The sequence below is a fragment of the Podarcis filfolensis genome (assembly GCF_964270895.1).
Source record: "Podarcis filfolensis genome assembly, chromosome: Z".
In the NCBI taxonomy this organism is placed as follows: Eukaryota; Metazoa; Chordata; class Lepidosauria; order Squamata; family Lacertidae; genus Podarcis; species Podarcis filfolensis.
The window spans coordinates 48,384,129-48,525,233 of record NC_139617.1 but is presented as its reverse complement, the minus strand read 5'-3'; the positions used below and the strand labels follow the sequence as shown (position 1 = coordinate 48,525,233).

Here is a 141,105-nt window from a genome sequence, read left to right as displayed (position 1 = left end):
AATGTTATCTGGGTCTGGCGCTTCTTATTTATCCTTTGAAAACAACATTCCTAGGTTGAAACATTTCTCACCTTAAAAAAAACACACATAAAAACCCACCAGCTTCAGTTTTCTCTTCTGTTCCCGTTTTACTTTGTTAGTGTTTTCTCTTCAGGTTGTCTGTCACCTTTGATCCCTCTCCAGGGCTGCTCTGCTTTTCAGTTTGCCTAGTGTAGCTTTCTCCAGAAGACACAGAAGCAAGGGGAGAGAGCAGGGCTAAGTACCCTTTGGAGTGTCGCACAACGGTAAAGTAACCACACACAGTCTTCTTCATAAACAGAATAAAACTTTACGGAAGAAAATAAACTTGTTCAGAAACAGCATAGTCAAAGAGCATACACAGAGTGCTCATAGCAGCTAGCTGACTCTTCATAGAGGCACAGTCTTAGCTAGTGATTTACTAGAGTCCTGGAGCCACTCTGTCTGTCTTAGCTTTACATAGCAGCAACAACAGCACTACAGTGGTACAGTGGTACCACGCTTCAGGTTACAGACTCCGCTAACCCAGAAATAGTAGCTCGGGTTAAGAACTTTGCTTCAGGATGAGAACAGAAATTGCGCAGCAGCAGCACAGCAGCAGGAGGCCCCATTAGCTAAAGTGGTACCTCAGGTTAAGAACAGTTTCAGCTTAAGAACAAACCTCCAGAACGAATTAAGTCCTTAACCCAAGTGTAAGGGTAAAAATCTGGGTGTGAGGTTGCTCTGCCACCCAGCTCGTCGGACTAAGTCCGCGGGTCCCTGCGGAGGAAAAATGAGCTCAGCCGGAGACAGGAGCAAGCTGCAGAAGATCCACGTTTATTGCGCAACAGGTTCAAGGCGAGATTGAACAGCGAGAAAGGGGTGACATGGACTTTTGAAACTTCCCTCCATGTCCCAGAATACAGTGCAAAATACATCCCAGTTACATCATGAATACATTAAAGAGAGGTTGGGTTACACAGATTACATCATGAATACATTAAAGAGAGGTTGGGTTACACCGGATTAACATACAGAGGAGGGAGGGGGAATATGCAGAGCTGCAGATATGCGCAGATAAGCACTTCCTGAGTACCGGTGATGAGAAGACAATAGTCCAAGTATGTAAAGTCTGCTACCTGGCATTGCCCGGAGGAAAGGCTTGGCAGAGTGATTTGACAGGATTAGGGTCTTGACACCTTGCTTGAGGGATTATGGAGGACAGGGAAGGTGTCATGGAGTCCTAGAGAAATTGAGCAAATTGGCATGTTGATTTTCTATGAATTTTATAGATTTTAGTCCCTTTTGACATTGACAATTGGAAATAAATTGATATATTGTAGCGAAGAAGAAGGTGAAGAAGACATGCCCCCCCCTCCGTATCACAAGGTACCACTGTACCTCGTTTTGAGTCTGCCCCGGTTAGGGTCCATTTCGTCGAATGTCTGCGGCAAACCCGAAAGTACCGGAATGGGTTACTTCCGGGTTTGCTGCTCACACATGTGCAGAAGCGTTAAATTGCGCATGCGCAAAAGCACTAAACTGCGCTTCACGCATGCGCAGAAGAGCGCTTTGTTGAACGTCCCTTTTGTTGAGCGCCTGGGGCTCCGGAATGGATCCTGGACGCAAAAGGAGGTATAGTCATACCTCAGGTTGAAGTAGCTTCAGGTTGAGCATTTTCGGGTTGCGCCCCATGGCGACCCGGAAGTAATGGAACACGTTACTTCCGGGTTTTGCCGCTCGCGCATGCGCAGATGCTCAAAATGATAACATGCGTGGAAGCGGCGAATCGCGACCCGCGCATGCGCAGGCGCGGGTTGCGTTCGCTTCAGGATGCGAACGGGGCTCTGGAATGGATCCCGTTCACATCCAGTGGTAACACTGTATGGCTATATTCCACAAACTACTCCATACACAATCATACAGCTCTCTGACTGAGGCCCATAGAGAGGCAGGCTACTTGTTACAGGGATAGTGAGTCATCACCCAAGATGAGCCACGAGTCACAGTGACTTAGCAGTTTGCTGTTAACCGTTAACAGTTAGCAGGCCTATGGACTATATGGGATTGGCAGAAATGACTGGCAGAATCCGAGACCAGGGAGAAGAGACGGTGGAAGAAGATTGGAAGAAATTTAAAGACTATCTACAGAAATACTGCAAAATTAATGAATGTTAGAATGATGTTGGATAGAAATTAAGTGGTTTCCAGCTGTAATGCTTTAAGAATATGGAAAAAGGGTATAAATAGGTAAAAACATAATTAAAATGATGTTGGATTGGAAATAAGTGGTATTAGCAACAAAGTTAATAAGAATATGCAAAAATGAATTGATAATGGATGAAAATACTGAGTTATAAAATGTTAAGTTATAGAGATAAGATAAATGAAAGAGGGTAAGGATTTGCTGATTTGATTATATAAATGGGAATACAAGAAGGGGAGGTGTGAGGAAGTCAAAGAAACAAGCAAATGAGTTTTAAGTTATGAAAAAGAATTGTTTTTAATTTTTCTTATTTTTTCTGTGTGTTTATTTTTATTTTTTTGTTTCCTTTATTATGTGTTCTTGTATATTTGTTTTTGTAAAATCTTAATAAATATTTCATTAAAAAAAATTATTTTGAATCTTGAGGAGAGGATAAAAAAAAAACAACAGTTAGCAGGCCTAGGCTTGAATGATTGTGTAGGCCTTACTGCTTTTGCTCTCAATAACATTTGTCTCATGACATGGAGTCGCCCCTTCCCTCCCGTCTAAAATTTGACTGTGGCTGCAGACCTCAGCACAGTTTCTTAGGAACCAGCCCACATAAAACTCAATGGGGCTTACTTCAGAGTAAATTAAAAAAAATGCATAGGATCCAATGTACATAATGCATTGAGGGCTGATGTAGCTCAGTGACTTAGCCGTGACCTCATAAACTGGGCTGCCTCATACCTCACTTTTCCAGCACTCCGTTGCTGGTCTGCACTGCTGAGATATAATCCTGACCCTCACGTACCTAACAGAGTTGCTGTCCTGCTTACAGAAATAAATGCAGCTGAAGTGCACAGGATCCTCTAAAAGGCTTTTTAGAAATTCCTTTTCTTGCGGTTGTGATGGATGCTGTTTGCAAAATGTGCCAGATGGTTTATACCCCAAGACCTTTGGTATATAAACCATTTGATGTTTCTTCCACGTTTATCCAAATGAGGTTGGGAAAGCTATTTTGAATATTTGCCAAGAATTTGCAAAGAACCCTCTCTAATATTCTACAGCAGGTGGTCAACATTTTCTGTCTACGTGTGAAAGACGGGGAGAATGGGGTGAGCTATGCTGAGCAAGACTCCTGGGGGGGTGTCTAATGGGTTAGGGGGCTAGTGGGTGTGGAAGGGCTTGGAGCTCCAAGCCACGATTTAACAAATTATTTCATTATTTTAAGGGCACCCTGGGTGGCCTTGGGCCAGTCACTGCCTCTCAGCATAGCCTACCTCACAAGTTTTTTGTGTGGATTAAATGAGGAGGAGGAGAATTAATGCATGCCACATTGTGCTCCTTGGAGAAAAAGGTGGATCATAAATACAGCAAGCAAGCAAGCAAGCAAGCAAGCAAGCAAGCAAGCAAGCAAACAAACAAAGAAGATGCCTCTGGGAGATGCCAGGCAGCAGAGGTGGACTTTGGTCTTTCAAATTTCAGCAGCACCCTGTGCGACGCCAAAATTTTACACGCACACAGCCATCTTGCCCCCTGTGTCTAATCCCCTTTTAAAGCAGCCAAAAAGTATTGCATAGAAACAAAATTATTACAGCTGCCCACAAACAGGCACAGCGAGATAGCAAAACTTCAGCAGCAAAAAGACTATGTATTGTGGCAGTGAGTTCCATTGTAGGTCATGCTGGTGACGTAAAAATTGGGGTTTTGGTTTTGCTGCCCAACTCCCCATGGGACTTTGAGTCCCTTAAGTCCATGATTGGCCAGAGAAGAATGGATGGAGGCAGGATGCAGTAAAAGCAAGGCAAATCTTCATTTTTCTGTTGCCACAGAGTTCCCTCCACTCTTTCCAAGGAGGGAGAGACCCTGAACAAAAGTGTCCAGGAACTTTTAGAGACTTTTGACATTGCCCAACCCCCTTAGCCAAAGACCTCTTAGCCACCCCAAAATCATCATACATACGTCATAGGAGGCTGTTTACAGCAGAAATCTTGTCTGCCAGGGTACCTGATAATGGTCGCTGATTGCATTACCTGGGCAGCCTGGCCATTCTTTTGTGATGGTTAATACTTTGGTTCCTGAATCCTTCACAGGCTTACCCTATTCATACACAAATACGGTACACCTTTAAGACAGGATTTGTAAGCGAAAAGACAATGGGAAGGCTTTCACCATTTGCCTCCTTTACTGCAGAGGAATATTTGAGGTCACTGGGAGAGTCAAAATGGCATCAGGATTGCTCTCCTGTACTATTTCAGACACATGTTTTATATATTTAGATATGCGCACATTTATGAATATTTATTCTATATTTGAGAGATGATGGTGATAATGATGATGATGATGATGATGATGATGATAATAATAATAATAATAATAATAATGATGATAAATTATTTTATTTATACCCCATCCTCCCCGGCCAAGACCGGGCTCAGGGCGGCTAACATCAGGTATAAAAACAATTGATTAAAATGCAACTTAAAAACAGAATTAAAATACAACTTAAAATGCAGCCTCATTTCAGTGGAAGCCCAGATCAAAAACTGTTTTGGGGGGAGAAAATGTCAAGTCTTCACCAAGGCCAACTATCCAGACTGGTCCTACGTGGGCCAGAAAAAAGCCAGGGAAGTCCCCAAATCGGAGTTCCATCACAGAAGGAGAAAGGACAAAGGAAAGGGGGGGGAATCAAGTGGATTCCAAGCCAAAGGCCAGGCGGAACACCTCTGTCTTACAGGCCCTGTGGAAAGAAATCAGATCCTGCAGGGCCCTGGTCTCAGGAGACAAAGCGTTCCACCAGGCCGGGGCCAGTGTTGAAAAGGCCCTGGCTCTGGTTGAGGCTAATCTGACTTTCTTAGGGCCCGGGACCTCGAGGGTGTTGCTATTTATGGACCTTAAGGTCCTCCACGGGGCATACCGGGAGAGGTGGTCCCGTAGGTACGAGGGTCCTAGGCCGCATCCTTATAACACTGGCTTGGGCTGTGTGTGTGTGCGGGTGGAAATGCACAAATACGAGCACGGAAAGCAGAAGATAAAGCGGGCCCGTTATGTATGACAACAGCACAGTGTGAACAGCTCAGGGAGACAGAGCAGGGTTAGGACATGCTGCAAATCCACATTTGGCCACTGAGGGGCAGTCGGGCATCATATTTGAGGACAAATTGCTTGCAGCAATAGAGTCTATGACCATCTCTATAGGAAAGACCAGCTCCAGTCTGCAAAACGGAACATTTAAATGATGGCTGTATGTCTCCCTCACCCCTTCTTTAGCCTGTTATATTTTTTTCCTTAAGCCTTAAGCTCTGGCAAGCAGGTTGACAACAGGTTTCAGCTGGGGGCCATTCCCTACCTGGCCAGGCTAAGGGGCCTTCTGCATTCAGTGCAGGTGCTTGACCACTGAGCCGCAGCCCCTCCTCCTGATGAAACGTTCTGTTGACCAGGAGTCTAAGGGACACTGAGAGGCTGTTCCCTTTGCCTCCTGGAAACAGCATCATGGCATGGGGGAGACCAGCCTGCCCTTCTGCTGGCAAGAGAAGCAGCTGCTGCAGCAAGCTTGTTTTCTCCCTGGCCCAAGAACTTTGTAACTCAGAACAAGTGCCTGGGTTTGCTCTTCCCCTCTTTCTTCCCAATCTCTTTTCCTTTTGTGTCGTGTCATTTAGATTAAGAGTCCGGTGGCAGGGACTGTCTTCTTACTGATCATGCATTTTCCTGGTTGAAGGGAAGAGTAAAATCGCACAGCTAATATATTGGTTCGCAACTTAGCAGGGGGAGCCAACTCACCCTCAGGATTGTGGGTGAACGCAGGCAGGTGTGTGTGGTGTCGTCAGCTGTTGTGTCCCTCCCTTCCTTTTCTCTGTCCTGAATCTTCCAACATCCAGCTTCGTTGGATGTTCACAAGTTCTAGTTTTTTAAAAAAAAAAAAAACTTCTGTTGTGTTGCCTCTTATCAGTGCTTTTCCGGGGGGACACAAGGGTACACACACCCCTAAACCTTTTGTGTATCTTTGTACTTTTGTCCATTTACTGTATTTATTTTACCCGATTTGAACTATAAAATGGTGATTTTCTTGAGTCAAAATGAGAGTATCCCTAAACATTACTTTTTTAAGAAAAAAAGCCTCTTCCTTGTCTTTACTGTACATTAAAAGGCCCCACACCTTTCCGCAGAGGGGGCTTCCTCCATCCCACTGAACCTTTGCAACACCCTTCCTTTTTGATGGAAGACTGAACATAACTGAACATAGTACAGTCATACCTCTTGTTACGTTTGCTTCAGGTTAAATCTTTTCAGGTTGCGACCTGGGAGTACCGGAAAGGGTTACTTCCAGGTTTTGCCACTTGCGCATGTGCAGACGCTCAAAATGACGTCACGCGCATGCGCAGAAGCGGTGAATCGCGTCACACGCATGCGCAGAAGCGGTAAATCGCGACACACGCACACGCTGGTTGCATTCTGCTCAGTTTGCGAACGGGGCTCCGGAACGGACCCCGTTTGCAACCAGAGGTATTACTGTATTCCAAATGTGGTTCGCATTACAGCTTTGAATAACTGCATTATGATATTGGCAGTTTTATTTCTAGTTTCTTACTTAAACATCTTTGCATGGAAGTTGCCTGGCCTTGCATTTAAGAACCATAAGGGTCTGCTGGATCAGGCCAAAGGCCCATCTAGCTCAGCATCCTGTTCTCACAGAGGCCAATGAGGTGCTTGTGGGAACCTACAAACAGGACTCTCCCCTCCTGTGGCTCCTTCCAGCAACTGGTGTTCAGAAGCCTTGCTGCCTTGCAAGCACCACAGAAGCCGAGCCGAGCCATCAGGGCTGGTAGCCATTGATAAGCCTTGTCCAATGCTCTTTTAAAGCCATCTGAAAGCCAAGGGGGGAGAGCAACTGCCATGTTAGGATATGGCATACTCTTGGAACCTAAAATGTTTATGCTTGGTTATCCAAAATACAGTGGTACCTCGGGTTACATACGCTTCAGGTTACATACGCTTCAGGTTACAGACTCCGCTAACCCAGAAATAGTACTTTGCTTCAGGATGAGAACAGAAACCGTGCAGCGGCAGTGGGAGGCCCCATTAGCTAAAGTGGTGCTTCAGGTTAAGAACAGTTTCAGGTTAAGAACGGACCTCCAGAACGAATTAAGTTCTTAACCCGAGGTACCACTGTAAATTATTTCAGAAAATGATCAAGAAATAGTGTTCAACCTTATAACTGCTTCTGAGATAATAATAGGAAATAATAGAGGGGTGCAGACATACGTCCTAGTACTCAGTACTTCCCCCCCCCCTAAAAAATGTTTAGGAGTACTTTCATTTTAACTCAAGAAAACTACCATTTTATAGTTCAAATCGGGTAAAATAAATACAGTAAATGGACAAAAGTACGAAGTTTCACAAAATGTTTAGGGGTATGCGTACTCCTGCGTCCCCCCCAGAAAAAAAGCACTGCTCCTGCTACATCTGAGTGCATTGAGAAAAATTGGTACAATTATTACCAAATAATACATATAAACCAGCCCAATGAGTTTATAGAGAAATTGGTATTTTTTTGGTGTGGGGGGTAAAGTTTTGCAACAAGTTCAATTATTGTCACAAGCCCAGAGATCTGGAACTATAAACCTGGATGCTTTGTAGCACTCGCTCCGGAAAATAGCTATAATGGAGAAAAATAGGTATAACTTCAGATTTCAACAAGGACTTAATCACACTGTTTGCATGATTTGGCATTTCTTTATTACATGTACAGCAGAACCATCATTTTAAACACTGTCCCCATCCCAGTCCTGGAGAATGTGAAACTAGACTGACAATCAGATCCTGCTGATATCTGTTACTTGGAGTTTGTTATTTTAACTCATGTGCATCAGTACCCATTCTACATGCCTATTTTGTAGTTTGGTTCTTCTGCCTTTACTTTTCTTCTGGTGTTATAATCGTTCTTTCTGTTTTATATGCACTATAAAGGTAAAGGACCCCTGACAGTTAAGTCCAGTCGCAAACAACTCTGGGGTTGCGGCGCTCATCTCACTTTACTGGCCAAGGGAGCCGGCGTTTGTCCGCAGACCATTTTTCCAGGTCATGTGGCCAACATGACTTAGCCGCTTCTGGCGAAGCAGAGCAGCACACGGAAACGCCGTTTACCTTCCCGACGGAGCGGTACCTATTTATCTACTTGCGCTTTGACGTGCTTTTGAACTGCTAGGTGGGCAGGAACAGGGACCGAGCAATGGGAGCTCACCCCATTGCAGAGATTCAAACCGCCGACCTTCCGATCGGCAAGTCCAAGGCTCAGTGGTTTAACCCACAGTGCCACCTGCGTCCCATATGCACTATAAAGTGAAGTAAATAAATAAAGCTTACCCTGAAAAAAACGACGTTCAACAATAATGCCCAACTTTATTATGCTGCTTACAACCTTCCTGCAGCAGCATTTGCTATGCTCTTTATCTTTGATGAATTTTGTTTATTAATTAAAAATAGTAACAATGTGTTGTTTTGTAAGGGGAGGGGCACTGAAAACTTCTAGGCGACCACTATTGATGGCCATCAGGTCTGGGCGCTCTCCCCTCCCTCCCTCTTCCCCCCATGATGCTGGTTTGTGCTCCACAGCAGAAAGCCTGGTAGTAATAGTAGTAGTAGTAGTAGTAGTAGTAGTAGTAGTAGTAGTAGTAATTTATTATTTATACCCTGCCCATCTGGCTGGGTTTCCCCAGCCACTCTGGGCTGCTTCCAACAAAATATTAAAAATACAATAAACCCTCTCTCTTTCTGCCGGCTCCTGCCAGCCTTGCTGCCCTGTGGCCTTTTGCGCCTGCTGCCATCCTCTGGAGAAGGGCAGTTGTTTCCTGAGCCACTGACAGACCGCTTGGAAGGAGAGATGAAAAGCCAAGTCTGGTGCTGGACAGGAAGTCTGGGACAGCGAAACCCAAGACGTCCTCCCGGGAAAAGCAGCTGCTCAGCAATCAAATCCATCATGTGCTCTCGGGGTAGCTGGCCACAGCAGATCCCCAGCAAGGCATGGAGAAAAGGGATCCATTTCAGAGGCATAAATGCTTCCAGGTTGCTAGGAAGATGCTGCCTGAGCTGTGGTCCTATTATTATTATTATTATTATTATTATTATTATTGCTGCTGCTGCTGTTGCTGCTAGAAAGATGTTGCTTGAGTTGTGGTCCTGCTATTACTACTACTACTACTACTACTACTACTACTACTACTACTACTACTGCAGCAGCAGCAGCAGAGTTGGAAAAGGTTCAGAAAAGAGCAACAGAGATGAGGTTGGAGTGGTTCCCCAGTCACCACATTCAGGACTTTTCAGTTAAGAGAAAAGGCAAGTAAGAAGTGACATGCTGGGTGTTTAGTTAATCTGTGGAACTCCCTCCCACTGGAGAAGGCAGTGATGGCTGTGAACTTAGGTGGCTTTGAAAGAGGACTGGACAGATTCATGGAGCAGGAGGCTCTTCTTGTGCTTGATCCTGCTTGCTGGTCTCCAGCAGTAAGAACTGGACGCTGCACTAAATGGGCCATTGGTCTGATCCAGCACCCTCCTCCTTCCAAAAATGATTCCCATAGAGCTGCATGAAGTTTCCTGTGTCAGGCCTGAGTTGCAGTGATGATCCCTTGCACCTGCAGGGCTGGCCCTCTCCTCCCTTCCTAGGCTTAGCGGATCTCACCTGAAGAGGTAAGAAAGGTACAACAAAACTGGCAGATAGGGCAGAAAGTTGCTCCACATGGCCTGGAACTGGTTTTGAACTAATTCTGTTCACATCCTCAGCAAAGGCAGTGTCGGCGCAATCTTTAGCATGTAGGACTGGGACCTGGGAACTGCAGCTTAGTAAGGGTGCTGGGAATTTTTGCTCTGCGAGGGGCCTCTTAATAACTCTGTATGCCTTTTAAAAACAAAACGACACTGCAGTTTCCAGGATTCTTTGGGGGTAGAAGTCACCATTAAAAGAGTGCTTTTAAATGTCTGGTGTGGATGCGACCTCTGTTTATGTAGCTGTTGGTTGTGGCTATTTACTGCTGGGGCAGTGGGTCAGGCAGCCTTCATGTATGTGAGGGAACCCCCATCATTTTGTAGGGCAGAGATGGGGAGCCTCTGCCTCCCCCCATCCACCTCCATGTTGTGGGACTCTCTGCTCAGGGAAAGGGTGATAGCAGAGCGGTGGAGCACCTGCTTTGCATGCAGAAGGTCCCAGGTTGAACCCCCCAGGGGCATCTCCAGGTGGGGCCAGGAATGCCACCTCCCTACAGTTAATGTAAGTTTCAATATTGGGAGTGGTCCCTACTCGCAAATCAATAGTCAATTCTAACAAAAACTAACCCAAATTATGTCTTCTGACAAGGATTACAAATTCAAATAGAGATTACAAACTCCAACAGAGATTGCAAACTCAAACTCATAAAGATATGTATAACACAATAATTCGTTACAGAATTAGAGATAAGAGTTTATGAGTAGAGATAAGTTTATGTTATTCCATAGTCGAATTTGACGTGGAGGTCTTAGTTTCAATCACTGAGCAGAAGTCAGAAGTCAATTATGGATCAGAAACCAGGACAGGGCCCTGTTTCGATGTATTCACCTTCATCAGCTGGAAGTATCAAATATTACATGAAAATACATTTAAATTATAAATTATCATAAATTATAAAATAGTATTATATAACATTTTTCTTGGTACATTATTAACAAGAACTCCAACTTAATTAACCTCCCTACGGTTCCCGTATTTCAAAAAGTAAAAACCAGGACACCCTGAAAGTTGTTGAGCTTAAGATCCAGAACAAAGTGCTGCCTTTTGGATGTATGGCAGCCCAAACCTGCCCTGAACCCTCGAGAGCATCTCGCTGTTAGTTTGGAACTCACTGACAGACCTTTGCCTGTCACAATAGCAGTAGCAAACAGATGGTTAGAAATTTTGAATTTGGCCCCCAAATGCCTGTTTGAGTTCGAAGTGGGTCCCAGTGGAAGACTCTTGGTGTACAGTCTTGAGTGGGAAGGACCAGGGGTCTGGATTATGGTGGGTGGTATTAAACTAAATCTTACTCAGAGTAAGGTAAAGGCAAAGGGACCCCTGACCATTAGGTCTAGTCGTGGCCGACTCTTGAGGTTGCGGCGCTCATCTCACTTTATTGGCCGAGGGAGCCGGCGTACAGCTTCCGGATCATGTGGCCAGCATGACTAAGCCGCTTCTGGCGAACCAGAGCAGCACACGGAAGCGCCGTTTACCTTCCCGCCGGAGCAGTACCTATTTATCTTCTTGCACTTTGACGTGCTTTCAAACTGCTAGGTTGGCAGGAGCAGGGACTGAGCAACGGGAGCTCACCCCGTAGCTGGGATTCGAACCGCTGACCTTCTGATCGGCAAGTTCTAGGCTCTGTGGTTTAACCCACAGCACCACCCGCGTCCCTTACTCAGAGTGGATCCACTTAAATTAACATGACAAAGCTAGGTCCATTAATTTCAAAGGATTTACTCTGAGTAAAACTTAGTTGAATAATCACCCTCTGTTCCTAACCCCCACGAGCCCAGGTTGGGCAAAGGTGCCTTAGGCTAAAAGTGGGTGGCTGGTCCACAGCCCATCTCCAAGGCTTGTTGGGATATTGATTTAGTTAATTCATAAATTATAAACAACTCAAAGCAGCGAAAGAAAAAGTTTATTGTTAAAAACAGTTATTTAAAAGATTCCAATAAAATATAATCAGAGATAAACTAAAATCAGATAAAAATGCACATCAACATTTTACACATTTGGCTAGGCTTGCTTAGACAAAAATATTTTTAGCAGGTGTAGAAGAGTACAATGAAGGCAGCTGCCTGGCATCAATAGGAAGGGAGTTCCAAAGTTTGAGCGCCGTCACACTAAATATTGATTTCTTACAAATGCAGCCCCTGTCAGCTCTGCAGATTGAGTTGATCTGGTTGAGTGGGCGCATATGTAGGGTTGCCATACATCTGGAATTCGCAAGCATGTCCGGGAGAATCCGGATGTATGGCAACCCGTGTCAGAAGTGTAGCTTTTGTGTCCAGATTTTCACTTTTTGAAATACGGCAAGCCTAATATGGGGTAAGGTGGTCTCACAGGTAAACTGGTCCCAGGTTGCTAAGGGTTTTCTATAGTAACCTCAAGGGCGTGCCCCCTTCCTGCCATCCTGGGTGGTCTCCTTTCAGTAGAAGAGGAAGATGAATTGGGGTGGGGGAACAGCCCTTTGATTCAGAAAACAAATATGTGCTGGGGATGAACCTGAGCTAGAAGCATTAACTGGAGACCCAGGCCTTACAAACAGAGCGTCTCTGAGCGGTGCTGTGTGCTGGCTGCAGCTTCTGCAGAGATGGCATGATATGAATTACAGCTCGTTGACAACGCTTCCGAGATGTGTAGGGAGAGCTTTTGTTTCTGAGCATAGCAGGAAAGTGTGTTTCTCTACATGCTCAGAGGCTGGCTGTTTATATAATCTTGCCTTTGTTTTGGAAGGGTGGAGAGGGAAGATTTGCATGGCTGGGTGGCGAGGAAACCCCAGCCTCCGAAATAAGCCTAAATGATCAGCAAAATAACACTGGGCTGGCTGGTGTTCTCTCTCTCTCTCTCTCTCTCTCTCTCTCTCTCTCTCTCTCTCTCTCTCTCTCTCATCAGGACACAGGTCAGCAAGAGGCAGAGGGAGGCCACACGTGGCCCAGAGTTTGACTTGCCCAGCAGTCTATCATGGTCCACGCCAGAGGCCAGGAAATTGCAGCGGATGTGAACCTAAACAGAAGGCAATACTCCCCGCCCCCATCACCCCCAGGTTATCAGCTGCCCAACAGAATTGTCCCAGGTGACATCCTTAATATTGGGTGATGCATCATTGCAAAGGATCCCTTTCACCTGAACCCAGATTTGTCTTTAATTGGGGGGGGGGGGCACAGTTACTGTCTGTCTGTCTCCCTGCCCCCAAGCCCTGTTCCCCCCCCTTTTTGTTGTGCTTTTTTTTAAGTGAGCGAGTGGGGGAAGAAAGAGCAGGTTTACGAAAGCAGCTGCAAGGCAGCAATTTAGCGTATGGAATCATTTACCTGATTAGAGAGTTTATTTTATAAAAATTGCTTCAGAATGGACCTACGTCCGGGGGAGGAGGAGAAATGGAGTAAGCAGACCCTGGGCATGGTGGGGGCTTAAGGGTGGGGGAGCAACGGCTTAGCCCTCCAGGAAAACCTTACCTGCTCATTGCCACAGTTGCAGGCTAGGTTGCTCCCGTTAATTAAAAGACGATTAAGACCGGCAAGGGGAAAATATCAAAAGGAACCAGTGGGTTTGTTTTTCCCCTGCCTCCCCTCTGAGGCAACGTAGGCGTGAGGGAGTATGTATGTTTGATTTTTAGAAAATTAAGCGGCTGAAGGTGAGGCTTTCTTGCAGCCCAAGTGGCTTATCCCCTCCATTCCCCACCGATTCCTTTGCTGGTAAAGGTTTTAATTTATAATGACAGCTTCTTTAAATTAGCATGGATGATTAGGAGAGAGATGGTTAGGAAAGAGGCAGGGAGGGCAGGGCCTTTCTTGGGTTCCCGTCAGAAGGTATAATCAACATCCTTCAAACACAGGAGGAAAAAAGAGGTTTGCCACCTTTTCCAATCTGCCCCTGTGCATTTGTGGGGCTGCCAGCTTGTCTGGGGCTGGGCCATGACCTGCCCAGGTATTTGAATTTCAGATCAATTTGTTATTAAAAGTATTTCTGCCCCAGCTTTCTATTTGTAAGATATCCAAGGCAACTGACCAAAAAAAAAAGGGGGGGGGGAATCTAAGCAAGGTGACTAACATATCAAACAAAACATAAAACTGGAATTAAAAAGTGAGTGCATGCAATTAAGAACAACTACCAGGAAAGTTAAGCAGCCCCAAATCTCCCCCAACTGTTTTGAATATTGCTATTATTATTTTAAAAAGCTGTACACGTCAGGGGAATAAATAGCCTGTGCACTGTTCTCTGCTCCTGGAATCGCCAAAGAAAAATAGACTTCTTCCACTAGCCTGCTTTGTCCCACCCCTTATGCACAAGCCCCACCCCTAAACCATGGAGTTAAGAGCATAACTGTGAGGGTTATTAGAGAGCCACATGCTCTGTGAATTCGTCACAATCCTATTTTACAGCCATCCATGTTGGTGGCTATAACGGCCTCCGGCAGGAGCGAGTTCCGCAGTTTCACTAGGTGCTGTGTGAATAAGTATGTTGGAAACCTCTTCTTCATTTTAATGGAATCTGGGGGTGATGTTTCACAGGTGGGTGTCCCCCCTGCCCATGCTGTGGGCACCTGTGCCGCCTCATGCCCTGCAGGTCCTGCAGTTGGATGCGTTGCAGGGATTTGCTGAGGGGGACCAAGATGGTGACGGAGCCAGGGCTGTCTTACCCATAGGAGCTAGTGGTGCGGGGCACCTGGGTGCCAGGCTCTCTGGGGTGCCAGGCAGAGAGTCAAGGGCCCAAGAGTTGAGTCCAGGAATGAGCCCGCCTGTTGGTCAGAGCGCCACAATGGGCTCTTCTGAGAGCCAGCGTGGTGTAGTGGTTAAGAGCGGTAGTCTCGTAATCTGGTGAACCGGGTTGGCGTCTCCGCTCCTCCACATGTAGCTGCTGGGTGACCTTGGGCCAGTCACACTTCTTTGAAGTCTCTCAGCCCCACTCACCTCACAGAGTGTTTGTTGTGGGGGAGGAAGGGAAAGGAGAATGTTAGCCGCTTTGAGACTCCTTAAGGGGAGTGAAAGGCGGGATATCAAATCCAAACTCCTCCTCTTCTTCTTCTTCTTCTTCTTCTTCTCCTTCTTCTTCTTCTTCTTCTTCCGCTGCACGTGGCTCTGTGCCACAAGTTTATGGGGCGATCGAGGCAGCCAGCCGGCTCTGCCCTCCTGCGTGCCTGGGACTGGGCAACCTGGGGGGGGTGGCGCCAGGCAGATCTTTGTACCCTGGCGTCGCATATGCTTAAGACAGCCCTGGATGGAGTGATAGCCAAACAGGGGGGTGGGGGTGGAGCTCTTTGTAAATTGCAGAGAGATAATTAATAGTTGCAGGCAGTCCACAAATTCAGCTGGGAGTCCCCCATCTCCCCCTTCCTAGGAGGCCTCTGTTCTCAAGCCGTCATTGGGACTTAGGAAGCTGCCTTCTACCGAATCAGACCACAGGTCCATCTTGATCAGTGCTGTCTACACTGACTGGCAGCAATGGCTCTCCAGGGTCTCAGGCAGGAACCTCTCCCAGCCCCACCTGAAGATGCCACTGGGGACTGAACCTGGGACCTTCAGCTTGCAAGACAGGTCTCTGCTACTGAGATGCTCTGCACTGCCCCCCCCCCCCGCCCCGCCAATCTCCAGCATCGTTTTACTGCAAATTTCCCTGCAAAGTTTAAAAAAACCAAAAACTTCATTTGATAATGTATATAAAACGGGGAGATCAGTTATGACAACAGATGAAAATTAAAAGCTGGGGGGGAAACCTATGAGAGCCAGTGTGGTGTAGTGCTTAAGAGCAGTAGACAACGCAAACTGGATGGACTGGAGGTCTGACTCAGTATAACGCTGCTCCCTTTGTTCCTATCAGAATGTTGACAGAGGAGCCAGGCTGGATATTGCCAAAGCTCAGCCCACCTAGTCCAGCATCTAGTTTTCCATGACAGATTATCTCTGGGGAGCCTAACAAATAGAGGCACTGAAGCAATGTGCCTCACTGATAACTGGCATTCGCAGGTAGATTGCCTCTGAACATGGAGGTTCCCCCCCTATCCATAATGACTAATAACTATCAACTATTGCCAGCATGGTGTAGTGGTTAAGAGCAGTGGATTCATAATCTGGTGAACTGGGTTTGCTTCCCCGCTCCTCCACATGCAGCTGCTGGGTGACCTTGGGCCAGTCACACTTCTCTGAAGTCTCTCAGCCTCACTCACCTCACAGAGTGTTTGTTGTGGGGGAGGAAGGGAAAGGAGAATGTTAGCCGCTTTGAGACTCCTTCGGGTAGTGATAAAGCAGGATACCAAATCCAAACTACTACTACTCCTACTCCTCTTCTTCTACGAAATAGGCACATAGAACGAGTACAGTCGCACACAGGTGAAAACATCAAAGTCCAAGAAGACTTATCAGTGGGATCTGATTGCCAAGTCTAATTCCAGATTTGCAGGATTGCGACGAGGGCTGCCTTGAAAACGATGATTCCGCTGTGTCTGTGAAAAGGGCCTGGAGGTTCTAGCCCTTGCTGAAATCTCAAATCATTTTCACCTTTATTCCAGAATGAGTGGTACCAAAAGGGGAAAGCAAGGAAGTGCAACTCTGGGACATTCTCTCTCCTTTCCCAGAGTGGAAGTGGTGACGTCATCTGCTGGGGCGCCAGGGTAATGGATGACCCCCTCCTTGCCCTGACAAGCAAATTAGATGAAAATGAGGCCTCCCCGTTTGACTAATGAGTACATAGGATCAAGCAGAGGCTAGGTACTTCTTTCTTTTGATGGGGTTCCAATTTCATGCTAGCAGCTTGACTGGAACCTTTTCTTGGCTAGATGGTCTGTTTGTTGCTAAAAGCTAAAAGTTGGATTTCAGCCAGCTGAAGGTCCATAGCTCATGGCATTGGGATTACCAGGGTGGGCGCACTAATAGGCAAGGGGGCAGCAGGTGGAAAGAGCTGCCAAACTTTGAAAAGCTGGTATCCCTGTGTATCAAGTTCACCAGCTTTGTTGAATTAATTGAACTAAATAGTTTCAACTAGACTGAATAAATGTGGCAATTAATGGTTAGTGTTTTGAATTTTATTGTGTTATTATCTTCCTTAGTGGCTCCTGCAGAAAGCTACTCTGAATAATGCTTTTCATAGGCTTCTGGGGCACAGGGGATAAGCCTATGGAACAAACAAACAAAAGTTTGGGAACCACTGAATTAGTGGGTGTTTAAAGAAGTCCAGAAGGGACACGGGTGGCGCTGTGGGTTAAACCACAGAGCCTAGGACTTGCCGATCAGAAGGTCGGCGGTTCAAATCCCCCCGACAGGGTGAGCTCCCGTTGCTCGGTCCCTGCTCCTGCCAACCTAGCAGTTCGAAAGCACATCAAAGTGCAAGTAGATAAATAGGTACCACTCCAGCGGGAAGGTAAATGGCATTTCTGTGCGCTGCTCTGGTTCGCCAGAAGTGGCTTAGTCATGCTGCCCACATGACCCGGAAGCTGTACGCCGGCTCCCTCGGCCAATAAAGCGAGATGAGCGCCGCAACCACAGAGTCGGTCACGACTGGACCTAATGGTCAGGGGTCCCTTTACCTTTTTAAAGAAGTCCAGCCTGGAAGGCTGTCCATCGACCAGCCACAGCCTCTCAGCCGAACCTACCTCAGAACTGTAATTTTATTTTTGACCTCTGAGGGTCAAGAAGAGGTCAAGCGATTCCACATGTAGGAAATGCTGGTCATTGAAAGAACCATGTACTCCACTTTAGCCTCCTTGGAGGTGGGAGAGAAATTGCAAGAATACGATAAATAAATAAATAAACACACACACACACACACACACACACACACAAGTGCTGTTCTTCCACTAACCACTTATCTCCCAGATTCAACAAACAGAAACAAGATGGGGAAGAAAGCAAGTCCCTACTGGGCCCCCAGGACTTCTAGCCTGAGCACTTGGGGCTGCACACTGACAAATTATTAAAACAGCTTTTTTTGCGCCCACTTTGCCCTTTACAAAATGCCTAAGGGGGAATCCCTGAGGCTCGGTGGTAGAGCACATGCCTTGCATGGAGGCCTCGGAAAGGTCAAATCCACCCCAACTTAGCATCTCCAGGTTGGGAGAACCAGTGCTTTCCCCGCCCAGAAAAATAAATGCTGGCACTCACCATGAACAACAACAACAACAACAACAACAACAGGTACTGCCAGTACTGTATTCCCTTGAGCGGCTACTGAAAAAAAGCCCTGGGGAGAAGCCTGCCTGAAATGCTAGAGAACAGACCAACCGTCTGACTTTGTACAAGACAGCTTCCTGTGTATGAAATATTAAAAATGCATATGTGAACAACAAAAATAGCAAGAAAGGAAGGAAAGTGGGAGGCATTGCTATGCAGAATAGGGCTGCCCTATGTCCAGATTTCCCGGACGTTACCGGGATTTCAAAGGCAGCACTGAGAACTATTGAGGTCCTTGGAGAAATAAAGGTGAGGTCTAAAGGCCATAAACAAATAAGCAAGAGGTGTGTCAGTGCACAAACAGCCCTAGCTAACTCAGAAGAGCGAGCCAAGCTGCATATTCCCAGGCAAAATGTGTTCTTTTGGAGGGGGAGAAGCTGGAAGCCTTTGGCTCCCACCTCAATGCCCAAAGATTTTCCAGAGGTTTTTATTTTGCTTCTGAGTGTCCCCTTTCCTTACTCCCCCCTCCATATATATATATATATATATATATATATATATATATATATATATATATATATCGCACGGCAGCACAGGCTCATTTGCATGTGTATTGCGCCTACCGCCACGGGTGCCGGGGTCAATTGAAACTCGAGAAAAAGAGGAGAAATTTTATGCAAAACTGTTGATTGCATTTGTATGTAATGAAATCATCCAATATTCATCCGACGATGGGCTCTAATCTGAAAGGAGAACTGGAGGACATAAGAGTCACTGGGAAGCTGTAATGAGCTTCTGTAGTGATTAAAAAAAACGCACTTGAGCCTCCTGACAATCCAGGCCGAAAGCGCGTCTAATCAACACTGAATATAGAAGGCAGGCGATTATGGGGGCGCATCTCCCTCCTCTCCCCCCCCGCCCCCCTGCCCGCACTGCCGGCAGGCAAGGCGCACTGTTGAAAGATGTATGCGCCTCCTAAACTCTGACACACCACCAGCCTTGTTTGACACAAATCCAGAAAGCCTACAATCAGAGAGAGGATTCAGCCCTCCTTTACACAAAAGCAATCGCAATTGCACCGTCTCTCTCTGCCGCCAGTGGCTCACAAAGAGAGCAATCACCTCTCCTTTGAAGTACAGCGTTGGGTTTTGACACTGGAGGGACTCGACTCTGGCTCAGACCCTCGCGCTGCTCCGTTCTCTCCCCGCCACCCCTGCACGACTTCTCTCTTGCTTTCCACACACACACTTTCTCTCTACTGGGACCAGAGGGTGCTTTGCAAAGGCATCACTTGAACCCAAGGCCGGCAGCTGGGGCCAAGCACTCATGGATACAGGGAAGAGTCACAGCTCAGGGGCAAAGCATCTGCCTTGCATGCAGACGTGGAGCAAAGTTCAGTCCCCCAAGGGCAGCGACTGCGGGGAGGGCTGCAAAGACCCCCGCCTAAAAGACTCTCCTACCTTATAAAAAAAGCATCAAGCAGCAGTTTGCACAACCCGCCAAGGAAGATAGCGCAATGAAATTCAAAACAGTAGCAATTAGACATTCATTCAATATCCAACCAAAATTGGTTCAATCAGTTCAACAAAATGGATGATAGTCTGATGTTCGTTTGCACCTCCAGTGGCCCCAATGTCTGACGCCCCCTTGCCTCTTAACTGAGGCCCCAAGGGTCTCACTCTGCATAAAGCAGCGTCCTGTGTTCCTAGGGACACCGGTAGGTTTCTCCAGCATGGGAGTTTTAAGCACTGATGATTGACCCAGCTTAGCAGAGGCCACAGGAAGTGCTGCAGGGAGGCTTGGAGGCCTTGGGTTTTGGGTGCAGGCTCCCTTGCAGGATTAGGATTTTAGCTTCGTGGGGGTGCCTTGATCCTGTGGCACTTTGGGAGGCTCAGGTCAAGGCAGCAACTGTGAGCCTTTTATCAGTTTTGGCTGATGCTCCAGGTGCATCTCCTCCAGACTAAGCGGGACCTCACCTGAGCCCTAGAAACCTCCAGGCAGGACAGCCCCCTCCCCACTTTATACAAGCCTGCCCTCAAAAAGTGCTTAGAAATATCAGGTACAGTGGTGCCTCGCAAGACGAAAAGAATCCGTTCCGCGAGTCTCTTCGTCTTGCGGTTTTTTTGTCTTGCGAAGCAAGCCCATTAGCGGCTTAGCGGATTAGCGCTATTAGCGACTTAGCAGATCAGCTGATAAGCGGCTTAGCGGATCAGCTGATAAGCGGCTTAGCGGCTTGGGGAAAAGGGGGGGGGGAGGAAAAAAAACCCCGCAGGAACTCGCAAGACATTTTCGTCTTGCGAAGCAAGCCCATAGGAAATTCGTTTTGCGAAGCACCTCCAAAACGGAAAACCCTTTCGTCTAGCGGGTTTTCCGTCTTGCGAGGCATTCGTCTTGCGGGGCACCACTGTAGTAGGAAACTAAGCTCTACTGCGAGTGCTCCAGTTGGAGAACAGCCTTAACCAAAGGTGTCATGGGCTTTGAAGACACTCGAACTCAGGACGCAAGGGAGAAACGTGCTAAGAGGAAGGCACGCTTGGCAAATCCACACCGTGATCAGCTCCTGCCCGGAAACCAATGTCCCCACTGTGAAAGAACGTGTGGATCCAGAATTGGCCTCCACAGTCACTTACGGACTGACTGTTAAAACCGTGTTTATGGAAGACAATCTTACTCAGCTACAAGTGATCGCCGAAGAAGAAGGATCCATTAAAATTAATGGGCCTATCCATCCATCACGACTGTCAATTTCAGTGGGTCTACTTTGAGTAGACACATTTGCAATCCGTTCAAACGTCTGTTGCCAGAAGTGCCTCCTCTTTTGATAAATGGATCAAGGAGGCAATGAATGCCCCACAGTGCTTACTTGGCTCAGCAAATTTCTTTCAGCTCAGGCCTTTTGAGCTAGCCTTACATTTATCAAATGAGCCCTTTCTTCCATCCTGAAACCCTGAGGAGTGACTACCAGTCAGTGTAAGCAGTACTGAGCTAGATGAAGCAGCATTCCAACTCAGGATATAATAGCTTCCTACAACCCTAATGCCCCCTTTGCAACAAAAAGGCACACTCCTTAAAGATCTGTGGTTTGGGGGGCTGGATGTGACCATCCTCCTCTCCCCTCCTACCCTACCCCCCCACGTTTCCCTACAGCCCACATTAAGCATATTCATGGGATTTTAATAATTCTGCGTTTTCATTTCAATGCTGCTGCACTTGGGGAGGAGCCTTGCACCCTGCAATGAGCAATCTCATTCAGGCACCTCAGCTTGCCTTCAGAGACACCCGCAAGCGTTGCCAACATAGGACTAACTTTGCAGCCATGAGGGCTAGGCGTTCAAGAAACTGAAACTAGCAGCCTACCCAAGTCAAGTTGCTCACGCAGCCTCGTGCTCTACCATAAGGGTGGGGTGTGGAAACTGCACCAGGTTTCCCATCTAGGAAACTGAGGCAGTATGGGAACTGCCACCAGGAACCACGGGCCCCAGCCCAGCAGTTCAGGCTGCCCTGCCCCGAACTGCTATGGAAGTCTGCATGTAACCTTTCCTGCATTCTAACCCCAGCAAGGACAAAGGGCAGGGGAAGAATCATCAGATCACATGGAGACACTTCATACCTCCTGGGGTGCTTTATTTAATGTACAAGATTCCCTGTGAGTTCGTGAAGATGCCTGGCCTCTGCTGCCTCTTCCCGCTCTGACAAAGTTTACAAGCGAGTGAAAATGGCCAAGGCGGTCAACGACAATCCAAAATGTGATTGCTCCTAGGAAAAAAAAAATCCTCTTTGATGAGGCACGCTCTCTCTCTTGCCAAGAGCCACCACTCTACGTGGTTACGTCAACCAGGTTTTAGTGGGGCTGCAACCTTGTCCGTATTAATTTCATCAGCCCCAGCTGCCCTCGAAGTTGCCAAGACAATTTTTCTGGCCAATGCCAAAGTCTTAGGGAGGGCGGCAAGGATGATCGTAGACCCGATCCAAAGAGCCTCACACATGATGGGAGCCAAAATGCTGCAGCCACACAGGAGGCTGTGAGAGTCCAGTGATGGGTAGAAAACTCCTCCTGGTGACAGATGGCTTGAAATCTCCCGTAAGCAGGCTAACCAAGCAGCTCTTTTGTCTTTGCTGCCAACAACTTTTCCATTTCGGCTACTGTGTCCTCTGCCATTTGCTGGATCTGCAGGGGGAGAAAAGTGTGTGAATGCAGGCAACTTTTAAAAAAATAAATAAAAACATTATGGACATCCAAGGAAGCTGAATGTTGGTAAGTTCAGGACAGATGAAAGTAAGGACTCAGCTATACAGCTGCAAATAAAACATTTTGACTGCGTTGTAAAGTGCAACACACAAATGGGACACTAGATGGCGACAGTGAGCTATGACAAATTCAATATAGTTTTCAAAACTGTTTTTTAAAAAAAGCATTTTAGCAGCGTTTTTATATGTGTGTAGATTTCACCTAAGTGGTTTTTTTAAATGCCGCACACAGTTAAAACTATGGAACTCACTCCCACAGGAGCAGCGATAGGCCACCAAGTTGGATGGCTTGAAAAGAGGGCTAGACGAATTCATAGAGGAGAGGTTCTCGCAGTGAGAAACAAGCAAGCAGGATTCAAGTGCAAAAGCAGAACTCTCCCCTCCTGAGTTCTCCCTGACAGGCTGGCTTTTGATGTGGGAGCAGGTCCAGATGCGTTCCAGGGTTAAATATAATAGTAAATAAATAAGTACAGTGGTACCTTGGGATGCGAACGGGATCTGTTCCGGAGCCCCATTTGCATCCTGAATAGAACGTAAGATGCGACGGCGCATCTGCACATGCGCGGGTCGCGTTTTGCTGCTTCCGTGCAAGCACGTGACATCATTTTGACCGTCTGCGCATGCACGAGCAGCGAAACCCGGAAGTAACGCGCTCCGTTACTTCCGGGTCGCCACGGAGCGCAACCCGAAAATACTTATCCTGAAGCATATTTATCCCGAGGTATGACTGTACAGTGGTAACTTGTGTTAAGAACTTAATTCGTTTTGGAGGTCCGTTCTTAACCTGAAGCACCACTTTAGCTAATGGGGCCTCCTGCTGCCGCCACATGATTTCTGTTCTCATCCTGAGGTAAAGTTCTTAACCCGAGGTACTATTTCTGGGTTAGCGGAGTTTGTAACCTGAAGCGTCTGTAACCTGAAGCGTCTGTAACCTGGAGTGTCTGTAACCGGAAGCGTTTGTAACCACTGTACCACTGTACAGGTACCACTGTATTAGAAAATGGCCCATCAACCGACTAGTACCTGTTTCTCTATCAACCGGATGGTATCCTCTGACGTGGAGCTTTTGGCCTTCCTGGTCTGGCTGATGGCCTCGGCGCGAACTCTCCGCAGGGACTCCTTCGCTCTGTTTGTCAGCTGCTTTCCCACAGTGACCAGGTTCTCTCTGTGCTCACGGGTGACCCTAGCCAAACAGTAAGCAAAGGGTGTCTTTGACCTCAGCTGCTCATGCACTCACAACCTCACCACTGGATTTCTGCGATGTATTCCATGTGCAGCTACCCTTGGGGCTTTCCCCGAGGCTGCATCTGGTACAGAACATGGCGGCTCGGTGGATTGTGGGGGCAATTCTCATTTTATTTCATTTATTTGTTTATTAAATTACCATACCACCCGTCGTCTTGAGGGTCACAGGGTGGTTTGCAATACAAAAACACACTGACATAGTAACAAACATAAACTGTAACACCTCCCCATCCACAGTTTTAAAGGCCATAGATTGTTTAACTAACCAAAAGCCTGGGAGAAGAGGAATGTTTCTGCATGGCCCCAAAATATGTAACATCCCACAAGCAGGGAGCTACCACAGAAAAGGCCTGTTCTTGTGTTGCCACCCTCCAGAAATTCCCATGCAGGAGGCACACAAAGGACCTCAGGTGATAATCACAGGGTCCAGGTTGGTCAATATGGGGCAAGGTGGTGCTCAAAGCATCGCAGTCCTTGCTTGCAGGATTTGCACTGGCTGACAATTTGCTACTAGGCCAAGTTCAAGGTGTTGGTACTAAACATATACGTTCCTATACAGCTCAGGACTGCGTTATCTGAGAGACTGCTTACCCCTTATGCACCTAGGACACCACTGCAGTCTCCTTCAAGTTCCAAAGACCTCAGCAGCCAACTCTGCAGTAACTTGGAGCAGGGCTTTTAGTGTGGCTGCCCCTGCCCTGTGGAATCACGTACCTGTCGCGATGCAACAGGCACCTGCTATGCGCACTTTCAAATCCTCAGCTGGATCGATGGGTCTTTACCATGAGTGTCCTCTTACATCTAGGGCTTTTGTCTTGTTTTGAATGTATTTGTTGGTTCTGTGTTTTAAATCCTTTCAACTATCTTACGTGTAATCTGCTGTGGGAGGGTGGTTTAGAAGGCAATTAATAAATTGCAACGATAAGATTAAGTGTAATATAAAAAGGAAATGTCAGGAAAACCACTCTCAATAAATGTGTGGGCTAATTGCTACAAGGCTACTGGAGCAGGGATTAGAAAGGTTTCTGAATGTGTACGCAGATGCAAATCTGGTTGGCCCTGAAAACGGGGTGGGGGAGAAAGCATGCTTAGGAGATATGGGAGTTTTATGGGAGAGGTGGAGGGGGACAAGAACGACAGGTGAGGAAGAGCAAGGTACCTCACATGGCAGGTTTTGCGAAGCTGAGGCCCTCCAGATGTTCTGGGCAATTTCTATGCTTCCCTGCACTTGCTGGGGCTGATGGAAGCTGTAGCCCCAAACACATGGAGGGCACTGGCTGCCTTATTTTAGTCATTTAAAGCATAAAATGTATACACCACAAGTTTGTTTTAACAACAACAAAAAACAAACCCAGAGCAGCTTACAAGGAAAATAAAACAATAAAATTCTCAGTAAAAACTCCTTAAAACTTTCAAAAAGTAAAACCAACAATGAACTAAAAACTTAAAACACATGACAGAATTGTGCATGTCTGGGCAGGCAGGCACTGAAAGGAGCAAAGGCATCTGCCTGGTTTCAATAGGCAGGGAGTTCCACAGTATGTGTGCCACAAGATATCTATTTCTTTCAATGACTTTGGGTGGGTGCTCAGCAAGTTCTAGGGAAAAAAGCCCTGGTTACACCCTGCAATTGGGGACAGGAAATGGGGCAACAGAGGGAGAAGCGTGGCCTTGCGACAAAGGAGGAGATGTGAGAGTAACATTGAAACCTGCCTTCCTTCCTTTCCGCTCCTCCTGGGTCTCTTCCCTCCTCCTGTGTAATTCAAACCAGGGGATGATCTGGGAGTGTGTTAACAATCAGGCTGCTGTGCACCCAGTCGAAATCCTCAGCAATTAGGAGGATAATAGCAGCCTCCTTCAGGATTGCATGGGGGGGGGAGTTGAGGGGAGGGGAGAACCGGGCAGGGAGAAGAGAAAGGAAGAAGAGAGCAGGAGGAGCTGCGGAAACCAGAGCAGGATCTTATCGGCCAAAGCAAAAATGCTGGCGCTCAGCCACTCTCTGCCATGAGCGCTTGGCCGCACTAATTTCAAGATGATCTCTCCTGATGTTGCCTGCACCCAGGTGTGGGGAGAGAAGCTGATGGGGGCTCCAGCTGTCCTTACCCCCCAACCTCAGGCCATGCTGGCTGGTGCTGACATTAGCTGGGAGCTCAGGTCCCTCAGCCCTTGGCTACATGCCTCTGAAACTGCTACGGTGAGCTTCCCTGAAGGCCTTCGCTGCAGAGCCCAAACCCAAAAGCTGGATTTCCTACCACGTGCAGGGAAATGGAAGACCCAAGGCGAGTGGGGAGGTTCTTTGGGGACTTTGGGCTGCATCCCTGCTAAGTTCTACTCAAGAGTCGCCCTTGTGGGAATTATACTATATGCTTTGATAGACAGCCTAAGAGATGTAAAAGAGGGTGTGAAAGGATATTGTTAAGATAGGCGACTCTGCTTACTCAGACCGCATGAAGAATGTGTCAATTACTCCTGTGCATGAAAAAACTCAGCCCGGAGCTGACCTGTTCTTCTCACCAAATCCGGCATCCAGCTCTGATGACGCAGGCATGCTTTTGCCTTGAGAAAGGGACATAATTTCTACGTATGTATAAAGCTAAGGCGAGGGGGTTCCCCTATGTAAGCCTGTGTAATCTGTAGGGCTGGGGGCTCCACTTTTGTGAGTCCCCCGGGGCCAAGTAAAGTTGCCTTAAACATCACAATGTAGACCAGTATGAAGTAAGCAGCACATAAGCGGCACACAAAACACTACCAAACCATTCTACGTTCTAAATCTTATATTAATAATCCAAAAATTGAGAGAACAAGGTACAAAATCTACAACAGAAGCCACAAACAGAAAACTCATTCAAATTGTGTCCAAAATGAAGATTCAATCTTTAAAGTTCCTTTAGCCAGGCTCCTGTAGATATCAACACAGGTAAGTTTGATCAAACGAAGTGTCAGTGATGTTACATCACAATGGCATGGTTATTGAAGAAATTAATAAGATTAATGTACTCAAGTTAGCCACGGCCATCAAGTACAATGGTTCTACGCAGAGTAGGACTAACACTGTATGATATGCTTAATCTAATACCCAAAATTATCCTGTCTGGTCACCATCTCCAAGGCCATCAAAGACTACCCTCTTGATACTACCCATGGGAAATTTGGAGACTTGAATTTGGACCAGAGCCAAGACCCCTCTTGCCCAGCAGTCGTTTCCAAAGTGGCCAGCTCCAGCATGGCTCTCCTTTGCTATTTGCCCATTGATTCTCATTTTTGAGGTAGACTGTTCTGCAAACATAGGTTCCACTAAGTCACTTCTTCACGCAGCACGTAGTTGAAACTATGAAACTCTCTCCCACAGAAGGCAGTGATGGCCCCTGATATAGATGACTTTAAATGAGGATTACACAGACTTAGATGGCTCTGCTCTGCCTCCATGGCTGGAGAACTGTGAGAACAGGAGGCTGGGCTAGGTGGGCCTCCTTTGGTCTGATCTGGCAGGGCTATTCTTAGGTCCTTAGTTACTGTCTATCACCCACTAATCTATTGCCCATGAATCAAATCTAATCCTTTAAAAAGACTGCTTTTTGGACTCCGTAAGATTTCGTCTGTAAATAGCACCCATTGCACTGTTCATTGTACTATGGTATTGAACAGAACCTAAGTTAAATAACACGGGTGATGCTGGAATTATTAAGTGTGTTTCAGAGGGCAGTTTTCTTTTCAGTCTGGAAGTTACTGCCAATCGCGATTCTTCGATGCTGTTCTAGTTATGCTGTATGCAGCCCAGGGCTCCAATATGAAAGGAGTGGTGATGCAGAAACCAAATAAATACATAAACAACCAGCTTTTATGGGCAAGTTTTTGGTGAAACATATGGGACGTGGGTGGTGCTGTGGGTTAAACCACAGAGCCTAGGGCTTGCTGATCAGAAGGTTGGCGGTTCAAATCCCTGCGACGGGGTGAGCTCCCGTTGCTCGGTCCCTGCTCCTGCCAACCTAGCAGTTCGAAAGCACGTGAAAGTGCAAGTAGATAAATAGGTACCGCTCCAGCGGGAAGGTAAACAGTGTTTCCGTGTGCTGCTCTGGTTCACCAGAAGCAGCTTAGTTATGCTGGCCACATGACCCGGAAGCTGTACGCCGGCTCCCTCAGCCAACAAAGCGAGATGAGCGCCGCAACCCCAGAGTTGGCCACGACTGGACCTAATGGTCAGGGGTCCCTTTACCTTTACTTTTGGTGAAACAAAGTGATGGAGTGGGTGGGGAGGAAGAGCATCTCTCCATCATACATTTTCAAACCTCTTCACTGCTGGCATTGGTCAGTTCAGAAGCGAAGCCAGCTCAGTGGGCACCAGCTGTACAAGGAACTGGGAAAGGGCCGCAATGTGTCCTGGACAACAAAGCAAGAGGCGGACTCCCTTGAGGAAGGGGATTCACAGAGACCACCTTGCCCAAAGGCATGCTGAAATCTGGAGCTGGCACCAACTGAAATCTGGAGCTGGCTGGGTGCCGCTGCTGAGAAAGGCCTCTCTCCAATCGCTTGGGCTGCAAGGGGTAGTGTGAGGAACCCAGAGAACCTCAACACAGAGGGAGGTTTACATGATAGAAAACACTCCTTCAGCTAATCCCCTCAACTCCATAAAAGAAATCCTGGGTGCAAAGCTAGGGTTGCCCAGGAAAGCCAGCCAGCGCTATCGCGTTCCCCCACTGGGGTCGCCAAATCAAGAGAGACGGCTGTTGTGGTTGCTTACATAGGAACAGGCACGCGAATGATCAGGCCATCTGCTTCCGGGTTCAGGTTCATTCCGCTCTCTCGGATCGCCTTGATAGCTGCAGCTGCGCTCTGCAAAAAACAAAAACGAAAAAACCACCCTGAGATAAAAAAGGCGGAGGGAATTAGCAAATAATTATTACCAAATGCCGGAGCTCTCCATCAATGGAAGCAATCCATCTTGACAGAACATGGAAACATTTAGTCCGCTTACCAGCAAAACCAGGAAGTTACAACAGCGCAAGCCCCTTTGATCAAAACTGGATTGCAAACTGCAGCCCCTCCCTCATCCCCAGTATTGAGGTATCAGTGAAGTGGCTGTGGGGGGAGGGCAAGGAGGGGGGGTCAGCAGCTAAGGAAGGGAGGAAGAAAACCAAAAGTGGAAAACCAAAACCATTTTGATGGTTTGAGGCAATACAGATTTTTTTTTTTAAGGTGAATTCCCAAGGGGATGTTGGTGGAAGGAGACTCTGGACTTGCAAGACATAGGCCAAATGCAGATGAAAGATTCCAGGGTCTGACTCTGCGTGCCAAAGATCTCATGCAGCAGGAGCTTAGAGGCAAGAGTTAAATCATTTTAACTGGTTCCACATTGCAACCATAGGCAAGTGTGAAAATAACGGGGATTAGCACAAGGCCTGTTTCTCACAGCTGTGGATTTTCAGGCAGGATCTGAAAGCTGCCAGCCCCATCTGTAGCCAGAGCTGGGAGGCAGGCAGGGATGAGACAAGGCACACAGCCCCTTTGACAGGCAATGTGGAGGGGGTGGCTTTGGCGTTTCGGGGGGCTATTTTTAAAATACATGCACACACACTGTGCTGTGCCCAGGCAGTCTACATACCGAACTTCAAAATCTGTATTCTACACCCTGCATAATTTGTGCAAAAGGAAGAAACCTGTCTAAATTATTATCCTCCCCCCCACACCAACTTTTAATTGTTTTCATTTATTTTTACAAGCAACAGTCAATATCGAACAGAAATCCACCACCAGGGCTAGGTGATATCTGGTTTTCAACACTGTGATTTATCACCAGCTAAACATCATGATATACTGATAGCTCCATTCTTATTTCAGATGTCATGATCTATGTAGAGGCAGTGGCTGGTTTCATGGTTTTTCCTGTACGGAATTTTTGCATAGCAAACACACACAAACGATTTGCAATATATTGCCAGGTCAAAAATTATGAAACCGATTTAACAATATGGACTTCAAACAGGTTTTGGATAATATATTGATATATTGCCCAACCCTATCCACCACCAGAAGCACCAATAGTCTATTTAATTACCTTGAACTTCTGAGCCATTTCAGTTTTTAAACAAAGGTATAATTCCACAAGTTGCCAAAGGACTGTGACTGTTCTATTGATGTTGCGAATGTAATAAAATGATGCCAGGTTGATTGAAAAGCAGTGGGGTTTTTTTGTCTGTTCTACTCTCTCACACACGGGTTGTCAATTTGTTCATTCTCTTTTAAAAAAGCAACCCACCTCTTCTGCCTGCATAATTTATTCTGGTTTCGTTAGTCAAGGGAAAAGCAAACATCATGAAGAGCACTGAAGTCAAACCTGGTCGCTGGAAATCCTGTTCACCCCATATAGCTCCACAGTTTTTGCAGTAACCACCTAGACATCTGAAGCTGCCTTAAGGTGAACTAAAAGGGACCCCTGACTGTTAGGTCCAGTCATGACCAACTCTGGGGTTGCGGCGCTCATCTCGTTTTACTGGCCAAGGGAGCCGCCATGCAGCTTCCGGGTCATGTGGCCAGCATGACTAAGCCGCTTCTGGCAAACCAGAGCAGCGCACGGAAATGCCGTTTACCTTCCCACTGGAGCGGTACCTATTTATCTACTTGCACATTGACGTGCTTTCAAACTGCTAGGTTGGCAGGAGCAGGGACTGAGCAACGGGAGCTCACCCCATCACGGGGATTCGAACCGCCGACCTTCTGATCAGCAAGTCCTAGGCTCTGTGGTTTAACCCACAGCGCCACCTGCATCCCTGAAGCTGCCTTATGCGGGGTCAAATCGTAGCTCCATCTAGCCCTCTCCTCCAGTCTTTTCCAGAGAGTCTTTGGACTACAACTGGCATCAGCCCCTGCCAGCATTACTCACTCTTGGAGGAAAAACAGATAAAAGGACAAAAGAAGGGGAGATGGGAAGAAATAGCGTCCCTGCTGAATCCACAGCATGTTTTAGGGTCATGGAGGATGGGGGCCTTGACTCCTGCATTGCAGGGGTTGGACTAAATGAACCTTTGGGTCCCTTCCAGCTCTACAAGCCTATGGTTCTCTGACCCTAGGAAACAGGAAAGCTTACAAAATTACAGAGATGCTCCAATGTTGACAAGGCAGTTCACATGTTTTTCATTGTTGTCAAAGCATGGCACCAAAAGAAGGCTCTGCCCACAAGGAGCTTACAACTCTAAACGTCAACAGTGCGGGAAAGGCAAGATGAATAATATCAGCTGCGATGGCTGTTAAGCCTTCATTTCAGCTAAGGGTGAGAACATAGGAAGCTGCCTTATGCTGAATCAGGCCATGGGTCCATCTAACTCAGTACTGTCTACACTGACTGGCAGCAATGGCTCTCCTGGGCTTCAGGCAAGGAACTCTCCCAGTCCTACCTGGGTATGCTGGGATTGTTCCTGGCCCCTTGAGGGGTGTTCGGCTCCTGGGGTCACCTGGTGAATTCACGGCTGCCTTAGTCTAGTCTTCTTTCTGGCTCATGCAGTTCTCAATCACTCCATGCAGAAGTCCATCAAGGGCTGTCCACGTACCTCTGGGAAGCTGCTCATGTTGACAAGGATGAGCTGTGGGGATTTCAGGGAGATCTGCCCAAGCTGGCTTAAGGGAAACTTCCCATCCTTGGTTGCAACAGTGATGTGGTCCAGAGCCCCTGGAACAAGAGGGACATTGACGCCAAAGCCATGTCAGCATCCGGGTGCTGGTGGAAGCAAAGACAGCATGGAAACAGCCCAAACGTCATGCAGTTCCATGCTTGGGGTGGTCAACCTTTTCCATTGCAGGGGCTGTGTGTTGTGAATGGGTGGGTGGAGAGGCAGGCAAAAGGGAGCAGGGCAATTATTTGACTCCTTCCTTTGAACAGCAGGCTACATTCTCACCATGCGAAAGTCAGGGGGTTTGTACTCTTACACGTACATATACATATACATATACATATACATATACATACACGTCCACCCAGGGAAGCAGGAGGCATCATCACAGTTCTGTCTCCAGAGCTGGAGGTCTCCTGGACTAAGCTATCTAAAACCAAAGGCCAACAAACACAATGTTTCTATGGCCTTTTCAGTGTTTAGCTGCATGGCTTTATGCTTTTGTTGCTGTAAATGGCTTTGATGTTTTTTTAAACGATAGAGCAGTATGCAAATATATTTATAAACAGTGGCGTAGCGTGGGGGGTGCAGGGGGGCCGGCCGCACCGGGCGCAACATCTGGGGGGTAGGGTTAGGGGGCGCAAATCCACGGGTTAGGGGGCGCAAATTACTTGCCTTGCCCCGGGTGCTGACAACCCACGCTACGCCACTGTTTATAAATGAACCAACAGTAGCAGAACAGCAGAACAGTGTGATGAAGGCAAGCAAAGCCCAACATTTGTCCAAAAAAGGTCCCCACCCCTGAACTGAGGAGGGGTTGTTCCTTCTGATGGAGACAGTGTTTTCTGACCAGCTTATTTTCACCACCCCATTGTCCAATTACCAGCTCCTTCTCATTTTATTCCATTTTTATATGCAAGGTAGGCTGCTGTTCTTCCCTACCTTGCTAAAAGAGACCAGCGGCTAACTAATTTACACGAATGTCAACGTTTTAACCAATTAACCACTCTAAAATGTTAAGTGGATCTAAGGGATGTGTACAACTAAAGTCTTTTCAGAGCAGCCCCACTGAAACAAATGGACGAAAGTAAAGCCATGCTGCTTGACGTCACTGGATCCACACTGTGTATGACTAATGCTAGATAGAACCCCGCCTGCTGAATGACCAGTTATTCACGTTTTATAAAGACAAATGGTCAGGAAACCGACAGCTCTTTTCACTAGCAACAGCCCAACTTCTTTTTAGGCAGGGCGCCACACAGAATGACAACTCAATATTGCAATTTCAGACACTTCCCTTCTGGCCCTTTGTTAATCTGCTTTTTTGATTCTTGCTCCAGAATGCTTCCAGCCAGACAAACTTAAGTAAGGACGGACGGACGGGGTGTGTATATTTATAAACATGAAGCATATTTATTTACTTCATTAACATACCCCACCTTTCCCCCCCAAAGGACCTCAAAGTGGCTTACATGGTGCTCCCCTCCTTATTTAACCCCCACAACAACACTGTGAGGTAAGCTACGCCGAGAGGCAGTGACTGGCACCAAGTCACAACCACCAAGTGAGAGGATTTGAACCCTTGTCTCTCCCAGGTTCTAGTCTGAAACTCTAACCACTGCACCACCACTGGTTCTCTGGAAACGTTTAAATGGAAATGCTGGAACAGAAAAACCAAAACTTTAAACTGAGCTGGAAGAGCTACTGTTCAAGAAGATTCATGTTAACAAAAGACAAAGCTGGATGTGTGACTGCGCAGGTGTGCCAATTTTTGTGGCAGCTTGTCCAACATTTTACAGTACAATGCTAACGTCTACTCAGAATCAATTCTCCTTGTATTTAGTGCAGGGGTCGGCAACCTAAGGCCCATGGGGGTGGTTTAACCGGCCCATGGACCCCTGCCGCCCGCTTGGTCGGCTCCCTTGCGCCGCGCAAAACCGGCGCAGAGCAGAGCAGGGACCGCCTTCTGTGATGCTGGCCAGCTTCCTGCAGCCAATGGGAAGCTGAACACACCTCTTCCGTGCCAGAAATAGCTTTTGCATGTGTGCATGTGCATGTCTGCGAGGCAGCCCACTGCAGCGTCTGCAGGGCTGTGAACCAGCGCAAGCCACAAAAACTTTGCCGACCCCGATTTAGTGGGACTTGCACTCATGTGAATGTGCACTGGACTGCACACTTTGCCCAAGTCTTGTGCTTGCACTCAACTGCTGTCACTAATTTTTTTTCTATAATTCAGCCAAGCTCCTCTTATGAAACTCCATCAAATCAGTGAGGCGAGGATTGCTCTCGTGGCCTGCAAACGTTGGTGCTTGCCAATATAAGTTTGTAGGAAGGGGATCCCTGTCCTTCACTACAGAAGAACCCCGTTTTAAGCCAAAGGTGCCAGTCCATCAAGATAAGTCTGGTCCTCCCCACATCTTGAGGGCAATTTCCAAGAGGCTAATTTAGTGGCAATTGCCCCTTTCCTGCCACGCTGGTAGCTGACAATTCTCCTCGTCATCACATCTGCAAATGGTTCGCTTAGATGCTTCTGACATCTTCCACTCTGCAATGACTGCCTGCAGGAAGCTATTAGCAGGAAGGGATGCTTCCTGGTCAAGCTCAGGGCAAGCAAAGCATTTTTGTTAAGAATCGCAGGGCAGCCATCAATTATTGTGTCTGGAGAAGAGCTCTGGAGATGTTGGGATGGCAATGTAGGGAAGCTGGGGGCTGCTGCTTCAGAGCAGGCGCTGCAAACCTGCTGGAGTGACTTACCTGGCGAGGTGCGGATGCTCAAGTTTTTGTTGAAATCCTCCTGCAGGGTTTTGACCACAGAACGCATTTGCTCATTCACCTCATCCAAGCCAATGATCTCCTCAACAAGAGAGGTGTTGATGTTCACACGTGCCCCGCCTTTCCCTTTAGCTGGAGAAGCACAAGCAATGCTGTTTATTTATCCAGAGAAGTGGTTCTCAAACTTTTTTCCTCTGGGCCACACTTTCAGAATGAAAGTTTGCTTGCAACACACTGAATTTTATATTGGTAAGAAATGCATTGGAAAGAAGAAATGTATTGGAAAGAAGAAACAATTCCTAGCAGTGCTTGAGTTATAACATAGAACACAACTACTTTATAATATGATCGTGGGTGAAAATGATTTACAGGTGGTACATGACCCCAGTCAAGCTTGCAAAAATCTATCATTTGCCCAATAATAAATGTTGGAAATGTAATGAAACTGAAGGTACTTTCTACCACCTTTGGTGGACGTGCCCAAGGATCAAGGTCTTCTGGGAAATGATCTATAATGAAATTAAGAAGGTACTTAAGTGTACCTTTCATAAGAAACCAGAGGCCTTTCTCCTGGGCATGGTAGGCCAATTGGTGTCAAGGAAAGATAGGACGTTCTTTATGTATGCTACAACAGCAGCAAGAGTTCTTTTAGCAAAGTATTGGAAGACACAAGAACTACCCACGCTGGAAGAGTGGCAGACGAAGGTGATAGACTATATGGGACTGGCTGAGATGACTGGCAGAATCCGTGACCAAGGAAAAGAGACGGTGGAAGAAGATTGGAAGAAATTTAAAATTTACCTTAAGAACTGTTGTAAAATTAACGAGTGCTAAAATGTTATGGGTAATGTAAAACAGAATTGCAGTAACAAATAATTGGGTAAGAGAAAAAGGATTAAAGAAAGTGAATTATAAGTAATTGAAATTAGGGGTTGCTGGAAAAGTTTAAAACAGGGATGCAGAAAAGGGAGGTATGGGGAAGTCGTTGAAATAAGGTTTAAGAAAAAGAGGTTATGAAATTATACGTGTTTATATGTTTGTTTGTTTATGTATTGTCAGTTGTATTGTGTTTTAATATATGTTGGAAAATTAATAAAAAAATTATTTAAAAAAAATATAAAAAAAATAATATGATCGTGGGACCTCCAAGAAGTATAAAACAATGCAGCTACATAAGAACATAAACCATTCCGAAAATATAAATAAGCCTCTTGCATATGTATCTTAAGTGTGTATACAAACTCACAGTGAGGTGTAACTTGGCTTTTGCCGGCTAATCTCATTTATATTAGACAAAGACCAAACAAAATCTTGTCTCCTCATCAATACAAAGAAGCCTTTCTTTTTTCTAACCTTTCATACAGTGGTACCTCGGGTTACATACACTTCAGGTTACAGGTGCTTCAGGTTACAGACTCCGCTAACCCAGAAATAGTGCTTCAGGTTAAGAACTTTGCTTCAGGATGAGAACAGAAATCGTGCTCCGGCGGCACGGCAGCAGCAGGAGGCCCCATTAGCTAAAGTGGTACCTCAGATTAAAAACAGCTTCAGGTTAAGAACGAATTAAGTACTTAACCTGAGGTACCACTGTATTTGTCAGCGTTGAAAATCCCCGTTCACAACAATATGTCGTGGAGATGTGTAGAAGAATAGCCAAGGCTCTTTAAGAGAGGTGTGGATACTGATTTTGGTTGTATCTCTCCCCCCCCCTCCATTTCTGTACCATACCTCAGGTTAAGAACTTAATTCGTTCTGGAGGTCCATTTTTAACCTGAAACTGTTCTTAACCTGAAGCACCACTTTAGCTAATGGGGCCTCCTGCTGCTGCTCCTGCATTGCCGCTGCACGATTTCTGTTCTCATCCTGAAGCAAAGTTCTTAACCTGAGGTACTATTTCTGGGTTAGCGGAGTATGTAACCTGAAGCGTACGTAACCCAAGGTACCACTATACTATACTATACTATACTATACTATACTATACTATACTATACTATACCGGAATGTTTAAATGTTTCTTTGATTGTCCTTCAATCTTGCCATCACACTTGCCATCCTCTCCTGCCACACCCTTTGAGAACCACAGATTTAGAGTATTTGCAACCAGTTCTTCAGCCAAAAAAAAAAAGAAAAAGGAAAAAAAAGGCCCAAAGTGGCTTAAATGCCATCAGTTAAAACAAGACATTCCCTGCCCCTGCATTCTTACATTCTAAAAAAGATGAAAGGGATAGGGAAGTGGGTGGGAAGCAGGAATCTCAGGCACAATTTCTTATAAAGTGCAGCTGACAGAGTTCAGGGGCAGGTGCCCTGTGGAGCTGGGCCTCCAGCAAAGCTGATGAAACAAACTTTCTGCTTCCCATCTCTCCCGCTGAGACAGCCTGACAGAACAGCCAGAGGACACTTGAGGCGGAGGAGGCAGACCTGGTTAGCCCCTACTACTACGCAAAAACAGTCTCCTAACGGAAGCTCCCGCAGGAGCATAGCTGTGTTTTTATACAGCTCCTGTTTGTTTCATTGGCGCTTGTGCAAGCAAACATTCCTAATGAGTAGCAAACCCTCGGTTGCACAGAATTCTTCAGTCAGCATGAGAAAAGAGTGCACTTAAAGCAAGGGTAGCGTATCTGTGTCTCTCTGGGCACTGCTGGAACACCAGTTCCCATCATCTGTGCCCACTGGCTGTGCTGGCTGTGGTGCTGGGAGCGGCACCTGGAGAGCCACACACTCTCCACCTCTGGTTCACAAGAACTGCCTTGTGAGCTCAGACCAAGGGACCACCTAGCTCAGCTTCCTAACACCAACCAAGCCCTTGCTTGCAAAGTAAGAAAGCTGACACACCAAACCTTAAAAAGTCATGGTACCATTTCGATCAGCTGTTAAGATTCTTTGTTAACCTCTCTTCATTCTCTAGGGGCATGGCTTCCTCCAATTTATAAAGCTCTAATAACACTAGAATATGGCAATCTATTATACACAAAAATGCAGTGGGAAATGGACCTAGAAGTTCAAATCCCAGTGAAAACTGGATGGCTGTTGAAATCAGTTTCTGCAAAAATCAGGGAATCCTCATTAAAACTCCTGCACAAGTGAGGCGACAGTGATGTGGCTATCCTGAATATCTAAGGAAGCCAATCAAGGATGTGCAGTCAAAGGTACATATTTCCATATGTGGTGGTATAGTGATATCATCAAACCTTTCTGGAGTGCTGTCTTCAAAGAATTAAGCTTGATATATAGCAAAACAGTTGAAATGTATCCTGCAGTAGCACGACTTGGGCTTACAATCCCATCCTAATTATGACCTCTTAGCCTTTCTATTGACAGCTGTCTATATGGAGGTAGTCAGACGTTGGAAAACTGGCATTGGGCTTAACATTGATACCGTATTTTTTGCCCTATAAGACACACTTTTCCCCCTCCAAAAATGAAGGGGAAATGTGTGCGCGTCCTAAGGGGCGAATGCAGGCTTTCGCTGAAGCCTGGAGAGTGAGGGGGGTCGGTGTGCACCGACCCCTCTCGCTCTCCAGGCTTCAGGAAGCTATCCACTAGCCGTGGGAGACGCAGCTCTCCCACGGCTAGCGGAGAGCTTGCCTGCACCCAGAAGCTTGGGGTGCGCTGAGCTCAGCACGCCCCAAGCTTCAGGCTTCGCGCAGTGCTCCGCTGGCCGTGGGAGAGCCGCGCGAAGTCATGCGGCTCTCCCATGGCTAGCGGAGAGCTTGCCGGCACCCAGAAGCTTGGGGCGAGCTGAGCTCAGCACGCCCCAAGCTTCGGGCTTCGCGCAGCTCTACTCTAGCCGTGGGAGAGCTGCGCGACTTTGCACAGCTCTCCCACGGCTTGTGGATAGCAGCCTGTTCTGGGGGCTAGGGTCGGGGGAAGCTCAGGCTTCCCCCGCCCCAGCCCCGCAGCTGGGGGGGAAATAATTTTTTCCCCTTTATTCCCCCCCCCCCCAAAAAAAAAACTAGGTGCGTCCTATGGGCCAGTGCGTCCTATGGGGCAAAAAATACGGTACTTGGTATACCAGAGTATGGTCAACAGCATTGGCTGATAAATGACAAAGTCAAGTGACAAAGGGCAAACACAATCCCTACTCCTTTTATGACATATGGAAGATATTTATTGAATACATAAATTGTTCAGACTGTGGCAGGAATCCACCCAATAATCTTGGAAAAATGTGGTGTGATCTCTTGGAGTAATCAAATGAAACTTTATTACACAGCATGACAAAAGTCTGTAATTTTATCAGGATATTATTTGTTGTTTACTATTGTAACAATTGTTTTCTCAAAATGTCTGTTCTTTACCATAAAAGATGAATAAAAACATTATTTACCTGTCTTAGCTATACATTTTTTACAAATTGCACGTGTTTTTCCATGAACATGTCAATATTACAACGTATCTGTTTTTTAATATGTTTTAAGTCCCTTGGAAACTTCTCTGCAAAAAAGCGACAGGCCTAATAAAAAAATAACAATAACTTGGATGCAAATCCCCAAATTTCACGTGGGGTGGCAATCTTTATAGTGCAGGCTTTGAAACTCAGGGCTACACTGACTGGGTAGTGTGTCCCAGACCTGGACCTGTTTTAATTCTTTGTATTACCTTTTTAACCTAATGTGCCGAGCCTATTTTGGGGCCATTATATGTTTTATATACATCTGCATTTTAGATTCCCGGCGCTGGCAACTAAATTTTTACATTATTGTTTTAGGGTAATTTAAATGTCACAATGCCAGTAATATCGTTTGAATCTTGTTAGGTTGCTTCTCTCTAGCATTTTTGTCTTATCCTGCTATGGCTGTATGCTAATGCAATAAAGGTTTGATGATGATGATAACAATAACTGATCTATCAATAACACAACTGCTTCAATTCTGCCACAACTCCCATTGAGTAGGGAGTAGTGGGACTTCCCACCCACTCTCAAGGCACCAGGGTGGGGTGATCAGTAGAAAACGCATAATTGGGGAGAGTTCAGGTCCACAGACTCCCTTTCTCACCTTTGGCTTTCTTGGTAGCGAGGTGCCTGGCCTGCACCATCTGTGGAGGGGCCCAGTTATCCAGGCAGCCATGCAGCAAAAGGCCCCTCAGAGGGGCCTGCAGGGAAGGTTTTGCAGTCCCCAAAGTGGAGTAACACAGTAGGGGAGGCAACTGCCAGAGGAATCTCAGAGGCCCAGCCATGTCGTCCTGTTGAAAGCTGCCTGGAAAGAACCATTAATTCTTAAAAAGGCAAGTAAATAATAGGTGAGGCGGGTTTTCGTTCAGTTACACCATTGTTTAGTGAGTGTGCTGGGCTGGTTGCCTTTCTGTGCTGGATATTTCAGAGTTGTTGGGTGTTTAAAATTGTGTTTTTTTCTGCTGGCATTGTACAGATGCCCCAAGATGAACAACTAGGGACCAATCTGTGGGCGAGGTGGGAGCAAGGAACAAGACATAAATAACCTTGATCCCATCTTCCACTACGACCTATCACCTTCCTACAGCTATGTCTCTCCTTCTCCCCTTCCAGTAGCGTACCATGGGAGGCCACTGGGTGGTTGCTGCGGGCACAAAGTTGCAATGGGCAGAAAATTTCAACACCTGGTGCTGCCGCAATACAGCTGCATGCTTCCGTCACTGGGGTCCACTGAAAACGGCTTCTCCATGTGAACCAGGAAGTGACCTCTCCGGTCAATGAAATGACTGCAATCTCCTGGGTGATGCAGACACCGTGAAGCAGTTAAATGTGTATGCGTACTCTGCCTATTTCCCTTCTACAAACCCCCAACTCTGCATGGCTACAGGCGCCGGCAATCCACGCTACGCCACTGCCTCCTTCCCCAAAATCCTCCCATATTATGCGGACAACAAAAGTCCACCAACAAAATCTACCACAACCACTTATCCCAGATGGCATCTGACAGAAATGAGAACAATGTTACTCAAGTCCACAGAAGCCCCCTGGCCACTGTCACACTAGAGCACACCTGCTCTCTGCCATGTCTCACACCCACCAGGGGCCAGCCTCCTGCCAGTTACAGACTCTCACTCTGAAGGTATCTGAAGACATTTTCATATGAAACAGTTCACACATGCACTTTAGGCACTACACAGTATCCAATCTCCTGCAGAATTGGGGTTGAGGTGAATAGAATGGCTCAACTGCGCCCGGGCTGGACAGGGATAGCCTACTCACTGGGGCAAGATAGTTTCAGCATAACACACTTGGCCCAACTGCACTGGGTGCCAATTAGTCTCCAGGTCCAATTCAAAGTGCTGGTTTTAGCCTATAAAGCCTTAAATTGCTCAGGACTGCAATATCTCAAGGACCACCTCTCCCCATTTAAACAGACCCTGCAATCATAACCTGAGGTCCTTCTTCGTGTGCTCCCTCCATGAGAGGTCCAGAGGGGGGAAACATGAGAACAGACCTTCTCTGCAGTCGCTTCCCATTTGTGGAATGCTCTCCTCAGGGAGACTCGCCTGGCACCTTCATTATACATCTTTAGGCACCAGGCGAAGGTGTTTCTCTGCAACCAGGCCTTGGACTGATTAACATTCCATAGCCTTTTCAATGTGTCTCTGTGTGTGAGAGGGGATTATTGGTTTGTTCTTGTTCTTGTTTTTATTACGTACTTTCTGGTTTTATTTTGTATTTTAAGGTATCTTTATAGTGTGAGATCTGTGAGATGGGCAGTATGCTAATTTAATAAATAATAATATAATAATAATAATCGGAGGGAATAGTGCCCTTGCGGCTCCAAAAGGGATGAGGTCCTTTGGAGTCACCCCTTCTGTGGCGATCGTTGCAGTGATGGGCTTTTATGACCCTGACATAGCCAGAAGCATAGCGGTCAACCTTCCCTTTTTTTATGGGAAATTCCCTTATTCCAGCGTCGTTTCCCGCTGCTATCCCAGATTGTTAAATATCCCGTAGACTGTCCCCAGGACAGGTGAGGCTGCTGATCCCTTATTTTCAAATCTGAAAGTTGACAGCTATGGTCAGGAGCTATGAGTCAGTCAAGGGTCTCAATCCCAAGGTCCCACCTCCATAGGAGAACCCCAAGCCCAAGCCCCGCCCCCAAACGAGCCCCGCCCCCAGAGCCTACAAGCCCCGCCCCCAGAGCCTGCATGCCCCGCCCTTCCCGCAAGCCCCGCCCTCACACCATAAACAGAAGCCACGCCCCCTTCCTTAGTCAGCCTGCGAGGTCAGCCAAGCCCTGCCCCTTCCCCCAGGCCCCGCCCGCCGCCGCCGCCCCCGCTTTCGGCGCATTCCCTTCGGACCGCCTCCCTTTCCCAAGCCTACGCTTCGCTCCTCCGCCGCCGCTCCGCCAAGCCGCGAGTCTCCTCGTCGGAGGTGTGGATGGAAGTGAGCGGCAACGTCGGCGCGGGCCGATGACGTCGGGCCCTCCCCCGCCCACTCTCGCGCGCGCCGATGACGTCGACGGAGCGTCGTGACGTTTCTCGGCGCGGACCGGTGACGCCGCAGCCGGAGCGCGCGGGGAGCGGAGAGGAAGAGAGTCGCGCTGAGGGGATGCCGGTGAGTGTGACGCCGAGGGGGCCGCGCCCGTCGTGTCAGGGCGTGTCAGCACTCTGCACATGCCCAGAGGGTGACCCTGTCGCTTTTTTTAACCGGCCCTTCCGCCGAAGACATCAGGCGGCGCGCGGGGCCTCCCTCGTCACCCGCACAACAACCCAGCGAGGTAGGCTAGGCGGACAGCGAGGGAGCCGGGCGGCGGGCGCCTCGCAGAGACACAGGCAGAGACAAACACAAAAGAACCGGAGATAAAGTGTATAAAAAAGGCGACACCACGGAGCGCCCGTGCCCCCCCCCCGCCCTTGCAGCCCCTCTCAGCTGAAAGACAAGGCTGGGAAGCGGCCTTCTATTCACCTGGCCAGGCCGCTTCTCAGCGTTGCTGGCACTGACTGGCAGCAGCCCTTCGAGGGAGGGAGAGAATGCTTGACTCTTCGCTTTGAGACCAGCCTCCCCGTTTAAAGAGGTCGGCCTATATCTCTCTCTCTCTTGCTTTTCATTTCCTCAGATGGTCAAAATCCAGCTGTAATCAAGATTAAAATCTTCCTTGGAGGTTTTTAAGCAGAAGTTGGATGGCCATCAGTCACATATGATCTAGTTGAGATTACTGCATTGCAGGGGGTTCGACTGGATGACCCTTAGGGGTACCTTCCAACTCTACAGGCCATGCAACCGCTGTGATCCATAGTAATCACCCTTGCCCTCCCCCAGTTAGGGCCAGCTCTCCCAGGAGGAAAGGTGAGGTGACTGCTTTGGGTGGCAGGATCCACAGGAGCAGCAGATCTGACATCCAGGACACACATCACATATAGATCTTCATTCCCAAAGATGATCTTCACTTCCTACCCCCTGTTCCTGATGTAGAGTTCCAATCCCTCTGACAAGGAGAGTGCAGGTGCCAAAACGGCTTGGACCAGCCCTGCTGCTTTTTACATTTCTTTACCCTGGTGTTTCCTGAGGTTGTCTGTTTTTAAATGTAAGCTCCCTTGAAGCTTTTCAAACATTAAACATTAAAAGCTTCCCTAAACAGGGCTGCTTTCAGATGTCTTCTAAAAGTCTGGTAGTTGTTGTTCTCTTTGACATCTGATGGAAGGGCGTTCCACAAGGAGGGCGCCACTACCGAGAAGGCCCTCTGCCTGGTTCCCTGTAACTTGGCTTCTCGCAGTGAGGGAAGCACCAGAAGGCCCTCGGCGCTGGTAGAACGATGGGGGTGGAGACGCTCTTTCAGATATACTGGACCGAGGCCGTTTATTCCTTGGTTGCCACCCTTTTAATTTCTCACAGTGCTTCAGAGTGACAGCAGGCCACCCGCATTGTGGAAATTTAAAAATGTCACTACATCCAGCTGCCTGGTGCTGCTAAGATTGCTGTGTGGCGTGAGTAGGGCAGGAATATGAGGCCCAAGGCTGGCATCCATGTTGGGTCTTGCTAGATCCTGGCAAGCTATGTATGTATGTATTTCTTTCATGAAATTTGCATACCACTTGATTGCTTAAAAAACCACCAAACGGTTTACAAATAGAGAAAACAAGAAAATCGTGAAAAATTTACAACCACAATTCAAAACATACCGAAGTTAAAATACTTAAATAGATTAAAATTACCTAGAGCTAGAGGCCCTGGCAACAAGAATAGCAGGCGCTGTTGCCAGCTCTAGGTTTGCCTGCTGCTATATAAATTTAAGGCCTTTCATTCCCCACCTTTTCAGTCTCTGACAACTTCCAGGGTGGCTTACAAAACAATTCTTAAAGGAGAACTGTGCATAATTAACAAATACAGTGGTACCTCGGGTTACATACGCTTCAGGTTACATACGCTTCGGGTTACAGACTCCGCTAACCCAGAAATAGTGCTTCAGGATGAGAACAGAAATCAGGCTCTGGCGGCACGGCAGCAGCGAGAGGCCCCATTAGCTAAAGTGGTGCTTCAGGTTAAGAACAGTTTCAGGTTAAGAACAGACCTCCGGAACGAATTAAGTACTTAACCCGAGGTACCACTGTAATAATATTGAATAACAGAAGAACACAGATAAAATCAGTGTGGTCCCCCCCAATCTAACAATGCAAGTAACAGATATACTTAAGTAAAGGATTCACCTGATTCTAAACAGACATTTCTTTCTTTATTTGAGTTTTTGATTTTTTAAAAAATATTGTGTTACGGAGCATTAGACCGCAGCAGCAGGCAAACTTCTCCAGGGGGAGTGTTTCACAGATGGCTCCCCACAACTAAGAAGACCCTTCTCTGGTTAGTTGGTTGGTGCCTGTTGCACCTCTATAGGGAGAGGCACCCAGTGATGGGACTCAAGGACAACCTGGGCATTTGAGTAGATTTGTGGGGGCATAGGCAATAATTTTTATTTTAAAAAAATAAATTTTATTACTGAAACCTAAGAAAGAAAACAACACTAGCAAGTCATAATACACTAACACAAAGGAAAGGAAAACAAATAGACAATCCTTTTCAGTGAAATCTTCTACATGTCTACTTAGAAAAATGTCCTGGTAAACTGAATGGATCTTACTCCCAGGTTAAGTGTGGATAGGAGTGTTTAGCCTTTGTTACCTGGATGTAAACTACAGGTGCCTTTAAAGTAAGAATGAGCAACCTGTGACTCCCCAGATGTTTTTTGACTTCTGAGCCTGTCAGCTCTAGTAGCAATGATGGCAACTGCAGTTCAATGACATCAGGAGGGCTTTACCCAGGCTTTAAAGATCAGCATACCAGCACTGTGTACAATAACAGTCTGCTGTATCATCATAACTATCATCAACATCATTATCCCCAAATTGCTGGTACTAGGAAGTGGTGGTGCTATGGATTAGGGCAGGGTTTCCCAAACTTGGGTCCAGCTGTTTTTGGGCTACAACCCCTATCAGCCCTAGCTAGCAGTACAAGTGGTCAGGGATGATGGGAATTGTAGTTCAAAAACATATGGAGACCCAAGTTTGCAGTGATGTTTCCCGGGGCTAGATCTTGGCATAGGGAGCAGATTCAGAAGTGAAGCTCTAAATATCAGCAAGAGAAAGAGAAGAGAAAACTGAGCAGGATTTTTCTCATGATGCTGATAACCTTGGTGGGTGTGCAACCTTTTCCTTTTTCAATTTCACCCCACCAACCGCACTCTCCTCATTGTCTCTCCACCTCCCCAGGTGCGGATGGCGACCGCAGTGCCTCCCATGCAGAGCCTGCGCTTGGAGAATGCGTCTATCCTGTCCGAAGGGGCCCTGCAGGATGGACATCGCTTGTGGATCGGAAACCTCGACCCCAAGATTACAGAGTGAGTGAGGGGCAAGGAAGGGAGGGGGTTGGGATTTAGCTCTTGAGTGGCAGGAAAGAAAGGGGGTTCTCCAAAAAAATAAGAAGAAGAAAACACACCATCGTTTCTGTTTTGCTGCTATTTGAACTCAGCTTCTGCTAGCATTTAATTTTCTGTTTAATTCCTGTCCACTGTGCCAATTTTACCTACATCTTTGTTATCCCAATGGCTGAGTCTAGGGGATTATCATCATCATCATTACAGTTAATTTATTTGTTGTTTAGTTGTTTAGTCGTGTCTGACTCTTCGTAAACCCATGGATGCCACGCCAGGCACTCCTGTCTTCCACTGCCTCCTGCAGTTTGGTCAAATTCATGTTAGTAGCTTCGAGAACACTGTCCCACCATCTCATCCTCTGTCGTCCCCTTCTCCTTGTGCCCTCCATCTTTCCCAACATCAGGGTCTTTTCCAGGGAGTCTTCTCTTCTCATGAGGTGGCCAAAGTATTGGAGCCTCAGCTTCAGGATCTGTTTTTCCAGTGAGCACTCAGGGCTGATTTTCTTCAGAATGGATAGGTTTGATCTTCTTGCAGTCCATGGGACTCTCAAGAGTCTCCTCCAGCACCATAATCAATTTATTAGTTGCCTTCTAAACTGCCATATCAAGGCAAGTTACACAAAATGATTAAAAGCAGTTTAAAAACACAAAACCAACAAGACTAAAATACTAACTTTGGTGGTAAACACTCATTCATCCAGCTGGGAAAACCGGTCGAAACAAAAATGTCTCCAGCTGTTTCCAGAAAGTGTGCACCTGTTGTATCTTGAACAGGAGTGCTATTCTACAGCACAAGGGAGCTACTAAAAAAGCCCTGCTCCAAGTTACTGTGGAGCGGGTGTCTGAGATCTTTGGAATTTGCAGGAGAGACTCTCCCACGGACTGCAGTGAAATATTGGGTGCATAAGCCATAAGTCAGTCTGTTGAGTAACTTGGTCCTGAGCTGTATAGGGACTTGCATGCTAGTACCAAAACCTTCAACTTGGCCCAGCAGTAAATTGGCAGCCAGTGCAAATCCTGAGTGCAAGGTGTTATATGCTGGCAGTCGTTTGCTCCCACAATCAACCTAGCCGCCATGCTCTGCACCAGCTGCAGCATCCAGACCAACCCCCAAGTGTAGCCTCACATAGAGCACATCTCAGTAATCCAGCCATAAGGTTAGCGGTGCATGGACAACTGAGATCCAGCTAACTTGATCCAGGAACGGCTGTAACTGCTTTACCAAGCGTAGTTGGGTCAACCTTTGTGACTGTGGCGAGGCCTGGTGGCTGACAGTGCCTTGAGAGAAACTCCATTGGCCCAAGCCCCTTCGGGCTTCCTCTGAGCTGCTTCTCTAATAATCGCAGCTGTGTGCACACCCCGGTCCCATTTCTGGTGGCGGCGAACGTTTTTAAGTGTGTGCATTTGACATTCCCTTGGCCTCCAAATGATTAGCGCGTTTAAATTGCGTGCTAACACATTTGAGCAAGTTGAAGTGGGGCAATTAAACGCCGAGGGAGGAGAGCTTGATTGCTCAGAGGGATATTAGATGTGCCGGGCCAGGGGTTCTGGTGGCCGTCTTTCCTCTCCCCACCCCACCCCCGCAACACACTTTACAAAACAATCTCCAATTTATGCATTCCAAGTAGCTGTTCTTGTTTTATCGCCCGGATATTGTGGGCCTCTCAGCTGTGGAAGCAATTTTTGCCCGGCTTCTTGTGTTTCGGGAAGTGCCTTGAGGTTTTTGTTCCAAGTGCCGTTCCTTTCAGCCCGGCAGCACTCATAATCGTACCTCTAAGTGGAGTCCATCATTAACGTAATGCCCTCTTCAGGCGACTCATTCAGCGCTGCACTGGCTGGCCTCTTCTCAGTTTTTGCATTAATTACCATTTTTTGCCCAGTGTTTATATTGCTGTGGCTTCTTGGGGGTGAGTAATTGTGAGCACTGCTCAATTGACAGGCTGCCTGGGCCTTTTGGGGAAGGGCCTGTTTGGAAAGTTGGGGGTGGGAATTAAAGGCCCAGGAGGTGTACAAGGAGAAAAGTACATGTTAGGCCTGGTTGACCTGCCCCTTAGGGATTTCAGATTCTGTACTTGGCCAAACAGAGGCATTCCAGGTTTTGTTGGGGGTTTTTTTTTTTTTGCATATACCTTACAAGGCAGGGAACATCCAAGACAGTTTTCTTTCCCTGAAAACTCTGACCCCAGCATCTAGGAACTGAAGTTCATTTGCCTGACCTTGTAAAATCTGACGTTTTGAAGCATCTGTAGATCTGGGGCTCCAGAGTCAGCGGTGTTGAGTGAATTGTTAAGGGAGCTTGGGCTTAGAAAAGGTGGGGTGCTTGGCTTCAAACCTTACCTTTGTCAGGTGCTTGTTGACCCTTGTGGACATCCAGAAAATGCCCTCCCACTAGAACATAAGAAGAACCTGGCTCCTGGATCAGAACATAGGTCCATTTAATACCTGCTCTCTGCAGCCAAACAAGATGCCCCTGGGAAATCCACCACAGGGTCTGCTATTGTCATCCGGCCATTAGTATTTAGATGTAGACTGCCTCTGAACAAAGAGGTTCCATTTAGCCTTTATGATTACCAGCCACTGATAAACTTCTCTATGAATTCATAATTTTCTTTTCCAAAGTTGCCTATGTATGTGTTTCCTATCTCCAGACATGCCAGTGCTCCTTTAGCAGCAAAACCTGCTCACATGTTGAAAGTAAGCGCCTAAGAGGAAACACTAAGAGCAGCTTTTCTCAACCTTGGGTCCCCAGATGTTGTTGGACTGCAACTCCTATCATCCCTGACCACTGGTCCTGCTAGCTAGGGATGATGGGAACTGTTGGCAGGAGCTGGGACCAGACAACGGGAGCTCACCCCGTTGCGGGGATTTGAACCACCGACCTTCCGATTGGCAAGCCCTAGGCTCAGTGGTTTAGACCACAGCACCACCCGGGTCTCTATTTCTATTTTACAAGTGGGGAGTAGCAGAGGGTGAGGGGAGAGAGGAGGAGGAACTTTGGACAGCTAGACTCCATTGCATTTTTGGCTGAAACGGCACCAAAACCACAGTCTGGAGTGGGATGTTAGTTGCTGTTCCTAGCCTGCTTCTGTCCAGTATTCTAAATATTTGTGTCAGTTCCTAAGTTCTAAGTAAGGCCTGCCACCCCCTCTTCCAACCCACACACATGTTGTAGTCCACTGACAAGAGGTTGGTGAAAAAGGAAGGCTGGGAGCATGGGGAGACAAGGACACGGGCACTTGGAAGTGGGGGCAATATTTCTGTCTATGACCACACATGCTCAGGACTATGGATTTGTTTTCAATACTGGAGCTCAGCTTATAGCCCTTCCTTACACAAATCCACTCCAGGTTTTCCCCCTAAGTTTTTTTTTCTGTTTCAGAAAAGTGGTGGAGGCATTTTTGTTTATGCTCTTGTTAAACTCCTGTGAGTCAACAGTCCTTTTCTTATCTACTGCAAAGAATCTAAAGTCCCAGTCTACCTTGCTTTAACTGCACTGACTTCCATTTGGGAGGGCTGTGGTTGTTACCAAGGTTGCATGGATGCCACAGTTTGCCCCTTGCAAAGTGCCCTTCTTACATAGGAGTGCATGTTACTGTCTTTTAGATAGTGCATTGCGTTTTAGCCTCTGCCTCAATTTTTTTTTGGGGGGGGGGCCTTCGAAAAGAAAAGCACATCTACACCACAGCTCTGCCTGCTGCATTGAGATCCATCCTGATAAGCTTTGCTCAGCAAACAGCATCTTTTAACAGCAGCTTGCTGGTTCCCAGTGGGGCAGGATTCCCAGCCTTAATGGCTTTAGCATGTGGCTAGGACCATTCCCTGTATCCTTGGGACAGCATTGTTCAGAGGAAGCCTTGACTCAGTGTTTGAATAGCTCTTAGGGTGCCAGGAGGAAGACTGACGGAAAAGGAAGCGGGGTTTGGACGGGCTGTCCCACACTTGCCTTGGATGACAGGAAGTAGGAATGGGGACCTGGCTGCAGCCGCAGCATAGCTGTGACCTTCCCCTTCCCCTGCCTTGTCCCAGGTACCCCATCAAGATGCTCCAGGAATTCCCAGCAGCCTGGCTTCTTGTTCCTTCTTCACAATGCAGCTCTCCAGTTGCTCACAAACTCTTTCTGGGCCTCTTTCATAATTCCTTGCATTCAACAATACTGGACGTAAAGAACTGGAAGATGAGGGAGAAATGCAGAATTCCAGGCTGGTGATGAATCCAGGAAACTGTCCTCTTGTGACTCAAGGGAACTGAGTGCTAGTTAGTGCCTCCGTGATCAGCTTCCAGTTTGTGTGTGTATGTGGTTTCAGAATAATGAGCTAGAGTGCGACATTTGGGTAAACTACGCAGCATATAGCCACACACACAAACAGAACAGGTGGTTTTTATATTTTCTCTAAAAGGAGCAAAGAAAACGACACTGCTGTAGCAGGCAGTTCCTGTTGGACAACAAACGCCACAGAGTGCAAAGGCCCATGTGCAGAAGGAGAGCTCAAAATGCAGCTCAGCTCAGACATAAGCAGAGCCAGCATCCAGTTTCTCCATAAATCAATAAGTGTGTGTGTGTGTGTGTGTGTGTGTGTGTGTGTGTGTAACTTTTCACTTAAACATCACATGCTAAAAATTATAGTAACACCAACACCTATGCAATACCAATAACAACAGAAAAACTGAAGGCAACAGGATAAAGAACAACAGGCTGGTATTAATTATTAGGGTTCAGGCCCAGAACATCCTTTGGCTTATTTGATGGCCTGTCTGTGAATATGCCACATTTGTAGGCTCCCTGGCTGCTTTCAAGAGTACCAGTGGTTTATGTACTTAACAGCCTAATCCTATGCAAGTCTACTCAGAATTAAGCTTCTGAGTTCAGTGGGGCTAGCTCCTTGGTAAGTTTGTGTAGGATGCTGGTTGGGGCTGATGGGAGTAGGAGTCCAGCAACCTTTGGAAGGACCCTATCATTGACCTACAGCTCATATTCTTTCCGTTTCTGGCTCATCTTGCCTTGGCTAGGCCAGGGTTCCAGGGCTTCCACTTCAGTGCTCAGGATTCAATTGCCTGACCATCTCCTCCTCTCTCATGTGGACAGCCCTGTCTCTGCCAACTTGAGAAATCCCTTTGTGAAATGAACATCAGAGTGGAGAGGGGCATTGCTAACTTTGCCCATGTATGAACACTGCAGTGGTATTCTAAATTGTTTTCAGTTCAGCATTTCTCACCCACCCAGCACAATCCGGCATATCATTTAAGCTCGATGTCCCTGAGGCTTCATCGCTTTCCAGCTGTGCTCAGTGGAGACACCGCAGGGAAAGATGCGCAGTGAATCCTGATGAAATCAAGGTTGACGCACAGCCGCACAAACATGCATTTAAATGAGACACCCCAACAGGACTTGCTAAAGGAGAGAGCTAGGTGTGTGCTTTTCTCGGCCAAGTGGCAAAAGGTGTTTGTGTTTTCAGGTGAGGACAATGTTCTGAACAATGATTTTTATGGGGACAAGATTATGGAACCAATAGGGTAGCGACCCCAAAAAGGTTTGGAACAACAGCTCTCCAAAGCTTTAAACTAAGAAGAAAAAGTCACCAGTACTTTTCTAGCTTTGTTAAAAGGGCTTTTTGGATAGATTTTGCTTTCTGCGCCCATCATATCCCCTCCAGCCACACCACCTCAAGGAAAGTGTGAGGACTACCTGCCCACACCATAAGACCCGGCTGTTGTTTTTCTTCCACCACTTCATTAGGGTCTTCTTGGGCCAGGGCAAACTTAGTTGGCCCTTGTTTCCTTCCTGTTCCAGGAACACATCTGTAGCAACCTGGCCTGGGAGATCGCTTCAGTTCCTGGAATGTCCTTCCTTGTACTGGGCTTCAGAGAACTGGCTGGCACCCGTGTGGCTACAAGGTCACTGCATTGAGTTTGGCAGCTGAAGGCCACAGCAGCCTTGGACCATGTAAACTGCCCCACCCTCAGAACGGTCCTCAGCTCTCACTCATCAGTATACAAAGCCCTTAATAACTTGGGAACAGATTACCTGCAACATCGCCTTACCCTGTATATGCCCACTCGACTGCTTCTGTCTGTAAGAACTGCCACTTACAGTTGGCACATAAGACTAGTGAGAAATTGATCTTTTGGTGTGGAGGCACCTGCGCTCTGGAACTCCCTGCCTGTTGATAATAAGCAGGCACCTTCACTCTTTTCGGTATCTGCTAAAACATTGATGTTTAGATATTTATATATGTATAATGACAATGCATTTTTCATTTATTGCTAGTTTTAATTTTTTTTAATGCTTTGATTGTTTTTACTAATAATCTTACTGTTTCATTCTTTTTCTGAACTGCTTTGAGGTTCTGCAGTCAAGCAGGACATAGAACTAACTAATTAAATCCCCTTGGTCATCTTGAAACAATTTTTTGCTGATAAGCTGGGCACCACCATACCATAAATCTTTTGACTTTTGAGGTCCTAAAATTTCCTTTATTGAAAGTGTCAATAACTTTTCTCCCCTCCAAATCCTCCCCCCCCCCCAAACACATACTGGGCACAACTTCATTTTTTCCCATTCCCAAGCAACAAGCTGGGATCTGCTTGAATTGAGTTGGCCTAGTGGTTTGTCCTCCTTCCCTTTCACTCAAACCCTCTTAACCAACAGAGGTCATCATCTTGGCTTCTCTCCCTCCTCCTCCTTCCAGGTACCACCTTCTCAAGCTCCTTCAGAAGTTTGGCAAGGTGAAACAATTTGACTTCCTTTTCCACAAGTCTGGCGTGTTGGAAGGGCAGCCCAGAGGCTACTGCTTTGTGAACTTTGAAACCAAGCAGGTAGGTTGGTTTGTCCTGCGTCAGGCCATTGCCTCATCTAGTTCAGCAGTGTCTATTCCAGGCTTCCCCAGCTACAACATTATCATCCATGGCTGGGGCTGGTGGAAGTTGGGGTCCCAACCACATCTGCAGAGCACCTGGTTGAGGCAAGGTGGCTCTCCAGGGACGCAGGCAGGTGGATTGAATCTAGGGCTCTGCCACTGTTCTGCGTCCCCATCCCCAAAGCTGAGGATCACTCAGTTTAGAGCATTCCGCAGCTTTAAGGATTCTGGTGGGGATGTAGGCTTGGCTGTGCCAGGTGACTGTAGTAGGCCATCCTTCCCCAACCTGGTGCCCTCCAGATGTTTTGCTGAACTCCCAACAAACCTTTTTTTGCGGGGGGGGGGTGTTTCCATAGACATTCTCTCCTCAAGGGAGTTTCATTGTATAGCAATTTTTCCTGCTCTCGGAGCTATATCTTTTTTTGGTGGCCTTTCTGTCCGCAGGGTTGCCTTGGGAAAATTGGAGGCGAGAGAGATTTGCTGTGTGTTTTGGAATGGTGCATTGGTCGTTTTAAAAACACTCCTTGACTGCCTTCTGTTCTGGTTCTGCAAACTGCACTCAAGTGTTTATTGGAGCTTTCTGAGCATTGCAGGGGGTTGGACCAGATGACCATTGGTTCGAGTGTGTTGCTGATAATGCCTAGGTTGCAGGTTTGATCCCTGTATGGGGCAGCTGCATATTCCGACATTGCAGGGTGTTGAACTAGATGATCCTCAGAGTTCCTTTCCAGCTCTACAGTTCCATGATTCCAGCTTTACAATTTGATGGTTCTACAAAGAGCGGCTGGGAAGATTAAAAGTCTGGTGCATCCTGCAGGCCACTTAGAAACCTGGGCACATGTTATCCCCTTAAATTCTATGCTGCAGCCCCTTTTGAAACAAAAACCCCCCTCAAAAGCCTGGCACTACCCATTAGCTGCTCAGAGTAGTAACTGCCCAGAAATATTCAGCTGAAGCCCCTGGGAAAGGGGTTCATTCCTTGACGGTGTTTTTCTCCTGCAGGAAGCTGAGCAGGCGATCCAGTCCCTCAATGGCAAGCTAGCCCTCTCCAAAAAGCTGGTGGTGCGGTGGGCTCATGCCCAGGTCAAGGTAAGCAGAACCTGACCGTCTTCCCAATTTAGAGAAGAGCAGGCAGCCCCTCCCATTTCCCTGTACAGTCATACCTCGGGTTACAGATGCTTCAGGTTGCGTTTTTTCAGGTTGCAGACCACCGAATCCCAGAAGTACCAGAACAGGTTACTTGCGGATTTCAGCGGTCGCGCATGGGCAGAAGTGCTAAATCGCACTTTGTGCATGTGCCGAAGCGCCGAATCGCAACCCGAGCGTCCACTGTATTACTTGTTTGTGGGTTGGGCCTGTTTCCCTTCTTGTCAAATAATTTCTGCTGTTTCTCTTTCCACCAACACCCCTAATTGCCCAGAGATATGATCAAAACAAGAATGAAAAGATACTTCCCATCAGCCTGGAACCCTCATCCAGCTCAGAGCCAACCCAGTCTAATCTGAGGTGAGAACTGTGCTTTTACCATGTCCACAACATGCTGTATGCATTGGGGTGTGTGTGTGCAATTAACTGGGTTTTCTAAACCAGTTGGTGATCTGATACCAGATTGGGTGTGGGGAGGGTACTCAGTCTGTTTGTGTTTGTGTGGAATCAGAAATCCCATTCCAGTGAACCTGAGGTAGCTCTTTGGATCCAGGACTATGGATCCAGTGCCTCGGGATCCTGGATCTCTCTCCGCATCTTCACCGCAACCCTGCGGAGTAGGTTAGGCTGGGAGGCAATGAGCTTTGTAGCCAAGGAGAGATTCGAACCTTACCCCAGCCCCATAGTCCTAGATGAGGCTGGCATCCAGATGGCTGCTTTACGTTGGGCCCTGGGCTTCCAGTTCTGGGTGTGAGTTTTGGTTTATTTCTACAATATTTTTTTGGCTGCCTTTCAGCAGAAAACTCAGGAAAGTCTTCCACAAGGTGCATTGCAATAGTTTAACATTACAGTGATACCTCAGGTAACATATGCTTCAGGTTACAGACGCTTTAGGTTACAGACTCTGCTAACCCAGAAATAGTACCTCGGGTTAAGAACTTTGCTCCAGGATGAGAACAGAAATCGTGCAGTGGTGGCGCGGCAGCATTAGCTAAAGTGGTGCTTCAGGTTAAGAACAGTTTCAGGTTAAGAACAGACCTCCAGAACGAATTAAGTACTTAACCCGAGGTACCACTGTAGTGTGTGGGAGAGGCGGGGGGTGGGCGGATCTGTGACCCTTCATGCATTTTGGACTCAACTCCCATCAGTCCCAGCCAGCGTGGTGAAGAGTGATGGGAGTTGCAGTCTAGCAAAAACATATTTACAGAAAGTGCTGCAGGCTGCCCCGCCTCCTGAATGAGGGTTTGTAACGCCCAAAACAGCACCTCAGATTATTTCTTCTTCTTTTAAAAATCCAGGAGCGCTAACTTTAAGCAGGGGCGGGGGGGGGGGCAGGAATGCCATGGCGGTCAACAGCATCAAATCAGCAGTGCAGTTCCATTCGTAAGACAAATTCAGAATACGTGGTAGATCCCCAGACCACATGGCCGGGTCACCCCTGGGGAAAAGGCTTGGTGAGTGGATAGGGTGCACCTGGAGTTCCAGAACTGGGCCTGGAAACCACAAACTAGCAGGGATGTTTCCCAAGGGGTGTAATGCATTCTCACCACCCTGTACCTGTCAGCAGGTGGGCAACAGTGTTCTGCACTATCTGCAATATAGCATTTTGCCTTTTTAAAATACCCCACCCTTCTCTGGCACCAGAACACCAATTGGTTTTTGAGAGCTCGCTTGGATTCAGAAGCCGCTTATCAGGTGGTTTTTGCAAAGACTATTGTTGAAGAAAAGCAACTCTGAAGCTCCTAGAGGTGCGTAGTACTTGTGCTGGTTATGAAAGCCCGCTAGGGCTTAGGGTCAGGCTGTCTGAAGGACTGTATCCTCCTCCCATAAAGCCTGTCCATGCTCTGAGATCTTCAAAAGAGGCCCTTCTCTCCACCACCCTCACAGGCATGCTTGGTGGGGGGGGGGGGAGACATGGAAGAAGGCCTTCTCAGTGGTGTCAGCCCCCAGGCAGCTTGGATCTCCTTGCCTAAAGCTAGACTGGCCAGCAGGTCTTCACAGTTTTATTCTGGCAGGCCTTTGGGATCTGACACTTTTTAAAGGAAAGAGCTTTAACAGTGCTGTTTTCTTTTTGTTCTCTGTATATTAATAGGGTTTTTTATATTGTTTTAATTCTACTAGAGCTTGATTCCTTTTTAACTATTACCTTTTATACATTTTATCTGTGTTGTTTTTAATTTGGGTAAGCTGCCTGGAGTCCCAATTTGGGGGGAAAGGCAGGATACGAACGAATTAATAATGATGATGATGACGACAGTTACATGATTCTCCAGCTCTAAGCCCCCGTCCACGTTAGATTCTGATTTTAATCAAGGCCCAGGACAGACAGGCTGACACTTCAACCAGATTTACTCTTCGCTTCCTCCACAGTGTCAGCACGAAGATCAAAGCCATTGAGGCCAAGCTGAAGATGATGGCGGAGAACCCAGATGCAGAGTTCCCACCGGCAGCGCCATATTCCTACTTTAAGCCGCCAGACAAAAAACGGATTGCCCCATACTCCAAAGCGGCCTGGAAGTCAAAGAGATGATTTGCTGTCAGAGGCAACGTCCCTTTCTGGCACTAACAAAGGTCCACCAGGATGAAAGGCGGACTGTATTGGATGGGACTTCATTGCCTCCCCATAGAGTGTGGCATCCTGGGCTTTTCAGAACCTTCTCCTGCATCTTCCATTTGCACGTGGGAGCAAATCCTCTCCTGGTGTTGGTGGTGGTGGTGATGGTGGTGACAATGGTGGGGGACTGCAACGCCATCTCCAGACCTGTAAAGAACCCAGTTTTCAGTAGTGAAACCTGAAGCATCTACTCCTGTGGCTAGTTCAAGACTCCAGATATATGTGTGAATTCTCACTCTCTCTCACAGACGCACCAAACACACTCCTGCTGTATTTCTCCAGCCTGAAGATACAGAATCCTGATGCAGCTAGTAGGCTAGAAAACGGTAGCTTTGACAAGCATCTAAACATGGGATGAATTCTGTGACCTCCGCAGCTGAGCCAGCCGGGTGTCTCCTGTGTCTGGCACCTTGGGGACACAACCCTGAATCCTGGCAAGAATGGGGTGGGATTTCTGTGCTGGGTTTTCTGCCGACGTCAGCTCATCTGGGTGTATGTATCAAAACTTTCTAATGATTGTACAGGAATAAACTTTATGCAGACTTTCGAAGTGCACCTTTTGAAGCAAAATAGTCTAATGTGAAATGCTTGTGAATGCAGCAAAACCCAGAATGGGCGTTTTCTGCCTTTTCAAACTTAAAAGGTCCCGATTCTGCACCCAAATCATACACACTGATCTCATTGGTATATTTTACTCCTTCGTATCATTATTTATTGGGGTGGGGGAACAGCAAGAAGGTGTACAAGGTACTGAAGTTGTGTGGTCCCCCCCACCGCAACAAACACCAAACAAATTCAGCCACCCCACTGACCCCTTCAGTGTCACCTGGGATTACCCTTATAGTTTGAAGCTTCTTCCATCTGGAAAAGCTAAAGTCACCTAATGTGTTTTAGATGACAGCTAAGATAGCCAAGAAGCAGGATTTTGCACAAGTTTCTATCCTCTTGCAGAATCCTAACACACATCCAACTCTGGCAGTGGCAAGGGCGAATCTCCAGCACTTAAACATTTGCTACTGCTGCCTTGTCGGGCTGCACTGTTTACGTTGAGTGCTGAGATGAATAAATTAAAATCCTTTAAATCATGCATATAATGTAGGTGGTTATAAGCACTGAGATGGCATGCACTATCTTGAATGATGTATTCTCTCACACACAGAATAAATGCTGCTTCTAAGACGTTGCTACAGCATATTATTATTATTATTAATTTCATTTCTATACCGCTTTATATTTTTAAGAAAAATCTCAAAGTGGTTTACAGAATATTAAAACATCAATAAACTGATCTGAAGAAAGTCAAATATAGAGTATACAGTCAAAGCAACATAATTAACAGAAAACTAAAATATTATCTTAAAGATGAAACATAAAGGAGGTCAACTACAGAATACATATCTGTATTCTTAAAAACTTAAAACATTTCAAAAGAAAACATTGCTAATTGAAGTCAAATATAAAATGCACATTTAAAACAGCATAATTAACAAGAGAATAAAATATCATAAGCATGACACAGCTGTTTGGCAGGCATAAAAAGATGGGGCAAAAGAATCCTATAATTGGGATTTGTTGTCAGGCATAGTGATGCCCCTCTGGTCTCCCAGGAGCCTCTTTAGTGGAGCTGGTGAGTGTGGGCCCCACCCCCTAGGCCAGGTGGAAAGGGCCTTGCAGGGAGCGGCCTTCATGCCCCACAGCCAAGCATAATGTGCACACATTACTAAAAGCAAAGAAATTGCCATATTTTTTGCTCCGTAAGACACGCCTGACCATATGATGCACCTAGTTTTTGGAGGAGGAAAACAAGAAAAAAAATATTCTGAACGAAACAGTGGATGTATGATTTTGGAGGTTCATGCTGTGGCCACAGACATCTAATTCGACGGTGAGTTTGGGGTAGCCCACTGCAAAAATCCTGAGGGTCCATGTGGATCCATGCTTTGTAACCACGTTTTTGCGCCATTGTGGCCCCATGAAACAGTGGATGTGTGGTTTTTTTGGTGCAAGCTGTAGCTATGTGATCTGATGGTGACTTTGGGATGACCCAGTGCAAAAATCCTGAGGATCCATGGGCTTTTACCTCCCCCCTCCCAGGCAGCCTCCTTTATCTCTAGCGTCCCTTATCTCCCAATCCTTGCCGATCAGCTGCTTCCTTTCAACACTCCCCTCCCTCTTGTTTGCCTTAGTGTCTTTTCCTTAGCTGGAACAGTTTTTTGCTCCTCCTTTTCTTCTAATTTCTCTCCTCATTGCTTTAGTCTTCCTGTCTCCTCTCCTTGCAAATTAGCTGTCTTTACCTCCCCCTTCCCAGGCAGTCTCCTAGTGTCCCTTATCTCCCTCCCCGATCGCTTGCCAATTAGCAGCTTTGTTTCAACACTCACTTCCCTCTTTCAAAAAAACCCACATGATCTACTTTTCTCCACTGGGCAATTCGGCTCCAGGGACCACACATTCATTCCATACAACGCACAGACATTTCCCCTTACTTTTTGGGAAGAAAAAAGTGTGTCTTATGGAGCGAAAAATACTGTATTCTTTATGGTTTTTTGGCCAACAATCCAGGTAGAACATAGCCTTCATGACTTGGAACCACAGATAACTCTATGAATTTGTTTAATCTTTTAAACCTATCCAAGTTGATACCCATTCCACACCTTGTGGGAGTGAATTCCATAGTTTTAACTCGATGCTGTGTGAAAAAGGATTTCCTTTTGTCTGTCCTGACTCATCCAACATACTTTCGGCTTCATTGCATGTCTACAAGTTCTAGTGTCATGATTTGTTTTTTTGTTTTTTTTAATGATATTTATTAAGAGTTTCAAAAGTACAAAAAAGAAAAGAAGAAAAAAAAGAAAAAGTACATAAAAGCCAATACAACAACACCACAACTAAAAAGAAAAATACAAATCCCATATTACATCTTTCATTTGCTTATTTCCTTGACCTCCTCACACCTCCCTTTTTGTATTCTAACTTAATTAGTTATTTCAGCAAATTCTTTCCATCTTTCTCAATTATTATTTGAATAGTTTATCTTGACAGTCTAACCTATTAATTAACTCAGCAAATCCTTTCCATCTCTCACCATATTCTGTTATTCAATCTGCCTTAATTTGTTTAACCTTATTTTACCATAAAATACCTTAAAGCTTAAAAACTAGTTCTAGTGTCATGATTTGGGGGGGGATCCTTCTTGAGCCACTGTCTTCCTACCATGCACAATGTTTTATACTTCTAACAAGTCTCCTCTTAGTCACCGTCTCTAAAAAGCTCCCCAAATTGTAACCTCAAAGAGAATTGCTTCAACTGCTGGATCGTTTTGGTTGCCCTCTTCTGAGCAGGCATTTGAGCCTCTGCCTTAAGTGCATCCACCAATTTAAGACACCCTTTGGACTTTTACAGGAAGGCAGTTGTAAAAGGCATCTTGCAAAACTCATCTCTCAAGCCAATCTAAGGCAGTGGTGGAGAGGCTTCGGTCCAGTTAAGGCTGTTGGACTCCAACTGCCATCAGCTCCAGCCAGCATGGCCAATGACCAGGGGTGGTGGAGTTGTAGTAGTTCAGAATAGGAGCATCGTTGGCTGCCTTTCTATCAACGCAGATTTGTTGTCTATCCAACTTGGCATTGTCTACACTGGCTGGCAGCAGCTAGCTCTCCAGGATTTCAGGCAAGAGGCTTTCCCAGCCCTAAATGGAAATTCTAGAGTTGAATACAATGCAAAATGGATGTCCCACCACTGAGCTAGGGGTCCTTCCCTCACTTGGAGGGCCGCAGGTACCAACCCTGGCTCTAAGGGTTGAAGCATCTTTGTCACATGAGCAACAGGAACATGCAGAGAGGCAGGGAGATCCATCCACTTTCATTTCCCTCCAAAGCTGAATACGCCAGCATCCAAGGGGTGGGTGTGGGGAGGGTGTGAGCTTTTCATTGTTGTTGTTATCTTTATTTCACAAGCTCCCATAAAAGATGCTGGAGGGAGGGAGGGAGGGAGGGAGGGAGGGAGACACAGAGGGAGAGAGAGAGAGAATCTTGCTAACCTGGTGCCCTCCAGATGTTTTGGACTACAATGCCTTAACTGCTGACAGGAGGCTGATAGGAGTTGTAGATCAAAACAACTGGAGGGCACAGGTTAGCAAAGGCATATATTAGTTAAATGCCACCCATCAGACTGGGTTGCCCCAGCCACTCTGGGCAGCTTCCAGCAAATTAAAATATCAGTCACAGTAAAACATCAAACATTAAAAGTTTCCCTATACAGGGCTGATTTCAGATGTCTACTAAAAGTCAAATAGTTGTTCATTTCCTTGACATCTGATGGGAGGGCATTCCACAGGGTGGACGTGACTACAGAGAAGGTCCTCTGCCTGGCTCCCTGTAACCTCACCTCTTGTCTGGGGTGAATGATGGGGGTGGAGATGATCCTTCAGGTATACAGAGCCAAACCATTTAGGGCTTTAAAGGTCAGCACCAACACTTTGAATTGTGCTTGGAAACGTATTGGGAGCCAATGTAGGTCTTTCAGGACCAGTGTTATATGGTCTTGGTGGCCGCTTCCAGTCACCCGTCTAGCTGCCGCATTCTGGATTAGTTGTAGTTTCCAAGTCAACCTTCAAAGGTAGCCCCATGTAAAGCGCATTGCAGTAGTCCAAGCGGGAGATAACCAGAGCATGTACCACTCTGGTGAGGCAGTCTGAGGGCAGGTAGGGTCTCAGCTGGTGTACCAGATGGAGCTGGTAAACAGCTGCCTTGGACACACAAATGACCTGCGCCTCTAAAATGACCCCCAGGCTGCACACCTTGTCCTTCAGGGGTACAGTTACCCCATTCAGGATCAGGGAGTCCCCGACAGCTGCCCATTCTATGTCCCACAGAAACAGTATTCTGTCTTGTTGTGGTTCAACCTCAATACATTGACCACCCCCCACCCCCCAACCACCTACAGACACCCACACAGGACATTCATCTCCTTCACTGGTCTCTGATTTAAATGAGAGGTAGAGCTGGGTATCAAACACATACTGGTGAACCTGAAACCCAACTGAAAGGGGTCCAAATAGCCCACATCATGCTGGCATGCCTCTAGTTGTTCTGCAACCACCATCTCAATCATCTTGCCCAAGAATGAAAGATTTGAGACTAGACAATAATTGGCCATAAAGAAGGCTGATCGCCGAAGAATTGATGCTTTTGAATTCTGGTGCTGGAGGAGACTCTTGAGAGTCCCATGGACTGCAAGAAGATCAAACCTCTCCATTCTTAAGGAAATCAGCCCTGAGTGCTCACTGGAAGGACAGATCCTGAAGCTGAGGCTCCAATGCTTTGGCCACCTCATGAGAAGAGAAGACTCCCTGGAAAAGACCCTGATGCTGGGAAAGATGGAGGGCACAAGGAGAAGGGGACGACAGAGGACGAGATGGTGGGACAGTGTTCTTGAAGCTACCAGCATGAGTTTGACCAAACTGTGGGAGGCAGTGGAAGACAGGAGTGCCTGGCGTGCTCTGGTCCATGGGGTCACGAAGAGTCGGACACGACTAAACGACTAAACAAATAATTGTGACTAGGTCCAAATTTTTTTTTTTAATAAGCGTTTTGGTAACTGCATCTTTATGTCTGCTAGTAAGACCAGGCAGACAATCAGCAGGGGGTCCCAGGCTCAGTCCTCAGTGGCATCTTAAGTTGGACTGGAAAATACTCCCAGTCTGAAGCCCTGGAGAGCCACTGTGCCCAGCTGGTGTAGGCAGTACTGAGAGAGATGGACTAGTGGTCTGGCTCAATATTAAGGCAGCTCCCTCTGTCCATAAGTGATCATGAATTACAGCCACATTGGGTCACATTGCAGTGGCGGGTGGTGGTGGAGGCAGTGGCGTAGCGTGGGTTGTCAGCACCCGGGGCAAGGCAAGTAATTTGCGCCCCCTAACCCATGGATTTGCGCCCCCTAACCCGTGGATTTGCGCCCCCTAACCCATGGATTTAACCTAACACCAGATGTTGCGCCCGGTGCGGCCCGCCCCCCCTGCACCCCCCACGCTACGCCACTGGGTGGAGGTGGCGGCAGCAGCAAAGTAATTAGAATCATAGAAACAGAGAATTGGAAGGGACCATGAGGGTCATCTAGTCCAACCCCTTTGTCTGGGTACTGTTTACACCACACAAACAGCACTGTTTGTGCTGTCCAGTGTAGTTAGGGGTGGGAGCTCCTTACCCAAATGCCTAGTTTTAGCATGTGGCCATTCCATAGAGGGAACTGCAGCCAATATCTGCTCTGGTTTGTATCGCTGAACCTGATATACATGTTAGGAAAACATGACCTTGCTGCATTCAACACATGTTTCTGATGCATGCACAGTGGGGGGAGGGGATGACACCCAATGACGGGTGGGGAACAACTCTAGCCCTCCAACACCCATTAGTCCTAACCAACATGTCAAATGGTCAGAGAGAAGGAGAGCTTTGGTGCAACAGCATCTTGAGAGCCTCAAGTTCCTATCCAGGGGGGGAAAAGTTCCACAATGGGGCTTTCTGATTAGGTAGAGGAGAGTCAGGTAATGGGGAGAAGGGGGTACAAAATTCCTACCCCATGACCTTGTAGCCATTGGTAGAATGCCCTTGAACACCTCCAGAAACCCAAATTGCACCTGAGAAACTAGGAACTGTCCTGCTTAGAAGCGAATGTCATGGTTTTTTAAACTTGTTTTGTGACCTGCTTTGAGGTCCCAAAGACCAAAAGGCGGCAAATAAATGCTCAGTTGATAAAGTTGGAGTGAGATCAAGCGCCTCCAATTTGAAAAGTATCAGGAAGCAAGAGTGGAGAGGCAGACCCCTGTCTTGAGATCTTGCAGCACCATGACAAGTCAGAAGAGGCAAGGGCAGACTGGTGGCCAGACTCTGTTGGCACAAAGAAGCAGCCATGGAGGAAGGTGGGCAGCTGGTGGGTCTCAGTTTCTCTTTTGTTGTTGCCAGCCTAATGTGTTTTTGAGGTTTTTGGTGCAGCGTCAGCCTCTGGAGCAGCCCCCAAAATGACTTCCTCTCTCTTGCACTGGCCAATTTGGATGTCAAGCTCAATCAGGGTGATTATCCATCGCTGGCGCTCCATCTTCTCATGTTACTTCCCTGGGCCTGACTCCACAGAGAAGCCCCAGCGAGGTCCTTGCGCCACAGAGGTGATCAGATTTCTAAGCAGGCCCTCTTTGGATGCTGCTGCCAAGAGGCCAAGGTGACGGGCGGATGGGATAATTTGCTTTCATGCTGCCAGGCAGGCTCAGATGGGCTGGTGCCCAAAGCAGAGACGGGTGCCAAGTCTAGGCAAGAGAGCAGTCAACAGCCAGCTCTCCCTCCCTCCCTCCCTCCCTCTGCACAGTTGATGGGGTGGCTCAACTTTACTGACTACCCAAGTCCCTTTGAGGGCCATGTGCAAATCTTGCCATGCATCTTCATTCATTAGCCAAGGACACAGTACTTCAGGTTCTCTGCTGGCATCAGACATTTTGGGTTTGTCCCAGAATTCAGCATCCTGAGAATTTGAGTTTGTTGCGAAAAGAACAAGATTCTAGTCATGACGGTAGAAACTTGGTGAAATGATAAAACAATAAAATTATCATTTAATAATTTACAACCATAATTTAAAACATACGAAAAAGTTAAAACCACAGTACATATGGTGGAGGTGTAAATATGTACAACTTTTTTTGGCAAAGGGTGTTTAAGGAGATAACAGAAATCACAGGGTTAAAGCTCACCGAAAGTCCAGAGGCAGCATTGTTATCAGTTTATGATGGGGTGGAAGGTACACAGGCTATGAAGGACCTGTTCACATTTATTGATAGCTGCACGAATTATTATAGCCAGGAAGTGGAAGGGGCAAGCAGAATATAGAATGGAAGAATGGTATGAATGGTATGAATGGTAAGAAGGTGTGGGATACAGTGGACGCTCGGATTGCAAACATGATCCGTGCGGGAGGCACGTCCACAACCCGCAGCGTCCGCAACACACAGCGCTGTGTCTGCGCATGCACGGGTTGCAATTCGGTGCTTCTGTGCATGCGCAAATCACCAAACCCCAGAAATAACCCGTTCCAGTATATCCGGGTTTTGACGTGTTCGTAACCCGAAAACGCGCAACCTGAAGCGTCTGTAACGCGAGGTATGACTGTATAGCTATTAATGATAAACTAACATGTGCCACTAAGGTAAGACGGGGAATATGCAGGAGAAATGATTTTGAGGAGATATGGAGGGTGTTTGTAGAATTTGTACTGTTAAAACAGAAAAGGGTCAAACCATTGCAAGAGGTGTTGAAATTTGGGAGGTTGGATAGTCACAATGGAATGGTATCAATGGTGGGGTGCATATGTTTATTCTTATTTATTTATGATTATTAAAAATAATTTTAAAAAATAAATTATAAGGGGGGGGGACACCCACAGTAGACTAGATTAAAATAAATTAAAACTCATACAAGCTTTTTAAACATCTGGGTAGTCTTTAAATAATAATGTCTTTAGCAGGCGCACACACACAAACACACAAATACAGCAAAGGCATCATCTGCCCGATATCAATGGGCAGTGAGTTCCAAAGTGTAAGTCCAGGAGGATACCATGGTCAATGGTATAAAATGCAGAGGACATCCACCCACCCAACCAGATAGCGTCCCCCCAGCTAGATTTAATAAGCCAGAAGGGAGAAGAGCAAGGGGGCATGTGGTCAGATGCATTGCTGCCAATCTTGTCCAAATCAGCTGACTGCATAAGGTGAAACTGATTCTACAAAATATCCTCAATAGTACTTCAACTGGAGCTGCAACAGTGTAGAGCAGGGGTAGGCAACCTAAGGCCCATGGGCCACAAGTGACCCACAGGGGTCGTTTAACCGGCCCACAAGCTGCCCCGCTCGGTGAGTCCCTGCATGCTGCGCTAAACCGGTGTAGCATGGCGCGGGGACTTGCTTCCGTGGCGCCGGAAATCACGTCTGCACATGCTCAGAAATCGTGTCTGTGCAGACATAGACGCTGGAAATCATGTCTGCACAGTCAGAGACACCGGAAATCGTGTCTATGCAGATGCAGACGCTGGAAATTGCGGCTGCACATGCGCACACGCAATCCAGCCCACCGAGGGATCTTCGCTAGAGTGAACTGGCCCAGGCGAGGTAAACCTTGCTGAGCCCTGGTGTAGAGTCAAGATCACTCTGCAGTGGACTGACTCAAAGTGCATAGCAAGTTGGTCACAGCAGGTATTCAAGTGCTCCAAAAGTCCCTCCCCCATGTTGGAAGTCAGTAACCTCTGAACCAACCAAAACATCTCCACTGTTTGGCTGCTAGAGGGTGCATTGCCACATGGCAGGCACAATTATATGTTCTGACCAGTGTTTGGTGGGCTTCAGAGTGAGACCTGTGCCACCTGTGCTCCAACCCTTGTCCAGCTTGCTTCATAGTGTGGAGCTCCTCAGAGGACCAAGGGGCTGTTTGTGTCACAATCTGGCGCATGGGCGGCAAGAGTCCAGGACTGGTACACTAGGACCAAGGTGTGGGCAGTGACGCTGGTAGCCTTCTAGCTGGTGGGCCCAAAGTCAAGAGCAAGTCCATCACAGGTCAGGGACCATAGGAAGCCAGGATGCAGGATAACTGCATCAAACTGGAACAGGAACTGGTTACAGCATGGCATGAAATCACATTGCTGTGGCAACAACCCAGGGTGAAGTGCAGACCTTAGTCCTCCTGAGTTTGCCTCCAGGTGCAGCACATCACCTCATTTGTTTTTTTCTTTTTTCAAAATGTTTCTTGTTTTTCCAAAAACAAACAAACAAACAAACAAATATACAAACAAACATAAATCTCAACCGTATTTAAACCAAACTTAGTAACATTGTTAAGTGACTTCCTCATATCCCTCTGGTTGAATTTCAGTGTATATCATTTTAACGGTTTTCAAAACCAGTATTCTTATAAAATTAACTTATTCACTTAACATATTTTTTTACTTTCTAGTTTAGCATCTCCAATTAATTTAACTTAACATATTTAACTAAATAATCTTTAAATTTCATCCATTCTTCCTGGTAGTCTTCCTCCTTCTGGTCGCAGACTCTTCCGGTCAGGTCGGCTACCTCCAAAAAATCCATCATCTTCATCTGCCAATCTTCCACTGTTGGTACTTCTTGTGTTTTCTAATTCTTAGCTAATAAAATTGGAGCAGCAGTTGTGGCATACAAAAATAGTTTAACATCTTTCCTGGGCAATTCCAAACCTATTATTCCAAGAAGAAAGGCCTCTGGTTTCTTGATAAATGTATATTTCAACATTTTTTTCAATTCATTATAAATCTTCTCCCAGAAGTCTTACACCTTGGGACAGGTTCACCACATACGATAAAAGGTACCCTCTTTTTCTGTACATTTCCAGCATCAATTATCATTGTTAAGGTAAATCATTGCTAGTTTTACTGGAGACAAATACCATCTATACATCATTTCCATTATATTTTCCTTTAACAGAGTACATTGAGTGAACTTGATCCCTTTCTTCCACAGCCTTTCCAGCACATCACCTCATTTGACCCCTGCCAGCCTGTACTTCTTTCCTCCAAAGCAAGCATGGCCAGGGCCTGGTCCCTGCGAAGACTCACACCACTCAGGGCCCAGCTCCTGCAAATACTCACAGCACTCAGGGCCTAGCTTCTGCAAAAAAACTGATGGCGCTCATTACCTTTTGGGTTCCCAACTTCCACTTGGAAGGAATGGTGTCAGCGGCCCATGTCATCTTGGCGTCCCATAGCAAGATGGGTCTTTGACAGGACCACCAGCTTTCTCCGCTGAAAGATCCCCCAGAGCGTTCAGGAACACGTCAGGTGGCCTCATTCTCTGAGGGCTCACCCCCTTTGCAGGGAGGAAGTGTCATTGTCACTCCAAACTCAACAAGACCATGGTCTGGCCATGACAAGCCCAACCACATTTGGTCCATCTCTCACATCACTTGGGGCAACGATCCCGTTGAGAGTGCTCTCTCTTACACACCTGTTGTGCGTGTGCGTTAAGTATCTACATGAGGACATGTAATATGCACTGGTGGTTAAAAGCATCATGTAACGCACACACAAACAACCCCAAACACATTTGATTCCCGCCTAGTAAACATTGGCATGTTATTTGCATGATGGAGCATGATAGTTAACCGAAGATGACATAAGAACATCAGCAGAGCCTGCTGGTCAGGCCAATGGCCCATCTCAGTCCAGCATCCTGTTCTCACAGTGGCCAACCAGATGTCTGTGGGAAACCCACGAGCAGAATTTGAGCATGAGAAGCCCTCTCCCCTCCTGTGGTTTCCAGAAACCGGCGTTCGGAAGCATTCACTGCCCTTGACTCCAGAAGCAGAGCAGAGCCATCGTGGCTCGGAGCCATTCATAGCCTTCTGCTCTGTTCTTTTTTTCTTTCCCTCTTTTGAAGCCATGGTCTCAGTTGGTGGCCCTCACTGCGTCCTGTGGGAAGGAGTCCCTTAGGTTAACTCTGTGCTGCACAAAGAGGGACTTTATTTGATCTGTCCTGAATCATCTAACATTCGGCTTCGTTGGGTGAGAGTGAGAGTTGGACCGAGGTCACTTCACACACACACCACAAAATACTTGAGGGCGTCAGGCCTCCTCAAGTTGATGGGCATCGTCATTCAAATGGTGTGTGCGCGCTGGATCTTTTGATCAGTTATGTGGGGCAGGGCTTATAGAATCATAGGGTTGGGAGGGACCACCAGAGGTCATCTAGTCCAACCAACACAGGACTCTCAACTGATGCTTTGATGACCGATGGCCATCCAACGTCTGCTTGAAAACCTCCAGGGAAGGAGAGTCCACCACCTCCCAAGGGAGACTGTTCCACTGTCCAACAACTCTTACCATGGAAAAGTTTTTCCTGATGTTTAATTTGAATCTCCTTTCTTGTAACTTGAAGCCATTGATTTAGGTCCTACCTTCCAGAGCAGGAGAAAACAAGCACGCTCCCTCTTCCATGGGTCAGCCCTTGAGATATTTGAAGATGGCTATCAATTGTCTTCTCAGTCTCCTCTTTTCCAGGCTAAACATACACAGTTTCTTCAACAGTTCCTCATAAGGCTTGGCTTCTAGACTCTTGATCATGGTTGGGAAACTAAGGCCCGGGGGCCGGATCTGGCCCAATCACCTTCTAAATCCGGCCCGCGGACGGTCCGGGAATCAGTGTGTTTTTACATAAGTAGAATGTGTGCTTTTATTTAAAATGCATCTCTGGGTTATTTGTGGGGCATAGGAATTTGTTCATATACCCCCCCCCCCAAAATAGTCCGCCCCCCCACAAGCTCTGAGGGACAGTGGACCGGCCCCCTGCTGAAAAAATTTGCTGACCCCTGCTCTTGATCATCCTAGTTGCCCTCTGCACACCTTCCATTGTCAACATCCTTCCTAAATTGTGGTGCCCAGAATTAGACACACAGTATTCCAGATGTGGTCTGACAGAGGCAGAACAGAGTGGGGCTATTACTTCTGTTGATGCATCCAAGAATAGCATTAGCTTACGGTCCCCCAATATTTTATTCAAGTTGGCACTTAAAATAATGAAGCAAATAGTAAATAAAAGCATAGCTCCAAATCCTTTGCCACCCACTAGCCCCCTAACCCTCTCCACATTCCCAAGCCAGTACTTCTGGTCCACGCAGCTCATCCCAGTACTTTCACTTATATTTGTGTGTGAGCCTAAATTATTAGAAGGGGACTGAGGGGGCTCAGCCTCTCTCTCACTGCCCTCCTCCATGCGAGCTCCCTTCAGAGTGAGAGAAGGCAGAATGCTGCACATTCTCAGAGGCACTCTTTTCGTGCGCGCCTCTTCATTCAACGGCGTGCAAGATCCGAGCCCTGCGGGAATATCCACCATCCCGGTCCTTCTCTCTCTCCTTCTCTGCTGCTCTCGCCGCCCCGTCTAGCTTCAGGAAAGAAAGGAAGGAGGAACAGGAGGGGGGAGCGCCCTAGGTTTTTTTTTTTAAGTTTTTTTAAAGAAGGAACATTTAAAGTTGTTTCCAGCAGCCGCCTCGGGTGAGTCACGTCTGGGCGGCCGCTGCGGAGGGGAGCTCCCCTCCTCGTGTGCCCCCCCAACTACCCGCCCCCGTCCATGTTCTGGAAGAATGAGACCTCCACCCCCCAGTCCGAGGGCCAGCAGTCGCGGACCGAGGTGAGGCATGGCATTGTGGGGAGGGGCAGAAAAAGCGGAGAAGAGCCCTTCTGTGCATGTGGAGGGAGGGGAACAGAGGGCCTCCTGTGCCCCGTGCAAACTCTAGAGAGGAGAGTTGCGGGGGGGGGGGGCAAATGAATGTCCTGAAGTGGGGGAGAAAAAACGTGTCACCCTGATTTGGAGGTGGGGTCGTAGTTTTGAGAACCTGGTCCCCAATCCCTCAAGCAAGAAGGAGCCAGTCGTCCCCCCCCCACACACACCTGAGCTGGATGACACCTAGGCTCGCTTGGGATGGGGAGGACTGAGAGATTGCCTCCCCCCCCCACAAAAAGGAGCATACAATGATAAAAGAGGCCTCACTGCAAACCCCCCCCGCCCCGCCTTCCACGTCTTTGACAGAGGAGGGAAAACTCCTCAGCTTCTATAGAGGAGGACAGATGTGACCTCAACCCCCCCCCCAGAATAAATGTGCCACCCTAATCCCTTCTCTGCCTTTTGCGGGGGTGGGGAGAGAGATTGTGAGATCCCCTCGCTGATCTCCCAGGTGACTCTATCTTCCCATCTCCTGCATCTCTTTTCCTGGGGGGCATGTTTCGAGATATTCCTTCTGCTTTAAGTGCCTTGGGGAGGATGGTCTCCTCGAGAGCAAGAGGGGCCTCCTTAGGAGTAAATAAAATAGTATAAAATGCTCTCTGGAAGCTTCCTTGGCGGCGGCGGCGGCGTATTGTGGACGAGAGCGTTGGTTGGAAAATGTTGGTGGTAAGTTTCGGGTAGCGGGAGAGGAAGGAGAGTCTTCTCACGGGTTTGTTTGTGGTGGGGAGGTCGAGGTCGCCTCCTCCCTCTTTCTGCCGAGCGCGGGTGGGGGTCTCAGTTCTTTGGTGCTCGGGGGGAGAGGGAGGAGAAAGTGCGACTGCGGTGGGGGGGGGGGAGAGAAGAGCAGGAAAGGGGCAGGCAGGCGCTGCTATTGCGCAGCCCACCCGACGGCGAGGCTGATTGAAAAACGCTGCCTTTCTGGCTGGGCATCGGCGCTAATTGCAGGCGCTTCGGGGCGGCGTAGGGAGGACGAGGACGCGGACGCGGCTGCGGCAGCAGCTTTGGCGAGGCGAAGCGAGCCTGGAGCGCAGCGATTACCTCGAGAGCCGCTTTTCAAAGCCACCCCCCTTCTTTCCTTTCCTCTCCCCCCCCCTCGCAAATTGCTCCATTAACAAGCCCTACCGCCTCTACCTTTCTTCTTTTCCTTCTCTCTCCCTCTCTCTCTCTCTCCCTCTCCCTCTTTTTTGATCGACGCCGTTTCTATGGCCACTACAAAGTTGAGGTTTATTGTCTGGAGCGGGCTTATATAGAGGGGGGGGGGCATGGAGCCCCGCAGCTAGAGCCTTTCTGCCAGTTTCAGAAGCAGCAGCAGCAGCAGCGAGGAACGTCTCCACCGCGCGCCTTGACGAATGGTAAGCCTGCTTCCGACGGGGAGGACGAAGCGCAGCTGACTGAGAAATGGGGGAAGGAAGGGAAGAGAAGGAAGGAAGGAAGGAGAAGGCAGAAGGCTGGTCCTCCGCCTCTCAGGGGAGTCCTGGCTGCTGGGTGCTGTCGGGCTCCCGCGGAGCTGTGCCGCCCGTCTAACGCCTCTTGGTTTTCTCTCGCTCTCCGCAGGCCCAGCCGGACGGGGAAGCGCTCCCGAGCGCCCTGGATAAAGAAGAGGCGCGCTCGGGCGCCAGCACGCCCTCCACACCCTCCGTCTGCTCCCCACCGTCCTCCGCCTCCTCCTCCTTGCCGTCGGGGGCCAAGAACATCTGCTTCAGTTGCGGCATGGAGATTGTGGATCGGTACCTGCTCCAGGTAAAGGGCAGCCGCGTAGGGGGGGAATGGTTGGTGGGCAGGTGTGTTGCGGGGTAGAGGCAGTGGACGGACAGGGGTTTTCACCGCCAGACCCCTCAGCCCTCATCTCAGGTCCCTTTGCCTCTCCCCCCCCCACTCCTCGCAGGTGAACGACCTCACTTGGCACGTGCGTTGCCTGGAATGCTCAGTGTGCCGGACCTCGCTTCGCCGGCAGCACACCTGCTACGTCAAGAACAAAGAAATCTACTGCAAAAGGGACTATTTCAGGTATGTTCCAGGAGGCCGCGGGGTATGGACGGGGCTGAGGGAGGGCGAATCCGGAGCGGTTCCGCTTGCTTTGGAATTTCCTGGTTGCTGGATCAGCATGTTCTGGAAAGGTCTCCTGTACGCCCGGGCGGGTTTGCTCTGGATCACTTTTAAAGTAATGGTTTCATATGCAGCGCAGCGAAGTTTACTTGGGAGGAACTCAAGGTGGGCCTGGAGTTTTCAGAGAGAAATTATCTCAGCTTTGGAGACTGGAAGAGAATGGGAGTCTTGGGTTTCTTGTGGTGTTTTGCCCCGTAGCGTTCATACTCGATTTGCGGGATGCGGCTAATGATGCATTCACTGGTACCTAAAGAAGGACTCGAACTGAACGTGTGAACAAAGCATTAACTCAGGTGCAAATTGTTCAGTCTTCGGGTCTTTGCTCACCAAATCTTGGCCAAAAAAGTGTGGGGAGGCCGACCCCTATATATACATATTTAGGCGCGCGCACCCAGTTAGGCAGGATTCCGAATTTGCTTGATTTTAATTTATACTGGTTCTTAATCCTGATTAATTAATCCGGATTTTAAAAAATTAAACTTTAAAACAGGCGTCCCAATCTCAAACCAGTTCCTTCCTTTAAGATTAGGATTTGGTAATGAAAACGAAGTCCCGCTCGGATTCCTGGCTAGGCGGAACTCCGGAGCGGAGGCGGGCGCTGGTTTTGGTTTGGAGCTGCCCGCCTCCAACATCCTTTTTCTGAGGGGGGCAGCTCTGCAGGTCGGAAGCGGGTGCGCTTTGACAGCGGAGGCAGAAACGTCCACTTTTTGGCCTTATCTCGGATTGTCTCCAGGTGTCTCGTTGTCCGCCCGGGCCAGAGATTTGGAGTGAGCGAAGCGGGAAGCTGCACTTTCCTGTAGAAAGGGGGGGGGCAGCTAAACCCGAATCCGTCTCTTTCTTGAAGGGTTTTATGGGGGACGCTTTCTAAAAATAGATAAAAGCGGAGAGACACCCCTCCAAGAGGTTGAATAAGGGTAGGTTATTCTGGGCAAGTGGAGGGGGGATTCGAATTATACCTAGGGCACCTGAGCGCTTCCCAGGGCTGTTCTGTGAACAGGCTGACCCCCGAGAGGCGAACACTGGGGGTGGGGTGCGTCCAGATTCGTTGACGGGGTTTCTCTCCCTTTCGCAGAAATTTACTGAGGAGGCTGTGAAGAATCAAGGGGTGGGGGGTGGGGGGTGGGCGCGGGGTCTCTGGGTCAGGGCCACCCCTTGCTCGGCGGACGAAGCCCCCTTTCTAAGGACTGCGGAAGAGACTTCCAGCGAAGTTGATCCGGTGCCTCTCAGTCCAGTGCTAGACTGGACGGGCCTCTGGGGCGAGGGGCGGAGCAGGAAATCTCCTGCAGCGGTGAAGACAGCCCAGGCCAAAGGACAGCAACGCCTCGTTTCCTCCCCCCCCCCACTGCCTCGACCGTTTTCTGTAGCTGAGAGAAGGACCCGCTCAAATAGTTTTTGTGAGGTTTTGTTTCGTTTGTGTGTGTGTTTTGTTTTTTTAAAAAAACCTACGTGCGCTTTTACCTAGTTTGGATTTGACGGGTCGCGCGGCGCGTTTGGAACGGCCTTTGCCCCCCCCCCTTCCCGCCCGCTTTCTCAAACTGACCTACCCTTCCGCACAGTGGGTTTGCTTTATAATACTACGGTTTCTGAGAGGATAAATGAGATCAGGAGGGCTGGGCGATGTTCGGCAGAGAAACGGGCGCCCTTCTGGAGTAAAGAAAAAACGGCCGGCGCCCGGGACCCGCCGTGCTAAAGAGAGGAAGGGAGGCGTCGGCTGAGTGGCCCAAAATGCTCTGAAGCCCGAGCCCTTCGATGGCACTTGCTGAAATAATAATAATAATAATAATAATAATAATAATAATAATAATAATACACCTATTCGGGCTATAAAGCGGGATATATTTCAAATAAACATAAGAAGAACAGAAGTAGTGCCCGCTGGATCAGGCCAATGGCCCATCCGATATCTTTCAAAGTGTCCTTAAAATGCCTTTCAAATAAAACGGAACAAAGTCTTCTAGCCGACCCAATTTTACGCGCCGCTTCAAGGTAGCCCGGGAGCGTTGCAAACTATTAGTTTGCTTTGCTTTGCTTTTTCCAAATAATGGTCGGCGAATTTTGCGACTCACTCCAGGAGCTGGAAGCGGACCCACCCAAGCAAATCCGAACTCCGGGGTTTGAAGGCGCTGGATCAAAAAAGGAACCTGGGATTGCGGGCGGAAGGTGGGGACTGGGGGTTGGGGGCTTGCCCTAGCTCCCGAGGGGGAGGCTCTTCCCATGGAATCGGGTCCTCCTGAAAGAAAGTCCCTCTTTGTCCATTCCTTGGCTTGGGACCCGTTCTCTCATCATCGCCCTCCCGGCCTGCGGTCGAGGAGGTCCGAGGCGGGCAAACCCTTTCTGGGGGCAGATGCTTCGGAAAAGGGGGAGAGGTCGCCCTCTCGCCAGGCGCTGCCCCCCTAATGCACCTTGAGGCGGCCGCGCAGCGCCAGGCTTCCTCGAGGGACCAAGGCGCTCTGGACCGGGCGCGTTGGGGGTCACCTTTTCCGGAAGGGGAAAAACGAAGCAGGCGAGCTCTGTTGGAGAGCGCGTTGCTGAAATCGCAGCGCTGCGGAGCTGTCTGATTTTTAAACCTTTCCTTATTATGCCACCTAACCGAAAATAGTAGTAGTAGTAATAGTTGTTTTGTTTTATTGTTGTTCCCACAGTAGTTATATCCACTGAAATGAATGGACGTGGCTAACGGGTTTCAGTTGTTCGAGCGGAGCAGAAGAACTTATTTGCAGTGGTTTTTCCTGTGACCATTATTTTATATTCAACGAATTTCTACTCAAAATGCAACCGCTGAGTCCATTCATATCAGTGGGTCTACTCTGAGTGTGAATAGGACCGATGGCAACTTATCTGTTACTATTAATAATACCACACCAACATCTAGCCAAATTCTCGGGTTTTCGAAGTTCTCCTTCCAGCCGCGTTTGCTAAAATAAAGCCTCGTCGAGTTCCCTGGGGCTTACTTCCGCACGAGTGGGTGGATCGGGGTCTTCATCCCAACGTCCTTCTCAGCCTTTGGCATTTGCCGCCCCCCGCCGTCGCGTGTCTGAAATCTACGCCACTGGACAACCGCCCGCGTTATAGCATTGCCCCGGATCAAAAAACGAAAAAGAACCCCGCAAACCAAAGATATCCGAAAACGGGGTAGGGAGAACCAGAAGGAAAAAGAAAGGAAAAGCAAGAAAGAGGAAGCTAGGAATCGTTACGGTTTTGTGTTTGCAAACAAGCACTGTCGTGGCAAGATTTCGAGCCGAAATGGATTCGAAGCGAGTCCCGTTGGCTAGTTACGCAGCGCAAGTGCTTTCTGTTTTTAAAAACTCGTACTAGCTAGGGGGAGAAATAATGGGGAGCGTGTGATGGTTTAGGGTTTAGGAGATCTCCCCAAGCCTAGGCGGCGGAGGTGGCGGCGGGAACATGGTGCCAAAATGTTTGGAGTGATTTAAGGAACCTGAATAAATGCGTCCCATTGCAAGGCATCTCCCGCCGCCCCGCTTGCCCGCCTTGGGGAGGCTGACCTCGCCTGGCTGGGACAGTGTCTGCCCACCCGCAGTGCGGGGTAGCCTACCATGAATCCCCTCGCCCTCCCAGAAAAGGAACTTGCGAATGAGGGTCGCGGCTGGAGGCTTGGTTCTGCGTTCGCGCAGGCGAGAGCAGCCTCTTCGGGGCGGAGGTCGGCTCTCTATTCCAATCTGGCTCTTTCCTTATCTCTAGATACTTGCGCCGCGGTCCCGGCCAGGGATTTTATGAGAGACAGAGAGGACCTTAAGGCTGAGATCTTGCAAGGTTCACTTCCTCTACCTGGGAGTAAATCTCACTGGGGCACGGGGAAGTCGCTATAAGTAAAAACCTGCGCGGGATTTGCGCTGTAAGGCTGTAAATTCTCGGGGTGTTGAGAGGGGGAAAATGCTCCATGGAGCGCAGCGGCTCTTGCTCCCGAGGAACCGCACCGAGAATCGCGCTGCGGAAAACGGAACATTCTTAAATTCAAGCGGTATGCGGAAACAGATTTGCTCTTGAAGAGAACAAATACATAAATTGTAATAGAGGAAGCAGAGAGATTTGATAAAAGTTGAAAACCCTGCTTTTGTTCTTTAAAACACTGCGCATCAGAGGGCGGCGAGCAGGTTTGAAAAATTCAGGTGATGCTCCGCCAACTCCGCTCCGGTCTTGGGCTTCGCCTTCATCATCTGAAATTTTCCGGGACACCAAAATCCACGCCACATCTTGACTAAATGTGTCCCCTCCTCCCCACCCCAAAAGAAAAGGTGTAAATCAAAATCGAGGTCTTGACAAGTTTGGGGGGGGTTATTAATTGGACGCTAAACTCCCGCCCCACCCCCGAAAAACGACATCCTTCTGAAGCAACCTCTGATTGAGGCTCTTGCCGGGTGTCTCTGAATGGAGATTGCAGAGGGAGGGTCGCGATCAGACTCGCAGGAGAAGGGGATATTTTTTAGTACTTTGATTGAAACTTCAAAGACAGAACAAAAGTCAGTTAAACCCACAACACTTATTTTCCAGTTATTTAATCCATAATTTATTTTTACTTTTAGCAGCCAAAGGAACTGCTATTTCCTACTGCTGCCTTTCCTCGCTTTCCCCGCAATAAACCCAGAGATCCACATCTACTGGTGATATCCAGAATATGTCCATAATTATAATTTGAAATTCTTGCTGTGTTATCAAAGAAGTTAAAAACTGAAACACTGAATTAAAATGACCATTCACTTATTTACACACACACTTACTAAGACCTAATGGCCACACACACACGCACACACACACACACACACACACACACACACACCTACTGAGCAAGTATTAATACTTGTTATTTTCCCCGTTTTAATATGCACATTTCTGAGTTAAGATGCTGCATGGAATGTGCTGCACACTTTGTTTTTACATTTATATATAACAGTATATTATTATCTTGATATATTATCTTGAACACCCACACATACACTCCGCATAAACTACATTTTTTAAAAAGGTGAAAAGCAGCCTTGTGGCAACTAGAAGATGAGCCTACTTCGGGGTAGATGTTTTCTGTTCCTTGACTATTGGCATCAGAGCAAATCCAAGAGACGGTTACTTTCCAGCAATACACCTCCCCCATCTAACCTAATCTAGTATTTTCTCTATGCTTCCCAGACATTTAAAACGTTGCATTCCACTGTCAACTGGCGAAGTTATTTCAAAGCATATTTAATCTGTCACTTTCCTGCTCAGCCAGGCTCCCAAACGGAGCCAACGTTCAACGCAAATCCCCCTTCTGGGTGTTGGGGCATGGCTTGCATCTCCTCCTTTCCCTGCTAGATGGTTTTAAAATGCAGAAGTGAGGCAAATAATTCATGTCTGATGGCAAGAGGATGCAATAACGCAAAAGCTATCACCACCAGCGTTGCCAGAGGCCACATTTTAAGTAGAAAGAGCACTGAGCGTCGCCTAGGTGGATGACTGGATGGTGAGGAAAGCAAGTCACAGCTAACTGCCTTTCACTCTTGGTCTACTTTGCTCAGCTTTGTCTGCACTGACTGGCAGCTGCTCCCCAGGGTTTCAGGTAGGGTTCTCCCTCATTCCCATGGGGAGATGCCATTGGGGATTGGGACCTTCTGCATGCGAGGCAGGAGCTCTGCCATTGAGCGAAGGCCCTTCCTTGAAAGAGCTGCAAGGGAGGGAGAGGGGAGAGCTGAAGAACAGTCAGTCAAGCAGAGGATGACGAAGTCTTGAGGGATGGAAGGAGATGTTGTAGTGAGACCATCTGCCTTGGGAGCAGAGTGGGCTCTCTGTCATTGGAGGTATCTGAACAGAAGTCCATTGCAGTTCCTGCTCTGAGAAGTGGGTTGGGCTAAGCGACCTGTGAGTTTATTTCAATTCTATTTCCCGTATGGGTAGTCTAACATTCGAAAGCATGCAACCCCACAAATGTTTTTACCTTGACTTTCCTCAAGGCTTTGTGGTGTCCCAGAGGGTTCAGCACGGCTGCCACCTATTGCAGGTGGGTAGTCTACAATAATAGTAATAATAATAATTTATTATTTGTACCCCGCCCAGTCTACAAGCTGAGCCCCACTGACAATAACAGAACTTACCTCTGTGTAGAGACATATAGAATGGTACTATTGTTCTCTAAGGTGCTTTGCATGTGCAGAGGGCCAAGACATTTTTGTTTGCTTGAAGATCCCTTATCTTAGGGGGTCTGACATATGTTAGGAGGCTGCATCCATTTGCGGAGGGCAAAATGGAGCTGCAATTGAGATTTCAAGATGTTAGGCTGGTGGTTACATTTAAAAGACAAATAGATAATGATGCTGTTCTGTTTGTTTTAGGTGTTTAACATTTCTAATTTTATGTGATTTTGTTTATGGGATTTTGTGGTTGTTCTTTTACCATATTTTGGGGGTTTGAAATCTTATGAGAATAAGCTGCTTAGGAAGGATCTTTGTTTTTGAAAAGCAGAACCCAAGTTGAACCGCCCTGAGACCTCCGGGGATAGGGCAGAACAGTGGTACCTCGGGTTACGAACTTAATTCGTTCAGGAGGTCCGTTCTTAACCCGAAACTGTTCTTAACCTGAAGCGTGCTTTTGCTGATGGGGCCTCCTGCTACTGCTGTGCTGCCGGCACACAATTTCCGTTCTCATTCTGGAGCAAAGTTCTTAACCCGAGGTACTACTTCCAGGTTAGCGGAGTTTGTAACCCGAAGTGTTTGTAACCTGAAACGTTTGTAACCTGAGGTACCACTGTATATAAATTCAATTAACAACAACAACAACAACAACAACAACTGATGATGGAGATAATACAAGCAGGCAGAGAGCATACTTGCACCTACCAGGGCCACAATTAAGGTGCAAGTTTACATGAGAATAAGCCCCACTGAACTCCTGAGGATTTGCTTCTGAGTAGACATTTAAAAGTTTGTGCTGGTAAGCTACTTGTTAGCTTGAAAATAAACAAGTTCAAGTCCCATCAGTGTTGTGGAACTTCCACCTGTAAAGTGCATAGTTAATCTATGGAACTCACTCCCACAGGAGGATTAGACAAATTCATGGAGGAGAAGGGTACTTGTAGATACTAGGCATGATGGTTCTGCTCTGCCTCCATGGTCAGAGGCAGTGATGCTTCTGAATACCAGTTTCTGGAAAGTGCGGGAGGGCAGAGTGCTGTTCTTGTGCTCGAATCCTGTTGGTTTCCCACAGGCATCTGATGCGCCCTTGTGAGAATGGGAAGTTGGACTAAATGGACTACAGTAGTACCTCAGGTTACAGACGCTTCAGGTTACAGACTCTGCTAACCCAGAAATAGTGATTCAGGTTAAGAACTTTGCTTCAGGATGAGAACAGAAATTGTGTTCCGGTGGTGCGGCAGCAGCAGGAGGCCCCATTAGCTAAAGTGGTGCTTCAGGTTAAGGACAGTTTCAGGTTAAGAATGGACCTCCGGAATGAATTAAGTACTTAACCCGAGGTACCACTGTGTAGGCCTGATTGTGGAGGCTTTTATTATGTTCTTAAAAGGTTGCCACTGTTGCTTTTTACTTTGTCCTTCAAAACAAAAAACACAATGTCCTTCCTTCTATCAGGCAGATCCTTGGGTTGTTGTGGCCTGAAAGGTAAACTCTCTACTAGCTTTAGACACAAACTGAGCTTGGCAAAGAGGTGAAAGGAGTGCTCTCTCTCTCTCTCTCTGAGAAAGCCTGTAATCAGAGGAGAAAATGTTAATTTTAGGACTATTCTGGGCACAGATGAATTGTGCTAACGAGATGTAGAAAGCAAGGGAGGAGAATATTGAATTGGAAGATACAATGTTAGGTACATCCTTTTTAAAATGCAGATGTGGGAAATGTGAGTCTCTGTGTGCGCGCGGAACAAAGCACCATGTTTTAGAAACAGCCACAAATAGATGCGGCGGCAGGAGTGTTTGGACCAGATTAGATGCACCCATGTATGCAGAGTGGAATACAAACTCATATTGAAGGCATGCGTTATGAGGGCGGAGGCATCAATTGCCGTCTGATTAAAAATATGCCTTAATTATATGGATTTGACTATTCATGCACCACAGCCCTGTTAAGTAGGCTGGCATAAAAATCCCTGCACCTCAGCTTGAGAAATCCTTTCCGTGGTGTGGGCTGCTGGCAGTTTCTCAGTAGGGAATGAAATTCATTTCGGAGCGTGCTTAAGGGGTGTGTGTGTGTGTGACTATGTGGCCTTCCAGATGTTGCTGGACTCCAAATGCCATCACTCCTAGCCATCAGCCACATGTTGACTGAGGTCGTTGGAAGTCCAACAACATACGACGGGCCACAGATTCCCCATCCCTTTTGTAAGGCCTGACACTCACAACAGGCAACGAGGCTCTCGGCACTTGACTTAAATATGAGTGGTTTAAATTAAGCACATTCCACTGGGATTTGAAGCCTGAATGCAGACTGCAATTTAAACCGGGAAGTAGGAAGGCCTCCCCACTGGGGTTCAGTAGGGAGCACAGTACGCACTGCAGGGTTGCTGTTTGGATGGCTTTCATTTGGCTGCACAAGGACTGCAGCCTTTGTGTCTTCACTTTATTGCTGTGCATTCAGGTCATTTTGGACTTGAGCTTAATAATAATAATAAAAATAAATTTTATTTATACCCCGCCCTCCCCAGCCAAGACCGGGTTCAGGGCGGCTAACACCAGGTGTAAAAACAATTGATTGAAATACAACTTAAAAAACAAGATTAAGATACAACATTAAAATGCAGCCTCATTTCAATGGAAACTCAAAAACATTTTTGGGGATGAAAACATCAAGTCTTCACCAAGGCCAACTATCCAGACTGGTCCTACGTGGGCCAGAAAAAAGCCAGGGAAGTCCCCAATTAGGAGTTCCATCACAGAAGGAGAAAGGAAAAAGGAAAGAGGGGGAGGGAATCAAGTTGATTCCAAGCCAAAGGCCAGGTGGAACAGCTCCATCTTGCAGGCCCTGTGGAAAGAGATCAGATCCCGCAGGGCCCTGGTCTCATGAGACAGAGCGTTCCACCAGGTCGGAGCCAGAGTTGAAAAGGCCCTGGCTCTGATTGAAGCTAATCTAACTTCCTTAGGGCCCGGGACCACTAGGGTGTTGCTATTTATGGACCTTGAGGCTCTCCGTGGGACAGACCGGGAGAGTCTTAGACACAGTCCTCTTCTTCCACGTGTTGGCAAGCCAGGCTGGCCTGCTGTTCATTCTGCAGAGTGGGGCTCCCAGGCTGCTTCCCCAAAGGCCTACCTGAGAACACGGTTGCAAGTGTGTGTGTCTGAAGCTTGCTGTGGCTCCGGGAACTGATCTCAGGTCTTGCTGAGAATTCAATACAGATCTGAGCTGAGGCAAATGTTGATACAGCTCACGTTTTATGTGTGATTCTAAATGTTACTTTGTCGCCTTGATAACTTTGCTTTTAATTACCTTTCTTCTGTAGCATCCACCAATTTAGTCCTTTACGGTATTTACTTACACCTCAAATTTAACTTAAACATTTTTCAAAAGAGGGTTTCTTATTATTTGTTTTATTATTACATCCTGCTGTTCCTACACAAAGTTGTACATTTCTTTGTCTGAATGGGCAGGTGATCTTATAAAAATACAGTTTTAAGTTAACTACTAAAAGCATGTTCCAAAAGCTCTTGTTCATTGAAAGAATATCATTTTTAAAGGTCTGACATATTACTGGAACAGGGGACAGAAAAACTAGAGTTAAAACAATGTATGGAAACCTGCCCTCCCTGATTAAAATGTGCCTCCCCAAATTAATCTACCAAGTAAGTCAGAAAACACTTTCAGTCACTACTTAAAGTGGTTGTGTAGAACAATGATAAGTGTTGCAGGTCTATTCAAAAATCCTTTTTCTTCTCTCTGGTGCTGCTGGTGGGGGGGACCAAAGCTTTCCCCGAGCCTGTTGCAGCAATGAAAAATTAATTAATACCGTTCCTTTGTTTGTACAACCATGCAAACAGAGCATCTCACAGCCAGCTTGCTGCATTCCCCATATGCAAGAAATTAGCACAGTCTTGGTTGTTCCTCCGTCGCTTTCCCTGCTCCCCCCTCTTTCCAAATTGGCTTTGGGACTGTTCAGATACAACTCCTCACTTGCGTTTTTCAGATGCCATTCTGCTCCGGTTGTCCCAGGCTGCATAAGAGCAATGGGGGACGGGGTCAGTGCCAACTTGGGTGATGTTCTCTGGGAACCACTTTATCTGCTTTGTGGCCAATGGTGGTCGGGAGGATGGCTCCGGTTTTTGCACAGGGTCCATCTCTGTGTTGGATATGAAGACGAGTGAGCTGATAGTGCCAAAAGTTGGCTAAAATCATTGGACCTGGCTCTTGGGAACTTGATAGTCAAATGTCCTTTTGCTCCTAAAGGGCTTTATCCTTAATATGCTGAGTACTGCTTTAGCTCTACAAAGTTGCAGGAGGAGAAGAGTTAACCTCCAAAGTCTGCCCTCAGCACCACTGCCACATTCCAGAGCTGGGAATGGCACAATTCTGTTGGTGCAAAGAGCCTGCAATAATACGAGCAAATGAGCCAAGGGCCATGCTAAGGAGACAGGCCTCACCTCTGAGCCATTCTTCCTCCTTCCTCACAGGGCAGGTATCTATTACAGTGGTTCTCAAACCACTGTTGCCTGTGGACCACTTGAAAATGGTTGGAGGTCTCAATAGGCCACCTAAGCCAGTGATGACCAAACTCAGCCCTCCAGCTGTTTCGGGACTACAACTCCCACCATCTCTAGCTAACAGGACCAGTGGTCAGGGATGATGGGAATTGTAGTCCCAAAACAGCTGGAGGGCCGAGTTTGGCTCTCACTGACTTAAGCCTTTTTCCTCTCTTCTGCAAATCAAAGAACATGGAGTTCCCCCAAGTATCAATATTGGGATTTGTGCGTTTTAACTTGTTCATAAACCATCTAGCGTCAGGTGTGAGCAGTGAGGTGGTCAAGTTCACTGATGACACTAAATTGTTCAGGGTCAATCAAACAGAGCTCTGAAAGGAATGGGCAGTAAAAGAGAAAAGGCAATTCACTGTAAAAATGTGTAAAGTGATATATGTTGGCACAAAACCACCTTAATTTCACATATATGCTCATGGGGTATGAATTGGTGGTGATGGACCAGGAACAAGATCTTGGGCTTGCTGGGGATAGCTCAACAAAGATGTCCGCCCAGTGTGTGGCAACTGTGAAAAACACAAATTAGGAAAGGAACTGAAAATAAAACTGTTGATACCATAATGCTATTATACAAATATATTTTGTGAGCACATTTGGAATATTGTGTTCAGTTCTGGTCACCTCACCTCAAAAAGGATATTTTAGGGCTGGAAAAGGTTCAGAAAAGGGCAACCAAAATGACCGTGTGTGTGTGTGTGTGTGTGTGTGTGTGTGGAGGGATTCCCCCATAGGGATAGGTTGCAGCATTTGGGAATTTTTAGTTTAGAGAAAATGCAAGTAAGATGTGATATGACAGAAGTTTATAAAATTATGCATGGAAGGGAGAAAGTAGACAGAGAAAAGTTTTTATCCCTCTCTTACAACACTAGAACTTGAGAACATCCAATGAAATGGAATGTTGGAAGGTTCAGGGAGATAAAGGAAAGTCCTCCTTCATGCAGCACAGAGTTAAACCATGAAACTCCCTCCCCCAGGAGGCAGGGAGGGCTTGGATGGCTTTAAAAGAGGATTGGACAAATTCATGGAGGAGGAAAAGGCGATCGATAAGCCAGGATGGCCATGCTCTGCTTCCACGGTTGGCGGCAGCAGTGCTTCTGAATACCAGTTTCTGGGAAGCACAAGGGGGCTCATGTGCTCAGGTCCTGCTCCCTGGTTTCCTACCAGCATCTGGCTGGCCACTGTGAGATCAGGATGCTGGGCTGGCACTTCTTATGTACTCATGTTCATCTGCAAGGAAGAAGGAAGCCAGCTCCCAGAATGACTCAAAGAATGAGCAAGACACGGATGGGTCATGGTGGAATGCCCCCTTATCTTGCAAAGGGAGGTAGATTTCTCTGCCAGGAGAACGTTTTCAGTCCTTAGTATGGAACTGAAGGGGAGCAATTGTCTGCACTAGGTTAGGAGTTAGGTTTCCTCAAGTGGAATATTGAACTCCTGCCATGTTTTGACTGGGAGGAGGGACAGGTGTATTTCCGCTGCACAGTGGAGAATGATCACCAGTGCACGTCACGAGAAGCGATGCACAATCCGTGGCGAACCTGTATCCCATTGTTGTTGGACTTCATTTCACAATGTCAGCCCTGACCAGCATGGCCAAGGATCAGGGATAATGGGAGCTGTGGCTTGTCAACATCTGGGCAGCCACCTGTTCCCCTTCCCTGGTCTACGGTATAAATGAGAGCTGCTTTAAGCAGCAACGCTACCCACCTTTCACCCCATGGAACCTTGGGAATTGTAGCATTTCAAAAAGCTATGATTCCCAATGCTCTTTCCCAATGGCAGTGAAACAGTTTCAGGTGATGTAGCATGACTGTGCTTTCTGAGGACCAGCTATACCCTCTGGTTCCTCCAGGTGGGTGTCATCTGGAGGAACAGGTGTGCTATATCTCTTTGTTGGACCAAGGTTTTGTTGCTACATTTATTTACTTATTTATTTGTCGCATTTGTAGCCTTTTCTCCAAGGAGCTCAAGGTTGTGTACATCGGGTTCTCCCGCTTCTCACTTAATGGCCACAGCAACCCTGTGGGGTAGGCTAGGCTGAGAGGCAGTGGCTGGCCCAGGATCACACCCAGTGAGCTAGGGTGATGAAGTAGGGATTCGAACCCTGGTCTCCCAGGTCCTAGTCTGACACTCTTACCACTACACCACACTGCCTTTTGATTTACTGTCCCAGGGGATTCACTTTCCTGAGGCTACTGATTCAGCATTTCAGTCTGAAAGGTAGTGTGACCTACTGGGCTGAGATTAGGGTTGGTGGTGTTGTACAAGAAGCTACGCCAGCTTTTGCAGTAAGAATGAGCAGGAGGCACCCAAAACACTGCCAGCTTCTTCACTCTGTGTTTCTCTCTCCTTGCAGTCAGTTTGGTACAAAATGCGCCCGTTGCCGGAGGCAGATCTATGCCAGCGACTGGGTCAGGAGAGCCCGGGGCAACGCTTACCACCTGGCCTGCTTTGCCTGCTTCTCCTGCAAACGTCAGCTGTCAACTGGAGAGGAGTTTGGCCTGGTGGAGGAGAAAGTCCTGTGCCGGATTCACTATGACACCATGATCGAGAACCTCAAGCGCGCAGCAGAGAATGGTAGGTGGACACGCCCCCCCTCCCGGGATGCCTGTTTACCCCCTCTGTGAGACGGTAGGAGGTGTGATCCCTTCCCCTCAACCCTGGACTTATCCTGGTTGATGTCTCTCGACAGAAAAGCGCAGAGATGCAATGTCCTCCAAGCAGCTCACAAAGGATAACTAAGCAGAGCGGAAATGTGTCGACTTCCGGAAATTGGCCTCCATGTGTTTCTAGGTGTTGAATATTCTCCAGATACGTGCTAGATATTTTCCAGAAGTCTACCAAATACTTGATCTCTATATTTGCAAGCTATTTTTGTTGTTGTTGTTGTTCCGTTATTTCTTGCTCGATGATATCTGGTGGGCAGCATGCAATGGCATTCAGTATCTGACAAGGGTTGCCATTTTCCATTTGGCGCTTACTATTCATTATTTATTTATTGCATTTATACCCCTACACCCCCTTTTCTTCCAAGGGTCTCAAGGTGGTCACATGGTTCCCCCCCATTCTTCATGTAATCCCCACCATAGCCCTGCAAGGTAGGTTAGGCTGAGAGAGGCAGCGACTCACTCCAAGGTCACACCCCGTATCCTTCATGGCCAAGTGGGGATTTGAACCCAGGTCCGACTCTGGCACTCTAACCACTGCACCACACTGGCTCTCCAAAACCCAAGTCACAAAGAGATGCCAGCCGGCCACTTTCAGAGAGGAAGGCTTGCAGCTTAGCGGGCAACGCACCTGTCCTTCATGCAGAAGGTCTCGAGACCAGTTTCTGGAACTCCTAGGGAGAGTTGGGAACTCTTAGGCCTCTCTCACTGTCATGGGGAATCCTGCGGACTGTCATTTTGTGAAGGGTGCTGGCCCCACAGACCTACAGTTCCCAGCATGCTCAACAAACTACTGTTCCCAAGGTTCTTTGGGGAAGGTTCTCGCCATGGCTGTGAAAGGAGTATGAGAGTGCTTTAAATGTGTGGTTGGGATGTGGCCAAAGACTTCTGCCTGAAGCCCTGATGAGCTAAGGTGGACCATACTGGGCTAGTGGGACCAGGGATCTGACTTAGTATAGTTTTTTTATGTTCCTAGTGGGAAGTTTTCCTTGGAAGGGTCATAGAATCATAGAATTGCAGAGTTGGAAGGGACCACAAGGGTCATCTAGTCCAACCCCTGGCAATGCAGGAAATCTTGTTACCCATTGTGGGGTTTCAACTCATGACCCTGAGGTTAACAGTCTCGTGCTCTACTGCATGGGTAGGCAAACCAAGGTCCGGGGGCCAAATCCAGCCCAATCACTTTCTAAATCCACCCACGGACATCAGCATGGGAATCAGCATGTTTTTACATGAGCAGAATGTGTCCTTTGTGGGGCATAGGAATTCATTCATTCCTCCCCCCAAAAATATAGTCCAGCCCCCCACAAGGTCTGAGGGACAGTGGACCAGCCCCCTGCTGAAAAAGTTTGCTGACCCCTCTACTGGTTGAGCGATTCCAATGTAAGGCCCGGCTCAAAACATTTTGCCATCTGAGGCAGAGGACAAGATGGGAGGAATGGCTTCCTTCCAATAAACTCGGCTCTTGGGGAAACCAGCAATATCACAAGTCCTCCTGTAAAAGGAGGGAGAGGGAGGGGGAAGAGAGCAAGCATCTTCCTCCGTGGAATCTGCCGCTGCCAAGATGATACTAAGCAAATGGGACCAACAGCCCAATTCATCCTGACCTACAGAGGCAGGCAGAATGATACGGAAATGGTTAAGTCCGACAGTTTTAGAAGATTGGTGAATAGCCACTCCCGAGTTGGAACTAGGAACACACAATTGAAAACCTGCCTGGCAAAAGTTGGTACCACCTTTTGCTACTGCCAGAGGAACTGCGTGTGTCTGTGACAGACATCCCCTTCAACTCCCATTGCAAATCAGGTGAAATTCAGCCAAAAAGTCCACTTCACCTGGCTTCTCCAGCTTCACTATAAGTTGCATTTTCAGCGGAATTTGGGGGAACAACTTGAAGCATCCGTTGTACGGAGTTATCTGCATGGCTTTGGTGGGATTCGCTCCTTGCAGACAGTGGAAAGTCTGTAGATTTTGATCAGAAACCTGATTTGGAGTTGAAGAATTTCAGCTGCAACTGTAGGTGGGATTTCTAATCTGCTTCCAGAGCCAGTGTTCTTTTGAGATGGAAGGAGAAGTCTTCTTCCTCCCTGGAGCTCACACTTACATGCTGTCTGCGTGCCTGAAGCCTACCCAGTTCCGGATATAAGCTAAACAAGCTATAGCTTAGGGCCCCACTCTCTTGGGGGCCCCCTAAAAATTTAAAGGAAAAAAACCCTGGATGCACATTTCCAAAATATGAGATAAAACACAAATAAAATAAAACCTACATACAGTTAGAGCATAATAATTATTTCACTATTAATATACTTATTCTTAACTGTATTTCAGTTCAACAATTACCGTGTTTTTCGCTCCATAAGACACACTTATTTCTTCCTAAAAAGTAAGGGGAAATGTCTGTGCATCTTATAGAGCGAATGCGTGGTCCCTGGAGTTAAATTGCCCAGGAGTGAAAAGCAGATCATGTGTTTTTTTTGTGAAAGAGGGAAGTGGGTGTTGAAACAAAGCTGCTGATGGGCAAGCAATCAGGGAGGGAGATAAGGGGTGCTAGCAATAAAGGAGGCTGCCTGGGGGTGGGGGGAGGAAAAGACAATGAACTTGCAAGGAGAGGAGACAGGAAGGTTAAAGCAATGAGGAGAGAAATTAGAAGACAAGGAGGAGCAAAAAAACCGCTCCAGCTAAGGAAAAGACACTAAGGCAAACAAGAGGAAAGGGAGTGTTGAAAGGAAGCAGCTGACCGGCAAGCGATCGGGAGGGAGATAAGGGACACTAGCGATAAAGGAGGCTGCCTGGGGGGGAGGTAAAAGCCCATGGATCCTCAGGATTTTTGCATTGGGTCACCCCAAATTCACCATCAGATCACATAGCATGTCCATGACTACAGCCTGCGCCAAAAAAATCATGCACCCACTGTTGTGTGAGGCCGCAATGGCGCAAAAACGTGGTTACAAAGCATGGATCCACATGGATCCTCAGGATTTTTGCATTGCGTCACCCCAAATTCACCACCTGATCACATAGCATGTCCATGGCTACAGCCTGCACCAAAAAAATCACGCACCCACTGTTCTCAGGATTTTTGCATTGGGCTACCCTAAACTCTTTGACCAAACTGCGGGAGGCAGTGGAAGACAGGAGTGCTTGGCGTGCTCTGGTCCATGGGGCCACGAAGAGTCAGACACGACTAAACGACTGAACAACAACCACCCCAAACTCACCATCAAAGCAGATGTCTGTGGCCACAGCATGAACCACAAAAATCATACATCCACTGTTTCGTTCAGAGTATTTTTTTTCTTGTTTTCCTCCTCTAAAAACAAGGTGTGTCTTATGGAGTGAAAAATACGGCACTTTGATAAAATGCATATTTTGTTATGTGCAAATGGCTTTAGATACCTATTAGGTCCATAAATTAGCATATATTCAACACCAAAAACAGCGACAATTTGTTGTTGACAAAGGACAGCTGGACATATAAAGGGCCCCATTACCTTCAGTAGCTCAGGGCCTCATCAAACCTAAATCCGGCCCTGAGCCTACCAGTGAGTCCCACCTGCGCTGCGACCAGTCAAATCAGTCTCTGGCAAACCGCAGGCAACCTCTCCTGACCCGCAGCAAGGCTTTCCAAGGGAAGTCCTTCACACGAGCCCTGAGGAAGCATATCTGAGACGCTCTGGTGAACACTGCAGAGGAGCCACCCTTCTCAACAGCTCTGAGTTGCAAACTCACAAAGTGTCAGAATTCGGATACATGCCTGGAGCCTCAGCTACTCCTGCCGTAGGACGGTTGCTGCTAATTCATGCCACACTTTTAAAAGCGCAGCATAAACATAGCACGATCTTTATATGCTTGTCAGAAGAGCCATTTGTGGCATCAGACCAAAAGCCCATCTGGTCCGCCATCAAGTTTCCAACAGTGGCCAAACAGATGTGTTTCCCTCCCACCAGCTGGCTTTCAGTGCTGTACCTGGAACACGTTTACCTGCAATGGCTAGCAGCCATTGATAGACCTCTTCCATGAACTTCTCTGGCCCACTTATAAAGCCATCTAAGGCAATGACCACAATCTAATATTGTGGCAGTAATTTCCACAGGTTAATTATCCACAGTGTGGGTTTATTTAGGGTGTTCTGATTATTTTTTTTTTGGCCAACCCATTTCAGTAGACACCCCTGAGTTTAGGGTGGTAGCTGGTGTCTCCAGATAGGGCTTGACAGTTCCCTGTCTGAAAAACCACTGCCAACCTGTAGATGCAGCGGTTCTCAACCTGTGGGTTCCCAGAGGTTGTTGGACTACAACTCCCATCATCCCTGAGCTCTGGCCTTGCTAGCTAGGGGTGATGGGAGTTGTAGTTCAACAACATCTGGGGACCCACAGGTTGAGAAAGGCTGCTGTAGGGTGTAGACAATACAGTCATACCTCAGGTTACGAACGCTGTGGGTTGCGGATCACACCAAACCCAGAAGCACAAAATGACATCACGCACATGCTCAGAAGTGCTGAGCTGCGTCATGCACATGAGCAGATGCGGCGCTGCAGGTTGCGAACGTGCCTCCCGCATGGATCATGTTCGCAACCTGAGGTATGACTGTACTGAACTAGATTGTTTGACGCAGTATAAGAGAGCTTCCTATGTTCTATAAAAGGTCAAGGGGAATGAATATCTTTCTACACTATTAATAATTTTATTCACCTCTCTTATGCACTTCCTTTCAATCCCCTGCTAAATTAAAATACCCTGTCCTGGTATCCCTTCCTCATAGGAGAGTGGCTCCAGCCCCTTGATCATTTTAGTTGCCCTCTGAGAGCTTTACAAAACCGTTTTGAGACAGGCAGCAGAAACATGGCATTCCGAAATAAGCCACAGCGCAATATTTCAGCATTTGAAATTTTATTTTCAACCTCCTTTCTGACTGGCTCCTCGGAGGGGAGTCACCGTTTCACAGTTGCTTGCCACACACCAAGTCAACATTTTCATCAAGCTACCGTAGAATCATAGAACTGCAGATTGTGAAGGGTGACCCTAAGGGTCATCTAGTCCAACCCCCTGCAACGCAGGAATCACAGTTCAAGAATCCCTGGCAGATGTCCATCCAACCTCTGCTTAAAAACTTCCAATGAAGGAGACCCCACCACTGAGGTTCCCAGTCACCTCAGTGGCTTAGACTCTGTTGGTGCATGATATGCGAAGTTAGGGTTTGTGCATCAGCTGCTGTTTGAACTTACATTGAACTCTTTCCCCTTTCCTTGTCCACCCACTCAGTGTGGAGATGTTCTTTTGGAGCTCCATGCAGATCTTTGGGGAACTCCACCGCTCGCCATCCTCCACTGCAACTGAGAACTGCCCATCTATCCCTCATCTCTTCTTCTCCTCTGTTCTTTAATTAGTCACCCAACCAGAAGAGGACCTGTACTCTTAGCCACTGTAGAACTGTAGACATCTAAGGAAGGGGGCAGTTTGAAGATTCAGGAAGGATAAAATAGTGTTCTCCTTTCATGCAGCACAAACTATGGAACTGCTACCCCAGGAGGCAGTGATGGCTTTGAAAGAGAATTGGACAGGTTAATGGATGAGGAGAGGGCTATTGATGGCTGGCAGTCACCACGGCTTGGCTCTGCCTCTGCAGTGGGAGGCAGCACTGCTACCAGATGCTAGAAACCACGGGAGGGGAAGAGTGTGGCTATTGTGCTCAGGTCCTGGTTTTGCACTGGGGGCCACTGTGAGAACAGGGTGCTGGACTAGATGGGGCCCCTGTGGCCTGATCCGGCAAGTTCTTCTTATATTCTTTTTGCCCAACATGGGGCTGGAACCCACCCCCTTAGACTGAGTTTCATGCTCTACCAATTGAGCTGTTTCTGGCTCCCAATTGTTTAATGTGTAGCAACAACTAAGTGTCTCTATCCTCCTTAAGGAGCAAATTGTCATAACCAGGATTGGATTCTTTTGTGAATGGATTGTGCACTCAGTTTAGTTCCAGTATTGAAAACAAATGGCTAGGCTTAAAGTATGTTCCGAGGCATCCTGCTCTTCTATTCTAACTAATATGTCTTTTCCACTGGATCTTGAGTTTCTAGTAAAGAAAAATGCAAAGTAAGTTGGACAAGCCTAAAGCCTGCTTGCCCTTCTTCTACAGTGGAGATAAATGTAAATTCACTCATCTGTCAACTCCTTATTCTCTTTCAGAAAGCCTTTCACATCTTTGTAAACAGTCTTCCCAGATGCTCTCCTGCCTCTGATTGTTACTGTTTTTAGCAATATACTCTTTAGATCTGGATTCTGTGCTTGGACACTAGATCTGTAGGTATTTGAAGTACACGCAGCTTTCCTCCTCCTCCTCCAAATTAATGTGTGTGTGATTCCCAAGAGATAAAACTTTGCCCAAGTGCTAAGAAGTTGTCTGATTTTTCTTTTCTGAGAAAATGTGAGACTGGGGGGGGGGGGGGAGAGGCGTATGTAACAGGCCATCTTGGGCTGCAGATGGAAACGATTTCAGAGAAGGGGAGAGATCTCAAAATGAAAATAATCCGTGTTTCTGTTTACAAGGTTTAAGCGAGGAGATGAAAACAAAATCAAACCAAGATGCAGGAGTGAGCTGGGAAGGGGGTGGGCGTCTGAGGCGCTCATTTGTGGCGTGTCCTGGGCTAGTGTGGTCCAGTGGCTTGTTAGCGGCTTAGACTTGGACCCGGGTTCAGGCGCTTTCTGGGCTAGGGAAGCTTGCTGGGTGGCCTTGCTCAAGCAAACAGGGATCTCCCTTGACCTTCAGCCTCTTGTTTGCAGAAGGGGGATCTGAGTGACTTACCTTACAGGTCAAGAAACAAAGAGTAAGGCTGTGCTCACACTCCTGGCTACTGGGCACTCAACTGGGTTTTTAATCTGCCTTCACACGACATTATAATAAATGCATCTGTAGCCTGCACTTTGTTATGAGATGCTGCTACAGTGGATGCTCGGGTTGCGAACGAGATCTGTGCGAGAGGCACGTCCGCAACCCGCAGCGGTGTGTCTGTGCATGTACGGGTTGCGATTCAGCATGTCTGCCCATGCACAAAGCACAATTTAGCACTTCTGTGCATGCGTGACCGCCGAAACCCGGAGGCAACCCGTTCTTGTACTTCTGGGTTTTGGCGGTCCACAACCTGAAAAAACACAACCTGAAGCATCTGTAACCCGAGGTATGACAGTATTTGATGTGGTTGGGTCTCAAATATGTGAAGGGCTGCCATATGGAAGATGGAGCAAGCTTGTTTTCTGCTGCTCTGGAGGGTATGATCCGAACCAATGGCTTGAAACAGCAGGAAAGGAGATTCTGATTAACAGTAGGAAGATTAGAGCTGTTCAAGAGTGGAACAGACTCCCTCGGAAAGTGGGGACTCCCCTTCATTGGAGGTTTCTAAGCAAAGGTTGGATGACTGTCTGCCATGGATTCTTTAGGTGTGATTCCTGCATGCAGAGGATTGAGCTAGATCAGGGGTCAGCAAACTTACTGTGCCTTGGGCCGGTGTCTCCAGTGTCGATCGTGTGGCGGGCTGGAGGGCGGGGGATCGCGTGCCCATACGTGTGCGCACAGGCTATTTCTGGCGCATTCTGAGTCGGAGGAGCACCGGAAATAGCTTGTGGGCATGTGCATGGGCCTCCTCCGACCCGGATGTGCACCGGAAATAATGCTTGTGCATGCACAAATAACGCTTGCGCATGCGCACAAGCTATTTCCGGTGCTCCTCTGACCTGGAAGCGGGCAGCCACACAGCGTCGGTAAGAGTGGGCAGCGGCAGTGGGGTTGCCGTGGGTCAGATAAATGAGTCCCTCGGGCCTTATCCAGCCCACGGGCCTTAGTTTGGGGACCCCTGAGCTAGATCATGGGTAGGCAAACTAAGGCCCAGGGGCTGGATCCAGCCCAATCGCCTTCTAAATCCAGCCTGCGGACAGTCCGGGAATCAGCGTGTTTTTACATGAGTAGAATGTGTCCTTTTATTTAAAATGCAGCTCTGGGTTATTTGTGGGGCATAGGAATTGGTTCATTTTCTCTCTCCAAAATATAGTCTGGCCCCCCACAAGGTCTGAGGGACAGTGGACCGGCCCTTTGCTGAAAAAGTTTGCTGACCCCTGAGCTAGCTGGCCCTCGGGGACCCCTTCTAACTATATAGTTCTATGATTATGTAAATGAGCTTCACACCAACTGGAGTCCTGAAGCTGTTTCTAATCGATCTCTAGCCAAGGCGTGAACACCCCTGCATAGGGCAAAGGCATCCCCCCCCCCGTCAACACCCCCCCCCCCGCTGGAATGTACACGAACAGTAATGAAACTGACACTAAGGAAGCCATGCTGGTGTGAACAGCTGAGGGGAGAAAGAGCACTATGGGACACACAAATTCTCTGCGCTCTAAGCCATCAATTTGAACACGCCCTAATAATGAGAGGGTGGTGCCATTCCCCTGAGTTTTGGGGATCAAATAGGTTTGGCACACAGGTCAGTATCAGGCCCTGGCTGTACAAATGCAGGCAGCTCTCCCATCTCCTCTAGCAAGGGCTGCCCCATAGCAAGCAACAAAGCTGCAGGCGTCTTGTCCTTAGAGGTTGCCAGGTTCAGACATGATGAGAGCCACATACAGGGCCAAGGTGAGGCATTCCACGTGAATTTTGTGGTGGTTTAAGAGCAGCACAATGGCAAAAATTCAGTTCATTTCACTGCCATGGAGTGGGGTGTGCGTGCGCCTGTTCTGTTTGGGTTTTTCCTCTTTTTGTCTTCTGTTGTGTTTTGCCCGAAATGTCTGGTGGTGTAGAAATGACAAAGGTTTTGCTGGCCCCCATATCTAGTGAACTCTGTCTTCTTAGACACTAATGATCTTTGGGATACCCCCCCCCACTTGAAATATATATTGTTGTTTTGTTTTGGGGATTGGGGGGGAGGGGGAGTTGGTTGGTTGTTTTTACTCCTGCTCAAGGACTAATGGGTAATTTCATCTGGGAGCTGGAAAGGAACTCCCTCTCTGCTTCAAAAGGGGATTCAAGAAATCACGGAGGACAGATCTGCCAGTGGCTATTATTAGGTATGGCGGCTAAATTGAGCCTCCATGTCCTGACGCAGTCTGCCTCTGAATACTAGTGGCTGGGCAGCAACGGGGGGGGGGGGGTTAATGCATTTGTGTCTGGCTTGTGTCTCCCCACTAATTTGTCTAATCCTCTTTTTAAGCAATCCAAGTTGTGTGGCCATCAGCCAGTTCCATAGTTTAACTGTGTGCTATGCGAAAAAGCACTTTCTGCCCTAAAATGCCCAGCATTGCATAATAATAATAATAATAATAATAATAATAATAATAATTTATTATTTATACCCTGCCCATCTGACTGGATCTCCCCAGCCACTCTGGGCAGCTTCCAACCAAATATTAAAAACAATACAGCGTCAGACATTAAAAACTTCCCTAAACATGGCCGTCTTCAGGTGTTGTTTAAAAGTAAAATAGTTGTTTATTGCCTTACGTCTGATGCGAGGGTGTTCCACAGGGCGGGAGCCACTACTGAGAAGGCCCTGTGCCTGGTTCCCTGTAACCTCACTTCTCGCAGCGAGGGAACCGCCAGAAGGCCCTTGGTGCTGGACCTCAGTGTCCGGGCTGGTTGATGGGGGTGGAGATGCTCCTTCAGGTATACAGGATCGAGGCTGTTTAGGGCTTTAAAAGTTAGCACCAACACTTAGAATTCTACAGGATGGGCCATCCAGCTTGTTTCTAGTAATCTGAGACAGGGACAAAATGCACCTCTCAGTCCATTTTCCCCACCCTGTGCATGACTTTGTACACAAGCCTCAACTGTTGCTTCCTTTCGTCATCGTGACAAATTCCTCTTCCAGTCCCTAGATAATTTTTGTTCCCCCCCCCCTTTGTTGTCCAGCTCTACAATGGACTTTTTTGAGTTCTGGCAACGAGAACTCATAAACTGGGTTTATGGAAGACGATCTTACTCGGCTACGAGTGATCGCCAAAGAAGAAGATGATTCCAAGTTTTGTTGTGCCACAGATTTGTATAAAGCCCTGCCTGCGTCACACTCCCCTCCCTGCTCCTCTGCTGGCTGAATTTGTGTGGGGCTTTAGCCTGGCTCAACCAAAGTCCCAGCTGATGCAGTCACTGCTTCGGCATTCTGTCTCTAGACATCTGAAGCAAAGCCGTCCAGTTTCAAGGTGTCGTTTGTGGCTCCCGCTGTCTGCATCATGGCCCAGGATAGGCCCTGCCCTGCCCTGCCAGTCCTTCCTGTGGCTCAGGATGCTGATTCCCCGAAGAGGGAGATGTCAGCTTGGAGGGCAGATGGTGGGCAGAGGCCAGGTGGCAGCTGTGGGTGGGGTGTGCCTTCCTGCTTGCTCCAGGGAGGGGACACGAAAAGCACAAGCGGCAATTCCATTTGGCATGTACGTTTCCTCTGGGAATCGCAAAGCGATTTCGCCTGTGTTGCAAGGCTTTTCTGGAGAAGGGAAAATAAACACATGTTGCTGAAGCTGAGCTCCATTAATCATCCTGCAACAACGAGTCAAACTGCTAAAAAAGAAGAAAATTCCTTCAACTGGGGCCAAGATAATCACATCCCAAATCTTGCCTCCAAACTGAATATCTCGGAGGGTGAGGAGCCTGACCAAAGTTGCTGAAGGGTTCCCACAGTTGCTAGAGTCTCCGTCTGCGTTAAGACTCGAGTCCCTGTCATCACTCAGAAGATATGGCTAAACACAGGAATTAACCATTGTGACCCTGGAGTCGGTGGCTGCAAGAGCCACAGTACAAATGGGCTCACCCGTGCAAGGTGGTTTGAGCACACAACGCCAGTCCTGTCCTGACTGCACTGGCTGCCAATCAGTTTCTGGGCCCAATCCAAAGTGCTGGTTTTGACCTACAAAGCCTTAAACAGCTCAGGACCACAATACCTCAAGAACCGCTTCTCCACATATGAACTGACCCAGACCCTACGATCATCATCTGAGACTCTTCTTTGTGTGCCTCCTCCATGAGAGGTCTGGAGGATGGCAACCTGAGAACAGGGCCTTTTCTGCAGTGGCTCCCCGTTTGTGGAATGCTCTCCCCAGGAAGGTTTGCCTGGCTCCTTTGTTACATATTTTTAGTTGCCAGGCAAAAACATTCCTCTTCTCCCAGACCTTTGGCTAATTAAACAATCTATAGCCTTTTAAACAGTGTGTGTCCAGAAGTATTGTTTTTGCTTGTTACTATGTTGTGTATTTTTGTGTTTTTATATTGTAAACCACCCTGTGATCATTGGATAAAGGGTGGTATGAAAATGTTGTTGCTGTTGTTGTTGTTACAACCCCCAATGCGACTTATGCCTGTGGGTGCTGAAGCAGTGGCTTTCTCTCTCTTTGTGTGGGTATCTTTGCACAGAATATTCTTGAGCATCCTATGTGTGGCTGGGGCAGTTGTGGAATGTTGATCAACAGTGCAGCTTCTGTGAGGAAAGTGAAAGGTCAATCTGACTGGTGAAGGTGGGGGAACCATACAAAGCCTGCAAGGGATTGTAAGCTGCTGGATGTAAAAGAGGAGCTTAGTGACTAGGATCCTGGAGAAAGCAAAAAGTTGAGGAGAGCTTGTGCTTGATAGCAGCTGATGTGGGAGTGCTGTGTTCTCGGCAACCCGCCATCTTGTCTTGAACATTGGGAAACGGGCCAACAATGAGCTGGACCTGGCTTTCATTAGCAAACTGACGCTGGGTGGAAAAGGATCACCCATGCAGACCGGAGCAGCAAGGATATCCTTTCTCCACTTCTGTTTCTCTCATTAAAGCTGTTGTAGCTGCTGATGGGGAAATATGAGGAGGAAATGCCCAAATAAATGACTGGCGGGGTGCTGGTGGTGGAGGGGAAGGAATTGGATCGTCTAATAAGCTAGGTCTTTTAGGTGGTGGTAGGATCTGGTGATGACTGGCAAATTTGGGTGAGAATATGTGGTAGGTAGATATTCCATCTATATATACCCATTTAGGGCTGTGGTTAAGTGTGTTGCACTAAGATCTGAGAAACCAGGGCTCAAATCCCCACTCAGCCATGGAGCTCCCTGGGTGACCTTGGGGACCAGTCACTGTGTCTCAGCCCAACCTACCTCACAAGGTTGTTGTGGGGATTAAATGAGAAGGTCGGGACCATGTACATCACCTTAAGCTCCTTGGAGGAAAAAGGTAGAATAAAAATGCAATAAAATATAAGAAGAAGAAATAAAATAAAATAATAAAACCACAACGGACTACCAGTACTTGTGCCCAGAACAGTTAGCAGTGTAGGAGTTGATAAAGATGCACAAGTTTCCCAATCAAGGGCCTAGTCCTCATGAACAAGCTCAGGCTGAGAGAAGTGCTCAAAGCACACACATATAGCTTTGTCCAGGTACCCTGAAGCTTTTCAGACCCGGGACCCACTTTTAACCCAAACATGCATTTTGGGATCCATTTCTTAATATTTCACCATGTAATTGCACAGTGGTAGTGCTCCTGTTGCTACCCGCTTTGTACCAGGCCTTAGCCTGCACTAGGTGTGTGTGTGTGTGTGTGTGTGTGTGTGTGTGTGTGTGTTAAGAGGTAAGGGGGTGGCAGGGGGCACTGGAGGTGTAAATGACTATCAGACTTTGAAAAGCTGGCGTCACCGGATCAAGTTCATCCATTTTGCCGAATGATTTTGAATAAATGTGCAATTAATCGTTACTGTTTTGACTTTTATTGTGTTATTCTCCTCCTTACTTGGATCGTGCAAACGGCTGTTCTGAAAAATGTTTTTGGTAGGGTGCAGAAGGGGGGCACTGAGGATGAGCTTGTGGAACCAGGGGGGCAGCAGCCTGAAAAAGTTTGGGAACTCCTGTACTCGTAGGTCCTGACCCACCAGCTGAAGATCAGCGTTCAGCCAATACGCACCAGATTCACCCTTTGTTCTCTTGCAGGTAATGGCATCACACTGGAAGGGGCGGTCCCGTCTGAGCAAGACAGCCAGCCAAAACCAGCAAAGAGAGCCCGGACCTCCTTCACCGCAGAGCAGCTACAGGTAGAGAGCCGGGTGGGCTCTCTCAAGAGTGGTAGTGGGATGCAGGAAGAGGAGAATGCTGGCGACATGCCTGGGTTACTCTTGAGTATTGTCCTCCTCTTAGGTCATGCAAGCACAATTCGCTCAGGACAACAACCCAGATGCACAGACCCTTCAAAAGCTGGCAGACATGACAGGGCTGAGCAGGAGAGTGATACAGGTGAGGCTCTGAGCGCAGCACTGGTGGCCAAAAGGACTTGCCCTGTAGGCCACCCAAACCACCCGTCTGCATCAGACCAAAAGATCCATCTAGCCGAGCTCCTTGGTCTCTTACGCCAACCCGCAGGATGCCTACGGAAGCTTTGCAACCAGGTGCTATGGGCATCTCAGACCCTGTTTTTGTTTGGTTCCCTGAATTGTGGGGGTGGGTCGGGGTGGGGGTGGGGGTTTGCCAACATTCCACGGAGGTGACAGTCTCAGAGTATTACCCAGAAACCGAGATGCTGTAAGGGAACCAAAAGGAGCAGGGTGGGATGGAGGAAATGGCCCATGCAGAGCATGCAAAGGATTGTGGAAGGAAAAGGTACAGGGAAGCTAGCAGTTTCATAGGACCTTAGAGTTGGAAGGAACCCAAAGGCTCATCTAGTCCAACCTCTTGCAATGCAGGTTTGAGGAAGAGCTAGTGCAAATGGTAAGGAAAAGCATGGAGTGCTTTCTTAATAATAATAATAATAATAATAATAATAATAATAATAATAATAATAATAAATTATTTGTACCCCACCCAACTGGCTGGGCTTCCCCAGCCACTCTGGGCGGCTTCCAACAAAGATTAAAAATACATCAAAATGTCACACATTAAAAACTTCCCGGAACAGGGTTGCCTTCAGATGTCTTCTAAATGTCAGGCAGTTGTTTTTCTCTTTGACATCTGATGGGGGGGCGTTCCACAGGGCAGGCGCAACTACTGAGAAGGCCCTCTGCCGGGTTTGCTGTAGCTTTGCTTCTTGCAATGAGGGGACTGCCAGAAGGCCCTCGGAGCTGGACCTCAGTGTCCGGGCTGAACGATGGAGGTGGAGACGCTCCTTCAAGGATACTGGGCCGAGGCCGTTTATAATCATAATCGTAAACTCTCAGGACTGGGAAATATTTTAATGCTTCCCTGTGGCAAGAACTGCAGAGGATTCTAGCATGGCAGGGGGGGGGGACCTTTCCCCCTAAAGAGCTAACTTTCCAAATGCAGGGTATGTGCATGTATTTTAAACAGCAAGGGTGCATTCAAAAAACATGACCCTCCCCAGCAGTAGGAATTGTGCCATTCCAGGTAAGCTGCACTGCAAGCTTTCCCAAAATTCTGAATTAGCTTGAAGGGGGAGGTAGGGGAGACTGTAAAATGTCCACGGGATGCTCTACTCAATAAACAAAGACAAAGGGTGGTGGTGGAGGAATGAGATGCTAAAATGTCTGATTTATTACTCATAAAATAATGTTTAATTGACCTGAGGTGGGTCTGTAGTAAGACACTCTGGCAATGGCTGTGGTGACAGAGGATGATGAGCCCAACTCATCCATTCTGAAGCCGATATATCAGAGAAAGAGAGGAACAGACCGCTTGGGTTACTTTCTCCGGTAGCCTTGCTGTCATGTGACACTCCAGGGAGTTGGGCTAGATGACACTTTGACTTTGGACCCCTTCCAACTCTACACATCTATGATTCCATCTTGCAGACATCCTTTTTGCTATCAACCTGACTTCTCCCCAAGACCCTTCTTTTGCCCATCAATGGTATATATTTTTGTGCTTCTGTTTTCCTCTGATGTATTCTCAACCAGGGTGAAACAGAAGCACCAGGAGTGGTATTCAACTAAGTCTTACTCAGAGCAGACCTACTGAACTTAATGGGCCATGTTCATTGAATTCAATAGATCTACTCTTGAGTACTAGGGACGCGGGTGGCGCTGTGGTCTAAACCACACAGCATTGGGCTTGACGATCAGAAGGTCGGAGGTTTGAATCCCCACGACGGGGTGAGCTCCTGTTGCTCGGTCCCTACTCCTGCTAACCTAGCAGTTCGAAAGCATGTCAAAGTGCAAGTAGATAAATAGGTACCGCTCCGACGGGAAGGTAAACAGCGTTTCCGTGCGCTGATCTGGTTCACCAGCAGCGGCTTAGTCATGCTGGCCACATGACCCGGAAGCTGTATGCCGGCTCCCTTGGCCTATAGAGCGGGATGAGCGTTGCAACCCCAGAGTCATCTGCGACTGGACCTAACGGTCAGGGGTCCCTTTACCTTTATCTTTACTCTTGAGTAAAGCCTAGCAAGTTTTTTTTTTTTTTTTAACAAAATCAACACAGCTGTGCCTCCCTCTCAAAACGCCTCTTGCATTCCAGGTTTGGTTTCAAAACTGCAGAGCGCGCCATAAAAAGCACACGCCCCAACACACGGTGCCCCCATCTGGAGGCTCCCAGTCCCGCATCCCTTCGGTGTTGCCTGACGACATCCACTATTCCCCCTTCAGCAATCCTGAACGTGCAAGGATGGTGACCTTGCACAGCTACATAGAAAGTAAGTGTTGACAGCCGCGCTTAAAAACAGCGTAGCGGCTGAGAAAGCTGACGTAGCATGCATTAGGTTCAAGTCTCATCACTGCAGGAATAGCCAGACAAACCTCTCTCTCTCTATTTTTCTCTCTCTTAGCCTCAATCCTCTAGTTTGCATGATGGGGGTATCAGTACTGACCTATGCTGCAAGGTGGTGCAGGTGACACACCTTAAATATCAGGGCTGCAATCCTAAACACAGGTGTTAGCAGTGGGCAACCTCCAGCCCCTGTTAGCCTTGGCCTTATTTCACAGGGCGCTCAGATTCATTTCATATGGGTGGCAAGTACGGAAAAAGGGAGGGAGGGAGGGAGGGAGGGAGGGAGAGAGAGAGAGAGAGAGAGAGAGAGAGAGAGAGAGAGAGAGAGAGAAGAGCTGTCCCCTTCGGCCTCTGACCCCAGCCACCAGTGACCCCAGGTCAGGCATAGGCAAACTCTGGCCCTCCAGATGTTTGGGACTACAATTCCCATCATCCCTAGCTAACAGGACCAGTGGTCAGGGATGATGGGAATTGTAGTCCCAAAGATCTGGAGGGCCGGAGTTTGCCTATGCCTGCCCTAGGTCCTCACCAGTGCCAGCCTATGGTCCACAACCCTCAACAGATTGATTTATTTTAGCCCATATATCTATACTACAGTCATACCTCATGTTACGTTTGCTTCAGGTTGCGCATTTTCAGGTTGTGTCCCGCGGCGATCCGGAAGTAACGGAACGGGTTACTTCCGGGTTTTGCCACGCACGCATGCGCAGATGCGCAAAATGACATCACGTGCATGCGCAGAAGCATCGAATTGCAACCCGCAGACGCGGGTTGCGTTCTTTTCAGGTTGCGAACGGGCCTCCGGAACGGATCCAGTTTGCAACCAGAGGTACCACTGTACTTAATACATAAAATATCTCTAAGATGCTGGAAGATTCAGGATGGATAAAAGAAAGGACTCCTTTGCACAGCGCATAGTCCAACTGCGGAACTTTCCTCCCACAGGAGGCAGTGATGGCCACTAACTTAGAGGGCTTTAAAAGAGAATCAGGCATATTTGTGGAGGAGGAGAGGACTGTCCATGATCACAAGCCGTCATGGCTTGGCTCGGCCTCCACAGGAGGATAGAAAGTACTCGTGTGCTCGGGCCCTGCTTGCAGACTTCCCACAGGCATCTGGGTGGCCACTGTGAGAACAGGAGGCCGGACTAGAAGGGCCCCCTTTGGCCTGATCCATCGGGGCTCTTCTTAGGTTCATTCATGGTGGTATCAGTACTGTAGCTCCTTCTTCCGACACACCTTGCCCTTCAAGAACTCTGAGCCTCTTGGCTCTCACTCATGGCTCTCGCACCTCTTGGCAAAGAGGGTCTCCTCAACCTGCCGAGCTCACTCCAAAGAGAGTGTGGATCTTGAGAGAGAAAAAGATTACCCACCCCTAGACTAGGTAAGGAGCTCCACTGGATAAATTGGGATGAAGTTGTGAAGAAGGGTACAGAGGATTGTTGTGATCCAAGGTGTTGAGTGACCAAGAATCTCTCCATGAAACAAACCAACTGACCCTGTCAAAAGGATGGAATTTAAATGTGGAGGGAGGTGCCTTTGATGAGGATGAATTCCCCCCCCCCCCGTTTGCTTATTGGGTTTCCATAAGGCTTGCGTTGCTCCTCACAGGGATCTGAAATCCTGCTCCTATCTCACACAACTAAGCCAGGTGCAACTCAAGGTGCCCTCTGTTACCTGCCTTTCATGACCTCTCACATGTGCGAGACCATCATTGTGTCTTTTGGGCACTGCACATACATAGCTGTCAACTTTTCCCTTTTCTTGCGAGGAATCCTATTTGGAATAAGGGGATTTCCCTTAAAAAAAGGTAAACGTTGACAGCTATGCGCACATGTGCACAATGGCATGGGGAGATAGCAACAGCTGGGACTGGAGTACCAGTTACCAGAACATGCAGCAGAATGAGGTATTGAGGTGGGTGGGGAAAATCACTTGGAGAGACTCATGTTTGGCTACTGTAACCCTATTTGGTGCACAAATACAGGGCGAGTCCTTTAAAAGACTCACCCTGTACTTTGAGATAAATATTTTGGGAGAATTGGGATACCAACCTTCCGAGAACAGAATACTTCACAGCGTCATGCTTTCTCCTTAAAACCAATATTTTTGTAGCTGGTGTTTCTCATGTCCTGTGGCTTCCTCTCCTTGCCCTCCACTTGGGAAGCCAAGGGGCATGAAATCCTCCAAAGCACATCAGCAGTGCTTTTTGTTTGATCACAAAAGAATAAGGCTCGAAGCTGCCTTCTCATTCACAGGTCAGGTACAGTGTGGACAGATGCATTGCCGCCTCCCTTATGCTGCCCCTCCTGTGCATCTCAAAGCTGACATGGAAGGACCCCTGTCGAGTAGGGGGGAGAAGGTAAAGGTGGTCTCACTTCTGCAATAACCAGTGCTGCTTCCACACCTCCCATCCCACTGCCCCACCTCCACAATTTCGCAACGCTATTCCCACAAAACCTGAATCCGATGCAAAAGAGCCACCCAGTCTAGCTAGAGCAGTGATGGCCAAACTTGGCCCTCCAGCTGTTTTGGGACTACAATTCCCATCATCCCTGACCACTGGTACGATTTCTTTGTGTATGGGGATGAATCCATAGCTTGGTGCTGGGGATTATGCTTTGTATGCAGGAGGCCACTGGTTCAATCTCTAAGATATTGGGTAGCAGAACTGGGAAAGGACCTCATTAGCTGAAGCCTTGGGAGAGTGGTTGTCAATTGGAATAAGAGTTCCTGGGCTTGGTGGAGCAGTGGTTTGTGCTGAGCTGCTCACTTCCTTGCCCAAGGGGTGAGAAGCTCCAAGAGACACCACCAAATATTCCAAGACTTATGGAATATTTGCAACTTTTGCTTTGTTTTCAGATACGCAAGCAGAGCACAAGTGGAGGCCAACAGCTGGTGCCTCCTGCAATGTGGCAGATCAGCTTCCTTGCATAAAATCCCCAAGGGCAGAGACCTTGAACCCCACCCCCTCCCCTGCAGCCTTCAACAAGCTCTAAGCTTTGCTTCTTGTTGCCTCTACACACAGACACACGTGTGGCTCACGGCATATTTCTTTCCACATTTCATAGAATTGTAAGTTGGAAGGGACCCCCGGGGGTCATCTATTCCAACCCCTTCTATATTTGACAGCCTACCAGACTGCAGCTTTCTTCAACACTGGTGATGAGACAGCACTGCCACACTAAGTGCAGCAAGGTACTGGGAAGGGGAGAGGAGAGGAGAGGGGGAAAGGGCAGGCATGAAGCACACGGCTCTGCCCTCCAACCCATCATTGCCCGAGGCCACTGCTGCCTCCTGCCTTGTGGCTGGGCTTCCCCCTGCAAGCTGGCGTGGTGTCACCTTTCCCACGCACAGTCAATCTCATATATACTGTATTCCCAACCATCTCCCTGCTACCATCCTGGGCTACTATTCCACAACTTGCTTAACAGAGGAGTGGTTGGACAGCACAGTATATTCACTTGGAGGCCCTCAACCAGTTTGGCACTTTCTTTAAGAGGAAGAGATGTCGCGGGGGGAGGCATTGCTGACAAGAAGCCTAGAGGGCTCAGGGTGCCATTGGGGAGGTCCCTATAAGTCTTGAGTGGCTCAGGGGCACAAAGTGACCCTCTGTTGGTGAAAGAGGCACTGTAGACTGGGGTGTGGAGAAGCTTTCCCTTTTGTGTTGTTGCACAGGCCCCCACCATAGCTCTGGGTTCTCCAATTGTGTGTTGCTGAGTCCCTTTGTATGGCTTTCCCGACAGGTTATCCTCTTCCAGTACTGACTGCTCCTGCTCCTCCTGACGTCCCAGGGATACTTGGTGGTGGTGGCACTGAATCATACACACCAGCCAATCCACAGCAACTGCAGACCCTCATGCTGCGGTAACCCACCCGTGGTGGCACTCCTGATCCCCTTCCACGAATCCGGCACCTGAATCTCTACGGCTCTGCAGCACAATCCTGATGACCGTTGAGCCCGTGGCTTCCCTTGTGGAACCATTTGGCTTTCAAAGACTCCAAGGCAGCGCATCTCCCTGGCAGAAGAAACCAAGGACTTCACTTCAGTAGAGTTTCAACAGCATGCACTGTGGACTTGTTTCTTTCAATGCTTTTGGACTTGTATCTTTCAATGCTTGTCATCAAATGCTTTACAACCACCTGGTCTTTGACCTTCCCTGTAGGGAAGGGGGTCTGCAGCTCTGAACACCAACGTGGGCTATCTGTGTCAGGAGAGTTCTATCCAAGCGCCACACACACTTCCAACCCAGTCACCACCCAACATCAGGGGGTGTGTGCGTTTGTGGAATCAAAACCTTCCCAATTCCTAGGAGCCTGACAACTTGATTGTGCAGTGAACAGGTGCCTGGGATTCTTAGTGTTGCAAAAACTATTGATTTGTTTAGCACTTGGGGGGGCCTTGGCTAAAGTGTATTATACTACAGAAATAAATGGATAATTATGGTGATGATGAAACCTGGAATTTCAGCTTGATATCTCCTCCCCTATACAAAGCACAGTACTGTCTTACTCTGATTGGCAGCAGTTCGCCAAAGTCTCAAGCTCTGCTTCACCATAAATAGATGGCTGTTGGATGATACATTGGTGCCAGTGCAAACTAGCCCTCTGTCAAAAAAAGTCATTGCCCTCCTGTAGATCCATTTCCCTCCCTCTTTTATCATCCATCCAAAATGTATGCAGTGCCAGAGCCACTCCTTGGGAACAAGTCCATGAGCAATTACTTACCACCCCTCCCAGTTAGAATTGATTGTTCCCTTAGCCTCCTTCCCTGAGGACTGCTTCTCCTGGGCAGCTGGCTCAAAAGGCAAAGGCACAGGTTTCCCTGTCACTGCAGTGTTGCCAAACTGGGTTGGTCCACCATTTCAGTGGTTTTGATCTCTGTGGTTGAGGCTTTTACCAGTGGGAGTTTGGAGCAGGGGCCAGCTCAGACTAGCATCTTAAAGGTAAAAATGAGGGTGCCCGGGTGTGGGGTAGGGACGTGTCCTCCTTTTCCGGAATGGTTCCTAAGTTTCTGGTTGAGGACTGCAGTACTATTTGGGCATGGCTGAAGCAGCTGTCTCCATGGCCGCCTTGCACCCAGCAGCAGATCTGCTGTTGGGGATGCAGGAATGCACAAGATCTTTGTCCCCTCTGCTGGGAGGGCGTATTGCCACTTAGGACTGCTCATGCGCCTTTGAAACCAAACATGAACACATTGCTCAATGTGGTAGCACTTGGTAACTGAGGGAAGAGACTGACTGTGCAACTCAGTCCTAAGCAGCCTTCCTCAGAAGCTCAACAGAGCTCTGCACTCTCCAGTAAGTGTGGAGAGAGTTGCAATCTTAAGAATGGATGCAGACCAGGCACACACATCAGACCTTCCTGGGATTTCCCATAACTATTCTTAAACGTAAAAGCAACTGCAAAGATGCAGACTGGATCAGGGCCAGTCTGGTGCTGGGCGAGCTTTTTCCCCCCATTAAAAAAACACAACAGCCTGTATTTTCTCAATTTAAATTGCCCCTCCCCCAAAGCTGCTTTTGCTTATAGTAGAAAACATGCAGGCACACTGTGTATGAGCGGCTAAGAGGTGAGGACTAGCCCAGTGCAGAAGAATGGACAGTTGCAGTCAACTGTTATATCTAAAGTGAGTATTGTAATCTTTCTCTCCCCCCGCCCCCCCCCGCCAATCCTATTTCTCATCTCTGCAGGAAGCCTTAGGCTCTGTTCCTTGCAAATCTCAGGAAGCAGCCAGGACCAGCTTTTTAAACTTGAGAAATCTTTTTGGCTCTGCCGTGCAAAAACTGGAAACAATTCATAATTAGTTAAACGATGCCTATGGAAAATAAACGACTGTCCTGAGAATGCAACACATCCCCTAATTATTTTAGTCCACTGACTCTCGTTAGCCAATGTGTTTACACTGACTGATGGTGTTGAAAAAGGTCTTATGCCGGGTCCAAACAAACAAATCTGAGCAAAGACGCTCTTTGCATTCAGTTTGCTGACTCTGTAGTTGTCGAAACAGTTTTACAGGGCAAGAAAGCCAATGTTCACCCTGATCCAACAGTTATGATACGCATGCAGTGGCTTTGATGCTTGCAGATGAAGCTCCATGTAAGCTGCAGCTGCTCCATTTGTTTCGCTGTCACATTGAACTGAACAGGCAAGCCTTCTGCTCCCATGGAACTCGACATGATCTCTGGAAGCCCGCTGGCATCTTGGGCTATGGGCAGCTACACTTTTGTAAGGTATTTACAAAACTGTTCCTGACTGTGCCTCTCTTCTGTCAAATCTTCTGGGCTAAAATTAATTGGAAGTCTTTCGAAATACTTGAATTTGAAGCATGGGTGCTAAAATGTCATGTACTTTCTTGCCTACCCCAGAGTCAGTGAGTTAAGTCCCCACTGGATTGGCCAATGATCCTATTTTAACGCAAGGATGCACCAACGGACAGTGGCCTAGATGGGGCTGGATGCACTTCATACAAAGACAAAACTTGGTATTGGGCATGGAACTCAGCTTTGGTTTTTTTTTGTTTTTTAAAAAGATATATAAAGTTTCTAGCCCTTAAGGCTAGAAATGTGGATATCTGGCAGAACATTAGAAGGCAGGGCACATATTAGGAATGCTTCCCAGGAAGTAAGGAACGCAAGACTTTCATGCATAGCCCTCCCCACCCCCTCCTTGGCAAAACCAGAATGAATCAGGCAAATTATGCTTGATTTGCATAACTGATGCAGGTTGAACCTGACATGGCTTCTTCAGAAGCCAGAGCTATGTCCCCTCCCTCCCTCCCTTCTTCTTTCTCTCTTTCTTGCTTTGATTAGCTTCACACTCCAGAACAAGGAGTGCCTAGGACTGTGGTGTAAACTGGGCAACAGGGGCTTCGGACACCAGTGATACCAGTTAAAAGGGAGGTCTCGCAAGGTGATGCCAGCTGCAGAAACTCAGCCAAGTTTTTCTTGAAAAAGAAGCAGATTGTTTTGTTTGTAGCATGTTGCAATTGTGCATGTCTTGGCTAAAAATACCCTTCTAAAGAGCAGGCAGTCAAGATCAATATTTATTTAAGAAGAGAGGGAAAATTGGGGGGGGGATGTAAAGCACTTTTTAAATTGTAAAACCAATGTCTGTTTTGTTACCTACTTTTACTGTTGTGCTTTGTAAATGTCTTATTTGTGTAATAAATAAAGTTAACGCAAGTCGAAGTGCTGGCACTTACATCAAAGGAAACAGTGCAATTCCATTTTTCTTTTATTTCAGAAATGCTTCTGCAGCCCTAGAATTCCAAAGGCAGCCCGCCCCATCACCTTTGTTGAGAACACCGATGTTCGTGGCAAATGGGTTTCATTCTCCCCCTTTGGCAAACCAGTTATTAAAAACCGTCGCTTCTGAGCTCGCCGTTACAACAGCCAATTAATATCCAAGTGCAGGGGAAAGATCCACTGTAGCTTGTGGGTGGGTGTGGAACTGGTATATAATACGGTGTTGAGAGACGGCAAGGCAGCCTTTTGAGTTAATTCTTTTGTGCTCACAATATAGACTATAAAAAGCCTACCAGGTTGCACACCTTGTGGGAATATTATAGTAAATATAGGGTGATTATTTGCACAATTTCCTCTTAATGCCGCTGATGAAGTGAGGGGTTTACATCTTATTTGGTTAGCAAAGGTAACAAAAAACTACCCTAATGGAGAAATTATAGGTGCAGAGTCCTTGAGCAGGGAAGCAGAAGGCTTCAACGGGAAGTCTGTTTCTCTGTTTTCCTTAATGAGGTTTACTCCTTTGGCTTGAAACCAATGATCTCGTCCCAACCTTTCCGACAGGTCCTAACAATCCAGTCATGTTCATCATCATCTGAGGGGGTGGGATGGGGGGGGGTGAGAAACAAAAGAAGCATCAATAATGAGTCAATTCAGACTGCCCTCCTTGCCTTATTGGATGTCCCTTTTTGCCAAATGGACAAAGGTGCATTTAAAAGGTGTCAAAGATGTTCATTGTATTCCTGTGATATGGGGGGAACAGTTCATGTTAGATGCTGGTAAGCAATAAAAATGAGCACAAATCAGAGCCACAACAGTCCCTGAAACTTCTGAAGGTACAGGAAGGAAAAACACAGAAGAAAACAATTTCAGGTCATCACCAAACCTTTGTGACTCTTGTTACAATAAAAACAAAACCAGTATTTTGGGTGGCATGTAAAAATAGCTCACATTTACAAGGTTTGTCAATTTGATATAATCTTTTTAAACTGCTCAATTCATTAATTTATATCACTTTGCAGAGTGCCAAAATTTTGACACAGGTGCCTTTGTTTGGCATCCTCAAGCAAGTGCAAGATAATTTGATTAAATTGGCTTTCACCAACCTGGTGCCCCCAGATGTTTTGGACTACAAGTCCCATCAGCCCCAGCATTATACAGGCATGTTGGCTGGGGCTGATGAGAGTTGTAGTCCAAAACACCTGGAAGACAACAGGTTGGCAAAGACTGGATTAAATCATTGAGATCTACCACACATTGTCAGAAGGAATATTTTAATTATTTTCATTCAAGAATTTTAAATTGGAAAGGTTTCAAAAAAGAAACTAGTGTCTTCAACACACCAATTGGGATTGTTACACACAGATTAATTGGGCTCATCCACACTTTTGCTTGGCCCGTATTTTGATAGTACTATGTACTGATTAATTCCTCTGAGTCCGAGAGCTTTTCTTGTCATTTTGTAGCTGTGCCTTATGAAAATCAGATCTTACCTGGTGATTCAGATCTTCTTAGATGCAAGGAAAACCTGAAAAGAGATTTTGCTTAACCAAGCTTCAATTCAGCGGGTAAGATCAGATTTTAGCAAGGAACAGTTGCAGAATAACAAGAAAAGCTCTTGGACCAGGGTGGGTGGGGGGTGGGCAGGAATTAAATGGTACACAAATACTGAGTCAAGTAGAAGTGTGGATGACCCCACTGACCAAAGTGTTAGTTGACTGATCTGTTTAACCCATTAAAGGTTAAAGCCCTACTGTTAGCATAAAATTATACCACCATCCCAGATCTACTGGCACTTAGGTCTTGTTGAAATCAGGGTTTTATTCTTCCCCTCCTCCTCTAAGAATGCTAGAGACAATATGTGTGACCTCATTCCTTGTTTCATCCAGTTATAAGCAGACCTTATTCTCATATTTGTGTGCAGCTGCAGCCAAATGCAATGCTAACGCTTCAGCTCAAAATGTCCCCCCCCCTTCCATCAATTTCAACAGGATTTGTTTTCAAATAAGCATGCTTAGCACTGCAGCCTAAGCCAAACACTGACATCCTAACCACCTTTGGGGCAAAAAGTTATTAAACGCAAGTCCGGTTGAAATTAATGGAAATAATGGTGCTCTCTTGCAGCCCCTGTTCATTTTAGCAGGCTCAATCAGCATAATTGCCCAGCAGAATGCACCCTTTAAAAGTTGGCATTGGAGATTATGGTACATTTCCCTATCCAAACCCTTGCTTCCTACCCCCTTGTTTAAGTAAACCCCATAGCACAGCAAGCCGAATTGTCTTAAATTACGGCACTATCTGCCACGTCAGCATCTTGCCCTTCCTGCCAGGAGGCTCAGGGCTATGCATATGGAGGCCTCTCCATTTCTTCTCTCTCCTACAGCCCAGTGAGGAAGGCCAGGCTGGGAGTGAATGACTGGCCCAAGGTCACCCAGTGAGCTTTGCAGCTGAGCCAGGGATCTGAAGCCAGGCTTCTGTGGGTGCTGCTACAATCAATCCACTGAACCACACGCCTTCAAAACCTCAGTGGCAAAGCACCGACTTTGCCTGCAAAAGTCCCAAGCTCAATCCCCAGGTAGGACTGGGAAAGACCTCCATCCGAAATTCTGGCAAGCCATTACCAGTCACAGAACCACAGAATTGTGGAGTTGGAAGGAACCACAAGGGCTATCTAGTCCAATTCCTGCAATGCAGGCAACTTTTAGCCCAACGTGGGGCTCAAATCCACGATCCTGAGATCAAGAGTCTCATGCTATGCCAGTCATTGTAGACAATACAGAGCTAAGATGAATGAATGGTTGGACTGAGTATAATACAGCTTCCTCCAAAATGGCTCAATTATTAAGTTGGGTGACACATAGCATTACTTTCTTTTCAAGTAAGGTACCTGCTCTGGCCTCCATGCTTGAAGGCATTATTTGCAGGCATAAGGCCTGATGCTCCCAGTTAGAAGATATTGAGTGGGGAAAGTCTCTGCTCAAGACCTAGCTAGCAGGACTCGTGGTCAGGGATGATAGGAGCTGCAGTCCAACAACAGCTGGGGAACCAAGGTTGAGAAACACTGGATTACTTGATCATCCAACGGCTGCAAATCACAACTGAGGTTAAGCTTGTCTTTCAACTGCTTTCCAGTGTGCACTGGTGTTTATCTGTAAGATGTGGGGTATTGCAAACCAGAGACATGCTTCAGATTTGGTAGATCCTGGAAGGCAAAGATGTGTCACATTTAAAGCCTGGGGAGCTGTTTCAGTCACCACGAATGGGAATGGTTCTTGACTGGCCAAAATGATGGAACACAAGGCATTTTCCAAGCTCCTCTGTTCTTGTGGTAGGATAAGTCTGGCCTCTCTCAATCCAAGAGTTGTGGTGAGGATCTATAAAAAATGTCCATGTTCAGTACCAGTTAGAATACCAGCTGAGGAAGTCAACGAGGTAGGGCTTGTGCCTTTGTCCTCCTGCAGGCACCTGACTAGCCACTGTGCAAAACAGAATGCTGGACCAAATGGGCCTTTGGGGGTCTCTTCTTAGAATCACAGAATTGTAGAGTTGGAAGAGACCCCGAGGATCATCTAGTCCAACCCCCTTGCAAGGCAGGAATCTCAACTAAACCATCCAGGACAGATGGCCAGCCAACCTCTGCTTAAAAACCTCCAAAGAAGGAGAGTCCAACACCTTCCAGGGGAGTCTGTTCCACTGTCGAACAGCTCTTACTGTCATAAAGTTATTATCACATACACCTTTAAGTTCCAATGCCCATGTATTTGGAAGAGAATCCATGACCAAATCTGTGCTGAATGACTTGGGACCATGACACCCCAGGTCTGCAGGGCCCTGGCAGCATGAGAAGAGGCTCAAACCTGTTGGAAACTAAAGAGTTAAAAGAGATGGGCTGAGCATACTACTTCTGCCACCCTAAAAGGAGGAGGCTGCCTGATAATCACTGTAGTTGCTGGGTATTTGAATCAGTGCAGCTGCAGCCTCTTCAGCAGTCACCCCTGAAACAAGACAAACTGGGTTTATTGTACTAAGCGAATGTTCAGGCTCCTCCTTGATTGTTCATAATTGGCGGCCAGGGACTTAACAGCCTCTCGACCACCCTTTTTACACTTTACCTGACTGTGCAGCTAACAATTTAAATCACAGATGCCGATCTGGCTTGGCAGCAGCTGCTTGTTAACCACGCAGATCCCCTCGTGCCATCCCCGGCGGCTTCCATAACCCCACAACACCAGGGTGAGCATGGAGAGTTGTGTTTCATCCATATTTAAAGCAGAATTAAAGCCTGGAGTTTGATTAGTGCTCCCCAGACAGCAAGTTGTAATTACTTTTTTTTTTTCTTTTTGCAAAGGCAATTGTTGGGTTATATTAATGCGAACACCAAAGCACATCTTCACCTTCATATGTGATTTTCTCTGGGGGTTTTTTTGGGTGTTTTTTTTTTAATGTGGTGGTAGGGAGTCGGGGTGGGGAGAGAAAGAATACAAATACTCTTTAATCAACTGGAAATTATCACCCCGGCGCAATTAGGCAGCTCTCCACATTGTGGGTGAGAATCAAATCCACGCTTGCTCGTTTCATCTTTTAAAAGTTATTTCTTTCTCCATTGTCCCCTTTTTGGTGGCCCCAGTTCATGGTGAAGTAGAAATCACTTAGATGGGGATGGGTGGGGGGGCAGGGAAGGACTTCAGCGTGTGAAGCAACAAAAGAAAGTTGCTCTCTGTAGAAAGGAGAAATGGGCCACCCAGGAACACTTAGCAGTAAAAAGATAAAGCAATGGTGGATGTTCCAAGGCATTCTACACTAGCCCAGGAAGTATGACAGGTGTCAGCAGGCCAGGTGAAGATCTGCCCAGAATCCCTGGAAGGTGCATCCAAGCACCAGCTTCTCTCTGGGTCAGTTTTGTTTCCCAAAATCAAGCCATGGTCAAAGCACAATTTTGCAAGTAGGGCAGAAATGTCCCCTGCCTAATACCCTGGAGAGCTGCCGCCACTCAGCATTGACAATACTGAGCCAGATGGATCAATGGCCTGACTTGAAATAAGGTAGGTTCATATGTCCTTATATTCTCTCTCCTACACCACCGACCATGGTGCCAGTCTCCAACTTCCTCGCCAACCCAACACTCAATTTTTACCTTGGTCGCTTGCTGCCTGCAGTACTTTTCCACCCTTGGGCCTGGACATCTGGCCCCCAGAGGAGCTCAGGCTAACCTTGGGGATAAAAAGAAGGCCCCATGCTAGGGCGATCTTTGCAGCAGAGCACTTGCTCTGAATCAGTTCTCACATGCATAAGCCCTCCTACGCAGGACCAAAGGTTCATCTAGTCCAGCATCTTGCTTTCCACAGTCACCAACCAGATCCTCCAGGAAGGTCACAAGCTAGGAATGAAAACGTATGATTGCATGATCATATGATATGCTATGGTATGATTGTATATGATTGCTTGTATGATATGATTATGTGACTGTGTGATATGAATGTATGATTTGATATGATTGTATGATATTCTGTTATATGGCAGTACAGTATGATATCCTGCCAACCTAGCAGTTCGAAAGCACGTCAAAGTGCAAGTAGATAAATAGGTACCGCTCCAGCAGGAAGGTAAACGGCGTTTCCGTGCGCTGCTCTGGTTCGCCAGAAGCGGCTTAGTCATGCTGGCCACATGACCCGGAAGCTGTCTGTGGACAAACGCCGGCTCCCTTGGCCTGTAGAGCGAGATGAGCGCTGCAACCCCAGAGTCGGCCACGACTGGACCTAACGGTCAGGGGTACCTTTACCTTACAGTATGATATATGACTGTATTATAGGATAAGATCTGTGATATGATATTATTATATATGCTATGGTTATAGGGTATAGGATTGAATAATATATATGATATGAATCTATGATACGATTGTATGATTGACTGACTGACTCTAAATAGTGCTCACTAATGGTTCCTAGTCATCCTGGGAGAAAGTGACAAGTGGGGTGCTGCAGGGTTCTGTCCTGGGCCTGCTGTTGCTCAGTGTCTTTATAAATGACTTGGATGAAGGAACTGAGGGGATGCTCATCCAACTTGCAGGTGACATCGTACTGGGAGGGATAGCTAATGCCGCAGAAGACAGAACTAGGATTCAAGATGACCTTAACAGACTGGAGAACTGGGCACAAGCTAACAAAATGAATTTCAATGGGGACAACTGCCACGTTCTGCACTTAGGCATCTAGAACCAGCTGTACAAATATAAGACGGCAGATGCTGGCTTGCCATTAGTAAAAAAGGAAGAAGAAAAAAAGCTAACACTATTCTAGACTACATCAACGGAAGTACTGTATATTGTCCAGATCAAGGGAAGTAATAGCGCTGCTCTATTCTGCCTTGGTCAGAGTCAGACCATGCCTGCAGTCCTGTGTCCAGTTCTGGACACCACAATGTAAGGAGGATATTGACAAGCTGCAACACATGAAGAGGCAGGTGAGCAAGTTGATCAAGGAAATGGTGGAGGGAGTTGGATATGTTTAGCCTGGATAAGAGCAGACTGAGGGGAGGTAGCCATCTTCAACTACCTAAGGAGCTGTCATGTAAGATGGAGCAAGTTTGTTTTCTCTTACTCCGGAGCGCGGCACCCAAACAAATGGATTCAAGTTACAAGAAAGGAGATTCTGACTAAACAGAAGGAAGACCTTTTGACAGTTTAAGAGCTGTTCAACAGTGGAGCAGACTCCCTCAGGAGGGGGTGGACTCTCTTTTCCTTGGAGGTTTTTAAGCAGAGGTTGGATGCTATCTGTCATGGGTGCTTTAGTTGAGATTCTGCATTGCAGGGGATTGGACTAGATAACCCTCAGGTTCCCTTCCAGTTCTATGATTCTATGAGCTGATTTGGAGTGGTGCACTGCCTCTGAATCTGGAGGTTTTATCTAGCCATCATTTCCAAATTCTGTGGTCAGACCTCCATGAGTCTGTCAAATTCCCTTTCAAAACCATTTAAGCTTGGGGTCATTACCATACCTTGTGGCCGTAAAGTTTGTAAGTTAATGATGCACTTTATGAAGAAGTTCTTTTGTCGTGACTGTCTCTCCTGAACTGAATGGCAATCAATTCAACTGAGTGACTTCCTAAGCTATACTGTTATAGGGGGAAGGATGGAAAATATACATTTCTCTGCTCCACGTATTAATTTACAAACCTCAATCATGCAGAACTCTACCTCTTCCCAAAGCTGCCCAAATAGGTCCTTGAACTATTAAGAAACGGTGGGGCCCCATCTGTGGCTTGCTTTTATAAGAGAAATGGGGTAAATGTGATCTGTACGAACCTGTAAAAATCCAGGAACTTCCCTGTCCCAGAAAGCATTTAAAAGCAAAATGCACAATGGTGCATTTTTAAATAGTAGTGATTTTGGGAAATGTCCTGTGAAACTTCTTCACACTGGAGAAGCATGAAGACACTTCTGCAGCCCAGGGCCATGCCTACTAATAGAAACCCACCCACCCACCCACTATACTCCACTGCAACTTGGCTGACAAGCGGAAACTTTAAAATACTCAATTAACCTTCACCCCATAATGCTTTACTCTCTCATTTCCATTTAACTCATACAATTCCAAATTGCCCATTAAAAGGAAATTCCCAGCCTGGATGACATTTTTTACACTTGTTAATGTTACATGACACAGTTGCCCACAAGCTGTAAAGCAGCATGCATCACAATCTTCTCAGCATCTGCACTGGGAGAGCTAAAACCCAAACACTCCCTGTTATTCTTGGCAAGCCGAGGATTGGAACTTAAACCTTTGCAGGTTTCATAGCAGCAATTGTTTTAAGGTCCGGAAACCGGGAGAATTCAGATCTTGCCATCTTGCCCAGGACAGACTCTTGGTCAACTGTGATTGGCAGCCGCTCCCCACGGTGTCAGGCTGAGGTTGTTCCCAGCCCTCTTACCCAGTATCTTCGTCAACATTATCATCATCATTTACAAACCACATTTACAAACCACATCATTTACAAACTCCCTAAGCAGTTTACATGAAACGCAGAAAGATAATTAAAAGAAGAATGTATATACAACATTTATAACTAAAGATACAAAGGAATACATCATTAAACCAGAGAAGCTATCAATAAAACATTGAGTTAAATACTGATAAATAATAGAACAGAACAATGTGATGAATTTTATAGGCCCGGGAATGCTTGTTTAAACAGATGTGTCTTCAGGAGGTATGTAAAGCTTGCCACTGTTTCTGCTTCATGAACAGCACATGCGTGTTCTAGAGAATGTGTGGAATTCTGAGCACTGGCCATCTTGACTGGGGTGGATGACAGTTCAACAACAGGTTGGGAGTCCACAGGTCCCCACTCTTGTGATTTAAAACATAAAACCAGCACCAGAATTTTGGGGGCTCTCAGACAAGGCATCCTCTGTGAAACCCCTTAACCTAGAAGGTGCCTGCTTCTAAGAGATCTCTATTGATTTTTTTGGGAAATGGCAGGTGGCTATCACCTCCATGATACACACTGGAGGTGTGGTGGGGAGATGCTTAAATTCCTCCCCTCCACATCTCCCCAGGGACGCCTGCTTTGAAAATGGCTCAAATATATGTATTGCCAGGAAGATGAGCCCATAGGGCAGGGATGGGGAGCCTCTGGCCTTCCAGATGTTGCTGAATTACAATTTCCATCAGCCCCAGAATGCATAATCAGTGGCCACATGTGTTGGGAGTCAGTTCAGCAACATTGCCATAGGAGATGAGTAGAAAAGATGGCCAGGAGAGAAAGTTACAGGTGCTGTTATTTATTTAGAATACTTGTATCTGATTTTCTATCCCCAGGAATCTCTCAAACTGCCTCACAAAAGGTTCTAACAATAAAAATCACTGTTAAGTCTGATATCAGGAACTGCCGTCATCATTGAGCTTGTCCTTCAGTCTGTGCCTACTAGCAGCACTAAGGTCGTCTGGGGCAATGGAGTGGTGCTCAGCCCACAATGGAGACCAGCCTTCCCTTGCTGGCTGTTGCCAAGAGACAGCTCCCGAAGATATATTTTAAGGCAAGAGAGCACTATCCTCCACAGCTGCATTCCAGAGCTCTGGGGTGCTGTTTCTGGTAAGGTGCCTCAGCCCTATGGGTAAATGGCCCTTGGAATAGAGTTGCCACCCTGCTTGAGTGGGGAGGAGAGAGAAGAGAGAACAGCCTGGAGAGTTGCCACTGTCAACTGCTGGAGGTTCCAGTACCTCCTCCTCCTCTCTGCAGCTGACACCACAGAAACCCATCTTGCTCCTTGGAGTCAAATGACTGCTGAACACAGCAACACGAAAAGACAAGAGGAGATCAAATACTGGGTTTCTGTTCCCCCAGTTCAGGAAGGCGGGATCTTAGAGAGAACTGTTGCTTCAGCAGTGAGCTCTGACAATGGGCCAAGACAAAGTAAAGGGAGTTCTTCCTACTAATGAAACTTTCTTTAAATCCTAGGAGTAGATAGATTTTTTGCATTCATATATTTATATGGTACAACTCCATGGTCCTTTTTAAAACTCAGGAGATGATTCATCAGCATACTTAGATGGGCTGTGATCTTAAATATTGCTGTTTCTTATATAAAACGCTCTGCATTTAGAAAAATTACAAAAAAGGTTCCATTTCTGGTTAAAGGGTTTCAAGTTACCCCTGCTGAGCCTTGGAGAAATGCTGGCAGTTGGAGCAGGGAGTTCTGTGTGGAAGGTCTGAAGCTCTTGTCATTGCTATAAGGTCAGCCATTAATCTCTCATGTTGTGACTGGGCAGTATGGCCCAGGATGCAGGGTGTTCAACAGCAGCTTTCACCAAACTGGTGCCCTTCAGCTGCTTTGGACTTTCAACTTGTAGTCCAAGATGCCCAACCTGGCTGGGCCTGCTGGGAGCTGTAGTCCTAAACCTGTAGTCCCAGGTTCAATCTCCAGCACCTCCAATGAAAGCCAGTGTAGCACAGTGGTTAGAGTGCTGGACTAGGGCCTGGAAGACCAGGGTTCGAATCCCCACTTGGCCAGGCACACACTCTCAGCCTAAGCTACCTCACAGGGTTATTGTGGGGATAAAATAGGGAGGGTACTTAGAAGAGTGTGGTGTTTATGCCACCTTGAAGTCTTTGGAGAAAGGGTGGGATATAAATCTAATAATAAATAAATACAGGATCAGCAGTAAGAAATGGGACCTTTATCTGCCTGAGGCTCTAGAGAGCCACTGCCAGTCACAGCAATGGGCAATAAAGCAGCTGCCCACATCCCAAAACCACCAAGCGGCGCTTCCAAGCATTAGGTTTATGCATTGAACTGTATGGCAATATTTTTGACATTCCCAGCCCAAGCAGAAAAATGATCAATAAATGGGCAGCAAACTATAGCATGTTAAAAACAAGAACAACCCACGTCCCATCTACCTCTCCTCTGCTCACGTAGCTATGTGATGGAAAACCAGCAAAACAATTGGCACAATTTGGTTTTGTTCCATGCTCAAGAGCAGAGACTAAAAGTGCTCACAATTAATTTCTGCAAAAGCTGAACATTCTTACAAACAGGTCTGGCGCCCGTTCCTTTGAAGAATACACTGATTACCAACAATTTCTCAGGGCCTGCCACAAACATTATGTCTTTTGTCATGTGAAAAAAAAAGCAAAATCAACCATCTGGCAAATGCCCCAGAGCTAAAATCTTTCACACGGCTTGTAATTCACAATGATTATATATACAAAAGCAAGTAAGAGTTATTGAAATATACTCAGAGTCGCAAAGTGATTTCATGCTCTTTATTCAGCTCATAGTGGTGAGGAGGAATGAATGAAAGTCCCCTCAAAGTATCTGCTTTATATACATTACTTACACAATGGGCTGCACATGATTGGCTAATTCCGGAATTCTACTGTAAGCCAATCAGGTTGTGGATTCACTTCTATCTGGAGCATGATTGGGTGGTTCCTGCCAACCAATCAGACTGCTGCATTGTTCTAGGACCAATCAGACTGCTGCCTTTTGGATCCTATTGTTCTAGGACCAATCAGACTGCTGCAGTTTGGATCCTATTCAACTCAGTACATAACACCCCTCCCCTCTAAGTTCCAGTCCTGCCCGGGAGGTCGCATTCATAATCCTCAAGGTACGCCGGCGGCCTACGTGTGCGTTGCGGCCTGGGGTGTTCCCTGGTCCGGGGTTCAGGTTCTGGCTCGTGTTCCAAGGATGCTGGCTGTGATGGGGCTGTATGGTCTGTCGCAACCGGCTCGCTCAGTCGTGGTTCTGGTTCTGGTGTCCTTTCAGACTCATGGGTCCTCTCTGTATTTACTGATTCTGCCTCTCCTGCTTGTCCCTGCTGCTCTATGGGCCTCACTGCCCCACTATTCCCTTGGGACTCCTCTGACCTGTCCTCCTCCTCCTGGTTTTCTCCCAGGAATCGTCGCCGTATCTGGTCGCAGTGGCGGCGCCAGCATTGCCCCCCATCTGTTAGCACCTCGTACGACACGGGGCCAGTGACCCTGGTGACTGTGGTGGGTACCCATGCAGGGCCTGCCCCAAAATTCTTTGCGTACACTGGGTCCTGGGCCTCGAAGGTCCGGGGGTTCCTGCCTTCCCCCACCACTACCTCATCCTGAGCTCTATTGGGGTGAAGGCGGTCCAATCTGATTGCAAGGCGCCGACCCATTAGTAGTTCAGCGGGGCTCCGGCCAGTCGTTGAGCTGGGTTTGCTGTGCTGTGCTAGAAGGAATGTGGCAAGGCGGTACTCCCAATCCCCTTGCGTCATGCGGCGAAGGGTGTCCTTGGTGGTCCGCACCATGCGTTCTGCTTGGCCATTGGTGGCAGGGTGGAATGGAGCCGAACGGATGTGGTGGATGGCGTTCTGCGCTGTGAAGGTTTGGAATTCTCCTGACGTAAATGCAGTCCCGTTGTCTGAGACGAGAGTGTCAGGGAGCCCGTGGGTTGCAAACAGCCTGCGTAGTACCCAGATGGCTGCGGATGTAGAAGTGGACGGTACCAGTGCGACTTCCAGCCATTTGGTGTAGGAGTCCACCACCATGAAGAATGTTTTCCCCTGAAAGGGGCCAGCGAAGTCCACATGCAGGCGTGACCATGGCGCTCGGGCGGACTCCCAGGACTGGACTGGGGCCCTTGGGGGATCTGGGCAGGATTCTTGGCAGGCCTGGCAGTGTTTGACCCAGGCCTCTATCTCTCCGTCGATCCCAGGCCACCACACATAACTCCTGGCAAGGGCCTTCATTCTTACTACCCCTGGGTATGTCTCGTGTAGGGCTGTGAGGACCCTTTTGCGGAGGGGCTGGGTGACAACGACCCTGCTTCCCCATAACAGGCACCCCTTGTGGGCTGACAGTTCATGTTTGCGGGTTGTGTAGCCGGCGAATTCTGGCCCGGGGCTGCTGCTGGGCCATCCCCTCCACACCCAGTCCAGGACCCGGGAGATGACCCTATCTTTCATGGAATGGTGTGCAACTTCTTGTGCCTGAATGGGGCGCTCGGGAAGCAGCTCCAGGCTCATAACCTCTTGTGCAGGTGTTGGGTCGGGGCCTGTTTCCGGTAGTGGTAGCCTGCTGAGGGTGTCCGCATGGCCCATCGCCTTCCCAGGGCGGTGAATCAGTGCATACTGGTAGCTGGCAAGGAAAATTGACCACCTGAGGACACGAGGAGACAGCACTTGGGGGGTCTGCTTTTCGGGGGCAAACAAGCCAAGCAACGGCTTGTGGTCAGTCACCACGGTGAAGGGCCGCCCGTACAAGAAATCATGGAATTTTTTTACTCCCTTCACGATTGCCAGACCCTCCTTGTCGATTTGCGAGTAGTTCCGCTCGGTTGCGTTGAATGTCTGGGAAAAGTATGCCACCGGTACCTCTCTTCCATCCAGGGGTTGGTGTCCCAGGACAGCGCCAATGCCATAGGGTGAGGCGTCGCATGCTAGCACCACCGGCAGCCTCTCGTCGAAGTGTGCCAAGACCGAGTTTGAGACAAGCAAGTCCTTGACTGCCTGGAATGCGGCCTCCTGGCGCTGGCCCCACACCCAAGGGGCCCGCTTGTCCAGGAGTCTGTGTAGGGGCTCCGCTACCGCCGCCTTGTGGGGAAGGAGGGAATGGTAAAAGTTCAATAGTCCCAAGAAGGCCTGAAGTTCAGTCTTGTTCTTGGGCGCTGGGGCATCACAAATGGCCCGTACCTTGTCCCCAGTCGGGTGGACCCCTTCTGCGTCCACCATAAATCCCAGAAAGTCCACCTGAGGCACTCCTAGTAGACATTTTTCCCGCTTCACCTTGAGACCCGCCGTCTGGAAACGGTGCAGAACGGTGCGGAGGCGGTCCTCAAACTCCTCGGGTGTGGACCCGGCAATCAACACATCATCGAAGAAGGGGGTGACACCAGGAATCCCTTTAAGGAGAGAGTCCATTAGATTCTGGAATATGCCTGGTGCCACACTGACACCGAATTGCAGTCGCTTTACCCTGAATGCTCCTCTGTGCGTCACAATCGTTTGTGCCTCTGCTGTGGCCTCATCTACTGGCAGCTGTTGATATGCTTGGGGCAGGTCCAGCTTGCCAAAAATTTTCGACCCAGCCAGGGTGGCAAGGACATGGCTGACCACTGGCACTGGGTATGCATGGGCCGTGAGGGCCTTGTTTATGGTACATTTGTAGTCTGCGCAGATGCAGACCGAAGCATTAGGCTTGACGGGTGTGACGACTGGGGTTTCCCAGGGGCATTAGGCACCGGCTCCAGCACTCCTTGCTCCACGAGCCGGTCCAATTCCTCGTCTATACGGGGTTTCAGGGCGAACGGGACCCGGCGGGCCTTGAGCCTGACTGGTCATACTGCGGGGTCAAGCTGTAGAGCAATGGGGGGGGCCCGTATACTGTCCCAATTTCCCATCGAAAACCCCTGGAAATTCCTTGCATATGGCATCCACGTCCACTTGTAAGGTAGTGTGGTTCACCCCAGTGACGGCTAGCCCCAGTGGTCCAAACCATGCCAATCCCAGTAAGCTAATGTAGGGGCCCTTGACCACAAGCAAGTCCAGTTGCCGCGTCTGCCCTCGGTACTGCACCCTGAAGGTCCCCACCCCCATTGTGGGGACCTTACGTTTCTGGAAGTCCCGGAGGGTGAATGGGGCCGGCCTGAGTTTGGGACCCCCAGTAGGACACAGTTTCCTTAAGGTCCTTGCCGAGATTATGGATAGAGTTGAACCCGTGTCAAGCTCCATGCGGCATGGGGCCCCCTCTATCTGTACCTCTACATAAATTTTCTCTACGTTGGGGTGGGGCAACTGGTGTACCTGGAAGTCTGTGAGCTCCGTCGAGTTGCCTTGGTGCATTGGGCACCGGGACCTGGGGCTCCTGGATTGGTCATCTGATGCCTGGCGTCGGGTGGGCCGAGCCCGACACACCCGGGCGATGTGTCCCAATTTTCTGCACTGCCTGCACTCTGCGCTGCGGAAACGGCAGGTCCTCCTCTCGTGACTTTCTCCACAGCTTGCGCAGTTCCCTCCTTCTCGTCGAGGCAGCTGTGGTATGTGGGCTGCTTGAGTGCGCTGCTGTACTCGGTGCACCTCCTCCCTGTTGGATCCTGAGTCGTCAGTGAGGTCTTCGTGGTGGACCCTCGGTTGGGACGGCTGGCTCGGCCATGCCTCTTGCGTCAACCTCTCGGCAGCTTCTGTTGCCAGGGCCTCCTCCAGAGCGACCTGGAACGTTAGGTTCTTCTTAGCGTAGAGGCGTCGTTGCAGCTTCTCATCCTTCAGGCCACCGACGAGGCGGTCACGAAGCATGTTCTCCAGCTCTGAGAAGTTGCAGAACTGGGCAGCTTAGCGTAGAGAGGTCACAAACCCAGTTATGGTTTCCCCAGCGGCTTGCCGCTTTGCGTAGAAGGCATTTCGACGAGCCACCACTGAGGGCTGTGGCGAAAAGTGCCCCTTCAGCTGTTCCATTATTGTTTTGTATGGAACAGTAGCAACGTCTTCAGGCGCAAGGAGAGCCCGGGCGATTTCAAACGTCTCCTCTCCGCAGACGCTGAAGAATATTGCCCTCTTCTTGGCGTCTTCTTCATCGGTGACCCCTTTGGCTTCTAGGAGGAAGGTGAAACGGGAGGCGTACGCTTCCCAGTCTCCCGATGCTGGGTTGAACGGCGAGAAGCTGCTATCGGTTGCCATTCTGAGTTCCTTGTGTCCCGGAGCTGAAGCCTGGATACACGGTGCGAGGCAGCGGTGCGGCAGGTGGCGGTGCTGCGGTGCTGTGTGTGGCAGTCAGCTCAGCGGGATCCCATCCTCGTCGCCAGTGCAATATACTCAGAGTCGCAAAGTGATTTCATGCTCTTTATTCAGCTCATAGTGGTGAGGAGGAATGAATGAAAGTCCCCTCAAAGTATCTGCTTTATATACATTATTTACACAATGGGCTGCACATGATTGGCTAATTCCGGAATTCTACTGTAAGCCAATCAGGTTGTGGGTTCACTTCTATCTGGAGCATGATTGGGTGGTTCCTGCCAACCAATCAGACTGCTGTATTCTGAATCCTATGATTCTAGGACCAATCAGACTGCTGCCTTTTGGATCCTATTGTTCTAGGACCAATCAGACTGCTGCAGTTTGGATCCTATTCAACTCAGTACATAACAGTTATAGTATAGCATATTTTTTTTTAAAAAAAATCAAATAAAAATAAGCAGTGAAGAACTTGAGGTGATTGAGCAAAAACCCAGTGTATTTCATTTGCAAAGTGTCTAAATAACCATATTTATGTTTTGTTTTTTAATGCATTCCTTTTTTTCATTGCTGGAGAGCTGTCAAAGGAGTTCACATTTGCAGGAGTCAGACCTCCTCTGAATTTGGAACAGCAATGAAGAAAAAAGGCAACTGGCATATAAATGACTAAATTGTCCTGTGTTTCAAGGGCCACTTCGCACACACTCTGCTTTCTAAAGGCACAGGTGTGCTCTCAGGAGCCGCTGGAGGGAGGGGAGGCATGTGCCAGTGCAGGCAAGGCAGGAACAGGGGCTCAGCCTTCGTGCCGCCTATGCATGGGACTGAAAGGCCTGTAGTGTATGGTTTGTGGTTACGTGCAAACTGGACCAACATGGGAGGGTGAGAGAAAGTAGCATGATGGAAGGACATTCATACATGACCTTGGTTGGAGCCATTGCAACAGCAGGTGCTCTTTTTACAAGAAGGGTCATATTTAAGCTGCAGAGCTTTGCCTGGAGAAGGTCCCAGGTTCAGCCCCCCAGCTACTCTTCGGGTAGGGCTGGGAATGGGACCTCCTGGGCACCTTGGAAATCAGCTTCTAGTCAGTTAGCAATAGATGGACCTCCTGGGCACCTTGGAAATCAGCTTCTAGTCAGTTAGCAATAGATGGACTGGTCTGACCGTGTACGAGGCAGCTTCCCATTCTTCTTTCAGCCTTTCAGGTATGTAGGCTCTGAGATTCTCATACACTCTTCATTCCAAAAAGCCTCTTTACCTCAGCCTCTGATTCTTCCACCTATCACCTTCACAGGCTCCTGTTCCTCAAGCACAAGGCTTCCTCAGCCACTATCCCAGCATGTTCTGCATTGCCACTTAGCTGCATCCTGTTACCAACAACCTCTCAATTTTCTGACTCTGCCCTCCTTCCTGACACCAATACCCAGATCCTTCTGTCCTGAATTCCTCTGCAACTTTGTTTTTCATCCTGACCTAACAAACCTCCTCCTCTCGTAGGAGCTGAGCTGCATTGCTTGGTCAGCAGTCAAAATATTGAACGTTCTTCCCCAGCTGTTAGAACATTTGTGAACATTCTATGACCTCAAAGTATCTATCACACTCTGGCTTCTGCCATTCGCAAAGGGACCTAAAGGCTACTGGGAGGCTGGACGTGCTGCCTCCCAGGAAAAACATCAAGGAATGGAGCAAAGCCTGGCCTTGCCAATCAGCCAAAGAAGCAGCTATAGGGAAACTGCTTCCTGCTCCTCTCTATTTGCCTTTCCTTGTTTTTCTGGTTTGTAAGCCTTATGGCAGGGCCTGTCTTTCCCTTCTCCCTGCCTTTGTTTTAGTGATGTGACCTGCTTTGGGAGACAATAATGGATTGAAAAGCAGAACAAAAATATTGCAAATAATGAAACCCACCTATCTACCTATATATGATGGTACTGAGCAGCAGTGAAGACCCATTCAGGACTTGTTTCCCCCTCTTTAGAATCTCACTTCTCACCTTTGCAGGGTCTCCTATCCCAACGTTTGTGATCTCAAGTTGGCAGAGGAAAGAGGAAGAAAGCATGAGGCTAAGAAAAAGCTGATCTGATCTCGAGCCCAGCTCTTTAGGAAAACGGCATAATTTAAGCAAGCCCACCAGGGTTTTGCCAAAGGTTTCTGAATGTTTCCTGCCATCTGCTTTTGATGCTTCCAAGACCTGGCCGGCAGCCTGACGGGGTTTTCCTGCCTTTCCTGTAAAGAAGCAGTCCTGGATCTGTTCCCTCTCGCTCCCAACCACTTCCTTGGCTTCTTTCGCACACAGCCTGGCTATTTACCCGCCTATTTTGTCACCTCTGTGGCCTTGAGCCTTGAACGACTTCTCTTGGGGCTACTGGAGTTCCTCTGATGTCAGGCAAGCCCTGGCTCTTTCAATTGTGTTGGTGCCCTTAAAGGAAGGGATGGACTCCTGAGCTGCATCCCATCTTCACACCCATGTCCTCAAAGCAAAAAGAGCCTGGGGGCCCTCCTGGACACTCGGCAGACAATTGCTTTGCAAAACGGGACATATACAATGGGCCATTTAATCGGGGCTGATACTGTTGTAAGTTTATAGTAATAAAGTGTAACAAAGGAGAGTTCAAAGCGGAGATTAAAAAAAAAAGGAATTCCTAGGCGTTCCCGCCTGGGTTGATCTGTCTAGGTTCCTGTGTTTTTGGAAAGCGTGTGCTTATCATATGCATCAGCAGAGCCACCGCATTCCAGTATTTTGGGCTAGTGCCACCAGGAGCCATTTAGATCTGCTCGTGCTTAGCAGCTGGAAGTAGAGATTACGCCACAAACTCCACACTTATTCCCTGCTCCCTGCCTCACCCACTACAAAGGCCACTAAGATAAGGTTACCAGATTTTTTTCAATGAATCCGGGGACACTTTTCAACCTCAATAGGAATGACAGGATTTTGTATGGGGACTGATTTGTAAATCTGGGGACTGCCCCCAGGAAACGGGGACGTCTGGTAACCTTACACTAACAGCCGTGTGGTGTAGTGAGTAGAGACCCAGGCTCAAACCTTTGCTTAGCCATGAAGCTAATTGAGGGAAACCCTTTAAGGGACGCGGGTGGCGCTGTGGGTAAAACCTCAGTGCCTAGGGCTTGCCGATCGCATGGTCGGCGGTTCGAATCCCCGCGGCGGGGTGAGCTCCCATCTTTCGGTCCCAGCTCCTGCCCACCTAGCAGTTCGAAAGCACCCTTAAGTGCAAGTAGATAAATAGGTACTGCTTTATAGCGGGAAGGCAAACGGCGTTTCCGTGTGCTGCGCTGGTGCTGGCTCGCCAGAGCAGCTTTGTCACGCTGGCCACGTGACCCGGAAGTGTCTCCGGACAGCGCTGGCCCCCGGCCTCTTAAGTGAGGTGGGCGCACAACCCTAGAGTCGGACACGACTGGCCCATACGGGCAGGGGTACCTTTACCTTTTACCTTTAAGACAAGCCTAGCGTCTGGGAGGCTGTTGAGAAAATAATGGGGACCCCTTATACGGTTTCCTAAGCAACTGGTCTCCTGCCAACCTAGCAGTTCGAAAGCACGGCAAAGTGCAAGTAGATAAATAGGTACCGCTCCAGCAGGAAGGTAAACGGCATTTCCGTGCGCTGCTCTGGTTTTGGTGTTCTGTTGTGCCAGTAGCAGCTTAGTCATGCTGGCCACATGACCCAGAAAAACTGCCTGCGGAAGCGGACAAACACCAGCTCCCTCAGCCTGTAAAGCGAGATGAGTGCCGCAACCCCAGAGTCGTTCGTGACTGGAATTACCGTATTTTTCACACCATAGGATGCACCGGACAATAGGACGCACCTTGTTTTAGAGGGGGGAGAACAAGGGGAAAAAATTATTCCGCTCTCTGCCCAGCGCCCCTTCAGCGAAGTGGCAGGAGGCGCTGCGCAGAGAGTGGGAGAATTTTCCCCCTCTTGTTTTCCCGCTCTAAAACAAGGTGCCGTTTAAGGTGCGTTCAGGCGGCTACCTTGGAAGCCTGGAGAGCGAGAGGGGTCGGTGCGCACCGACCCCTCTCGCTCTCCAGGCTTCAGGTTCCTTTCGACCTGCGCTTTGGGGCTGGCGGGGGGAAGCCCACCACCAGCCCCAAAGAGCAGGTCAGGGAGCAGCGGAAAGGCGCAGCGGAGAGGCTGCTGCCATAGTCACGCGTCACCTCTCCAGCTGGGAGAGGGTCGCGGGGCTATGGCTTCTTTAGCCCCGCGCGCGCTCTCCCGGGTGGAGAGGTGACGCGCGCCTATGGAGGCTCCTGCCATAGGCGCGCGTCACCTCTCCAGCCGGGAGAGGGTCGCGGGGGGCTGCTGTAGCCCCGCGCGCGCTCCCCCAGGTGGAGAGGTGACGCGCGCCTATGGAGGCTCCTGCCATAGGCGCGCGTCACCTCTCCAGCCGGGAGAGGGTCGCGGGGGGCTGCTTTAGCCCCGCGCGCGCTTTCCCGGGTGGAGAGGTGACGCGCGCCTATGGAGGCTCCTGCCACAGCCGCACGACACCTCTCCAGCCGGGAGAGGGTCGCAGGGCTATGGCGTCTTCGCTCCATAGGACGCATACACATTTCCCCTTCATTTTTGAAGGGGAAAAAGTGCGTCCTATAGAGCGAAAAATACGGTAATTATCAGGGGTCCCTTTACCTTTACCTTTAAGCAACTGGTGGGGGGCAAGATGCAAAAGTTGAAAAATAAAATCCTGCCGTGAGTGTTTCCTGGTTTGTGGCAAACTACAGCTTGACAAAATGTCAGAATGGTTAAACTATGGGGGTGTAAGGGTGTGGGTGTTTTAAAACTGTAGACCTTGAGAAACCAGAGGCCTTTCTCTTGGGTATTGTCGGCCAAGGGGTGTTAAAGACGGATATAACTTTCTTTATGTATGCTACAACAGCAGCTAGAATACTCATTGCGAAGTACTGGAAGACGCAAGAGCTACCCACACTGGAAGAATGGCAGATGAAGGTGATAGACTACATGGGCTTGGCAGAAATGACGAGCAGAATCCGAAACCAGGGAAGAGAGGCAGCGCAAGAAGAATGGAAAAAATTCAAGGACTATTTAAAGAAATATTATAAAGTTAATGAAAGTTAGAATGATGTTGGACTGGAAAGTAAATGGTTACTATTAGCAATGGTTAAGACAAGGAGAATAAGGAAGAATAGTCTAAATTTAAATTAAAATAAGGGAAGATTTGCTGAACAATCGATAAGAATTTGGAATACAGAAAGGGGAGGCATGAGGAAGTCGGGGAAGAAAGGTATATGAAATTAGGATATGAAATGATACATGTTTTTTGTTCTGTTTTTGTCTTTGTATGTTTATGTTTGTTGTGTTGTGTTTATATGGAAAAAATAAAAATATTATAAAAAAAATAAAATAAAACTGTAGACCTTGGTTTTGTTCCCTAATTCAAAAGGAATTGAAAGATAGCAGGAAATCCTAAATATATTAACACTGCATACAACTTTTTTTTTTTTTACCCTATACCATTATGCCTTATCTGGAAAATTTAACAGTATTCTTCTCCTCAGCCTTATCAGAAAAACAATCCTTTACTCACTCTCCAAATTATTAATTCAAACTCAACCATAACATTGAACAGGAGATTGAAAAACTATAACATACATTACTTATTATTTATTAATTTATTGCTCTTATTAGTTGTTTTCTTTATAAGTGGTAACCCAAAGAGATTTACAAAATAATGTATTAGGGATGCATCCTCTAGATTGGCAATACTGAATGAAGCTTATCTGTTTCTTCATAAATAAATATTGTATTTGTGCTTGCTTACTCCTTAAATAACAAGCCAATTTTGCCATAAGAGCATATTCCCAGACTTTTTCACGCCAATCAATTACTGGGGGTATAGATGATTGTCTTCACTTCTTTGCATAAATTACTGTATATGCTGTTAACATATACAAAACAAATTCCTTCTGTTGTGGCCTTCCTGATTCTTACATAATTTAATAAAAGCAGAACAGGATGATGGGGAATTTCATATCCTAAAATTTCAATAATTTTTTACTTCTAATTCCCTCCCTTCCCTAACCAACTAGACTACAGGAAAACATGACCACCATGTCTTTGTAGTTCCAGCCTGACCTCTTATCTTGAAGTTCAAGAAAGAAGTGTGAGGAGCAGCAGGAAGCTATAAAGTAGAGTGCAACCTAAGACACATTGGTCTAACAAGAAGAGATGTAGAGCCGGCTGTCTTAAAACCCATGTGCTCAAACATCCAACAAACCATATGTTCCTTTACCTGCTCTTTACTCTGTATCAAATTTAACTGAGGCAAGGTGGGGTAACTGCCTTGGGTGTCAGGACCCATAGGTGCAGCAGATCCGGCCTTCAAGGAACACATCACCTGCTACCACACACTCCTTGCAGGCCGGATCTGCTACCGCCTTAGCAGCACACCCGTCTTCAATGCTGCCTCTACAGCAGCCCAGTGAACAGGAGACGCTGTTGGTCTCCTCCCACCCCTAGGGAAGAAATGGTGGGAGTTGCCCTCTGGGGTCTCCTGGAATTTGCACCTGCCAAGCGTGATTCTGAACAGGCCCCTTTCTGCTCTGTAACAGCCTGTGATTCCCATCTCAACCGCCAGATAAGGTTGATCGCCTTGTTCCTGATGCAGATCCTCACTCACCCCTTCTTCCCTGGTGGGGGGTTTGCATCAGGTGCCAAAATGTTTTGGGCCAGCCTTGCCTTCCACTGAGTCTGATATTCCTGCACACATGATCTGTTCATAAAATGGCAGAATTCTATTTTGCAATTTCCTCTGAATTTCTAAGAAAGAAACAATTGAACCCCAAATTATATATTGCATGCTCCCAAGGTCACCCCCCCCCATTTCCATAGCTGACATCTTTGTTGCAAGTCCTGAATCCTTGTAACTGAAATTGCATCTGATGGTGAAGGTTTAGGATTCAATAAATAGACCATTTGAAGTACATAGTAAGCACACAAATATTGTATTGCTGATCTGATTGACAAAGCCATACCTGCATTCCTCAGAAACCGGTGGTGGTAATCAACAACCACTCTGGTTTTGGGGTTATAGAAGCCGTCACCACAGTCATAGCAGCCTGCTGGGATGACCCGAGGAGGATCCAGGTTTGTAAGCTGGGAAATGCCTTAAAATTGAAAACAGGCTGATATCAGCATATGAAGAAGTCACTTAAAGTATCCAGGTCTTTAAGGAGAATAGCCAATAAATAATCACTTATATTGGGGGATATGATATCATCTTGATCCAAAGCTTCAAGGGACTCCCATGTACATGCCTTGTAAGCAAAGGCTATGCATTCATTTTAATACTGAAGAAAAGCCCTCTGCATCCCACCTAGGCATCAGATCTGTGGGATCAGGGCACAATAGCCAATGAAAACACAGCAGTAGGTGACAGCAGCCAACGTGGGCAGTGGAACCATGTATGGGAGCAAATAGCAACAAAGAGGAAGGAAGCAGCAGCTATTTATTTGGTTAGCTGCTGCCAACCCCAGCAGGTTGGGGGGTGGGTCTGAAGTGGCCCAAGGGCCACCTATTGAGGCTTCTTCTTCTTAGAAAGTAGTCCCTCTCAATTAATGCAGTTGGTCTGCTACATCGAAAAGCTTAAACAAGGCAGTACCTGCTGGCTTCAGGCCTCTGCAGATTTCTGTATAAAACCTTCTGTCATAGCCATCACAATAATGCCATTTGTTGTCTTCATACTCCAGTCCATCTGCAAAAGTATATTTCCCCTGCAATGGAAAGTTTGGGATTAAGGACAGCTCTGTTGGATAAAGAAGAGAGCATGTTGCTTCTCCACAGTGATCAACCAGATGCCACTGGGAAGCCCACAAACAGCAGATGGTCTATGAACACACGAGAGAACATGGAGACTCTGTTTTGCTCTCAAGGGTAATGGGGTGCTGATAGAGGTACCTAGGAATGTTAGAGTATACCCCCTGGATCAGATCAGATTGATTAGAAGTTGTTTTAAATTGCTTTTAATATTTATTTTAGTGCCTACCCCTGGGCCTTAGGGTGAGGGGAAGGCAATGAAAAATAGAAATGGGAGCTTGAAATAACATAATAAAACAGCAAATTAAAACAAACCAGCAAATGGATGCTGGCCTAGCCTCTGAAGGGAGGAGCAGCTGCAGTATGGCCTCTGAAACGAATCCCAGCTGAAAGGCAGGGTTGCCTTCCCCAGTCTGAGGAACCAATGAAGTTGTTTTGACCTGCAGCACCCATCAACCCCACCTGTGGTGGCCAGGAGTCCAACTTGAATAAAATATTGGGGGAACAGGTAAGCCCTGTCCCACACAACTGATCACATGATGTGGCACATGCATACATTTGAATGGAAATGTCCATCGATTGAGGGGGAGGCTCCAGTATTTTTTTTGGGGGGGGGGAGGTGAAGGGACCTTGGCCTGTAGGAGTTGGCTCCTCTGGTGGTGACTGAGGCTGAATAGCCCCTGAGGCTGAAGGGCACTGAGATAGGGAAGAGTGCTTCAGATGTACATGTATGTGCTGTATACCTCTATAGATATTCCATTTTCCCAAGTCCCTTCATATTTGCTTCCTCCAGGGAAGTGCAAAACACCTTTGCCGTGAAACATCCCATCTTTCATTTCGCCTACATACTTCGTTTCTGTTGGGAGGGTGTAAGAGCCCTTGCCCTCCAACCTGCAGAAAAGTCCACAGGGAAAATACAATTTAACACAACCAACAAAGAGTTCAGACTGTTTAGGAGTCCCAACATGCACACCGAAGGGGTGGTGGTGGTAATAAGATTGTTCATTCTGCACCACTTTTCTATCAAAACATCCAGAGTGTTTTTCAGCTTTTTTTAAAAAAAAAGTGTGGGGGAGATAATCATAAAACAGTAAATAAAAGAAGCAGCAGCAGCAAGAAGTCTGAGCAGCTTAAACCAACTGTCACGGGAGAATAAATAATATTGGGTGATATCTAACTCAGTCATACTCAGAGTAGACCCACTGATGCCGTTAAAAGAATTGCCATTTTTTTTTAGTGAAATCTAGTATTAGTCATACTCAGAAAAGTTATCTATGGAAATGCATGGATATCAATGGGTCTACTCTGAGAATGACCAATACTGGATATCGTTCACACATGGCATTTTAAAAAACAGGATAAAACCGTTTACATGTATGTAATATTTTGATTAGCACAGGAGGGGGGCTCATTCACGTAAGGTATTTTGCTTAAGAGACACGGGAACCCGTTCACACATAGTTTTTTTTAACACGGTCATGGGGGGGGGGTCCGCTCACATGTTGTTTTTAACACGGACACAGGGAAAAACCCGTTCACTTGTTGTTTTTAAAACAAACACAGGTGGGGAAACCGTTCAGATGTAGTTGTTGGTTTTTTTTAACACACAGGAAAAACCGTTCGCATATAGTACATTTTTTTAGCACGACACGCGAAAAAACCCTTCACACGTAGTGTTCCCCCCCCCCAACACGGGAGTCATTACTCGCCCGCCCGCTCTGCCTCCCTCCCGACCTGCCGTTGACGCGCTCCCCTCGGTAGTAGCTGCCGGTGTACTCCATGCCCGGCCACCCGCGCCCAGGTAGGCCAGGCCTGGCTGTTGGAGCGCAGGCCCCGGCAAACTGCGGTTGCCACAGCAACGAGCCGCCGACCAGGCGGGCGGGGGGAGGAGCGAGAAGAGTGACAAGCGGACCAATCCTCCGCGAGAAGGAGCTCTTTTAGCCACGCCCCCTGGGTCCCCCCTCTGAGGCGGGAAGGCTAAATGCGCATGCCCAAATCCTCCTCGTGTTCGCATACATACATAGAGGGAGAAGAGCGACGGTAAAGGGAAGGAGTTGGCGGGTGTTAGGCGCATGCGCGTATCCCAGATATAATGTGCCCTCGGCCGGCGAGAAGGCGCACGCGCAGTTTCTGCCTTGGCGTCTGGCCTGGTTCGTGAGGACCGGTGGCGAAGGAGAGTCCAAGGGGAGAGACCTGGTCGGGATACGCCGCGCTCGCTCGCTCGCAGCTATGCCCACGCTGGAGGTGCCCGCGCTGGAGGAGCTAGAAGTGGATGAGGTGAGCGTGAGAAATGGCGCGGGGGGAGGGGAAGAGGTGGTATTGATCCCACCCCTCACATATGTATGAGGGGGACCCCCACCTCAGTTTCCCCTCCCCCCCCTCGGTCCCCGCCCCGCATCTGTTCGTTACGTTTCTGTCTCGCCCTTTGAGCTCCACGAGGAGTCATACGCGGTTTTCTCCAAACCCCCCCCCCCAATTATTAAATTGCGCCGCTGGTGGGACATGTCAAATCCAAGGTACTTGACAACTGGCTGGCAGATTTGGGCTTTGGCCTTAGACACCCGGTAGCCAGTTGCTGCCAGGTGATTCAGGAGATCTTTGGTCTCTTGCAGACACGTGTCTTCATCTTTACATGCAGTTTGAAGGTCATCTACATACTGAAGAAGAACGCGGTCGGGGGAGGTGGGGAAGCTAGCTAGGTCCGTGGCTAAAGCCACCCCGAAAAGTGCGGGCGAATTTTTAAACCCTTGTGGGAGTCGTGTCCACGTGTACTGTGTTTTAGTCCCGGTCTCTGCGTCCATCCACTGAAAGGCGAATAAATTTTGGCTTTCCTCAGCCGGCAGCAAAAGAAGGCGTCTTTCAAGCCCAATGCAGTGAATTGCGTTGCATTGCAATAAGGCTACACCACAACAGCAACCCTGTGAGGTAGCCCCCTCCCCCCAATTTGCAGGCAGGGTCGATTCTCCCCTCTTTCCCCTCCCCTCGCTGTTAAAGGGCTTCCTCTCTCCCCCCCCCCCCATTTAAGACCCAAAACGTCAGAGAAAAGTCATTTCACAAACGTACACATACACCAACCCCAAAGTGACTCGTGGCCCCCCCCTTTGGGGCAGGTTTTGGCCATTCCACCCATTCTAAATAAAATAGATGAAAGCTAAGTAAATATCTCTTCTAAATAAAAGCCCTCAAGGAGGACGGCAACAGGAATTCAAACCCTTTGCAGCAGGTGTTGCCATTTATTTATTTATTTATTTGTGGCATTTGTACCCCACTTTTCCCCCTGAAGGTTGGTGTACATGGTTCTCGCCTGCTCCTCCTTTGATCCCCACAGGTAACGTAAAGGATCCCCTGGACGGTTAAGTCCAGCCAAAGGCGACTGTGGGGCGCAGCGCTCACCTCACTTTCCAGGCCGAGGGAGCCGGCGTTTGTCCGCAGACAGCTTTCTGGCCACAGCAACCACCCTGTGGGGTAGGCCAGGCTGAGTGGCAGCTTCTGACCCTCAAGGTCACCCAGTGAGTGTCATGGCAGAGCAGGGATTCGAACCCTGGTCCTCTCCCACTCTGACATGAACCGCTGTCCCATGCTGGCTCTCCCAAGGACTAGCTCCAGGCCTCATGGCTGAGTGTGTGTGGTTCAAATCCGCACTGAGCCGTGAAGTTCACTGGGTGACCTTTGGGGCCAGCAGCCATCTCCCAACCCAACCTACCTTACAGGGTTGTTGTGAGGATATAATGGGGGGGGGACCACCTTGAGCTCCTCAGAGGAAAAGGTACAGCGAGCCCACAATTTACATTTAACTTGAGCACATTCAGCTTTATGTGCTTCATTGAATCATAGAATCTTACTAGTTGGAAGGAACCCAAAGGCCATCTAGTTCAACCCCTGCAATGATTGTCAAAAAAGTGATAGAAACAAAATAAAAGGGGGACGGAAAAGGGGTGGGAATCCAGGAAAAAAGACTTTGGCAACCCCACCCACCATTCAACCTAGTGTGCTTTGACTATACACAATTTTGGCTTTAGGCGCAAAAATCCCTGGATTCAACTCCTGTGTCAACTGCAAGTTTACTGTATAAAAATGCAATAATAATTTTCAGAGGGACAACAAAGGGTCTCGTAGATTTCTATGGCAGAATATGGATTCTTATCTGTGAAGGGTTATATTGTATGAAAACTCCTACCTTGCTGTCAACTGGCTTTTGTTTTTTAATTCAAATTACATATTCTTGATTGACAATCTTCTCTCCTCCCGCTAATTTGGCCGCTGATGTCATTGATAATCAATAAGATGTACAATCTTGTGCAAAACATTTGTGTAGAGAGGGGTATGATTTATTAAGAGTATTGTATTGCTTATCATAAGCCCCTGGGGGGATTATACACTCCACTCGTTAAATACCTTGATATTACACATATATGTGTATCTTTTCCCTCCTACCACATTCATACTAACCCTTGTTCTCACAAAATGTTTAAAAGTGAACGTTCAGATTCTCTTTTTTATTTTTTTGTTTTAATAAAGTTTATTATTGACACAACAAGAAAAAAGAAAAAAAACACAAATACCAAATTTCACACAAGAATAACCATAGACACATAATTTTCTTAGCAAACATTAAAACATCTATTGGTCTTAACACTAAAGACCCAACCTCCCATCTATTCCATATTTCAAATTCATATTACTCATTGCCAATACACACTTTTATCATATTTAAACTTATTCTTAATAAATCTAATTTCATATATCTACCTTGCAACTATTACTGAAGTTCCTCAAATGCTGCAACAGAATTTAAACTACAATATTTATTTTTCAGATATTCTTTGAAAACCTCCCATTTTGAAACAAATTCCTGTTTTGATTTATTCTTTATTTTTTCTGATAAACCATCTAATTTGGCATATTCTGTCAGCTTTTGGATCCAATCTTGTATAGAGGGGATTTCATTACTCTTCCATTTTGCTGCGATCAAAACTCTTGCTGCCGCCATTGCATATAAAAAGATACCCTTCCTCTTTTGTGGAATATCCAAATCTGTTATTCCCAGGAGGTAGGCCTCTGGTTTTTTATTGAAAGACATCTTTAGCATTTTTTGCAGTTCTGCATGGATACTCTCCCAGAATACCTGTGTTTTCCTACATATCCACCACATATGGTAGAATGCTCCTCAGTCGCCGCATCTCCAACAATTATTTGACACATGTTTATACATTTTTGAAAGTTTCCATGGTGTTAGATACCATCGATGTTGCATTTTTTGAAAGTTCTCTCTAATTGTGTAACAATTTGTGAATTTCCACTTGATCTTCCATAAATTTTCCCATTGGGCCATGGTTATTGAATGGCCAAAATCCTGGGACCACCTCACCATTGCCACTGTTACCTCCTCCTCCTTGACTGTCCAGTCGGGGAGGAGTCGATAAGTTTTGGAAAGAGTTTTTCTTTTAGAATTTACAAGATCAGATTCGAATCGGGAAATTTCTGTTGAGAACCCCTTTTGTTTGTCAGATTTACCGTATTTTTCGCCCATATAGGACGCACCTAGTTTTTTGGGGGGGAAATCAAGGAAAAATTTTTTATTTCCCCTCCCAGGTTTGCGCAGCCATCCCCAAGCTAGAAGAGGGAGACGGAGCGCTCCGTCTCCCTCTTCTGCCTTCAGGGACAGCCTCTCTAGCCTCCGTGGGGCAGCGGCTTGCCCCGCTGTCCCCCGAGTTTGTGGGGCTGGCGGGGGGGGGGGGGAGAAGCAAGCTTGCTTCTCCCCCCCCCCCGCCAGCCTCCAGATCAGGTCGGGGAATAGCGGGGTGGCAGCGCTCCGCCTCCCCGCTATTCCCCAAGCTTTTGGGCTGCAGGCTGCTGCCCGCAAGCCTTGCAAGCCCGCGGGACCTCCCGCCGGGCTTGCAAGACTTGCGGATAGCTTCCTGAAGCCTGCATTCGCCCCATAGGACGCACACACATTTCCCCTTCATTTTTGGAGGGGAAAAAGTGCGTCCTATAGGGCGAAAAATACGGTAAATCTTTTAAATAACTGATGGTATTGGAACCAGTCTGAGATGTGTTCTCTTATTTCCTCAAAGTTTTTAAATTTTATTTGGTTATCTTTATTTTTTAGAAGTGTTTTATATGTTGGGCAGATTTCCTGAGTATTTTCCCGTTTTACTGCTATGGCTTCTATTGGAGAAGTCCACCACAGGACTTTAGGCTCCATCAGGTCTTTATATTTTTCCCGTACAGCAAAGACTGACTGTTATTATATGGTTGGTAAAATTATTATGAATTTTTGCTTTTCCATATATCAGGTAGGCGTGCCATCCCCAACGGTTGTCAAAACCTTCCAGGTCCAGGAGGTCCGGATCCTGCAACGTGCACCAATCTTTTAGCCAGGTGAAACAGGCTGCCTCGCAGTAAAGTTTTAGGTCGGGTAGAGAAAAGCCTCCTCTCTCTTTTATGTCTATTAAGATCAGGTGTTTAATCCTAGGTTTCTTCCCTTCCCACAGGAATTTGGAAATTTCTCTTTGAGACAACCTGCTTCACCCAGTATTGGAATCATTTGAAGTAAAAAGATTCTAATTGTCTTAATAATTAGTGTCATCCTACATAAAACATTTCCTGTTATTACTTCTATATATCATTTTAAAAATCTGTTTTTTAATTAATTATCTTGTGGTAGCTCCTACACTCTGGAACTCCCTGTGCCTTGACTAAGCTAGAACTTTCACTGTGCTCTCTTCTACACCTGCTGAAATTTCTTTGTTTAGGCAAGCGTACCCAGAGATGTAAAGCTGATATGTAATTTAATATCTAATCTTAGTTTGCAACATACATATTTAATATATTTAACTGGTTGTTTTTATTTATGTCTTGCTTTTAAAAAACCTGTTTTGCGTTCAACTTTTATGGACAACTTCAATCCATATTTCATATTCTTTGCAAACCATGTTGAGGTTTTATTTACAGTTAAGTGGTATACAAATTCTGTTAAATAAATGAAATATATTGTGTTGTAATGTTTGTGCATAGTACACAAGTTTCATTGTGTGCTGCCCCTTGGCATTCTTGTGAGTGCAGAACCTTACTCCCATTTTACATATATGAGAAGCAGAATGCATGCCTGCAGCTTAGCTCTTCTTCATTCAATAGGCTCTCGTGGCGCTTGTAAGAGTCCTATGCATTCCCAGACACACACCCTCAGCCAGTTGCTAACTCTCTGGCTTGCTCCTCAGGTAAATGTAACCTCAGCCGTACTGAAAGCAGCAGCTCATCATTATGGCTCACAGTGTGACAAGCCCAACAAGGAGTTCATGCTTTGCCGCTGGGAAGAGAAGGACCCACGGAAATGTTTAAAGGAAGGCAAGGAAGTGAACAAGTGTGCAATGGACTTCTTCAGGTATGCCATTTGAAGAGTCTTGGTGAGTCGGACCAAAGGCCCATCTATTATTACTGATCTTTGGGGGCTTATTTTTGCCTGAAGGGCAGGGCTAAAGAAAATCCTTCAAATAAATAAAACTACTCCCATGCCCTTCTAGTAATTTTGCCTTCTTCCTTTGGCCAGAAATACATTTTTAGTATTTGAGATCCCGCCTCCCAAAGGCTTTGCAGGTTCATATTGCAAAAGAAAACTGAATCTCTTCCCCTACAGCAAATTTTGCTCATGTCTTATTAGACATTGGTTAAATTATCTTGTGAATGTTGTTGCTGTTAGGTACGTACAGATTTTTTTAAGGGAAAGGCAGGGTATAAATGTAACCGGTAAATGAGTAAGTAATTTTGCTTATGTCAAAATAAGCAAGTGACATGATGCTGTTTTAACTATTCTTTTTTCATAACCTACTTGCTTCTCCAGCTCCAAGATTAACTCTGTAGGAAAATCATATCTCTGAAGTGACCCTGAAAGACACACAGGTTCATCCAAGGCAAGGGATCTGAATCCAGATTTCTTTTACAATCTGCTAGGGCAATTATCGTGCCTGTGACAACTGCTGTGTTCTTTAAAACACGCACACACACACGTTTCTTCTCAGATATCTTCTGTTTTAACTTCCCTGTAATTCTATAGTGAGTTCAAATGGTTACCCATTATTGTCTTTAATTGATGACTCATTCGTGCCCTGTAGCTCCTTTCCCCTCCATGATGGGAACAACTTCCTAATTTTGAAAAGTTCCTGTCAGTGATAGGTCACATGTGACTTGGATTTTAAATTGCCAAAATGTCATGTATCAGATGCTGTAAGAACTTGAAATACAGTTTTATGAATCCACAGAACTTGAAATACAGTTTTATGCTTCCTTCAGTTTTGTAGAAAAACTGAAAGGCAATAACACTAACACTGTTTACTTTTTTTGATTGGATGCTACCCTGTTGTTGTTCTCAGTTTTGGATTGACAAACATATTTGTGTTATTTGCCAAAGGGATTTTGCATGGTATGGGGATGGTAGCACGAATGTAGAAAATATTTGCAGTCTGAGTTGGCATTACAGGCCAGAGTTCTTCTGTTTTCACTATGACTTAGTTTTGTGGTACTCCAGCTGTAACCGGAGAGAACACATAGCTTGCTGTGGTCTTCAAACCCATGTGTGAGCAAAATAAAAAGGTGCCTTTTAAGAATCACTCTGCCTACATTTTCACTTCAGGAAACATTAATGCAGCATCTTTGTGTTTCTAGGCAGCTTAAGCTGCATTGTGCAGAGCCATTTACCCAATACTGGACATGCATTGACTATAATAACCTGCTAGAACTTCGCAAGTGCCGCAAGCAGCAGCAGGTCTTTGATGATTGCGTCCTGGATAAGTTGGGCTGGGTGAGACCTGATCTGGGAGAGCTGTCAAAGGTAACTGAATGTGTTTGCTGGCTCTTTCTTACGTGCACTGGGTGTTAACCTAATCACTCCTTGCAAGGGTTTTTTCATTTTGCCTCTCATCTGAATGGTAGTGTTGTCACCTGATCCTACACTTCGGCCCAGGAGGAATTTGCAAACTTGACCAGTCTTTCCTCAGGGCTAGCTCCCCAAGCATTGAGGCCGGTCTAGAAATTCCAGCCTTTTCAGCAGTTTTGCCTTGTAGAGAATTGTGATGAGCATCCACACAGGGGGGCTCTCTTTAGTCATCTTCAGATTGTTTTTGGCTCAGCCAAGATGGAAAATTTGGCTCTCAAGGTAGCTGGTTTCTGGGTTTCAAATTGTGTCTCTGACCCCAGTTCACAAGCAGTGTTCAATGCCATTGTTTAAAATAAGCTGTGGTTTAATGCAGAGAAGTGCTTTTCTTATCTCCTGTTTCTGACTGTGCCATACAGGGATGAAGGAAACTGGAGTCTAGCTTGCCCTGATGTGCAAACCCAGGTTCATACAGGCTCATAGTTTGTCTCCAAACCAAAAGCAGAAACCAAAGTCTGTTTTTGGCTTCCCGCTTGTAGCTTGTTTACATCCACACTGCAAGTCTGCAGGAACCTGAATTTGCACATAACAACAAACCAGACTCTCTTGTTTAGGGCTGGTTTGCTGTCCTGTGTAGCACAGTCAGGAGAGGGGAAGGAGCTTGCCCACATTAAACCATAGTTTATTTTAAACCATAATCTGATGTGTTGGAGCACCCATGTGTGTTCCCTGCAGGTCAGAGTGAGCCTTAGAATAACCACTTTCTAATTCCTGTTGGGGGAAATCACTGAAGGACATGGAGGGGTGTGTGTGCCATGGAATGGAAGGACTCCAGCTTAGCAGTAGGATATATGCTTTGCATACAAAAGGCTTCAATCCTGGCCCAGGCTTCTTCCTTTATCTACTGCTGTTACTTGGGGCACAGGTGGCCTCAGTGGTGCACAGTGCCTTCCACCAGCTTAGGCTGGTGGCCTAACCATGACGCTGTCTGGGCTGCAGTAATCTGGCTGAAGTAGTCTACTTTGGTAAACTCAAGATTGGGTCATTGTGGTGCAATTTCTGTGAAGCTGCCTTTGAAAGCTCTTCAGAAACTGCAGTAGAGTGCAGCTGCCAGGCTCAATATGAGCTGATTTTGGAACACCAATTCTGACACAGCTGCACAGGCAGCCTAGGCCCAAATCAAAGTGTTGGTTTTAACCTCACACACGGCTCAGGACCCCAATATTTTTCAGGTCACCTCTCTCCCAGACCTTTTGGTTTTTATTTGAGGCCCTCCTTTGGGTGCCCCTTCAGAGAAACTTTGGAGGATGACAGCATGGCAGAGGGTCTTTTCTGTTTTGGCTCCCATCTGTGCCAGGGTAAGACTTACCTCTTCTCCCAGACATTTGACAACAAGGCTGATAGCTTGTTTTTCTAGTTTGTTGACTTTTTTTCTGCTGGGTTACTGCAGTGATTTTACTGAAACATTACTTATTTGGGGGCGTTATAGGCTCTTAAGCTTTTAAAAGTCACTTAGAGACTTTTGTACTAAGTGACTATAGAGTTAAATAAATAACAGTCCAGCATCTGGGCACCAGCTTTGCCATTTCTGGTACATAATAAGGCACCTTTCTATACTCGGATTCCTTGATATAGGTTTGTTTGCACTAAGCACCATTTGGATGGACTGGCTTCCTTTTGCAAAGCTTCCTGTTTGTCACACTTTCCAGGCTGTTTGCTGCTCACCACACATTTCAATGTGATTCTTTTTCTTCCAGGTCACCAAAGTGAAGACTGACCGGCCACTGCCTGAGAATCCCTATCATTCTAGGCAAAGACCACAACCAAACCCACCAACTGAAGGCGAGTTGCAGACGTCCAAATATGGAAGCAAGTTGTCCTTCTTTGGTTTTTAAACTGGCTATCTTGCCTCCTTCAAAACAACACCTGAATTCTTAATGACTGTAAATAACTCTTTCCTGGTGTATTTTGAACGCCCTCTGTATTTGGTAGTCATTAAGGATAATAAACTTCAAAAGGTGTGGTTTGCCTAATGCATTTTCTTGTATGTGTAGGTTTTGTTTCTGAAAAGTAAAAGTGCAAGAAAGTTCTAAGTCTGGAATAAAATCCCTTAAACAATTCCAAGAAAATCCCCCATTGGCTCAGGATGCAATTGGTTATACTTAAGGAAGATGTTTTGAGCAGCCAGCCAGCTCCAGCCGCCACATCTGGAGGGCACCCAGTTGGGGAAGGCTGGTTTCCAGTGTTTGACATAGCATCACTTCTTTATGTTAGGCATATCAATTACAGAAATATTGTTAGAATATAT

At 47.4% G+C, this 141,105-nt stretch overlaps 5 protein-coding genes and 1 long non-coding RNA gene across 14 annotated transcripts; 3 read left to right on the top strand and 3 right to left on the bottom strand.

The window, feature by feature from the left end:
* Positions 1 to 21,635: 21,635 nt before the first annotated feature.
* Positions 21,636 to 41,283, bottom strand: MRRF (mitochondrial ribosome recycling factor). The gene is made up of 7 exons (XM_083597455.1): positions 41,183 to 41,283; positions 38,898 to 39,094; positions 33,883 to 34,032; positions 31,069 to 31,187; positions 28,266 to 28,357; positions 23,306 to 23,465; positions 21,636 to 22,202 (listed from the first exon to the last, which is right to left on the bottom strand). The coding sequence occupies exons 2-7, from the start codon at positions 39,076 to 39,078 to the stop codon at positions 22,125 to 22,127; spliced, it is 780 nt and encodes a 259-aa protein (XP_083453581.1). The 5' UTR covers positions 39,079 to 39,094; positions 41,183 to 41,283; the 3' UTR covers positions 21,636 to 22,124.
* Positions 41,263 to 55,909, top strand: RBM18 (RNA binding motif protein 18). 2 transcript variants are annotated; one of them, XM_083597458.1, is made up of 6 exons: positions 41,263 to 41,416; positions 44,563 to 44,690; positions 51,412 to 51,538; positions 52,582 to 52,668; positions 53,000 to 53,085; positions 55,096 to 55,909. In XM_083597458.1, the coding sequence occupies exons 1-6, from the start codon at positions 41,312 to 41,314 to the stop codon at positions 55,253 to 55,255; spliced, it is 693 nt and encodes a 230-aa protein (XP_083453584.1). In that variant the 5' UTR covers positions 41,263 to 41,311; the 3' UTR covers positions 55,256 to 55,909. The 2 variants fall into 2 exon arrangements, with proteins under 2 accessions (XP_083453584.1, XP_083453585.1); XM_083597459.1 differs by having other exon boundaries at positions 41,333 to 41,579.
* A 12,208-nt stretch (positions 55,910 to 68,117) lies between these two features.
* Positions 68,118 to 104,165, top strand: LHX6 (LIM homeobox 6). Of its 7 annotated transcripts, XM_083597388.1 has the most exons (11): positions 69,121 to 69,284; positions 69,836 to 69,970; positions 70,173 to 70,358; positions 70,504 to 70,625; positions 83,759 to 83,979; positions 96,988 to 97,088; positions 97,192 to 97,287; positions 99,460 to 99,634; positions 101,966 to 102,069; positions 102,779 to 102,905; positions 103,454 to 103,871. In XM_083597388.1, the coding sequence occupies exons 2-10, from the start codon at positions 69,968 to 69,970 to the stop codon at positions 102,893 to 102,895; spliced, it is 1,125 nt and encodes a 374-aa protein (XP_083453514.1). In that variant the 5' UTR covers positions 69,121 to 69,284; positions 69,836 to 69,967; the 3' UTR covers positions 102,896 to 102,905; positions 103,454 to 103,871. The 7 variants fall into 7 exon arrangements, 6 of the variants coding, with proteins under 6 accessions (XP_083453512.1, XP_083453517.1, XP_083453515.1 ...); XM_083597386.1 differs by lacking the exons at positions 69,121 to 69,284; positions 69,836 to 69,970 and adding an exon at positions 68,118 to 68,525 and having other exon boundaries at positions 103,454 to 104,165; XM_083597387.1 differs by lacking the exon at positions 69,121 to 69,284 and having other exon boundaries at positions 69,310 to 69,970.
* A 2,755-nt stretch (positions 104,166 to 106,920) lies between these two features.
* MORN5 (MORN repeat containing 5) lies at positions 106,921 to 131,791 on the bottom strand. The gene is made up of 5 exons (XM_083597464.1): positions 131,663 to 131,791; positions 130,672 to 130,819; positions 129,774 to 129,885; positions 129,148 to 129,279; positions 106,921 to 107,546 (listed from the first exon to the last, which is right to left on the bottom strand). Exons 1-5 carry the CDS (start codon positions 131,707 to 131,709, stop codon positions 107,467 to 107,469), a joined length of 519 nt encoding a protein of 172 aa, XP_083453590.1. The 5' UTR covers positions 131,710 to 131,791; the 3' UTR covers positions 106,921 to 107,466.
* On the bottom strand, positions 122,692 to 125,813 carry LOC310753961. Its single transcript, XR_014543526.1, has 3 exons — positions 125,595 to 125,813; positions 123,307 to 125,222; positions 122,692 to 123,259 (listed from the first exon to the last, which is right to left on the bottom strand). It is a non-coding gene; the product is annotated as an uncharacterized lncRNA (long non-coding RNA).
* Positions 131,792 to 132,004: 213 nt separating the features above from the next.
* On the top strand, positions 132,005 to 140,834 carry NDUFA8 (NADH:ubiquinone oxidoreductase subunit A8). 2 transcript variants are annotated; one of them, XM_083597463.1, is made up of 4 exons: positions 132,005 to 132,205; positions 137,149 to 137,312; positions 138,590 to 138,755; positions 140,555 to 140,834. In XM_083597463.1, exons 1-4 carry the CDS (start codon positions 132,158 to 132,160, stop codon positions 140,690 to 140,692), a joined length of 516 nt encoding a protein of 171 aa, XP_083453589.1. In that variant the 5' UTR covers positions 132,005 to 132,157; the 3' UTR covers positions 140,693 to 140,834. The 2 variants fall into 2 exon arrangements, with proteins under 2 accessions (XP_083453589.1, XP_083453588.1); XM_083597462.1 differs by lacking the exon at positions 132,005 to 132,205 and having other exon boundaries at positions 136,896 to 137,312.
* The last annotated feature ends 271 nt before the right edge of the window (positions 140,835 to 141,105 follow it).

Excerpts from the sequence above, each read along its gene's own strand:
- MRRF (XM_083597455.1), bottom strand. The coding sequence starts at position 39,078 with ATGGCTGGGCCTCTGAGATTCCTCTGGCAGTTGCCTCCCCTACTGTGT. Across the intron at positions 31,188-33,882 it reads GAGCATCCGCACCTCGCCAG|GGGCTCTGGACCACATCACT; the intron begins GTAAGTCACTCC and ends CTCTTGTTCCAG. Across the intron at positions 28,358-31,068 it reads ACATGAGCAGCTTCCCAGAG|AGCGCAGCTGCAGCTATCAA; the intron begins GTACGTGGACAG and ends TGTTTTTTGCAG.
- RBM18 (XM_083597458.1), top strand. The coding sequence starts at position 41,312 with ATGACGTCGACGGAGCGTCGTGACGTTTCTCGGCGCGGACCGGTGACG. Across the intron at positions 44,691-51,411 it reads CTCGACCCCAAGATTACAGA|GTACCACCTTCTCAAGCTCC; the intron begins GTGAGTGAGGGG and ends TCCTCCTTCCAG. Across the intron at positions 52,669-52,999 it reads GGGCTCATGCCCAGGTCAAG|AGATATGATCAAAACAAGAA; the intron begins GTAAGCAGAACC and ends CTAATTGCCCAG.
- LHX6 (XM_083597386.1), top strand. The coding sequence starts at position 68,466 with ATGTTCTGGAAGAATGAGACCTCCACCCCCCAGTCCGAGGGCCAGCAG. Across the intron at positions 70,626-83,758 it reads TGCAAAAGGGACTATTTCAG|TCAGTTTGGTACAAAATGCG; the intron begins GTATGTTCCAGG and ends CTCTCCTTGCAG. Across the intron at positions 83,980-96,987 it reads CAAGCGCGCAGCAGAGAATG|GTAATGGCATCACACTGGAA; the intron begins GTAGGTGGACAC and ends GTTCTCTTGCAG.
- MORN5 (XM_083597464.1), bottom strand. The coding sequence starts at position 131,709 with ATGGAGTACACCGGCAGCTACTACCGAGGGGAGCGCGTCAACGGCAG. Across the intron at positions 129,280-129,773 it reads CAGAGGCCTGAAGCCAGCAG|GCATTTCCCAGCTTACAAAC; the intron begins GTACTGCCTTGT and ends TTCAATTTTAAG. Across the intron at positions 107,547-129,147 it reads CCGGTTTCTGAGGAATGCAG|ATGATGATGAACATGACTGG; the intron begins GTATGGCTTTGT and ends CCACCCCCTCAG.
- NDUFA8 (XM_083597462.1), top strand. The coding sequence starts at position 137,017 with ATGAGAAGCAGAATGCATGCCTGCAGCTTAGCTCTTCTTCATTCAATA. Across the intron at positions 137,313-138,589 it reads TGTGCAATGGACTTCTTCAG|GCAGCTTAAGCTGCATTGTG; the intron begins GTATGCCATTTG and ends TTGTGTTTCTAG. Across the intron at positions 138,756-140,554 it reads ATCTGGGAGAGCTGTCAAAG|GTCACCAAAGTGAAGACTGA; the intron begins GTAACTGAATGT and ends TTTTTCTTCCAG.